At 43.9% G+C, this 133266-nt stretch overlaps 2 protein-coding genes, 2 long non-coding RNA genes and 1 other non-coding gene across 19 annotated transcripts; 1 reads left to right on the top strand and 4 right to left on the bottom strand.

The window, feature by feature from the left end:
• Positions 1–19111: 19111 nt before the first annotated feature.
• Positions 19112–84229, bottom strand: MARK3 (microtubule affinity regulating kinase 3). Of its 14 annotated transcripts, XM_076345507.1 has the most exons (20): positions 83541–84229; positions 75203–75241; positions 70479–70670; positions 64500–64553; positions 56954–57002; positions 56169–56234; positions 53532–53602; positions 47966–48022; positions 46808–47044; positions 46594–46713; positions 45782–45881; positions 45406–45518; positions 44475–44628; positions 42463–42680; positions 37011–37114; positions 32078–32242; positions 31091–31348; positions 28677–28703; positions 23834–23878; positions 19112–21610 (listed from the first exon to the last, which is right to left on the bottom strand). In XM_076345507.1, the coding sequence occupies exons 1-20, from the start codon at positions 83589–83591 to the stop codon at positions 21265–21267; spliced, it is 2466 nt and encodes an 821-aa protein (XP_076201622.1). In that variant the 5' UTR covers positions 83592–84229; the 3' UTR covers positions 19112–21264. The 14 variants fall into 14 exon arrangements, with proteins under 14 accessions (XP_076201622.1, XP_076201625.1, XP_076201623.1 ...); XM_076345510.1 differs by lacking the exon at positions 23834–23878; XM_076345508.1 differs by lacking the exon at positions 28677–28703.
• Positions 84230–85766: 1537 nt separating this feature from the next.
• LOC143162873 (uncharacterized) lies at positions 85767–94934 on the top strand. The gene is made up of 4 exons (XR_012995813.1): positions 85767–85904; positions 90505–90596; positions 93332–93493; positions 94755–94934. It is a non-coding gene; the product is annotated as an uncharacterized LOC143162873 (long non-coding RNA).
• Positions 94935–110488: 15554 nt separating this feature from the next.
• On the bottom strand, positions 110489–112293 carry LOC143162872 (uncharacterized). Its single transcript, XR_012995812.1, has 3 exons — positions 112240–112293; positions 111915–112096; positions 110489–111134 (listed from the first exon to the last, which is right to left on the bottom strand). It is a non-coding gene; the product is annotated as an uncharacterized LOC143162872 (long non-coding RNA).
• Positions 112294–115176: 2883 nt separating this feature from the next.
• On the bottom strand, positions 115177–123004 carry EIF5 (eukaryotic translation initiation factor 5). Of its 2 annotated transcripts, none has more exons than XM_076345505.1 (12): positions 122947–123004; positions 122577–122769; positions 120213–120492; positions 119877–119958; positions 119470–119642; positions 119025–119136; positions 118274–118413; positions 117594–117752; positions 117235–117396; positions 116781–116945; positions 116373–116507; positions 115177–115573 (listed from the first exon to the last, which is right to left on the bottom strand). In XM_076345505.1, exons 3-12 carry the CDS (start codon positions 120282–120284, stop codon positions 115481–115483), a joined length of 1293 nt encoding a protein of 430 aa, XP_076201620.1. In that variant the 5' UTR covers positions 120285–120492; positions 122577–122769; positions 122947–123004; the 3' UTR covers positions 115177–115480. The 2 variants fall into 2 exon arrangements, with proteins under 2 accessions (XP_076201620.1, XP_076201621.1); XM_076345506.1 differs by having other exon boundaries at positions 117594–117749.
• LOC143163889 (small nucleolar RNA SNORA28) lies at positions 118511–118634 on the bottom strand. Its single transcript, XR_012995979.1, has one exon. It is a non-coding gene; the product is annotated as a small nucleolar RNA SNORA28 (small nucleolar RNA).
• Positions 123005–133266: the final 10262 nt, after the last annotated feature.

The raw sequence follows: 133266 nt of genomic DNA, 5'->3' as shown, positions 1-133266 counted from the left end.
CCAGTGTAATTAATCCATCACTAGGCAAAGAAGAAAAAGGAAGATGCTATTGCCTAATGTCTCCGGCGCCCATCTGGGAGCGAGGAGGTTTAGGCTCCAGCCTGTCCTCAGATGAGTGTTACCATATTCTTATGCAAGGTGGAATAGCTTGAGCAGGAGAGTTTGAGTGATTTTTTTTTTTTAACTCCACCCACCCACCCCCACACACAACATGTGGTAGCATGGTGGGCAGGGCACTCTTCTGGGAATGGAGGCGGCATCACAGCCTTTTCATCTCCTGTTTGCTTTTCTTTTTCCCCTGGGGAAGCAGCAGGCCAGCAGGCTCCTTTGGCTGCTCCACGTTCCTCTGGCCAGTCTGCCTTACCAACTCTCCTACAAAATCGTAGTTACAAAGCTGGAAATAGCCTGGGTGACCATTTGCTCCAGCCCTCCAGCAGCGGGACAGGACACTTCTCCACCATCCTGGGCTTCGTCGGGTTTATTTGTCCCCAATGAAGGGGGAGCCAAACCCAGTGCTGGAGGAGGACAACCCACAGCCTAAGAAAGAAGTTGAGATGAGAGGCTGATCAGAACCAGGTCTTTTGCATCGCTTGACCCTCTTCCCCCGTCTTTGACATGTTGGGGTTTATTTTCTTATACAGAAATTATGCTTTTGGCAAGCTCCCGCCCAGCTCCGTTTCAAGGCCCAGCCCGCTTGTCCTGGGTGCCCGGCCCCACAGCACCTCTGCCTCACCGGCTGCGAGCAGCCGGCCGCCGCACGGGAAAATGCAATGGCGAGGGCTGCCCTTGGGCTGCAGAGGTGTTGGTACGTGGAGATACTGGGTTTCCCTCGCCTTTTGAAAGACCATCTTTTTTTTTATTCAAACGCTGCATCAGGTGGGAAGCCGTATCTACTACACCCACAGTCTGGGTCTAGTAATGAAATTGGCAGCGTGGGCTCAGACTGGGATTGACAATTAACGGGGAAAATCTGCATTACCAGACAAGGTAAAAATAAACAGAGATGCATCCAAACCTACCAAAGATTTTTGTTTTCCTCCTCCAGCCAGTGAGTAAGACTATGAGAAACCATATATATATATATATGTATATTTTTATATATACATATATATGTATGTATGTATATTTTAATATATATGTGTGTGTATATATATGAATATAAACTTTCAAAGGGCAAAATGTCTCATACTTAACACCCAGGAAAATGGATAGAAAGGGTAACACTCAGAAAAATATGAACGTTGAGGTTTTTTATTGAATGTCAAAAGCTTCAGCTAAAAATATAGAATGGGCAACCCCGAGCTTTCTATGATGCAATTTCAGACTAAAACCAGAACTGAAGAGTAGTTTGACAGGAACACATGCAAGCCCCAGATCTTTGTAAAGACTTTGGCTTCTCACTGTGTTTAGGGCAGGTGGGTGCAAGGTTCGGCCAACGGCTGCAGTCTGATTGCTCTTTCCACACCCATTATTGATGACCGGAGAGTAAAACTGAGATGATAACCTGTGCTAAAGGAGATCTTGAAGTGTCAGCTTATATTTTTGCAGTGACTTATTGTGATGGTGTTTGATGGTAGTACTCGAGCACAGCAAAGCTCTCCTGGATTACTCGGGAATGAGCAAGACTGGAAAATAAGTGAATTAATTAACTCAGCTGAAACCCATGTTCTTTAGCCCAGTCCAGCAGAGCAGTTAGCACATACATACACTGAGGACAGTTTTGTTGGGATGTAAATAGTGGCTGTTTGCAGTTCAAACGCTGCTGCATGTTCAAAGCGCAGTGAAACCAGAGGGAAAACCAATGGCGGGTTCAGCGCTGGTGCCAGCCCTGCCCACGGGAACTGATGGAGGTTGTGCACCGGCTTCGGCACAGAGAGCATTTCTCCCACTTCACTGGCCCAGCTGGCCCAGGACAAAGTTGGAGGCGACCACAGCAGTGAGAGGCAAACAAGATGGTTTTAGGGCACTGGGTGGTGAAGTCATCTCGGGCAGGAAAACTGGTGTTTCAGTAAGCGTGGGCCAGGCTGCATCCGCCTGCAGAAACTGGCCGGTCTCCCTCCATGGCTGTGGTGAAATCCCCTGAATCATCGCTAATCACCGTTTGGGCTGACAATGTTCCCGGGCTGCTGGGCAGAGCGTGCCTGCGATTACCAGGAAGCCGGCAGAGCTGTTCCGCACTGGCAGTGCCGATCCGGAGGGATGTGCCGGGAGCGAGTGACTGAATGTGTGTCCGGATGGGCATGAGAGGAGAGGTCTTCAGTGGGGATGGACACCAGGAGAGCCGTGGGACCACAATGCTCCATGAGTGGGCTGTCTTCAGCGAAGGGCATTGGGATACCATCGTATCAGATTGCTGCTGTAACAGCCTCTGAGTTGAGACTTGTCCGGGGAGAGATGGCTCCAGAGATACTTGTAGGAACATGCATGAGAAGAGGATTGCAATGGACGGGAGCGCTCACAGCCCCAGAGTGTCAGCTTCTCGCTATGGGAGAGTGATGGCTGGCTTTTTTTGTTATAAGCCATTGTTTTAAGGCAAAACATCATTGAGCATCTTGAGGATGCTCTTTTCCCCCAGAGCTGGAATAAGTGCCTTACTTCCTTCCCTCTGCCTCTGGGATGTGTCCCCTGCCCTCCTGCCAGGCCAAGGGGACATGCTGCTGCCAGCACCTCTTCCTCTCCTCCGTCTGGTGGGTGGCACGGGGTGCTCTCTGCTCCCACGGAGTGGTGGCTGGTGGGGCCCCAGCAACGTCCCAAACCTTGCACCTACCTAGAGGGTGGAAAGGGCCACGAGGAATCAACAGCTCAGCTATTTCCCACTGCTGAAAGCCTCGGGAGAGGCTTGAGGATTTCTTACAGCTGCCCTGGAGGCTGGAGGAGAGCAGAGGTGGGAATGCAAGGCCAGGCATGCATGGACACATGTGCAACTGCCGCAGTACACCCAGCTGCCCCCGGCACTCAGCCTCAGTGCCCCCCGGGTGCTCTGGGCACCTCCCCATTCTGCTCGTGGCTCTCCAGAGGCTGATACCCAGCCCGCACCAGCTCTCACAGCATCCCAGAAGGTCCATCCTTTCCCTCCACAAAACTCTTGTGAAGCCCCATCGCAGCAGCAGGAGGTAAGTGCTGGGGAAGGCTGCACCTCTCCACCACAGTGATGTCCCAAAGGGCTGTGTCCTGGCCAGTGTCCCTTGCCACCAGTGACCATACAGACCATTTCTCACCGCAAGGCACCTCCTGATTGCATTAACATGGAAGAGAGCCAGGTTGAGAGGCAGTAGGGGTTGCACCAGCCAGCTCTCTGCTGGGCTGTGTGAGATGCACACTAATGCAGCAGCTGCTGTGTATCACATCTTGCATCTGAGCATCAGCCGTCCTTGTGCAATAGCTAAACTGCCCACCGGTTATCTCACCAAAGCGCTCACTTTGACTTATTCATTCTGTGGGGTGCTACGAAGTGGGGCGGGCTGAGGGCTCATCTAGGCAAAAGGCTGAGCTAACCTCACAGCCAGCAAGCGGGGGACGTGACCAACCCAGAGCCGTAAGTTACGTGTTTTCTGTTACTTGGTGGTTTGGCCTTTTTGGGGGCTTTTTTTTTTGGTGGTTTTTATTTGCAATGATCCCTGTGGTTTGCAAAAAGAGACTCGTCAGCAGGACAGAGACCTTGCAGCTTAGCTTGGGGGAGCTGCCTGCCTCGGATTGCAGCCTGTGTCACCACTCAGCTGGAACAAGGTGATGAGGACAACCTCAGCAGGGGACGAAGAGGGTCCATCTCCACCAGAGCTGCCACTTGCTTCTGTGGGGCAGCACCCCTGGCACGGGGGGGCCGGTTTCTGAGTATGTCAGAGGGGAAGGGTCCCTGTGGCAGCACGGGGCTCTGCCTTGGTTCACATGCCTCACTCCCTGGCAGTAACCTAAATTTTGGACAAAACCAGGCCCCAGCCCCAGCGGGGAATCCTCAGTCTGGCCCCAGCTGCCACCCCCAGAGCATCCGGCCTCTTCTCCCACTGGTGGCTGCAGACACTTGGCAGCGTTTTGTGCTGGTGGCCACCCGTGTCCTCACACAGGCGAGGGGACTGCCTGCTTTGGGGTGCAGCCCTGGGCTCACCTGAGTCCGGGCGTCACTGCCTGATGCCACGACCCATTGTCAGTAAGACGCCGTGTCCCTCTCCTCTCCTGGGGGGACCAGGATGTCTCCAGGGGCTGAGCACCCCTCCACACAGCCCCTTCCTGCTCCCCTCGAAATGCCTTCGAATTGATTTGGGTGGTCCTGGTTCTTGGGCATGATACCCCTGAATGCCTGGCTGGGAAGACCCTTGCATGTAGTATAAAACACAGCTTTAAAAGCAGACAAAAGTCATATTTTGTTTTTCCTTACAAGGAATAAAGGATCAGCCCTCGAGCAGTATTTATGAGAAATGACACAAAGCAGTACGTCAGCTGGAGCCCATGAAGAGGCATAAGACAGCAGATGGCCAGTGTATCTTTTCCAAATAGTTTTATATAATCAGTGTCAAAGCCAGCACTGACATGTCTTTGTATTTAGCCTACGTGCCCTTTCAGCCATTACTTTCCTGGGGTACCTGTACACTGTCCTCTCTTGTGATCATTTCCATTTTGCTTGTCATTGACGTTCATACAACTTAGTTCAAGACTGAAGCCTCCACCAAGAACAACTTCTCCGGCGAGCCACCATCTTGTATAGGGTTTGTTTAAATACCCAGCTGATGTGCCTTTCAGCTCAGTTTATTCACTTTCAGTTAAAGCCAGCCCTGAGCAGGGACCACCAAAACACCTATTAGATTACCTAAAACGGATTTGGAGTAAACACATCAAGAAGATATAGAGAAACAGTGACATACATTTATAAACCCAAGAGCTATTCGAGGCTGAATGGACATGGGAACAGTTATTAAAAAGACTCATAAAACTAGGAAGTAATGTTAAACAATTTTTAAGATACTAAGAAACATCTTCCAGTGGGTACCAGCGAGGGGGAAACACTTTGTTGTTTGCCGGCACTAATCCCATGACACTTTCAAACACAAACATCCACCATTAAGCCTTTATTAATCCTCCCTTCTGGTTTTTGTGCAGGTCATTTAGCATTACTTAATACTGAGCTTAGGGGAAAACCTAATAAGTCAACCACTAATCTTTGAACTTGGCACATAATTCTCCGTTTTCTGTTTCTCAACATGTTCTTTTGTGCCCTTCCGCCCCACTGAGAAAAACCCTGGAGTGCCGGCAGAGGTAATTGTGGACAGCAGCAGCAAGCCAGCCATGCTGGCGAGCCTGTGCTCACATTGGCACCCGGGACTCGGTGGCCGTGGCCGAGTGGCTGCAGTTTCCAAACGAGCTGTTGTGGGAGATATTTTGGGACTTGGAAATGAGCCTCTCAGAAAAGGTAACCTGTGGTGAGGGACTATTATCAAGCCACACTGAGACTGTGGGATCTTTGGAAAATAAGACAAGAAAATTAAATACATACATACTTATTTTAAGCAATGGCACTTACACTCTGCATGAAGCATGCAGCTAAAGCATATTTTAGAAGCGGCCAAAAGCTTGGCAGTATTTTCTTTCCTTTCCAGGGTAGAAAAGCCCCCTGCCACCCCCCAAGCAAGGGGATGCGATGCTAACCAGGACGCCTCCAGGGCTGGGCTTTGGGGGCATCAACAACAGGGAACCCCCAAACTCTGGCTTGGAAAAGAAAACAAGATCGCTCCTTCAGCTTACGCCAGGCTTAGTGCTAACAGTACTTTGTGCTTGTATGATGTTGCATTTAGCATTTAGCAAAACATCATGCAGGCTTTTAACTGGCCCTTGGAGAGTATTTCATAGTGTGGAGGAAGCAGCTTTGCTGAGGCTTGGGAGAGGGTGGCCGAGGCGGCTCCTGGACATGGTCCTCTGCCTTCCTGCTCACCCTCTTCAGAGGTGAGGGTTAACCTGGTCACTCTTCTTGTTCTCCAGATGGAATATAGAAAAAAAAAAAATCCTGGTTTGAGATGCAGAATCCTCCCTTAGCTGAGTGTCTCTCTCATGCACAAATTCACTCACAGCCCTGGGCGAGGATTTCAACCAAGTATTTTTGTCCCAACTAGTTGGATTTTATTTATGCCCCTTTTAGTCTGTTCCTTCCTCAAGATTTAAAAAAACCCAACAACAAATGTAAAAATAAAGTACAAAGGTCTCAAGAGAGCTCAACCTTTCCTCTCCCCGCTGCCACTCCTGCAGAACTAGAAAATTCCTGCAGAATTTCTCTTGGGAATGGAAAAGACTAAAAAGCACGTTATCGGAGGTGAAGAGCCTCGTGGTCCACTTGCAGCAGGAGACCCTGGCCCCCCCCCAGGTCACCTCCTGCCAGCGCAGGGAGGGCACCAAAGGGGACACCCCTCTCCAACCCGGCTTAGGACAGACCCTTGCGCCGACCCAAGCGCTGGCATCAGTAAAACCCTGCAATAGATGTGGCCGACTCCTGGTCCGCAGCCCCCCAGCTCCTTGTTTCAGGTGCTGTGCTTTGTCCTCCAAGTTTTGGCCATTTTGGGGTATGGGACCCCTCGTGCCCCGCACCCTGGGGTGCTGGTGGTGGCAGGATGGGGCTTTGCCACCCCAGGAAGGCTTGGGGGGCAGCAGGAGTAGTTGCAGAGAGCGGGGACCACAGTGAGAGTGCACCCACAGGAGACCAAATAAGGAAGGGGTAAAAGCAGGAAAGAGCCAGGGAGAAATCTCCTTGCGGGGCGAAAGCGGGGTCGGAAAGCTGAGGCTGGAGCGGCGCTGCCCTGGCAGGCTGCGTTCCCTCATTCTCGTGGAAACAGGAGCGATGCCCTCCAGCTTGGCTGTTTTCTCAGCTTATTTTTGAACGCAGCTCCTGTTTACGCTGGCGAGTGTTTCAGCAGCCCCCTTCCCGGGGGCTCCCCCCGGCAGGACCCCGGGTGGCCTTCGAGGAGCAAGGCAACGCTGCGAGGCCCAGGAGGGAGAGCTGCCCCTGCTCCGGGCGAGCGCTATCTAATCAGGGCGACGGCTGGAGCCCCATAAATGGCAGTGCCGGTGAGCCCCAGCCCCGCGCACCGAGGAGGCTCTGACAAGCCAGTGGCAACTCCCGTGTCTGCTGTAGGTCAAAGTCACATTCGGCAGAGGCCAGGAGCGTGAGCTGGCTTCTTTCGACTTCCCCTCTACGCTGAGCAGGAGAGGAATCTTCTAAATAAAAAATCTCCCTTGGCCCAAGTGCAGGAAACAGCCGCCTTTCGAGTAGTTGGGTCGAGCAAGAGACTTCCAAATCAGGGCATCCCAGTCCCCCTGCGGCCCTCGCGCTGCCTGTGTGAGGGCTCTGAATGGGGAATGCTCTTTTCTCCCCACCCTAGTAATGGGTGCTCGTCTGTTCCTATTAAAGGATATTGTTTAATCTCGGGCTGGGCTGATGTCCGTGCAGGCTGGAAGCTGCAGCCCAGCAGAAATCCTTGGCAAGTCTCGTTAGGACCTCGGGTCTGTTTGGGGATGCTCATGTTTTCGTGAAGGGTGCAGCTCCAAAACACAGCAGAGTGTTGCCGTTACAGCCAGGGGTACTTGCAGCAGGGCTGATGGGTCCCAGAATCTGAGCCCCCACCCCACCACTTGGGCAGTGTTTCCATGGGGCAGGACCCTCCTGCCCTGCCCCCGGGCAGCCCCCCACCAGTGGGGGCTTGCAAGACCTGCAGGTCTGAGTGATGCTTTCCGAGCCTGAACATGACTCCACGGGTGACAAGAACGCAGCCCAGGAGAGGGGGACGTGGCAGCAGCCCCTTGAGGTCTTGCAGGACAACGTCCAACACAGGGGGCAGACAGGGCAGGTCCGCACTCACCAGACACGAGGAGCTGGCAGCAGGGGACTGCACCGCTTGCAGTGAGGGGGGTCGCAGTGCACGAGTGCACCCGCCACTGGGAACTCAGGCACCTAGCTGGGTTTGGGCTGGGCTCAGGGACACTTAGCTTGGCAGGCAGTGAAGGCTGCCACCACCACCAGCCATGACCAAATGGTGCCAGCAGGCAGAGCACAGCCCTTCACTGTCCAGGATTTGGTTACCTCCAACTGCATCACCCTCCAAACCCAGGCTGACTCCACAGCAGCAGGCTGTGGACAGGTCTCCACTCACCTTTGGAGCTGTATTTCCAGACCATCCATCTGCAGGCCACAAACCCAGGGCCACCACGAGATGCTGCAGTTTGGGGCTGACCTGTTTTAAACCACAGATGGTCCCTTCTGTCACCTCAGAGTCCACCAAGCTGAACAGGGCCAAAACTGACATGATGTTTCCTGCAAAGCATTAGGGTTTCTGCTGACGTGTTCACCCCACTGATGTTCAGCTTGGCCCAGAGGTTCACAAAAGCTGTAGCTGCCATTGCCCCAGAGCAGTGAACAGGGAAAAGAGCTCCCTTGCTTTTTCCTACGCACAAACCAAGGCATTGAGCTTTGTCTGTAGCTCAGGCACAGCCAAGTCTGGCCGCCAGCGTGCTGAGCCACCTCCGTCCCTCCTGTCTTCTCTGCCTCCCAGCTCCCCAAAGGCAAGGAGAGGCGCGGGCTCATCACAGCAGCAGATGACTTTTTCCACGGAAACAGATGCCTCCTTCGGCCGATGCATTGCCTTTGTGTTGAGCTCGATCCCACCTATTCTGATTGTCACTGTTGTTGTTATTTCCATAACCATTTTTCCTCCAGACTTCTGGTGTGTTCCTGCTCTGGGAACACATTACTTCAGCCCTGCCCACTCCCGGGGCTCAGAGGGTTCAAAAGGCATCTGAGAGACCTGTCCTTCCTGGTAACAAGTACTTCTTCCTTAGATCCTCTGGGGACATTGTCTGCAGCGCGTCACACGTAGGGAGGAGCTGCTCAAGAGAGCAGGACCGTGGCCGTGGCCGTGGCAGGAGGCACATCCCACCAGCAGCCAGCCCGGGAACAGCAAGAGCTGGGGCAGGAGGGAAAGCGGCAATGCTCTTGGCTAGCACCAAGCCAGAGGGTGGCTTCGCTCTTTCTCTGCCAAGGAAGAAAACTTTCCTCGAATTCAAGCATATGACAGTCTAAGCAAGAGCCAACGCTCGAGGTTTTTCTGGGTTGCTGCTTCCTTCAGCGGTGGCGGTGAGACGGTCACAGTTACCTATCTAGGGAGACTTCAGCATATATCCCCCCGCTCCCTCCCCGGGATGTGCACAGGACATCTCCAGTCCAGCTGACACAGGCGGCCACGCTTTGGCCATAGCCAGGGCTGTCAATGAGGTGAACAGCCCTTTTCAGTGCCGCTTCAAACAGATACCAGCTCCTCACAGTGAGGATTCGAGAGACTTTCTGGCTCCCCAGAGACATGACTGTCTGACCATCTGCCTGAGTTGACTGTGAATATTTATGGCCTCCAAAAAGGACAGCAGCAGCTTGTGCGCAGGACAAATAACCATGGGGTTGATGAATTATGCCTCCTCCTAGTTCTTTGCTGATCTGCGTGACTATAATACAGGCTTGAAGGTCCTCCTGACAGCGTCCTTGGGTGCTGTGAACCCCTTTCCCTTTTCTTCTCCAGGAGAGAAAATTTCAGCAAAGTTCTCACAACACTGTGAAAAATTACTGCTTTACTTTGCCGAGAAGAAAATTTGGGACCTTCTCAAACTACTCCACTTACATCTACCAACAGAGAGCTTTTGTTGTCCTACATGTCAGCCTACCCACACTCATCGCAGTGGCCAGAAAGAGATCTAACTTGAGACTTGGGAAAGTCTGACTCCTACTCTTCCTGCCTTGTGACAGACACTTGCACAAGCAGCGCCACTCCCTGTGTGCGAGGCCAGGACCTTCCCTTCCTCTTTCACACAGGGGCTAGCCTGGCTCACGTGGAAGGTCCTTCTAAGGAGCGGCCAGCAGAAGAGCATCCAGCCAGCCAAAGGAGAAGTTGGTCTAGCAACTAGACAAGAAACCAAGGCTAGGAAGCCTCCTGGCCCCAACCCAGCGTGGATTAGGGCCAGAAAAGAGAAATGAAACCAGCTGAGATAGGAAGAGCCTTTTTGCTATGATTAGGCAGCAGTTTGTCCTTCACCCTCCAGGTTGCTTCCATCCTGGGGCAGCATGCACCCCTGCCAGCCACGGCTGCTGCGGTATAAGGTAAGACGGCAGCAGACCAGAGCTCTCTTTTGTGGAAAACTGTAACTAGAGAAGGATGTGCCAGTAGGTGATCTTACTTCTTGTTGGTACTCCCCCACACCTGCCAGCCTGGACACTCACTGTGGGCAGGCAGCAGTGGTGACCGCTGGTGATCATGCATTGGTTGTATGGGGATTGCCCCAGAGGCGTGCAGCATGAGGGGACACCTGCTATAAGCACTAGACAGGGGGGAGGAACAACACGGCACTGTCCTAAAAACTGACCCAATCCTCCAGCAATGCCTGGGAGGAGGGTGCCGAGGGAGGGAACTGCTGCTACTCCATTTTCAAATCCATTGATCTATTCTACCTACTTAATAGAATAGAAGCAGAGATCAGATCACTCCAGCCTTTCCTCTGCTGGACTCAGCTCCACTTCTGCTCCGTCTCCTGCTTCAGGAGATGGCCGAGTTAGGGACCCCGTCACCCGCAAAGACAGATTTTAGTACCTTTTCCTGAATCTCAGCCCACTCCAGGATTTTCCACATGGCAGCTGGTGAGTGGGATTGCTGGCAGGCCTTTTTGTCTCCGATGGCATCAAAACTGAGCAGGGATGTGTTCCAGCTCCTACTGGGTTTAACACCTCATTTCCTTTGCTGTCTGCCCCAGAAACGTGGGGAAAGGAGGCTATGCACCCTTTAGGCTCAACAGCAAATTGTACAACACCACGCAAGCGCAGACAGCTTGCTGCGCTACGATCTGAAGAACTGGCCTAGGAGCTCAGATTTGCTGATGACCACGTCCTCTTTGTGAACACACTGAAGCTTTCTAAATCGGCACAAGCCCTTCATCAGAGCGCCAGAGAGCTGGTGAAGATCCTCCTGAGCTGCACAAAGAGGGTCTTTGCTGCAGAAGCTGCCCGTGCCTCAGCCCTTTGCCCTTGCACCAGAAGCCAGGCTGGAGGGTGCTCTGCAGCCAGGGTGCATGTCAGGCACCACTCGGAGAAGAGGCTGAGGCTTAGCTCTCCCGTCAGCCTGGTATAAGCATGAGTACCAGGTACTCCAGCTTAGGTAGTCACCATCAGGACTGAGGGTGCCTCCTTTTCTGCACTGCACTTCGACACACCTATAGAGCCTGGCTCCTTCATGGTGTACTACAGCAGCATGCGAGGCATCCAGAAAATCCTCCTCTAGCACAGCCAGTTCGACATGGCCAATATCGCACAAGAGGTTGCTGCCAGCATGACCCACATGTTGGAGATGTCCCCAATGAGAATGCTTATCCATATGGTAATTAAAGAAAGGGCAAGTTACAGCAATGAGCATTGACATCGCATGCTCAGTTTACTGTCATCTTCAGAGCTGCCTCCTGCACTAGAGTGATTTCATTTGAAAAGACTGACTGACACTATTGTTTCCAAGACATTGCTGTGGACACAGAGAAGTGGAAGCTCCTGGATTTGCCCCCCTGGCAGGCTGCAGGGTGCTCAGGCTGGACTGAGGACATGGCTTCAGGTATCCCAGCCCCAGCAAAGGGTTCAATAAAGATTTGGATGTCACACCAAAAGTACACACAAATTTGAGCAGATGTTGGTAAAAAAGGTGTGAGCTGTTGGAGAAACAACACTGAACTCATAACAGAGATGGACCAGCACCCCCTTCCCCCCACACCCTTACTTCTCTTCCTATATTCTGTGGGAAGCCACATTTGAACAGAATCAGGGTCTCCCACCTCTCAGGCCACGGGGCTTCTGTAGGTTGAAGTTGTGTAGAAGAGGATGTCTCAGGAGCTCTGGTTGGAGCAGGCCAGTGTAGCTTAGACTTGCTAAGTAAGGGCACAAAATTACCATTTTCTGTCTCCAGGCATAGACTCCTTGCTCTAATAAGCTGCAAAGGTTGAGCACTGCTGGCAGGAGAAAGGAGAGCCCTAGCACAGTGTCCCACACAGCCCGGGGGGGGGGGGGGAGGGCAGGGGGCAAGGCAGAAATCAGACCCTTTCGGAGGTCAGAATTTGGCCTCCAACCTCTGCAATGCCCTACCCACAGGGTTACTCTATCACCAGTGAATTTAACAGTGCAAAACCCTATTTCTCTGCAATCAGCCGATACTGCAGAAGAGGTGACTGCCACCTCACTCCACATGTCCCCTGCCAGGACACCTGTACATGCCATAAGTAAAGGTAAAAGGGCAAGTTACAGCAGCGAGCGTAACAGGTGCCATCAGCATAACCACAAATTTCAAGGCAAGACCATGCTGATCCAGAGCTTTACTTCCAGGTTTTTGGTTTTCCATTTAGCAGCCTGTCTATCTTTGGTTCAGTCCAAATTTAGGACTTGTTTTCATCCCCTGCCTTCCCTGAACTCAGCTGCTAAATCAATGAAACTCAGCTTTGCAGCGAAATGCTGAACACTACTGCTTCCAAGCCATACAGAAAACTGGAAAAAGGCATCATCTGAGTGACAAAACAAGGCACGGGTGAAGCATTCTTTATTCTCACATGTTGTTGTAGGACAGAAGGGGAGGGTAAGGTAGAGGTAATAGTAAGTTAATCAGAGATGCTGGATGCTGGTTAAATAAAGAGCGTGTCTCCCCGTAAACCTTGGCTCCCATCCCTCCTTTTTTATTTTTATCTTTGATGAATGCTTTTGTCACTGCCTTTGCTTTTACTGCTTTGCAAAGGTGGTTCCACATCTCCCCGCTTCTTCAGCAGAATTAGCCAGATGTAAAATAGTCAGGAAAAAAATAATAATCTGTCTTACATCATGCAACACTCACCCTGGCAGAATGTCAGTGATAGAAAGAAAATTGGAGAGCAGTCTTCAGTATTTTAAGTTACCCAAGTCATTAGGTGCACAAACTAGAGCTCGGCTCCGTTTTGTGCACAGCAGAATTCATCCCTATTCCATCAGGATTCACCCCGAGTGCAGCTCTGACCTGAAAAGTGACCTTTTAAGGAGAGCTGCCTCTTGATCAGCAGATCTAGTCCCTGCTGTGAACTGTCATGGTTTTTAGGCTGGTTTCCCAGAGAAACAAGCCTTACGTAGCCATGCACTGTGTGTGAGCGCCTGTGCTTGTGTCCGCTCGATCCGTCCTCCCTGTAGCTGCTGAACCTGCAAGCTAGCTTCAACCAGGGTCAGCGGATGGACTGGAGATAAACATCCCTGCAAGCCCCCTGAAAACAGAGCTCAGAGGAAGAACGGGACTTTCCATGCAGCCACTGCAAGCTGTAGCTTTACCCCAAGAGCTGTTTGCACCAACGAATACAGCGTGAGATGGTATGGGAAATGGTACAGCTGCACCCCAGACACAAACCCACATGAACCAGGGGCCACGAGGTGGTGCTCACCGAGCTCCTCTTCTGCCACCGGTAAGCTCCCACCATCTCTCCCTTTACACCTTGCAATACTCCTTTTAATGACTCTCCTAAGCAGAACCAAAGGGCCATTGGGGAGAAAAATGGACGTGACTCCCTACAGTAACACGACCAGGACAAGCTTTTCCTCCTGCTTACGGAGGCCTCACAGTGAGAGCAGGCTGCTCCCTGGAGAGCCACAGCAACAGGACTGTCCTGCCCCTGTTCGTTAGTACACTGAGCCCACACAGCTCCTCGCTGAGGCTTTTTGTTGTTGTGCTTGTTGCCCACCACTGTATAGACCCTGCATGCATTACAGAATACATCTCATTAAGTGTGCATTCTGGTGGGGTGTTTGATGCCTTAACATGAAGTCTGGAAAGCACCTCGGAACTGAAGTCATCCAGAAGAGATGACTCTCCTTCCTCCTTATCCTAGGGACTGCTCTAAATTCAACCGTTCGCTACAGCCTTGCACTTACTTGAGCTAAACTGTCCCCCAGGTCTGAAGAATCACTTCAGTGACTTAACACTGAGGAGATCCCTTTGCATTTGCCATGCTCTATACCACAGACCAGTGTTGAGATGCTTCAGGGGGCCCTGGAGCACTTTTACTCTTTTCCCCAGCTAGAAGAACACTTACAGACCCAGTCTGGAGAGACTCAGAGCTCTGACACCACAGGAGACCTCAAAAAGGGACCCTTGAACGTAGACTTTAGCTCAAAGAAGCGTTCAGCCAGACGGGTTCAGCCAATGCTCATCTCTGGAGATAAGGAGAAAGCAACAAGTTTTAGATGCCAGGGATAAAGAGGTTCATAAAGGGGTCAGTTAGATAAAACCACTAAAATATATGTATTTGACCCAACAAATTTGCTCTGGTGGCTGCTCCCAGGTTGGTGATGAGGAAACAAACTTCCCAACAGCAAAATTCTGCTTTTGTTGCTCCCACCGCACGGCCACGCATGAAGCGACGAGCCCTGCGCACACCACTCCCCACAACTCCCACTGCAACCAATACTTTTAGGGCATCGCCTTGGGGGGCGCAGAAAAGGGCTCGGCAGCAGCCGATGGGGTCCGTAGCTGCAGGAAGCAGGGGGCGAGTCGCAGGGCTCCTTCGTAGAATGAACACGGAGAAGTCTGAGATCGGCCGAAATAAAGAGCTTCGCTATTTCCACTCACTGAATCCAAACATCTCAGCAATAAATATTAGTACCAGTCACTATTAATCCCTAGTGCCACTATTAATGGGAAAACTTTGATTACAATAAAAGTGAAAGCTGCAGCAAAATATGTAATTTGAAAAAAATCCTGAGCAAATAAGGAAGTTTCACTTCTTGCCTACTGAAAGCACAAGCAACGAGATTTGAAGATTAAAACAGACTGCAGGCATGGAAAACGCCAGACATAAAGCTTTAGAGAGTTACTTAATACAGCGAAATACAAATGGCAAGTGATCCCAGATTATTTTAGAAGAGGCTGGCTGCAACTTAGAGCCTTGATTAGCCTGATTGCTAAAGGATGAACAGCAAAATAGCTTCAGTAATTCAATTTCCGAACAGGAAGACAAAGATTCTTCCTCTTTAAAAAGCTGGAAATGAATTTAAATGTTCAATATTCCTTTTACCTTTCTCAGCAGAAAAGCCTGCTGCCCGATGTCGTCATTTTCTAGGAAAGGAGATGGAACAAGGCTTGACAAAGAAGTGGAAAAGGGTTTTGCAGCCCTACAGGTTTTCCATGGCAAAGCTAAAGACCATTTAACTACACCTCAGCTCCAAAAGCAGTAAAATGTAATGGAAAGTTAAATATAGCATTAGGGTATTTTTCAACCTGAAAACCATGTAACTTTGGTCAGTACCTTGTAGTACATTTTTCCCCCTAATGCTTTTAACAGTAAGTCAAAGTTTGCTGAGTGGATGGTAACACCGATAACCAATGTGAAATCGCCGCTCTGCACGGAGCAAGAGATCCTTGGAGCTCTTTCCTAAAAATATTCCAGATGAACACCAACCGGAGCCGTGTTTCTGCATTTGAGAGACACCCTGCGGCCACTGCAGACACTGCAACGTCCCTCTGCAGCTCGCCTTTACTTGCAGGAGGGACCGACCGACCGACCGACCATCCATCCATCCATCCCCTGACCCTGCCGGGCAGCCCCCGGCTTTTCAGCAGGCGCCCCACTCCGCCAGCCCCTGCTCCTTTGGGCACCGCAGACACAGGACAGTTAAACACATGCCTTCAAGCGCCTCGAAGCTCCTATCAGGCTGGTGTTTTTCCCATCTATGTGGAAACATGCGTGAAAGCCCTTCACTTCATGCCTTTTGGCTGGGTAAGCTGTGGGGGGGAATAATTCTATGCTTAGACAGACTTTGCTGTTTGTGTTTGACGACAGTGCTCACACCGAGCTGAGGTCTTGGTAAGAGACACCTCCAAGCAAACAGGACTTTACCTCGAGATAGGCAAATGATTGAAAACCGTGTGCTTGTAACACCAGGAGCATTTCACTTTCCAATTTTGCATCCCCGTACGCTTTAACAGAATTTATTTTCATGGTGAGATATTCAAGTATCTGATTTTTATTCACCTAATACTTTCAGTGCGATCAGCAACTACAAGGAAACGAACTGTACGAATACTTTGTTTTTATGCCCTGAATTTCATAAGGGTATTATTAAACGATAACGTAAGGGTATTAACGGGATGACTGAGAACTGCAACATTTCTATGCCTTGAAATTCAATGCCGTGGTTCCCACAGCAACCATAACCATGGCCACTCTGCATTAATTTTACATCCAAGTCTCAGAACCCACAGTTCCAAGAGCTCAACACACATAAGCAAGAAAACAAGCAAAAGCATTTTTTCTCCTGCAATAAATATCTTACCTGCTAAGTCACAACCACTACAAGGTGTTAATGGCACTGGTAGGTGAGGATGAACTCCCAACAACTGGCAATTAATGCCCTGAACGCAGCTTCTGTGCACAGGTACTTACAGGATTCATAGTCTTAGTATTGTTTTCAGTTATTGCTGGAATGAGATCATGCCCGCTCTTTGTACCAAAGGTTAAAACATTCTTAGAAAGCTAAAAAAGACCAGTTAAGGGTCTTCCAAATTCTTTTCCTTCAAATACCATACTGTTTCAACTTCAGAAGCATGGGGTGAAGAGACTGTTTCTCCACGGTTTTGCTCATTTTATCCAGTCCCTTTGCTCAGAGGCAGTACCTGGTAACGCATGGAGACCAGCAGAAACAGGAACATGAAAACCATCGAGCTATCTGAGCAAGTTTAAGAGTTAGCTTTTTTCTGCTCTTAGTTTGTCAGAAGTAAGGAGCACACACCCCAACGGTTACTACATCTGTGTTGAGTTTCTTGGACTTCTCTCAGCATTTACTGCTGCTCTAACACTGGACACTGATGGGCCTTTGGTATGAAGTGTGACTTTTAAAAAATTCTTATTAATTGCACGAGGTTGAGCTTTTATCCAAAACTTACACCCCTTCCTGCTGGATAACAGTTTCTTCTCTGAAGCGATGGAGTAATGGCCAGTGGTGAAATCAATGAAACAATTCACTGCTACCGGTGGGAAGAATTCCCATCAAAGGTGGAATTTTCACAACCGCACTTCATCAGAATGCCAGATCGTGGGGTTAATTGGCAGCACCAGTGATTTGTAATAACGTGAGCCTATCTTTACAGGAAAGCTCCAGGGCTTTTCTATGAAAACTTACAGAAATGAGATTGTATTGACAGTTGGAAATATGGGAAATTGTAAATCTACATGTTTAAAATTAAACGTTAATCTACAGAGGGACCAGCTTTGCAAAACTGTATTTAATATTTCCTAAACATCTGCAGTGTGAATCAGAAAACAAGATTTTACATTAGTATGACACCCCCCCCCCCCCCCCCCAAAAGACAGAAATACCATCTACTACTGAGATTCTCTAAATATTTAACTCTTCAGGTTACAAAGACAAGGCATGGTCTTAGACAGCCGACCACAGGCTGCACAGCAAGAAACACCCAACCACTCCACCCCTGAAATAGAGAACGACACTAGTTCATAGGCAGCCTCTGCCCATGCCCAGCGAGGTCCCCGAGCCCTTCAGGAACCGAAACCAGCACGACCAAGCGGGTTTTAACCCCAAGTGGCCACGTACGTACTGCTGCTCCAGACCAGGGCTTAACAGAGAAAATGGTTCTCTGGGTTGGCTGCAGCCCTAATTAAATTGCAATCCGCAACACGCTGTATGACACAGCAGCTGTGGGAAAGACTGATTAAAAGTCTCTACACATTATCCCAACAGGCCCACGTGGATCTGAGCTTTTAACTGAATAGGAGAGATCTCTATTTAAAGTCCAGATCTGCTACCATCTTTCCATATGACCAGAAGGACTCCTGAACCTCTGACTTAATTTCTTTAACATAAACACGTGGATACTAATTTTCAGATTATTATCATTTTTAAAATAATCTAATTTAGATCTATTTGATCTAGTAGATTAAATCTAATCTAATAATCTAACAAAAAATGCTGCAATTAAAAAAATTTGGGATACAGCATCTCAGGACATTTGATTTTGAAATTTCACTGCAGTACAAGAGAAAGAGGTGAACCTTGCCCAAATCTGTACTAAAAATCTTTGAACCCACAAAGATTGGACCAGATGTTGCAGCCTGATTAAAAGTAGTATGCAAAACACTTAGACCAGCAGGACTAGCTGTTCCTCTAACCTACCTCTCTCTACTTCTCAACATAGTCGAGGACCTTAGACCTTCTGAAGAGGTAAAATAGACTGAAGTGTTTTAGAAAACCTAAGTACAGGAAAGGTTTGCATGAGAAAAAGTTTATCTGAACTTGTTTGTTCCTGCTCAGTGTTCAGAGTTTCTTTTTTAATGTACGTATCTCTGAAAACGTTCATTTAAAGCAGTCAACCCCCCCGACCCAAACTCAAATGACATTTTTCTCTGCCAGATCCAGCAACCAAGAGACATCTTCAGAACTGAATGACAGGGGTTTTAGTGATGCAAACCTTTAGTCACAAGCCCATTACAAACATCCCCCAACACGCCATTCGGACCACACATTCCAGGACACCAGTCATGCCATTACATAAAACCACTTCTCGGTTGCTAGACACGCATCTCAAAACGCCAGGTCTGCTGCTACATCCTCACCACACAGTGACCTCCAATTATTTTTAAAACTTGTCTCTTAAGGAGAGAAAAACCAGCTGTAGTTCTGCAGAGTCACATCAGCAGCGGTGCTGATAAACCTACACAGATCCCCAAGGAATACGAACAAGTAAAAGGCCTGTGTTCGGGAAGAAGTTCGTCTTTGGTTTGGCGATCTGAAGGAAGCAGTTTTCCCTTCCAGGCACCTCCTAGAGGCTTGAACAGTAAGCATGCGGTGTGCTAAAGAAACAAGGCTATATTCTTGCAACTTGGTAATTGTACAAGGCATTTGGGAAGGAAGCTGTTAAAAATCTGTTTCCGATTATAATAATTCTTTTTTTTTTTTTAATACCTCAAATACAGATTTACTCTGAAAGAACCTTTTGAGAACACTTTAAGAAAGATACGGAAGTACACACTTTAAATATCCAAAGTATGATACTGGTGCACTTTCTAGAAACAATTACATACTTAACAGGTGAAGTAGGAAGAGAGTATTTCAGAAAACATTTAATATGAAACCTTTTGGAACTTCCATCGAATACAGATTTACATCATTTATCAGAACACTTTTTCAGTTCAGACAACAAAGTGCACTGCCGGGTGAAAAAAATACATTTGGAGGAGTGCTTAAAACGTAGGAAGTGAAAGGATAGGTGACCATTCACCTGAGAAAGTACAATGACTGCCCTGAAATGTCTTATTGCTATTACAAAATGGAGATTTCATGGAAAAAAACCATACTGAGCAGCACAGGCATGGGCAGAGCACTGAAAGCCAACTGAACTCCCACTGCACCTGGAGTTCTCAAGCCATGGCGTGACACAGAATATACAGAGAATAAAATGCAAATTCAGGAATATTTACTACATTTAACAACTATGATTACCCTTTAAACTAGCATAATCAATATCAATGCTTAGAGAAAGAGAGGGGAAGTCTGCTGCCTTCACAGACCACAGGTCACAAGAACTAACTTGCAAAGTATTACGGATTTTGCATTTTCACCTCGGGTCAAATCTGAACTGTGTACTATGAATAACTATTAGCTCACTGCAGATATAAAATGTAAATTTAGGCTCCAGTTTAAAGCACATGTTAAGTACATGCTTAAGTGCTTCACTGAAATATAACCATAAAACATTAATACAAAAAGTCAAGTAGATAATGCAGGATATTATCTACAGAAGTCCTCGATGAAATAAACTGAGTATCAGTAGGAAACAACGCATGAAGAAATCTCTTCATTCTAGTTTGCAAAATCAAATCCAGCTCACCACAGTGATGGTTAAAAAGTGGGGACCGTCCCACAGTAGCTTCGTGTCCTACAGAAAGCTAGCTGGCCATCAGAGAGTTCATCAAGGGCGGGTTTCCACGTTAAAAGAGTGACAGTGGACTCCCTCCGCAGCAGAAGCTAGAGACACAACTGGCACAAAGCCATCAAAAGCAATACAACCAGAGCCAAGTGGAAGCACGCTGGAAGAGAGCTGCAAGGAGAAGTTTTAATTGCTACTGCCTATGGCTGTAGTTTAGCAAGGTGGACGTTACAACAGAGGAGATCAGTAGCCAACTTGATTCCCACTTTTGGGTTTCAATACTGTGCGCGCCCAGAACGCAAAGGACAGTATTGCCACACGTGCAGCAATACCTCAGAACGGCACCGACTCAGACGTGGCAACTTGCATCAAAATACGGTCATTATTTGAGAGTCCTTTTGTGCTTTGTATCAGTCTGACCTAGTCTAATGTGGAGAACTTGGTCTGAAAGAAAAAGTCACTAGTAAGCATTCAGCACATTCTTTCAGACTGCCTCATTCTGTAGAGGAACGGTGGAACAACAGAAAAGTGTTCTTAGCTGCAATCAATACTCATAAGCCAACAGGACAAAGATACAATTTTAGTAGTTTAGCAGAAGCAGAAGAATGGAAGCGTTTACCCAAATTTTAATGCACAAATCAACTACATTTTAAAAATTTGATTCAGACTTAAATAATAAATAGGTGGGCAAAATATAATGCAAGACTTACTCAGTAAAAGTGAATTTTTAATAATCTCATGAGATCTACTTAGAAAACAGGACTAATAATGTTCACAACCGTAAATCCAAACCCTTCACACACTTTTTTTTTTTCTTAACACAGCAGTGAACTGTAAACCTGCATTTACTGGTTATCGCTTCAGTTACTTTAAATATTAACTCAAGTGTTTCCTCCTTGGCCATTTCAATTTTTAGCACCAAAATTAGCCCAAAAAGAGGTACTGGTACAGCTCGATGTTGTAAATGAATTGTTTACATATAATACTTTATATATTATACACACATACTGTACATTCACACGTCCACACAAACAGGAGGCATATTTAAATGAATATATTCTGTGTTTCAATTTGTTGTCAAAGACTTAGGAGCAATGGAAATAAAGCAGAAGGGGTAATATTTTACATAGTAGGCAACTTTAATGCTGTAGTGCACTTATAAAAAAAGTCCAACTCTCCCTCCCAGCTCAGCAGCTTTTTTTTTTTTAATATCACTATTCAGAAGGATGCAGAAGTTATTGCCTAAATGTTATTCTATACATTTCCATCGGAATTCTCAAAAACACTTGAAATTGCTAACTAATTTACAACTTAACTATTTTTCTTGTTACAGCTTTAACTCATTGGCAATTTTGGAAGCAATGTTTTTAAAAGCTATGGATGTTCCCGATATCCGCTTAAAGCGAACTCCATTCAGCGACAGTCTTGGCAGTTTACACACCTCCATCTCCCACTGTACAAGATTTTCCGCGTGCCCATCTCCATGGACACAGAAAAGCAAGAAACGCTCTCTTTGTTCATAGTCACAATTATTGGCATCCAGGACCTTTCGTATTTCTCTCATCATGTCATTGGGATCCATGGAGCTGGTGGTTTTCATGCTCCAGGTAAAACGCAGCGACCGAGGCTTGGCTTCCTTGTTCTCGTCCTTCTGATCCACAGCTACATTGCGGCTGAAAGACAGGAATTTATTAGTTAGCAGGGCCAGCTACCCTCTCCACGTTTCATGTTAGTGAAGCACACTAAACGCACACTACTGGTATTAGAGCAGCATCTAGAGGCTCCGGCTGCGAGCAATGCCCCGCGTTCCTAGCTGCTGTACAAAAACACAGTCAAGGTAAAGCATTAGCTGTTGGGGCTGAAACGAAGGTATGGTACGACGGGTGACACAACTGGAAGTCACTGGAGTCAGGAGCATGAGGGAAATGACCTTGTGGAGGTAGAACTACATGCATCACCTACAACTTGATTTATTAAGACAGGTTCTGCTCAAACCCCTATTCTTGGGCCACGTGGACAGCTGAAACACCAGCTCTGCGCTAGAAGTTTCTGGAACATTCAAATAGCAGCAACTTGTGACAAAAGGGTGCTCAGCCCCGGTCGTGGGAGCGCCAGCCCATGGGAGGTGCCCACTCACACGCAACGGAGATGAGCCCATGCAGAAAGATCCTGGGGGTTCCTCTGCACCTCCTCCTGTGCAGCAGGTTGGAGACAAAGCACTGGGAGGACCCATGGAGTCCCACAGTAGTTAGTTGCAAGAAGGAGGAAGGACAGCAGGACTGGGGGACCTTGCCAGGGGTCACCCACCTACTGCCCCAGGGCCAACATGTGCTACCCAGTTCTGGTCTGGTTTGGTTTCACTCTGGCCTTTCTGCACTGGTAAGCGTTTGAGATGATCACTAGAGACCCACCACACTGTAGGCTATTGGGGTTACCTTCAACAGGGAGGAAATACTCTCTAAGCTGGTCAGTGATTTGTTTAATACCAACGACTCATAGAGGTAAAGTGATGAAATCTTTTGCTGCTATAAGCTATGCAGCTAAGCGTCTTTGAGACTGAAATGCAGGAAGGAGAGTTGGAAGTCACTATTAGACACCTCCTCAATGTCGTTAGTAAAGATGGCAAATAAGAGGGTTACTATTACTGTCACAGTTTTAAGAGATAAAGCACAAAATACTGAGGCTGCATTTCCCAAGTGTGCAACTTTTTTTTTTTTTTAATAAAAAAAGTTTTTCTTTTGGTAAGGATAAATAAAGTTATACAGGACAAAAAAGAAGCGTTCCAGAAATTTCTAGTTTGCAATGATTCTTCTACTTCAATTAAAAGCAGTGGTCACGCAGCTAAAGAATAAGGAACTAGATTTGGACCTCCAGGGAAAAAATATGCCAGATTTGCTTTGTGAATATTTGCATGCTGTCAGTCGCCTCTTCAAATTTACTTGTCCTCAGGACAAGAGGCTTAAATATATTGACTGTCATGCTTAAATATTTTCTGAAAATACCTAGCCTAACTGACCCCAAACCATGCAGTTTAGGTCTCATGTTGAGCTTCGAAGTTAAATTTACAATATTAAGTCAAGCTGCTATCTTTAAGATAGTTGGCAATGAATTTCTGGTTACACAATGCTTTTCCTCCAGCACCATTAAGCAGGCAATTACGAAAAAGTTAAATAAAAAGTGATAGCAAGGTCAAAACTAAATAAATGTATTTCTCAAAGATACCTATTTCATAATTTTACCTTCTATTAGAAAGTAACTGAGAGAGTTATAGGATTGTGCTGTCAAATCCAGCTATGTGATTTGCCAGACGTTATAAAATTCAGCAAGCAAATTAAAGAGTACTTTGTTTTAACTTTAAGGCTTTAATTTAATATGGCTGTATGAGAGCAGGGGGAACACCAACTTTTATTCAATGCTCACTTTATTTTTGGAAGCTTTTTCTACTTGAAAACAGTTGGCAGAACCAGCACAACTTTGATCATTTCTAGTATTTTTTGATATGCAGATTTTGGAAGAAGAGTGTAACATGAAAAATATTGTTTAACTATCTGTGATTTTGGAGATGAGAAATATGTTATCACCCTTCAGTGGTTATCCCACACGTTTGCAGCCTCACTAGAGACCACTTACCTACACATCTACAAGACAACAGCAAATTATAACGACTACAATGCAAAAAAACACACAAGGGAAAAGGCAACAGGAAAGATGAAAGTTTAGAACCAAGTCAGTCAGTGCTTTAATAGCTGTTTTGCAGACAGAAACGCTTCTTTGTTTAGTTTCAAAGCCTTACACGAAACAAAAGCTGCTGCCTGAAGCCACTATGCCACATAGTTGGGGGGGAGAAAGGTTCAAACTCACCTAAGTAACATTTTAAACAAAAATTTTACCCTCACCTTGAGCCCTCAAATCTCCCGTTCCTCTCATATTCAGTCGGGAGCCTCATTGAAAAGAATGCAGAAGCAAAAGGAAGTGGGAAAGAGAAGACAAATCTTACACTACAATATACAATATCTGAGTAGTTGCCAAAAGATACTGCAATCATACCAAAGGTGTTAAAATACAAAGCAACAAAGATGTAAAGAACTTCGTAGGTTAGACCAAATTCAGAATGTAACATACTGTCAAACCAAATGGAAGTCTATAAAAAAAAGACCATAACTAATTTTTACAATGTATGTTTATATATATTAATACTGTAGAACTCACTGAATAAAGTTGAACTTCTGAAAGCAGAAAATGTGAAACTAAAGTTACAAAACGTATTGAAGTTTCTGTATTATTTAATAAGTACCTCCTAAAAGAGAAATAACTCCCAATTATTTTTAGGCTAATGATATTTAAAATTTTTATCTGGGAATACAATATGTATTTGAAAAAATATCCTATTCACAGACAAGTCTGGTCACCCTGTGTGTTCATGCACATCAGATCTGAGGTAGTAGGTGTTTAAACAATACCAAGTACCTTAACGCAAAAAGAACAAGATGCATATACATTTTAACAGAAGTTTAGAGGTAAATCCAGAATTTCTCAAGCTGTGGTAACTCATTCTATTAACTCTCACACACTGATGCATCTTCCACATCCAAGAGTAAGCTTAAGCTTTCTGTCTTCTTGCATTGCTTAAAGCTACATTGCTGATCACTACTTTTTTAAAAGCCCAGTATCAAGCAGAATTAAGGGGAAAATCATCTTCCTCTACCTTCTCATTATTGCGGTACCCTGGTTCGACATCTCAACGTTAATTCTGCTCGCAGGAAAGCTGCCTTTATAAGGCTCTTACCAAGACTACTCTAAGCTAGTACATGGCTTCACTAACTAAATTATTAAAGCAGTTTGGTTGACAGGTGTCTAGGGATAGGTAAGGTGTCTAGGTAAGACAGTAAGCTTATTTTTTGATGCACAGCAGTATTTATAGCAGGGTGCATGGGGTGTTACAAGGCTTAATTTCCTCCTTTCCTTCCTTTTGAGGGTTGCGGTGAGGGAACAGGCTTGTAAGATGACTCTGTGCCGTCCCTGTCGCAAGGGAACAGACGCTGTGCTAGCACCACGAGGAGCATGGTGGCAGCACTCGCTGTATAGGCTATGGAGCCTGCTCCTCGTTCAAAATTCACGCTGCTATTGCAATAGAAATCCAATTAAGAAAGTGGCAAGTCACTCAAGCTATGATGAGCTGCTTGTCACAGCAGCATCTGATCAGAACCCTGCTCTCTGAGGTACTGCACAGCACACTGTACCACAGGGTCTCTGCTAGGGAACATTTGCCATTGACTAATGAACAGTTGTCACACGCAGTAAGAATAAGGAAGATAATGAGAAGAAAACAACTGACAAGTCCTCAACTAATTCTAGCACTTCAAAGTGGGTTTTTGATGGTAGTTATTTTCATGATATCTTGTGCTACTTATCTATGGTGGATATAGGAGAAGGTGGAAAAAGATTTTTAACGTCTGCATATACAGTCCATGAACTCATCATCCTTTACGACAGCTCTGTAGGACCGAGAAGGGGGTAGGTGGGAAGGGAGAAACCATCATGTGTACCAACTGAACAAATCCACACCTTTCAGATGATCTGGGAAAGGCTCGTTTTACTGGGCAAAGCAAGCAACAAGTTTGAAGACGTTGCTCAACTGAAAAATTGAGAGTACTTGAACTTTAAAGAGCCTACTGTGTTCCTACGAAGTGGAAGACAACAGCTTCCACTGCAAGCATTTATGGATTTTTGGGTTTTTTGTGTTAGGTTGTTTGTTTTGTGGTTTTTTTTTTTTTTTTTTTTTTTTTAAAGTTGCCAAAGGGTGTAGAAAATGGGAGCATAACCAGTCTCCCTAGCAATGAATAGTCTTACTGTTACTGGAATCTGTCCGGAAAAGTCTGGGAGGAAAAATCCCTAATGACGTTCTTAGACCCTTTTTAGGCTGAAATTAAGCCAAACTGTTCAGTTTCTAAACCACTGTACTCTAAATCTAAGAAAGGTCATTATTTACAAAATACCTGCCACTTTGAAATAATAAACACTCTTTCATGGAAGCCTCTCAGAAGATCCTTACTTTGTTCAGTTTTTTCATGCATCAGTGTTCCATTCATTTAGCACGAGGAACTGCATTTGGTGACACGCACCCTCAAATATGAGCCATCATGCCAAGCTTTGGAGAGCTGTGCCAGTCTCTCTAGATGCTCCTTCCTTCATGAAGGACACGGTTATGGTCCGGTTCTACAGCCCAGCACTGGTGCTTTGGGAGCAGCCACTTACTGTATTGCCAGTATTGTTTTGGTGGGTCTGCAAGTCAGATGCAGCCCTGAGGCCTCCTCACTGCTAATACAATCTTCACTTCTGCGGGAACTGCAAATTGCTAGTTTATGTTCTAAATTTTCTGCTTTTGCTTATATTTTTACATAAATTAATTTTATGGACCAAGATGCTCCTTGGTCTTGAGAACAGAACAAATATATGGGAAAGTTCTCATTTATCATGCAATGCCTATACACTCTCTCCTTTATGGTTTGTGAAAGGCTTTCAAAAATAAGAATGTTTCCATACATCTGTCCTGAGTTATGCTCTGTTTTCTGTTCTTTACATCTTTGTACACTCTGTGTTAAAAATCCAAATAAACACAAAGAAAACTGTCTAAAAAGATACAGAAAAACAGCAGAAAGTGCAAGACGCTAAAATAAGATCAATTTACGGAAATGGAGAAAAGATGTTGCAATAAAATCCAGAACAAAGATTTTTGCCGTCAGAAAAGAAGTTAGACTTCCACAATATGCAGACTGGCAAGGACAGTGCATGGTGCAAGAGAGAGAGATATGTATTTTATACCTCTGTGTACCGAGTACAATATTAGAACTCAGTAGTTTAAAAAGGAGTGGCTGATTATCCACTTTTGTTCAGCTCCCTAGAATGATGTTGCAGTACTATATATATGTGCTATTGGGTTACAGTAGTTCTTTCAGTATCAAAGACAGCGAGTTTAGGTAAGATTCGTAGCCTATAAAGTGAGAAGAAATTGCCAAAACCCCCAACATTTTCAATTTAATTTTGTACCTACATACAGATCAGGTATGGAGGGACACCACGCACCCTTAAAACAGAATTTAAAAAGCACAGTCTGGTCCTGTGTAGGTGGTGTAAGACTTTGCAAATCTCTTATCCAAAAGACATACTCATGGAATCTGCAGCAGCTATTTCCACAATAGTCTGAGATTCCTGGCCTCAAGTCAAAGGAAAATTTTTAGCAATGATTAAAAAATTACCTTTTTTAAGTCTCAAATTTGAACAGTAACCTTCTAGTTTAAAATGGTACTTATATTAGCATTTTTCATCTTTCTTCAGAGCAGCAGAGTAACAAACTTATATGTATCCAGTTGTGGAGGTTGCACAGATCACAATCCTTTGTTTTACAAGGAATGTGACTACAGGGAGATGAAAGCTCCCTCTTACAAAGTAGTACGCACCCCACAGCTCACGACGCACATTGGGTTAAAACTCTTGCCGCTGCTCAGTTTCATCTGTATACTGTGTTGGATGGTTTCGATCCCTAACTAACAGTTGGTGCATGTTCCTTTTCTCAAGTCAGCTGTGACAATGCCAGACAACCCAACCAACACCAGTTCTAAACATAGTCATGTTTGGAAGAGCCCTGATTATTATCATCATGGCATGGAATTTACTCATTTAATTGGGTAGGGTACCTTTAGATTTGGACTGTACATAATAAACTCAAATTTAGTCAGCAATTTACATACCTCAGGTCTCCCTGATCTAAGTATTTCCTCGAAATGGTCTGACAAACTTCAAATTACAGTCACATGCATAGCCTTGCATTTTGAAATTAAAACAGATGTCTGTTTTTTGGCCCTGTCTCCCTATTTTTAATCAGTAGTTGGAAATTGAAAGTACCACCCTTTAAGAAGCTCCAAGATATGATACAACTAAACAGAGTATTACAAAATGCTACTGGAAAATTTACCTGTGGATCAAAATTGTATAACCAACTTTCATGAGTCATAATGGATTAACAAAATATATAGCAGCTTGATTCATTCCCAAATTGTAAAACTAAATTCAATCCTTTGGGCCTGAAATGTGAATCAGACTTCTGAGCTTTTCCCTTTTGTTAATAAATTTGCAGACATTATACTTTGTTTACAACTGAAGTGCTCTATTTGCACTTCAGCTGCAATTTACTTCAGCAAATGCATCCCATTTTAAAAGAAATACACAGCCATTGCATCTTCATTCAATCTTCCATACAAAACTGTTAGATTCACTGTTCAGTTTGCTTTCTATTGTATCAACTGCAGACAACACTTCAAACTGATTTTTTTAATAAACTATCATAAAACAAAGAGATAGAGAATGTAAATTTAGCATCACTTACCTTCATTTGCTTGTAACCTTATGTTTTGTTTATACTTTCATCATTGTTATCAAACACCTCATTCTTCAAACATAAGCATGCTAAGTGTATTAGTACAGAGAACAGAATTACTTTGGTACTACCAACTCTATCAAAGAAAGAAGAATTCACAAGGCATGCTTAGCATCTTGTTATACAGGTGCCACAGATTCTTAAGTATCATCATGAGTTAATAGATTTATTCTATGCTTTCCTCTCAAGAAAGAAAGTATTTAGTTCTCAGCAGAAAGTTTAGTTTTCAGAAAACCAAGGCTAGAAAGCCAAATCTGTTGTTAATTGCAGGAGCCACTTTTTTTTTAAATATAAATAAATCCTACCTTTTGATAAACCTGAATGACATGTTTCTAAAAGAAATTAAGCCAAAATAATAATTAACAAAAAGTTTTGTACAAAATAAATTGAAAAAGCCATTTAGAGTGAAACATGCAAAAAGATCTCATTTAAAACGCACAATGAAATCACACTTCAATACATTCTGAGATTAGGCAGATGATTCAGGGTCTGAAGAGTCAGACTCTTAGCATTGCGACTTCCAAACTTAATTTTTCTGGGAAATATGCCACCAGTAGTTACTACGAATTAAAATACGTACTGATGTCAAAACACTCTAAAACTTATGATCTGCAAGGTCACAGAAAAATGTTTTGATTTTCTTCATGTATTTCAAACAGAAAGCAAAAATCAGTAACTCTACTATAATTAGATTTTTACTATCTTCAGAGTTAGGTTTCTTCCTTCCTTCATAACATTAGGTCAGCCGCGTTGTGCCAAAAACTGCCTTAAATATTTAGATAATTTAGTGGCAGAAGCTGTAACAATTGCCTGCACCAGAACATAAGTAGTTCATAATCAAAAGGATTCTGATCCCCCCTAGAGAATGCTAGAATAAATTAACAGGTTTTAAGGGTTTTTTTAATTTATTTAAAGAGAAGAAACATAACCGTGTCCTTTGATGGCACTATCCACCTCCTTAGTAGTTTGTACAGCACCTAGTATAACAGAGTCCCAACCGTAAGAGGTCCTCCAAGTGCAAACTTAACCATCTGCAACAGCGCTATTGTGTTACAACTGCACGTTATTTAATCAAGTCCAGATGGAATTTAAACTATTGTTAAAAGTAGTGGGGGAAAACTTCAAGAAAACCACACTGCACTGCACAAGTTGAAACTCAGAGGTAATGATAGAAGTTTGAATGCTGCCTAAACTGAGTGACACACAATGCTAAACAGTATGTTCCAGCAGCACAAGTGAAAAGCTTGCACATTCACAGTTTGAGCGTCCATATTTGGAATGTCAGATGGAAAACTAAGTAAGGGTATTACAAACAAAAGTACAGAAAGAAAGATGTGTCAAAAGGATGTCTTTGATTAAGACTTCACTTGTCAAAAAGCAGATGACTTAATTCTTAAAAAAAAAAAAATTCAGATTAATCTTTTATCTCTCTCAACAGAAAAAGAAAAAACCAAACAAACAGAGAAGTGTTAGCTGGCAGAGAGCTGAACAGGGTAAAACCAAAGGCTAGGCTGTCATGTTTTTGTTTTCCACAGAAACAACTTCCACATTTTTAAAGCAATTCACTCTCTAAATTGAAATCAGCCAGTTGTGAAAAACTGGAGTTTGGCTTAGCATTTTTTTGTAGGAATAGGAGACTATATAGAGGATGCTGAGAGGGAGGCACGTATAGTCACAGAACAGACAGGAAGGAAATGGCTTGGTGCTGATATAAACCTTGGTGATATAAACCTAAAACAAAAGCAAGCAGGCCAAGATCAGAATGATATATTGCAAAAAATTTCACATGACAAGGAGGGTACAAAAGCATGGAGATTATCTTAAGACAAAGATAAACAAACCCTCACTTCTGCAAACACAAGCTGTGGATATCAGAGTGGTCTGAGGTATGCGGTATGTGAACCAACAGGTTTTAAATATAGAAGGAAAATAGGTGGTTTTCAATTTTAGGGTTTGTAGGAACTAATTTAAATCATACAGGGATTTGAAACTAGAAGTACAATTAGAATAAAACTGTTAGTGCAAGAACAACACCTGCTTAAGCTAGGCTTTGGCTAGACCAACACACCTTCACACCAAAACCAGAATCTGCACATGAACTAAAGGTCAAAATAGGAGTAAGTTTTTCAAGGTTTGACCAGACTCCTGCCTAGACTGAAACCACAGTACTGCCGTTATTTTAATATGACCTATGCTAGCACTACTGCCAAAAGAAGCTTTTGTCTCCTGCCCCTACCCTTTCACCTGTGATATTTCTATTCATGTGTTGCCAGCAAGGGTTTTCTGGAAATATTAATAGCCTAAGTGATTGAGAAACACAACCTGAGCTTCTAACGCTACATTAAATATCAAGACTGGGATCCTAGTTTATGCAGTCTACTGATAGACCATGCACTCCGAGTGAGCAGCTTTTGAACTGAGCTGAAATGTTTCAGCTCTGCAGCATTTGTACCTCGGACATGAGGATGATGAGCACAGAAAAATCAGCACAGACCAAGCTGTCTTACTTTTTATCCCATTTGATTCAACTGCTAAAAACAAATGGCTTCTGTAACCAAAAAGAACTACAAAAAAATCATAAGCCAGTGCATTTTAAGTTGCAGAAATAGTTAAGCCATTAATCAGAGAATGTGGACAAAACAACCTAAGCAACGAACTACTAGGTATGTCTACTACCAGATAAAAAGCAAATGTTGCATTACCATTTTAAGAAGCTTACCTTCTTGTTAGTTTTGAAGTTAGTTTACTAAATAGATTAGTGGAACCCCTGGTTCGAGTCTGAGAGAGTGGTGTTGCTTCATGGGACAGACTGGGGGAGGCTGGCGGTCCGTTGTAGGTAGCAGTACGTCGCTCTCTGAGCTGGCCGTGGAAAGTGCTCCGACTAGCCGTTCCTCTGGGGAAACGAATACGATCAGGTGTGGTTGCACTGCTAATGCTGTGAGTTGAAGCAACAGGAGTTCTTTGATCGGGAATAGTGCTAGAGCAGAAAACAAAAAACAATGCTAGAACTTCTTTACAGAAGCACTACAGTTCTGCAGGAAACACAAAACACTACGTTCTACAGTAAAGCATAAGCAGACACTTTTATATAGGCCAGGGTTGGAAATATCAACATTATTACAGCACTGTATGGAATCAAAACTCGTAAGAAGTTAGGATTAAAAGGCTGCCGAAACAGAAACCTACATAGGCAGAAAAATGCAACAGGAGTATCCTGGAAAAGACCAGATAAACTAGGCATACAATGTTTCACTGAGAAGACTGATAAAAGAATAGATGAGTAAAGTTTCCTCCCAGGAAAGAGAAGCAATGGGTAACTTTAGTGTCTCTCCCTCCACATTCTATATATATATCTTTGAAAAATCTTGCTAATTTGAAAGTATCCTACACAAAATTCTCTACAAGCGAACCGCTCCAAGTAGTGAAGTCCCTCAGGATATACAGTTAAAGTCTCCCACAAACTTTGACAATAGGGAATGTCCAATACTCCTAACACTAGGAAAAAAATTAAGGTTCAATGTTGCAGGATTATGTCACAGACAGCCTGACACACCACAAGACAAATGTAAACAAGACTAAAAAAAAAATGAGGAAACACACATCTTGTGGGCAATATATACTAGAACAATCTAGGACTAAAATTCCACAGCACAAAGTTAAGAAGCAGTGGGTATAAGTTAGTTTCACAACGATTTCAGGTTCTTACATAGGCCTGAAGTTATCTGCGCCATTGTCTATTGGAGGCAACATCATCTTCGTGTGCACAGAGGCTGACATGGACATCGACTTCTGATGTCGCAGCCGAACACTGGAGAAGGATGTAGTACAAACTGAAGCAGGGCTAGCTGCGTAAGCGAACATTTCTGTCAGGCTGTGAGGGGGTTTGGGTTCAGGCAGAGGCAGAAAGAAGAGCATGATGGACCAACAACAAACTACTGCATAGAAAAAAAGCAAACTTTTCCTTCTATTAACTGATTTATCAAAGAACACGAACTCTAACAGCCCTCTTCTATGTAAACAGCACCAACTACCCTACACTCCCCTTAAAAAGCATCCTTACTATAGCACTTGACATCTATGAAGTGATCATTCTCTTACCATTAGCATTAGTTTGCAGTGATACCCTCCTTGACGTACAGAACCTGAATAACTCAGTGTTCTGTGCCAAAGCACTAGTATAAAGCACTGATTTAATTTGTATTGGTCTTAACATTAGAAAAATGCATTAAAAAACCCACCAACTCCACTTTCCAAAAGACTGATGATAGCGCCATTACTGCAGTGAAATACATTGTTTTCAGAACGTATCCATGTTAAAAGAAATCAATGTAAGTTGGGCAAGCTGTCAAATCTTGATCTACATCTGGTAACTGAGGGACTTCACAGGCACAATCAAAAACAGCAATATCATGATCTTTAACAAGTCCAGAGAGGCCCAAACAAAAAGGCTACTATTAATCAACCTGTACATGTATGAGGCAATGAATAACGCTTGGTATTCTCTGAAGGAAGAGGTATGACTGTTGAAGAGCACCTCATATTGCTTGGCCACAAACCTTAAATTCTCCAAATTAGCATTCAGGCTTTGAAGGAAGGTCTACAGTGCCATCTTAGCAGAATGGCCAGTAAGCTGCCAGCTGTATAATATGTTAAAATAGGAGCATGAAATCTTTTTCTTTCTTTGGGCCAAAATACTCTCTGCAGCCTTCACGTTATCTAGTAATGATAAGGATGGGAGAAAACTGAGAGGCCACAAGACATATCGGGCCTTTCAGGCTACAATGCCATAAATCATTCATCTTAAGTTTGCTTTAGAAGTAAGGCAATTGTAATTCAGAAGTATTGTTCGAGGTTAAGAAATCAGTAATTGCCAGTGACATTTTCATGACACTGTACATTCACTTCCAAGTTAGTTCATGGTTACACATACTGAAATTCAAGTCCTGTTATCTCATTCTGGTATGTCAGACTTTGGAGAGGAGAATGCTAGTCCACTAGAAGTATCAGCTGACCCACTTCTCGGGCTTAGCTCTCAAAGCACTAGTAGAAAACACCTCACAGCTTAGACATCAGAACTGCCAGCTAAAATGGTTAGCAAAATCTACTACTTTTTGTTTTGTTTTTAAACTTCTCAGAATCTAGAAGACTTCATCTGAGTCATGCATGCATCTCTTTACAATGCGGAATCCAGCAGGATGCCAGCTACAACCACTACTACAACGAAGCCTGCAACACAGCCCAGCTTTTACATTACTCCAGGGTATTAAGAAATTGTAAGGAAATGAACATTCGTCTCAAAAGCAATACCCCGAAGTCAAGTAATCCCCAAACAATTGGGCACTAGCCTCTCAAGCACTTCTAGCTCCCTTCTTCTCAATTTGTTGCAAAAGACAAAGGAGAAAGAATCTAGTTTAACAACATGTTAGACCCTGCCTCCAAAGGTGTGATAGCTAAAGGTGTCAATAAGGTACCAGAGCACGTATTAAAGCATTTATATTTCTTCCTCTGAAGCTTTGCTAGAAATCAGCTTGCTTGGATTACTAGCCTGGGAACACAAACAGCGAGCTAACATTCACCAATTAGTGCCAAGGCTTATTAAAAATCCAAGGCTGTTGTAAATCATTTGTGTTACAAATGATTTAAAGCAATTGCCTGTCATTATGAAGAGTGTTTCATGAGTCCCCAAGTGCATTAATTAATGCTCAGGCTTTGGAGGAAAGCCAACAGAATCATCTCCAGCGGAATGCCTGTGTCAGCCACACAATGTGTTGAAGGAGGGATGCGAGACTTAAAAACCCTTTGCTTCTACCAGTCTGGCATGGGGTCTTCAAGACTTTCTCCAACATCAAGTCCAGTAGCTAACTACCGATTCTTCAAAGTTTCCATACCTTCAGAAATAGCGCCTTCTCAGAATTCAATGTGCAAGATAAAAACAGAACAGCCAACATTTTAATACTTTCTCTGCAGAAAGAAGAGAGACTTTAAATGTGCACAGCTTGCCTTTTAAGGCAAGTCTCCCAAGTCTTCACTGGGTCACAGTCAGTATCTGACTGGCTATGGAAAATCTAAAATCCAATCTGTAACAAATCATTTACAGTAATTACTCCTGCCTTTAACATTTGCCACCAATAGACATTTCAAAAGCACAGAAAGCATTTTTAACAAAACCTTGGATTTATACAAAGCCCAGGTTCTACTTCAGATCTTGCTTCACAGAAGAAAAACCATTGCAAGTTTCTGAAGTTGCTTTCTGCAAGTTGAGAGTACAGTAACATTAGAGATACTACAGAAACACCTGAAGGCAGGCAGAATTCATTCTGAAGAGCCAGTCCCATCAATAACCATGTTTATTTAGCCTGCATTAAAGATCCCTGCATTTCATGTGACCAGTCAAGTCTTTGCCCAGTTACAGCAACAAAATATATTCAGATGTAAATTCTGAACTCTGTGCCAAATCACAGTAATTCTGAAACTGTGCCAAAATGAATGTGCAGTTTAGTGTTGACGCATTTCAGACAATGAGAAATCTAAAATTGTAAAACAATTAGCAATGCATTCTCATTATCTTTTCTTGTTTTAACCCCCTATACAGAGTAATGAAAGTAGTAATAAAAAATACGCGATAAAAGCTATGAAGATTTTTTTTTCTTCCCTGACAATGAAAATATAAATGCTCAGACATTTCAAATGACCCAAACAGGGCTGAAGTTAGCAGGATAAGCAAGTGATGTTTGGATACCATATTGACAATAAAAGGTAAATTGCACAAGGATAACCAATTATGGATATAAAATAGAATTAATATAGTTGCCAAGTACTACTCAATGTTAACTTTGAGCTTAATGCCCATATGTGACAAAACAGAAAGACAGCAGTTTGCTAAGAAACTCAAAGCTGGTAAAAAAAATAAACAACTTCAAAAGACAGCGCCTTAGGAGGATGAAGTTGCTCCTAAATTAAGAGGACATCTGAATCTCAAGCATTCCTAGTAAACAGTATCTAGTAACTTTTGAAAATGTAATAAAGAACTTCAATCTCTTTGCAATATCTTGTCTAAAGATGAACAAGAATGTTATTAAACCAAGAAATCAGGTAGTCAAATCTGATCAAAACTGTTTTGGACAGAAAGATTCATTTTTCAAAGAGAGTTTGGAAAGGAAAAAAACTATTAACGTATCAAATCAAAGAAAGGATGGTGATCTTTAATCTAAACAAACTTGGTAACATTAACAAGGACTAACCAATGACGGCTGAGACCGACACACTAAGAGACAGTACCAAATAGCTGTGCTGTACTTCACAAGACAGTTGACTGCAGGCCCAGCTGGCCAGCTAGACTTTTGGCACTCTTCAAACTTATACTTGACTTTTTCCTTAATCACTTTCAGTTTGCAGAAAGCTAGGAGGAAGAGACAGGGTCAAAATCATGTTCTTTATCCCTAGGCTCCAGGGGTCAAACAAGGAACAGACAGACTTTCCATTCAACATCACAGCTTCACCACTCTTCCTTATAAACTGCCGAAAGGAAGGGGAAAAATTCTGTGCAAAAAATGGCACATCTTTCACCAACTTCAACATGAGCTAGAAGAAAAGTATTTTCTTCCCACCCCTTTACAATATATCATAAAATTAGGAAGAGGTGGAGAAAATTGGGAAGAGCAGGAGAGAGGTACACATTCCTCCAAGCCTAAGCATTTTCATTAAGTACTAGCTATCTGGACGCTCTCCTGGCAATGGTCAACTACTTAATCGTTACCAGCTTTCAAGACCAGTAAAATTCTGTGAAGAACAGTTGGTTGGAACTTAAAACACCTTAGCCAGCCAGGAAATTTGGTGGTATTCTTCAAAAGTGTTACCCTCTACCTCATGTCTACGTTCATTATTATATTTATTTTCTACAGCTCTCCTCAGTCTTTGGTACACAGGGAAGGATGGGACTAGATGCGGCTATGGTGCTAACACATGAACCGGTTAACTCCAATTCCATTGCATTCTCCAGTTAGGCCTTCATTCAGTAAAGTAGGAGGAAACCTGTTATTTCTCTGACTGTTTTCACTCAGAATATCGAGATATCAGTGCTTCTCAAGATGAGTTCTGAAAACAGTGGGAAGCAATTAGACTACAAGGATATCACTAAGGAATGTTATTAGTCCAAGACAATGGCCTATCACTGTCTCATCTTTGCTGAGAAATAAATTGACTTTCTCCCTGAGACTTTGTAGAAAAAAAAGGGTATTCCAAATAATCCCAACAAAGTACAGTTTAGAGTGAAATGTAAAAAGAGAATGGCCCAAGAGAGATGGACTTTGTAGTCTGACACTAAACAAGCCTCTTCTGCAAGCATATGCTGTTTGGCCACAGGAGTTAACAACTGATTTAAGATGAAGGCTGTACAAATATGACATGTATTAAACCAGAAATTAGGATCTTCCTTTTTTCATTCTAAGTGTAAAGACTGTATGAATTAAGCATAGAAAAAAAAAACCCCAACATACTTACAGGTGCTCCATAACCAAAGATCTGTACTCACCTTTCATTAAGAATTACACTAGAATATTACTGATTTTTAAATTAGGCATTACAATTTTTTGGAAATGTGAAGACAAGGGACATACACCATAGGAAGACATTTCATATACCTGTTCTCCTTGCCATTTTGTATCACTGAATGCCTATCAGCAGTGGTTCTTTCACTACAAACATATGTGTTGCGCCGTGTCATTGCTCCGGGGGCAGTATTATTCTACAATTAAAAAACACAGGCTTGTTATTCCCCACAAAAGGCTTTTCTGGGGTTAAGTCTACATATAATTGAAGGCTGTTTTACTTCATGCTAGTTCTACACAGTTGTAAAACTTACAATAATTAAATAGGTTAATATACAAACACCTTCCAGTATTTTTAAGGAATAACGCAAGCAGAAAAAATAATTCTAAGAGGTTGTTCTTGTATTTCATGTTGATGGCTCAAAATTAATATTGCTTAAATTTAATTACCAATGTTCTGAATTACAAATTATCAGCATGTATAGCATTCACCTACATCTGGATAGCCTATGTCTTTACAGCCTATTTTGAAATACTTTACCACTTGCAGACTGTAGAATTTTCCTTTAAGTTAAAATCATACCCTTAAACAAGATAGGAAAAGCAAAGACTTAAGAAACAAATGTGGTAAAACTCAGTAGGAAGGTAAACGTGGACTTTTAAATATTAAAATACTATAAAACACTGGACAAGTTTTAAAAACAGGGAAGAATAAGTCAGAGACAATTGCAGAGAATTTTAATAAGACATTTTTAAAAAGATACATTTAAATACAAGCATAATACATTGAGGACAAGAGAACCAGGGGAACTTAAACTACAGACCTTACTTTAGAGGGGAGAAAAGAAATAGAATTACTTTGCCTCTGTCTTTACAGAGAAAGAGGGTGGAGATATGCCCAAGTTGGCGGTCAATTTTCCAGGAACGACTGAGAAGCTAGGTAATTCACAGATAACAGAATTATAAAAAGTTAGATGCAATTACTGTAGGAAAAGCATGGTGGTCCAGATAAACATGCACCCCCAGGTTGTAGAGGAAGTAAGAGCCGGCAAGCCTTGTATTTTTTCTCCCCACCCCAAGAACATAACACAGGAACTGCATATGGTTGGAAAGTGGAAAAAACCTTTAAAAATTTTCTTTAAAGAAAAGGATCACGGGGCAAAGCAGGAAGCAAAATAGACTATTAACTTTAAACATCACTGCTGGGGAAAGTCTTGGAGGAAGCTAGCTTAAGGGAATGACTGGTCAGCACCTGGATAAGCACATGTTGAGTAAGGATGGCCACTAAGAATCAGGCAGGGGACTTCATGCTCAACTAACCTTTTGGAGTTCTTTGAAGAATTACTGCTATGATAGACAAGGGAAATTCAGTGGATTTTTAAAATAGCATTAAGAAAAGGTTTCACATAAATGGTCACAGTAGAGAATCATGGGAAGAAGGATAAAAAAAAGAAAGGAAAAACCAGTTCAAGCACAAAAGGAGAGGAGCCAAACCTTTTTTTGCTTCCAAACCTGAAATAAAACTGTTAAAGTGGAGTATTCTCAATAACCAGCAAAAACTCCTCCAGTGCCTTCAGGCAAAATATCTGCTATACAGGGAGTCTCAAGCAATGCAATCCCTGAGCTGCAGATTTAACAATGAAGCCATGTTGTCTGTTTAAAAGACTGCTGCCCTGTTACACATCTTTACGTGAACGTACAAATAAAAATGAAAAAGTGAACTGCGCAACCTCCTGGTGTTAAAAAGTACAAAGAGTATTAAGAGTATTTTAGATTAGCAGAACTTTTAATTAAATCATAAGATGTATGTAGTAGTCTCGAGGGTTTCCAAGTATTCTTCACTGGATATTCCTTAGGGATAGGCATGTGCCAAGCATCAGCAGAAGTCCCCCTGGCCCTTTCCTTGTACTGTATTCCTTACACATCCCTCTTCTTCAAATCTGTTTATTTAAAAAAAAAATAAAATCGATTCTTCTATATTCCTCTGACATTTGCCATTGTGCAAACTCCCCTCTCCTTACTAAACTTGCTAGCAATGAAAGCTGTGCACCTGGAGTGAAGTTTTGTTTATATGTTCATGAGGCCACGCTGTGCAAGACACTTTGTGGAGCCCTTGCAAACCAACAGTACATTAAACTACTAAATATTAATATTTTTATATAATTTTGTTCTGCGGTCCTGAACATATTAGAAAACGAAGTACCTAGAATATCCGACAGTGTTTTTCTGGTGGGAAATATGCCCAATAATGGGTGGCTTCCTTCTTTCCACCTGCTCCCTTAGAACATTTGTTTCCCTTGAGAAGACACCACAAAGCATTAAAATGTACTGTGATGTTGCACATCTAGAAAGTCAAGACAGCAATCTCTGTGCTGGATCAAACTTTAAAGATTATGCATTTTCAGGTTTGGGAGTAGACAAGTTTTGGTATTCATATCTGAAATCAGAGGACTCTAAACATGCACCTTCCCAGCTCTTTTTCTGGAATACAAAGAGAGAAGGATGAGTATACTTTTTTTTTGTTTGGCTCAGATGTCAGATGTTGTGAGAGGAGATTTAAGCATTTCAAGCTTTCAAATTTCAGTTTTAGCAAGAAAACAGCCTTCGTATTGGGGCCTTTACACTTTTTAGTGTATGACCTCCTTTCATGATTCATCTAGGAAGCTACGACTTTTTTGTTCAGCCAATCTACAGACTATTAATCTCTGGACATGACTAAGTTGCACAGGTGCACAGCACAGGAAGCCTGAAACTGGTGTCAACAGCACCACGCTCCCTGATGGAATGACAGCCCCTAGGGGTTAGGGTTAGCTGCATAAGTTCATCCTCATGGCATCATCTGCCTTCTTTGCAGGAGGTGTTGACGCTGCAAAAGCATATTTTGAGACTTCTGAGCACATGCACAAGGTCCAATCGCAGCACAAAGGATGAACTTGTGGTACAGAGTCGTCCTCTTTTCCTGGAGTCTTGTGCCCACTGCTTAGGCAGGCTATTTTCACATTAAGAGACACCAAGGCGAGGACTGATGAAAAGCTTTCAAAGAATCTGGTTCTGACTTACAATAATGAACCAATCTATTTAAGAGCACTAGTATGTTTTTTGGTCCTAAATGATTTTCCAAACATACCATCTATTCTCCTGTTCCAGTTTTCTTAAAGCTATATTAAGAGCTCTGGGACAGCCTTATTACAAGCATTGAGGAAAAATTCAAAGCTGTGAGTAATAAACAAGGAGTTATTAGTTGCTGCTAACTATGCAACCCCTGTAGCAGGTTTTCGTTATTAATTTGGTATTTGCCCAATGAACCTGAAGATTTTTGATGTGCACTTGCTCAGCTTGCAGAACTGTTTAGTTTGCAGGAGTTTAAACGCTCTGTCAACTTCAGAAGTACAGCTTGGAGCCCCTTACTCCAACGCCCAGACTTAGCTATCTGCCATACAAGCACAACTCTTATCCTTAAGTGCATGCTTGTAAGCTTTGTTATTTAATAAGAGCAGCACACAGCTGGCTAAGGGCCTCCAGCGAGGACCAGTTCTACTACTTTCGCTGTATCTGTCAAAGCAATTGTTTTTAAACAGAGTTTTTCTGTATCTTCAGTGATTTTCTCGTCATATTACTAATTTTAGGACTAAAGTGCTCAGTGAGAACACAAACTCTCTCCACCTCAAACTTTTTTCAACTTCAGGACAATATGGTAACTCCAGCATCCTTGTTTTTCCTTCTAGATACATGCCAATACTGTGAGAAATAAAACTCCTCGATCAGTTCCAGGAATTGTGCAAAAAGTCAGCGCTTGCCTTCATCCCCAACAGCCAGAAAGCAAAAGACTAATCTCTAGCCCAGGCGGGGCAGGGGGAAGGAAAAAAAAAAAGAGCTTGCACAGTCTGACATGAAGAGCTATAAACAGAGACAATTTTAAACACCAATTAATTGAGTGACATCGTAAGTCTGATTCCATGTTCACCACCTTGTAAAAGATCAGTTGCATCAGTTGCACACTGAATCAGAAGAGAGAAGTATCCGATGGTTATGAGCTGAAATTTTATTTCAGCTACAATAGTACAAAATTTGAAATAAGACTACTGGAATAAATCCCCAGGATTTGGGAGTGGTGCAGCACAGCAGATCAAAATACTAAAGATACTAAATGTAAAATATGTTGTAACTGTGATGCAAAGCTCTTGAATAAGGCACTACCATAATACTTAGTAAAGTCCAATGTAGGACAAAACTGATTTGATTATCCTACCATTTTGAGACTCAGTAGCTAAGAAACTGTCATGTAAGAAGAAACAAAATCTGAACGGTTTCTGGACTGATCAAAAACCAATAAGGGAAAGGGCAGTGGACCACAAAAATCAAAAAAAGGGTCCCCCAAAATCATGAGCTCTTGTTCACGTTTATGAGTAACAGCTGCTGCAGTAGAAGATGTGTCTTTCCAAGGAATCTCTTTGACTGAAATCCTCCAGCCAAGTCACTATCAGCCACTGAGCCAACTGACAGTACAGAGCCAATAAAGTAAAACAAATCTTATTTTACTTCTTTTACTTCAGATTGTCAAAAAGCTGTGAGCTCAGGAAATTCCGTTCTCATTTGTTGTAAGTAATGGTGCTGAGTATATGACCAAATACAACAGCTTTGTGGGATAAGTTTAAAAAAAAATCACTCCATTGCAAGTTGACTAAAGGACTGGGAAGTTATTTCTTCTGAAAAGAAGGAAGTTTTTCAATACAAAATCCCAAAGTTTTAGAAATTAAATGTTACAAGACACAAGAGTTATTATATGAAAACAGATTTCCAACTTTGCCTCAGAGGGAGGCACCACAAAATATACAAGTTAAAGCCAAACCGAACAAAGGATTTTCTTTCTTTCAGCTCACTGCCTACTGCTCAACCCTGTAAATTCACTAGTTATACACCTCAGAGTGGGTTTTTTTTTGTTGTTGGAGTTTAGGGGTGGGTGGGGGAAGCCCACAAGGACAAAAGCCAGGCACACTGCTTTTAAACACAGGTTGAAATACACCTTTGAACAGTTTTTAGAGCTACATTTGTTTGATAATCTTAATATACATAACTATGACTTGGAATAGCCTGTTTGAGAACAAAGATTAGGTGGTTCCTTAAACATATGAAACTAAAATAGGATAATACAAATAGAGGTTTCATTCTTCTGTACAAGAGGCCACAGAATAGCAGTTGGTGATATCAGAAATAACTTAACTCATATGAAATTTCAGGAGACAGCCTTTGAGTTCAATTTCTTTTTTTTCCTTTTGATGATTTTTTTTTTATACCCAAATTATGTCTGTTCACCAACAGCTGCTAGTGCTAATTACCAATACCCACTAACTACTTCAGGAATATTAACAAGTAACTTGAACAGCTGACTGATGCAGGGGATAAAAAAAAAAGGCAAGAGTATGAGATACCTACATTTACTCTGATGAGAAAAGTAAAACCAACACCACAGATAAATCACAGGTTTAACACTTTTTCACCCCTCAAAAACATTTCATGGTTTTGATAAATAAGCATTTCTACTTACACTAGGAACAGCCGAACTTTTCTTACGTTCAGGAATATCAGCCTTATTGGGATTGCTGGCATTTCCAAGCATTGGACTAGCTGGTGCAATTCCTCTTCCTGCAACAGCACTACTGCTGGATTTTCTTGACTGAATTCCTTCCTCTTTGAGGTCACTGTCTGTAGTACTAGTCTGGCTTCTTTTGGGATATGCCACTACTGAGGGGATGGAGGGTCCAGCTTAAAAAACAAACAAAAGAAGCAGAAAAAGGATTTTTTCTTTTCAGAAGTCCAGTAGCTATTCTTCCCTACAATGGAAATGTATTCACACAGGAGAATCAAAATAATTAACACTGGATACCAGAGTTGCAAAAATGTAATGATTTAAATTATTGAAATATGCATGTTTCAGAAGACAGCAAAATTTTGTGAAAAACAGAACACTTTCCAAATTTTTTTTTTTTTTTCCTTTTCCCGCCTCTTTAAGGGTCAGGGGGACGGGAGAGAGGTGATGGCAACACACGGACATGACACCCTGAAGCAAGTCCCCCCATTTTGTAATAAAATCTGACAGATCTGATATTCAAGTCAACTCTAGTAAGGCTTCCCCTTATCACAATTCAAAGATACGTAACTCTCTTCTGTTTACCTTGCTAAGGACAGGAGTGCCATAATAACAGACAATTATTTGAATTCATTAGGTGAGTATATTACTTGATTTCCATGAAAGAATTAGAAATTTGATGGAGTCTTCTGGTGTTTGAGTACTGGCACTGGTTTGGCTTGGTAGGAAAAAACCTTTAGAATCTAACTGACTCTCATTCAAATCAGAGGATCCTTCATTAGCACAAAGCTGGCACATGCTGTTCAAGCCAATTTCTGATAAAATTGGGCTCCGGAGACAGGTACGTGGTGACACAACCCTGGACCACCAGTGGCACTAATGGCCGGCAGACCGCGCTCCTGGAACAGCCCAGAAGCAGTGGCCATTTGCCACCAGCCTCCCCAGGTGTGCCAGGAACACCTGAGAATGAGGCAGCTCCTTCAAGAGTCCCAAGCTCCCTCTTGCTTTAATAGGTTCCTGGACACTGGGAAAAGCCTGTGGGGATGTCAGGATTGTGTTCTCTGCTGCCTCAATTACACCTTCTCAGAAGAGGCTACATCAAGATACATCACCTTTGTAGTTAGTGTTTTAATAACAATTAATCAAAAAGTGTACGTATATACACACACATATAAAAATGCATATATATAGAAAAATATATTAAAAAGCATCACAAAACACAATAACCATCACCCCAGGAGACTCCCCGAGGAAAGCAACCTCTGAATGCACTTTAGGTATTTAAAAGTAGACCTAAACAGAGACTCCTTTTACGAGGAGGAAAATAGCTTCCTGGGCAGGAAGATGTTTAAGGTATTTAGAAAGATGTTTAAGGTATTTAGAAAGATGTTTAAGGTATTTAGAAAACCCTAAGCTACTATCCTGCACACTCATTAAGCAGAAGAGTTCTAAGTTTGTCTGAGTCACTGATCTTTAGAAATTTAATTCCCGCAGGACAATTGAGTGACACTACCCTCAGGAAACAGGAAACAAGAAATATTGGCAAACCAACATTTCTTCAAGTTTTAGACACAAGCTGACCTACTAGTGTCAAAAGAAAACAAAAGCTGAACAGACATACAAGAGCATGGGGGAGGAGTGCTGTGCTTTTCATGAAAGAGGGGGCTGCAACATTCTCTTCAATTTGTGTAACAAGACTTTCCCAGCATGGTCAGGAATGCAAGGGACAACACAAGGCAGAATAGAAGAATTAAGTTGGTGTATTCAGCATTCCTCTAGAAGCTGTTTTTGAAGGCTTTATAACAAAACCAATTTAAAAAAAAATTAGTTATTCAGTAGTTTATTTAACCACCATGCTTTGAGTTACACTGTTGTCATCCACCTTACCTTTGGGGGATGGAGACAAATTCAGAAACCGAATGGAACTGGAATCACTATATTCTGCAACACTGAAAATGAAAATTGCTCACCGTGATCACTGTACCGCCGCTGTTTCTGGCTAGAAGATATGCTTCTCTGAACTTTGTGATGAGGAGATTGTCCAGTGCTATTATTAAGATCACTACTTGGCCTAACTTTGGCAAGTGAAAGATTGCTGCTGGAGCTTGAATCACTTGCATCCAACTACAATACAAATGAGAGTATTAAAACAAGGAGTTCAGACAAAACAAAACATCCACCACATTATGGGAGCAGTAACAGGGAGGCAGAAGGAAGATGGCTCTGGTACACAGGAAATTTTGTGACAGCAAGGAAGTTGCTCAGAGGCCCCAACTTCTCTTAGATTCTTGTGCAACTGTCTTAGGTGAAATTCAGCGGAATCTGCAGCTCCTCAAAGGACAATCAGATAAAGAAAATCCATCTCTACTTTCAGTACTCTCTCCTCAGAGTTCTCTAAGATTTTAACAGGAAGCGAGGATACGTTTAGTAGAAGCCACCACACCAACTCCTCCAGTAGAGGAACCAAGAGCAGCTTACTGATGCCGAGCCCTCTCAGCATCATATGGAAAGGTAATCTACAATGCAAGAAGTTTTTTAGGTTGATCAGTCCTGCTCCTTGGTTATCCTAAAATATTTACAGCTGGCACATTCACACTTGAGCTCCTAGGCTAGACAGGACAGTAACTGGCATACAAAGTCCTTCAGAGGAGTAACTGCTGAGCAAGCAGTGTAGTTTTGGGGAGCCTAAAGGCAAGAGTTTACTGACTCAGATCAGGGTGAAAACAAACAGCATAATTTGGACAGTCGACACTGATGATTAGAATAATGTGATTTTAAGTGTAATGGACTTTTGTGCAGGAATGCAATGCCTATAGTTACTGACTTAATTTTTGCTTGTAACTTTGCTAAGGACACTTTCTGATTCCTTTGTTTCTTTGCATTTGTAAGAATGGTACTTACTTCTGACGATTTCCTTCCTAGCAGTAAGTATGTAGCTGTGATTTCATCATACTTCATTTTACTAAGGGATTCTTGAATTTCTTCTTGAGAATATCCCATTCCTACCATAATATCTAAAACCAAACACACACTCTGTAAGTAACAGAAACACTCTGATGTTTAGGCTGGCTGAGTGTTTAAGTTCAAGAGAAAGAATGGAACATTTAAAGAATTAAACAAAACGATTAAGTGTGAGAACATAAGCCTGATGAAATATCAATATTAAAAGACTAGTTACTTTTTCCAAATGGCAAACAAATACAGAGTAGTGGAAGAAAAAATAAAAAACCACCCACATCATGCAAACAGTATCATATTCTAAAAAATACTTGATTACCTATTCTTTTCTGGTCCGAGATGTCTAGTTCTGGTTCAACAAAAGGTTTAAGTTCATCTTCCTCATGCCCTGCATTGATCCATCTGTCCTTCATAATTTGCTATAAAAGAAAGGGTTTTGTTAGTACAGTACACTTACCAGCAAAGAAAACGAGCTGTTGAAAGAACAAGTCCCCTATCTACCAAACACTAAGGCCTTTTCTATTTTTTCTTTTCCAGAACAGGCCCCAGCACCTACTCAGTTTTGTTTTGCTCCAGTGAGGATAATCAACAATGCACATCAAGCCAAGCTGCTTCCCAATCAGTTGTATTTTAGCACACAGCTGAAAGCTAAAAGCCCATAACATAGACCAGGAGCAGCGCGACAACTCTGACAAGTCTAGTAGGTCTAGGCTCAACTATGGAAGCCAGTATTGTTTTGGTCTTTCTCCTCCATGATGGTACAAAATGCAGGCAAAAGGCAACCACACCATAATCTAGCAGTCAGTACTTCCAGTTCACATTTAAAAATGTAGAAAATGTGGAAAATGCCCTGGTGAATCATCCATTAATGCAGCAATCCACAATATAACCATCAGGAAAAGTTCTATGACATATGCAGTGTAGTCTCACATTCATTTTGAAAATAACTCTGGAGTCAGGTGTCTTGTAACCCCAGCAAACAAAATCCTAAAAAAAGCCATATGCTCTACTCAACACCCCACCCCCCCCAATAAACTATTCAGGAACAATATGACAATAATAAGTTACAGCTCAAAAATATAGTTCGCAAAATAAGTCTAGCTTTCTGATGCACCTTATTTGTGCCATTACCTCTAGAGTGCCTCTTTTTGTTGGGTTTAGCACCAGGAAACGTTTGAGGAGGTTTTCACAGTCTGTGGACATGTAGAAAGGAATCCTGTATTTTCCCCTTAGCACTCTTTCTCTAAGTTCCTTGGTAACAGAAGAACAACAGACAGTAAGTTGTAAGCAGCAAATCACTTAAAACATTAGGTAAACATGCCCAACATGTTCTACAAAAACACACCTTTAAGTTCTGTCCATCGAAAGGAAGAGATCCACTCACAAGGGTATAAAGAATAACACCTAAACTCCAAACATCTACTTCAGGTCCATCATATTTCTTCCCTTGAAAGAGCTCTGGAGCAGCATACGGTGGGCTGCCACAAAAGGTGTCCAGTTTATTTCCGACTGTAAACTCATTGCTAAAACCAAAGTCAGCTATTTTAATGTTCATATCTGCATCTAGCAATAGATTTTCAGCCTGGAAGAGAAAGAATGGTTTAAGATGAACTTAAAATACTTGATTTAAAGTGCTATTGTCCGTTTTACTCATTCTTAAAATGCAAAAAGCTGAAATATGTTAACATTCCCTTCCTTGCAAGGTATTTAGGTAGGCTTTAGTCCATCATTCACACATCCCCTATTTTAAAAATCTCTGCACAATGGCTTCAGACTATGGGAGCTGTTATGCTACCTGAAAACTGTGTTATTACCATCTATCTGTTTTCTCCACAGAAACACATCCTGAGCTATTGTAACTTGTATTTTTGATCTATTAAGATGAAAACAAGATACAGTCTCACTATCCATACTTTATGTGGCATTCTTGCAAAAGTTTAGTAATACACATAACCTTTAAACTTTTTTTCAGGTGGGGTTTTTTTGTTGGTGGTGTTTGGGTTTTGTTTGTTTGTATTTTAAGTTACAAAGCTATGATACACTGAACAAGTTATGTGACAACACTATTAATATAAAAGGCATAGTTTAAAGAAGGGATATACCATTTCATGCCAAGCTACAAAGAAGCCATACTTCAGTTTCATCATCACAACTAGTAACTCATTCTGTTCAAGACCAAAACTTGTCATACCTCTATCAAACTACCTTTTTTTTTTTTTGAAGACCTCTCAGCTAACACTGACCCGCACCAGATTTGGATCTGACCACGGGGTGAGAGGCTATCTTTCAGCAGCCATTAAATTTCTGTATTTAAAAGCCTTACAAATCTTCTTCCTTTTATTTAAAATGGTTCTATACCGTAAACATTCCTCAAAACTTGCTATAACACATGCAAAAAAAAAAATCAGAAAGCTGACTATACACTACATTTTATCGGCACAATAAAGATCACACCCACAGGTACAGAAGCTGACACACACTTCACACACTTTTTCCTACTCACCTTGAGATCTCTATGAACAATATGCTTTTGATGGCAATACTGCACTGCAGATACTATCTGGATAGAAAACAAGCCCAATTATATAAGTGACATCTCAAAGAAACAGAAGTTTTAATCAAAAAGTTCAACATTTACTACTAAAGTTGACATGTACTTACCCACTCAGAGGTACATAACCAACTACTACAGTGACCAGCGTATTTGGGGGAAAGCTGTTAAATAACTTAGGTGTTTGTTATTTGATCTATTTGGTTTCTACTATACTTGAAAGAGGATTTTGTTTTTCCTGTGTGGCTAATTATAGATCAGTAGAAGCAATGACTTTCAGAAAGGTTACTGAAGTATTTCCATTCCAATACTGTATACAGCTATAAAAGCCTTCCCTCTAGACTGAAGTTTTCCAGTCCCTCTCCAAAGGTGATTTTTCATGCTGCAGCATGAAGAGAAAAGGGTAAGAAATGGACTTAGCTACTGGAGAAACTACTGGGAAACAGCTTGTTTGTCAAAACTTATGCAGTGAGAAGCAACTGTGCATCTGACAGAGGTCTGCTGTCTAAATGCATATGGTTTATTGTATTTTGTATACTGTACAAGAGTAGCAAGCTCAATGGAAAAAACTCTCTATGTCTCTCAAGTGTAACAGAATAATTTCTTCCATCATCATTTCCAAATATCATTAAGTTTTTCCTGCTTTGTATAGCAAACTACATAAGCTATTTACACAGTACAGTGCCCTAGTACATTGCTTTAGAGTCATAAGCATCGCGGCAGAACTCTGCATGTATGGAAAAGCCGGATAAGGTCTTGTTACATGATCACAAATGCGGTCAAATACATTTTATTGTCATGCACATGTGGTCAGAATTGAGGCAGATGTTATGACTTCTTAGAGTAAGTGGAACTGCACATAAAAATAATTTAATGTAATAACTACGCTTAAATGAATGTATTTTCATTCTTCGTTCAAGATTAAGAAGATGTCCAACACAGAAAGATGAGGTATCATTACTGTTAGAAAAGTAACTCATGATCAGACCACCAGCTTAGTGTAAGGATCCTCCTGTACTGGTAAAGAAGCAATGGTTCTCCTCCTCAGTATTTGGAGTAGGTGAAAATAAGGTTCTTGGTAGGTCAAAGAACTGACCTACCAGTCAATTTTGCATTCAAAACTTAAGCACCAATGTTACGATCTTTGTGCCCCTGTATTATTGAATCACACAGGCGCAAAATGCCACCTTAGAAACCAAGCAGTCTACGAAAAGTTGAAATATTTCCATTCCCTACACTTTCATTCTGTTCTTGCTTGTTCCTTTGTGTATTGGATCCCTCTTTCAGACTCCAAGTTCAGCTTTTTAGTCACTGAAACTGCCAAAGTACTCCCATGCCAGCACTTGTACCATCCTTTTGGTTTTCCTTCCTTTCCTCTCCGCTACCATTACTTTAGAGCCAGTCACAAGCTCACTCTGCAGGTGCTTCCAAGGTTGACAGCATGACAAACATCTTAAGCTTTATTCGGGACTGCAGAGACACAGCACTATACCACTCACTCCTAAACTGCTCTTACTCTTGACTATCTAAGAGCGGAATGTCTAGCAGATGATCAATCAGTAGTTTCCTTTGGAGATGCTTTTGAACTACTCTGCATTGCAACAGGATAGCACAGAGACTGCAGAAGTGAGTCCAATCTAAATGGAAGGGAAATAATGCAATGTGTATGACATTAATAATTGAAAAAGAGCAGTCAAAACTGAATGAAAAATAGCAGAAAGCATGGCTGCACTGGTTGACTCCCTCATCTTCCACCTTCCATCACTGTTTCCATTGACAGCCCCCTCACCCCCACCCTACTTGAGTGTGAGAAATTTGCTGACGCTTGGCAGGTGGGGAGAAGAGGGAAAGAAACAGCAGACCTTTTTGCTAGAGGTAACAATCGGAGCATTGAAATACATTTCCTGGGAGGGATTTCAAAAATCTGTATAATCATAGGTTTTAAAGAACAAGTTAGAACAAGTTATCTCTAGGCAGAAAAACCATTCTTCATAAGGATTAAATGACAAAAGGATAGATAAATGACCTCTCAAGGTCCCTTCCACAGTGCCAAGAGTATTTTGTTTCTTAACTGGAACATACAAGTAAGAGGCATTTTGTGGATTTTTTTATTTTCCAAGATCTGTCCTAACATCTAGCAGCATTAAAAATTCTAAACTGCTTCTGGAGGGAAACAGTGGGAAGACTGAAGGAGGCCAGATCTAATTGGCTGCAGTAGAGGAAGAGAGGGAAGTAACACACATCAATTTTGGGAGACCCCCTGCCCTGAGTCTTGGCTTCCCATTTTTTTGCATTAATTCTTATCCAGATGGGCAGATTTTTCTATGGAAAAAGGATCGTAAGATCGAACCAGAACTGCTTGGAAGCCTGTAATAGGGGAATAAAAATGAGGTGACATTAAGAATGCGAAACACTCTGGATTTGAATTTCTCACACATGGCTGCACAAAAGGAGCTTGAAATGGAGAACTGCAGAGCATGGCTGTATTTTTAGTGTTTGTACTCTCTCCTGTGTTCCCTGTCAAGCGTGACTGGAATAATGTGATCACTGTCTTTTGCATTCTTTTTTTCCTGCTAAAAACCTTAAGTATGCATAACAAAATGGACAAAAAAAAAAATTTTTTTTTTTTAACAAGCGAAGAGGGGAGAATTACCAAATTCTGCTCTTTGCCTGCTAGAGAGGAAGTGCCCCCTCAGATAAAACACAAGTGTTTGATCCAGAAATCACATCTACTGAAAGAAGAAACATGATCTGAAAACAAGATATACTACAACCTATTGTAAGAACTAAGCGCAATACCATGGCACAACTGTTTCTTCAGTTTAAAGAGAGCCACCGTCTGTTAAACAAGTTAGTGAATTAAAAAAAAAATCCCTATTATGTCATAAGTCCCCATCTAACATAAGAACAGCTGCACTGAATCAGATAAAAGGTCTACAGAGAGCATTCTACCTCCAACAACGGCTAAAAGCTATACGAAACTATTCTGGGACTACAGTAAGGTGAAATGAATAGTATTATGACCTGTAAACACAGCAAGATCTAGCTTCCTTTGACACTGTCCCACAGTCAGAGCCCTAGCATCTAATAAATGCCAAGCACTGACCAAAGTTTCCTGACCCATCCTGCATGCATGCTCTTCTCTAGCAAAGTGCAATATGCTTGTGCCATAGTTTCTCTCCTCGGGTTAATACTAGGGTTCTCTCTTTTCTTCTCCAGGCACTCATGCTTTTGAAGCTCTCAAGGACCTCCTATCTTTGAGATCAAGGTCCTTTAAAATTGGTTGAGCTCAGTAGCTGGGAAGTCAGCTGTTGAGGGGGGAGAGCACAGCTGTCTGCACCAGGAGGCAAGGCTTATAGGAAGAAACTGAAAACATACTTCTGTATATTTCAGTGGATTCAAATGAGGCCATCTATATATCTTTACAAACAGCATTTAGTCCACCGAAGTACACAAACGGAAAACTGAAGCTGCGAATCTGAAGCATGTAAAATCAACTCTTGATGGGTCAAATACCCAGCTCAGCAGGTAACCTACCTTTTAAATGCTTTCCCTTCACATTTGTTTTTGAAAAAATGAAGTTACATATATCCTGTACTACTCACATTATCCCATAAAATTAAGCACTAAGTGTGCCTGTAAAACATGTTTGACCTGTTTCTACAAGTTTTCACTTAAAGGGGAGTCGAATTGTTAGAAAAAAATAGGTAACTATTGAACAAACGTGCAAGTTCAATGGAATTACTCCAAGATCTTTTTCCACACAATTCCTGATAAAAGAAACTGAGGACAAAGAACAGAGAACCATACCAGTAGAAGTCTCCAACATTCACATCTGAGAGAGAACAGCAAATCCCCTCAAGTTACTCTGAAGCTCTTCAAGTGACATTACAAAGAGCAAGGCAACAGTGTGAGATTTAGAAGAGACGGCTGAAATGGGAATGACTGCTCCACAACCCATCACATCTACTCCAACACAGCACAGAAACACATACAAGAAACCCTCAATCACAAAGGAAAGTTCTCTACCTGCAGGACTATGAAAGGGAGGGAAACAGCTTTAAAAACACATGTAAGATTTTGTTAAAGAGGAAGAAAAATTTTCCTTACTATCAAGCTGTGTAACTCCAGTAACCACAAATCACTTCTGGGGATATGAAGTCTGCAGCTGCTCTTTTTGGGTTGTTTTGTTTGTTTGTTTTTTAGTGTGTTGGGTTTTTTTGCAGAAGATTAAAGAGGGTAAATACAAGGTTTAGAGAGATGAGAGAAAAAAAAGGAACAAGGATTTCACAGAAATGCTTTTGTTGCCTCCTTATGTTGGGTTAAATACGTTTCTATTTTTCTTTACTTTCATTGCTACTTTTGAGCTTATTGTTTATATTGCTTTCACACAATTCTTACTATTGGAGATAGAGGGAGCTAAACAGTTGTGGCACAGTTTCCTAGTTCCCAAATTGTTCCTTTCAGTCACACTACCCACACTAGGGAAGTGTAAAAGTTTTCTTTACAAGGCATTTTGTGAAAGTCATTAATTAATTTCCTGGAAGTCTCATATATTGTGTCAAATTTCTTCTACTTTTGTATGGCTACACTTAAGGAGTGAAGCAATAGGAGCCTCCCCTTCCAACAGCGAAACTGTCACATCATTGCTACAATTCACCAGTTTAAAACCCCTACATATCGTTCAATAAAACACTCTTGTCCCTATTCATTATTTTAAAGTGTCATTAAGCAGGAGCATAATTTTGATATTTATTACTTTTCACAACATTATCTAGGTTATCCAAGTGACCAAAGGGATGGAAATAACATAGGCATTTACAAATTTCTGCACAAGAGCAGGAAACAAAGTATAGCAGACCAGTCAGATCCGCAAATGAAACTCTAGATGTTACAAGAGCAGAGATTTGGATTTTAGTTAGTTATGCAAAAATATCTGGTTATGTTCAATACTGCTTCACTGTAGAATGGAAATGCTTTTTACAGATCAATGAAATGCCAACATCTTTGCACGGCTAGTTTATCCATCATAAATAAAGCTAAACTAACAAGCTTAGAAATTACTTTTCCATGACTTTTTAGAACAATTATTAAACTGCATCTTTTCATGTAAGTGGATGGATGTGAACGGATGCCTGCTACATGCACTGCCTGCGTTTGTAGCCTGTTACATTTGAATAACTTCCAAAGAGCAGCTGAACTAAGGATATATGAAATCAAACCAGAGGAAATGAATTTTGGAATGGAATATACTTCCAAATCAAGCAGTCACTGTGTTCTGGCACTCCTGGACACCCTGGCACACAGCACTAAGAAAACTAGCACCACTGAATGGACTACTAACCCCTTTGAAATACTACTGTAACCCAAGTTCTTTCTCACTCAGGGCTACAAGTCCACAACATGCTGAACACTGCTAGAAGTCAAACGCAAAGGACAGCCATTTTACTCATTTCAGCATTAAAAAGCGGGGGGGGGGGGGGGGGCAGAAGCTGCTGTATAGGAATGTTATACATACCTGTCTAAATTTAGCTCTAGCCTCCTTTTCCTTCATTCTTCCATGTGCAACCAGATAGTCAAACACTTCCCCTACAAGTCAATAACAAGATACATTAATGCCAACTTCAGAATCTAGAGATTCCTCTCTAGCAGTTGCCCGCAGCAGCTTCACTGAAATGACTGTATTTCAAGTTTATGATTACAGGTTAGCTCAAGAGAACAAGGCACAACTGCTATGCAATTTACTACACCACCATCTTACTCATACAAGAAAATAGTAAGACTTAATGAATGACTGGATATAGACAAAAACCCCATTTCATTCCAATCATTTATAATAGAAACTGAGCAGCATACTACTGTTTTGTAAATAAAGATGACACGTACCACTTCACAGACTTTCTCAAAAGGATTTCTTTTGCCCCACAAAAAAAAGCTTCATATATGAGAACATCTGATGATATTTGTAAATATTGTCATACCACCACTAGAATTTTTCTTTGTGCATGTGTATGAAAGCGTTCTAGCCAAAATCAGAAATCTTAGCTTTAACCTAGGCTTGGAAGAGGTACCAAAAGGTAGGTCACAATAATGAGCATAGCAGGACACACTGACCCATCACACAACCATCAGATCGGTAAGACACACTGGGAAGGATTACTCCTGAACAAGCCCAATGTTGTATGGCTGTGGACGACTAAAGGCGATTACTAAAGCAGTACTAAAGATCTGTTGTGCTTTGGTTTTTTCCCCCTTTAATCAATCCAGTCATTTTATAGCACATCAATACAGACTACAACATTTGAGCAACACTGTAGTTGCAACGGTGCAGCCAACTAGCCCATGAAACATTGACATGTTTGTGAGAGCATGGGAGATTCTTTTTTACTAAAACCCAATAGTCACATACATAAGAACTCCTACAAACACAGACCAGTACGCAGTTTTAAAAATTCTTCGCTAATATGCAAAATTAAGGAGAACTTCAGAAGTGGATCAAATGTCTAAATATTCTCTATTGAGCAACAAAACGGTGCTATAGATAGCCACCTCACAAGGGAAGAGCTGAGTAACTTCACATTTGTTTTTGAAAAGAAGCAACTCCACCAAATTTGAGTAAAAAGCCCAGTCATACAGCAGGAAAAGCAACAACTGAGCAATCTGAAGGAATGTCAGGATTTTCTACAAAATAGCCTTACTTCCCCCTGTACTGTATTATTTAATACTCAACTCAGATAACTCTCAGCTGTATTTCACAGCTGTTTCTTCAAAAACCTTGAAGGAACAAACCTGAACACTTCTTCATAATTCAGGGAAAATGATACCAGAGAAAGAATTATCCCCAATTTATGCAAAGTGTTGCAGTTGTAGGAATAGTTTCTTTCATCCTCCAGCCACAGAGTTCATAGGCACCATGTGTGACCAGTATCTTGATAAAAAGGAAATATGGGAAACTGATGCCTGCCACTGAAATTACCAGCCATTCCTGTCTTGCACAACATGGCACGTGCAAATGGTACTGCTCACGGCCTTTTACACCAGTACAGTATCCATCTCTCCATTACCCTAAGAAAGATCCTCACTGCTTTAGATAACCACTGGTCCTTCTACCTCCTAGAAGCTAATCACTAGATGGCAATAGGACTTCACTTTTAAGTCTAGTACCATCAAACAGCATAGAGATGCCTCCACAAACACCTGTACTAGCCAATATTTTAACGGTATTTTACCAACTTTGTTTCTGTTTAGACAAATCGTGGCTGAGCATTTAGGGAGCTGCTAGAAGAAAACGTAGGCAGGTAGACAATCATTACCTGATTTATAATAATTCATTAAACTTCACGTAATCTAACATCAGAGTCAGAATTCAATGCTGATTTTCTCTGAAAAGAAGTCTCTATCTCCCTCCCAAAAGTAGAGAAAAGCCTTAACTATTTTAGATTCCCAGCTGCCGATGCTAAAAGGTCACATTGACAAACTGAGTGCTATTAGATTTTAGCCAGCAAGGAGTAACTTAAGACCAAATACCTTAATTCTAGCACTGGTGAAAATATCTGACATTGCATGATGTGTGCTTTTTTCCCCCTCCCTCTGCAATCAGGAATAAATGTTTAAGTTCCTCCTAAAATGGTATAAGGCTAAGCCTAACAATTCTTGACAGCAGAAGGTCTGTGATTAAGATACATCAAATGCCATCAACATCTAAAAAACAGAAGTTGCAGTATTCGTGCTTTTGAAAGCAACAGTTAAAGAGACACAGAAATGTTTCATCTGAACATGTTTTTACCAAATATCTTATACAAAATAGGACACCAGAGGTAGGGAGCTGAATACAATAAATTGAGAAGATTGGCATTTGTTACGGACAGGAACAATCGATGGCCGAATAAAGATTCCCATTAAATTTGAGTTGTGAAAACAAAGCAAATGTTACTAAGTTGCAGTAAGTTCAGAAGCTGGTTTTACAAGTTTTAATTAATTATGTTGCCCAAAGAAGTCCCAGAGAATATTAAAGATTTTGCTTAAGATTTTACGCTACCGTGACATTAATATTTGCTGAAAAAGAAAGCAAAACTTGAAAGAAAACAAGAAAACAAGTGTTTTCTCCCACCTGGCAATTTGTTTACATGTGTCATCACAGCAGAGAGGTACTTACCCCCACTTGCATATTCCATTATTAAATAGAGAGTTTTTTCAGTTTCAATGACTTCAAATAGCTTCACTAGAAAAGAAAGCCATTTATTAATCAGTTAACTAGTTGCAGAAGTATTATGTCAACCCCACAGAGAATTCTGTCAGAGGAAAAAAAAACAACCTGTTTGCTTGCTGCTTGACAATATCAGACTCTAAAGTAGCTTTTTCTGTCTAATGTTTCTAAATCGAAAATACTGTAACACATTTGGTCAACTCATACAGAACAACATTTTCTCAAGAAACAATACTTTGCTTCTGTTACATGGGAAAAGCAACTACATTAAGCAGAACTTCCACAGATTTGAGCATTAGCAATAGCCATTTTTATGCAGTGAACTGGCATACATGGTGACAAATGAGTTATCAGTCAGTTTGCTGACAGTCCCGTAACAACACTACATCATTTACATATACAATCCTGAACAATTTCTTGACCACTTCTTGGTTTTGGTATATACTTATTTTTAATGAGAGCCTGAATTCAGTCAAAATCAATATTATACTCAAAAGGAGCAAAATTACCAGTTAGCTATGCAAATAACAGTTTTGTGCAAAGGGACCAAAATGCTTTTTGTTTTGTTTTTTTCTTTAAACACACAGCTCTGAAGAAGTATTTATTACTGCTACTTTACAGTAAATTAACACCCTAGTGCAGAATCATCTTTTAAACTCATACCACAATAATTTGAACAGTGAGAAAGCTAAAATTTCTCCAGAGTTGGAAATTATGTGAAAGAAACAAGGTACCTATATTTGGATGATTTAAGATCTTCATTATTCTTACTTCTCTAAAGAGCTGAAATAAACATAAAACGTGAAATAAGTTAATGAAATAGGTAACACCCATTCTTCCTAAAGCCTGATCATTTTGTCATACTTCTTTAAACACAAAGGGCAAACATTACTATTAGCATTTCAATGAAGTTCATGAAATAAGCACTTATTGGAGGGAAGAGTTAAGTGCCCGCTTCTTTTAACACCCTTCCCCAAACAAATCAACCCTCAAAAACCTGAACACACCCACGTAGGCCTCCAGATAGCTCAGGAAAGAAGTGATCTTAGCTCTGTGATTCGCAGACTTTTGGGGCCAGAAGACCACTATGGGCCATGCAGCTTCTTGCTGGCCAGTACATCTCACACCATCTTTCACCCCCTTCACAGAAAATACTGTTTCCAAAGTTTCGTGAACCCCCACCAGAGCACCTTTTGAAGACCACTGCAGTATGTTACTGGTATGAATTCATCACTCTTCAGTACTTTGTTAAAGCCATGGAATTACTGTGCTACAACAGGAGCTCACAGGTGAAAAATCAGCTGCTTATATCACACAAAAAGCGTGTTATCCAACTACACCAGCAAGGAGGAAGTTTTAAGGAGAGATGGAGAGACAAGGCTCCCCCTTGGCCCTTCAGAAGCGCTCCTGCTAGGCAACTGAGGCACAGTAGCATCTAGTCCTGGGTTTGTCACTGCAGCTCCACTGACTCTCACTGCCAGACATCCATCCCTCCAAGCCTGTTTGGCCAGTACAACACGCTGAATGTACTTGCCAAAATTAATAGGGCAGAACACAAACAGTGTTTTCCTGACCCAACAATTCCCAGCAGACAGAAGAAACACCATTACTTCAAGGGTACAGTCTCAAAGGGATCAGCCTGCTCCCACCCTCTTCACCATTCACCTTCCTATGCAAAAGGATCGTACTGCTTCGATTTATGCAAGCATTGGTGTTAACCCAGACTGACGCACAAGGTCCAGGAATGAATTTAACAGAAAACCTCATGAAAGACACAACTGCCCCCAAATAAAAACACTCCATCTCTAAGTATTCTGTTGCAGCTCCCTTGCCCACCCCAGCACATCTGTTTTGGCAGGATGGGTGGTGAGGGAGTACAACTGCCCATTTCAAACTGCAGCATCACGTTAGATCAACAGTGCTGCACCCAGAGACCATATACTGATTGTAAGGATATTGTTCCCCGCCTCCCCAACACCAATACCCATGCGAGGAGGGTCTTCCTTGAGTAGTTATTTCCAAAGAGTTCAACTTTGCCTGTCACACAGAGTAAACTCTGTCCTCCTGCAACTGGACAACATTTAACAAATCACAAACGAAAGCAAAGTCTATTACTGATCAGCTGTTAATTATTTTCACCTCTGAAAACCCTCTTCTGCAAAAGACAAAAGATGCACATAAACCCGTAAGTGTAATACTAGAAATGCCACAGGTATCGTTACTGCAATATAAAACATTGCTTTTAATGAAGTTGGTTGATAGCAGATGAAGTAAAAGTAGTCCCACTTCTTCTCCCAGAAAAGACCCAAGATAAAAAATTATTAAAAAAAAAACTTTAAGTGCAAATACTAGTGTATTCGGAAAACCCAGAGAATTATCTTTTTAGGCAGTACGCTATATGGCAGTCAAGTGCGTGGCTGCTCTGCCTCTGCAGCTCCCCCCATGCCAGCCCAAGACCCCAGAGGGTTGACGTTCTTAAGCGAGGATTACTTTCTAACAGCATGCTTCAAAAAGCGGGTTTTATTATAAACCTAACACCAACTTCTACAGGAATACCGGTAACGTAACAGATCATATTGAACTTAATGTAAAGAGACTGAAGCAGAACAAAAGTCCACAGCTCCACAGGAATGCAGACATGGGAAAAAAGAAAGAGTTTTGTAAGTACGAGATAACAGCATTGTTATTAACAGCAAGGAAGAAAAAAAGTGCTGCTGCAAGATTTACCTCAGGTCAGATTTCAGATTAAGTGAAGACATTTAATATGTCTACATATATTACTAACGACTCAAAAATCTGTAGGTGTACTTACTCAATAAAAGCAAAAAAAAGTGAAACAGGAAACAAACAGAAAACCACCAAAGAGTCAAAACAAAACAAAATCCTTGTGTCTTTGTGTCTTTTAATAAAAGAAAATGTGGGGGGTGGGATTAAAATAAACGGGGGGGGGGGGGGGGGGAATACCACAGTTTGGATACCAGTTGTTCTAACCATTCGCTGCTTTCTGATGGTTCTGTAAAGGCTAAGATTTGGGGAGCAATCCTCATTGCACTGCCCAACAGACCTTCTCCCCCATGCTACAGCCACGGCTGTGAATGGCACACTACCTGAACACAGAGTAAAACCAAACAGTTTTCCAAATGCTTTTAATTATCTTATTATCATTATCCAGGTCTATGCCTGACACTTCGCTAGATGACAAGCTGCTTAAATGCAATCAGGATTGATTGATCGAGTAAATTTTTGGCCATGAAAAACAGAGTTTCAAAAACTATGCATGCATGTTTTCTTTTTCCCCTAGAGAGGTAAGTAAATTGCCTTTTTTTTTTTTTAAAAACTATGTTATTTCTGAAGCTTTTTCATATATAATTAGACAAGGTAGACTACTTCACCATCTCTCTCTGATCATCAGAAATTTAAAAGCAGTTGCTTCTATAGCTATTTTTTTCTTATTTTTCATTCAGTTCAGCTGAACTGATGTATAATATATTCTGAATACTCCATTAACACTTTTAATCACAACTTATATAACTGAAAGGCTCTGGTCAGCTTTTAAAGTTTTGAAGACAGTTTGCTTAATTCGCTCTCAATTGATTGTTGATATCTTCCACCCCCAATACTCAGATAAAGGGCAACTCCACTGCTGCACAGATGAAGACCTTGGCTGTTATTCAGCCGTTAGCCTATTTATCATCACCTCACCCACCTAAAAAAAAAAAACAACAAAAAAAAACATTCATAGGATTAAGTATGGGAATACAGGCAATGATAATTGGTGCCACCAAACAAGAACAGTCAATCAAGGGCAATATAGAGTAAGACAGTAAAAACGAGGCTAAAATTCACAATATCATCATGTAAATTAATATATTCATTACGCAAATTTTTTTTTAATAAAATATGCTGACTTGGCTGGAGCTAGCTACTTCCTCCATTGTACACTGTACACTTTTATGGTCTAATGTGATAAAGTCAGGCTCATAACCACATTTTGGGCTGCTCTAAATAGAACACTGGTCCACAAGACTACTCTGTATTACTAACCCGAATGAAGCATGTCAAAAAGTAGCTTCTACATATGAGCCATTTGTTGAAGTGGGTGACTAGAAATAAGCTTTTTAAAAAAAGACTATTTTTGTCTCAGAGGAAATTAAAAATAAAAATACTTGAGAATAGGATACAACCAAATTCTTTATTACAATTTTAGTTAGATAAATGCACTTCAGATTGTGCTCCTCTAGTCAGTTTAAATGTTATGTGTGGCATTTTGACACAGATAGCAACTTCCACAGGGATATCTGCAAATGCTTGACATTGTATTATGCATTATAGTCTATTTCTGATAGAGGAACACAATGTAAAACATCATACAACTTTCACACAGTATGCTGAAAAAAGGTTTCCCAGATTTCATTCCCCAAAAATATTATGTGCATCAACTTCTAGCAAATGAAGTGGTAGTTATCATCACACAGTAAAATTCACTGCAAACAGCCAGGTATGGTAAAAGCCCACACATCTGAGGTTCTCTGCCACAGGAGTGCAGAAGAAGGTGTAACATCAGAAGACGTAACGTGAAGGTTCTCAATGCAGAAAATAATTTTCTTGGTTTTAGGAACTTACTTGTCATAATGAGACCATAAAGGCAATCAGCTGAAAACAGTGCTTATCAGTTTAATTTCTAATACTGAGATTAAAAACTACTCCCAACTTGTTGAACAGCTCATTTTCCATCAACAGGAGCTCTACAAATGTTTCTAGGCAAAGACAAACATCCTTAGTCTGCCAAACAAATGGCTTTCAGCTTTGTTGTGGTCTGGTCCTTTGACTGTAAGCCATGTTAAATATGGGGAAACAATTACATTTAATTAATGCTGCTAGCTGACAAACGGAGTAAGAAAACCCCAACAAACCAGCAATGGAAGCACAGACACATACTGAGTAATAATCTTGAATCAATTTTACTTGAACTTTATTATGCTGACACATCTGAAACAAGGGAGTGGGGGGAAAGAAGGACCCGTCTTTTCAGCCAACTCTCTTTGAACAGCATTAGCTATTGCAAGAGTTTCAGTAACAAATTATTTAAAAAATAGTGAAAAAATAGTTTGCTAAAAAGCAAGTCAGTACACTCGTCAGATGCAGAGCACCAACATATCCTGGCCTCCTTCCCCCCAAAGAGGGGGGCTTTTCGCAAGATGTTTTTCCAAGCCAGCTCAAGCTTGACCTGTGTATTAGGCTCCTCCTGATAACTGCTCACTGAAATATGCCCTACATATAATTAGGAGCCTCAAGCAGGAAGCCTTTACACAATACAAGTTTGCCTCAAACAAACCACAACTTGAAAACAGAAAAAAAAAATACTTGTTTTAAGCAGAAAAGCCTGGGCGTTTTAAATTCTCATCCTTTTCTTGTAGTTTTTAAAATACTGATTGACCCATGGTCAGAAAGGACATGGTCCATGTTAAAATTGATGTTTAAGAACTCTAAAAAACTTTAATAAAAAAATGGTCCAAACAAGTGGCAAAACATCTGCACATAATGAACAAAAATACTTGGCTGAGGAGCCAAGGTCTAAAAAAGGAAAATGAGAAGTGATTTAGTGCTATTACATGGGCTTGGTAAAAAAACCTTGCATATAATGGCATTGCTAATTCAAAAGAAAAAAAAAAACAAACAATTTTTTTTTTGGTCTAGGAGGAAGTGAACTACTGTAGCATCAGCACTTGTTTCCAGTGAGGCTGGTATTCAGTGGAACCGGGTACACAAGTATATTTGTGGAGAACAGTGATTATGACTAACACCACCAGCATGGGAAAAAAGCTCTAAGAATTCCCTTTTCTTTCAAAGCAGGGAAGTACTGCTTCCAGTTTCCTCTTTGCCAAGCAAGAGCAGCAGAGTAGTAATTTGGTCCTAAAACAACAGTTAAGAGTAGCTGCATGTGGCTACCACAGACTTCCTCAGCAGCAGACAAGAAACCCGACTCTTCTGAAGAGCTGCGCTGCTGAACATTGAGCTGTCAGGAGTGCAGCCGCCTGGAGCTTGCTGCGAGGGCATACCAAGAATTACTGCTCCAGAAAGCAAAGCAAGTCCGTAACAAGGTTAACTTCTTTCTGGCAGCTGAATATTGGTGTGGAAGACATAATACAAAGAAATCAGAACCGGCAGCCCTAATCACCATTTGTTTCCCCACCTAAGGATGTCTAGGGTATGCAGCTACACCGCAGCTGAGACACTACACACCACACCCTCTTCTCGGCACAGCCCTTCCCTCCCCACCATACCTCAAATATTTTATCGCTCTCTCCAGAAGTGCAAGATCAGAAGCACTTCCATCTTAGCTTCCCCTGCATCTACAGGTCGCGTGCGCAGTTGGCTTCAAATGGACTGAGGCTATGGCACTGCTGACAGTGCTGGGGGAAAAGGGGCAGGGGTTTGCAAAAAAAGCCTTGATGAAGCAAAACTGGAAAGTAATGCATTGTGCATTCACTCTGCTTACTATGACAAGCAGGCATTTAATTTTAAGAAAGTTACTTTCAATTTTTGAATTGAGAACACCGATACATCTTGCTAAGTTTTTTCTGTGCTCATATAACAAATGAGCTCAGAGAGGTGAGCACATTAGCAATCTCCCTCTCCAAATTTGATCCGATTTCTACCCCACTATTTTGTACTATTGTTCCAGACTCCCATTTAAGGAACCTAGTGGTAGACAAGACCAATTTACAAATCACACTTTATAATCTAATTTTATAAATTGTAAATTAAAATGAAATTACAATGGAGATGGAGACACGAGTGGACACTGAGCAGGCTGAAACACAGGAACCAAAGGGCAAACAAGCACACTTCCAGCTTGTGGCCTTGCCACCTGAACACCTGTGACTTGTAGAAGGTTTGCTTTGTACCTGAATATGAGCTTAAGCTAGCATTACGGCCCAATCTCAAGATAACACGATTTGAAGCATTAACATTTTACATTTTTTTCTGAAAACACGGCTTCTCTACTTTTCTCTGACCATTCTTCCCATGCCCTGACCCCTCCCCTTCATATCACACAGCTTTTGTTTCTCTTCCAAGTGCTTCAAGCATTTAACAATTTTTTCAGGTACTCCAAATTGCACAGATCTGCCACACAAATCAACTTTATCTAATCCATCATATTACCTAATCTGCATTTCATTTCCTCCCTGCTTACCCAGAAATTACCAATAACCTCAGGGATTAAGCTGAAAAAAATTCTGAGGAAACTGGAACCACATTATCTACTTTTACCCAGTCTACAGAGTCAGTGGGAAATTGCTACCTGCTCAGATGACGGAGTCTTTCTTCTATAGGTTATTCTTTGCCTCTCAACCAAACCATACAATGTAAGAACTTGTGTGTTTTTCCAATTTACTTTTGCACCATTGATTTTGATAAAATCATCTTGTCACACAGTCTTTTTAGTATTTGCATAAAATCCAAATGTGTATATTCCCCAGTTTACTCCGGTTACGCTATTTCATTTTGTTTGCAGGTAAGTTGTGGGTATTCCCTCGTTCAAACAGAAATATTGCAAGGAGCTTTTTTATCAAAGTACTCAAAAGTAAATAAAAAGCCTTTGACTGCAGCACTTAAAAGGACAGAGTTAGAAAAGTCCTAGGTAAAAGTGACATTTAAATGTACTTCCTGCAGGCACTCCAAAGCAGACTGGCTTGCTTGATGAAAGAGTAGGATTTATCACTACTTACTAGAATAGATAAGGCGATACAACTGTAACAGCACATTAAACATTTGAGGCTAGAGGGAAGAAACCAGAATAGCCATGCTCCAATTTGTTCCATAAACCTGCGTCACCTTTCCTGCTGCAAACTATGTGAAAGGCATGGATACTGCTTGGCCTTCAGTCCAGAGGCAGTATTTTCAAGGCCAGTTTAAGAGGACATAACATAAGCTTTGTATTTGTAAGTTTAACAAAGTGACCAGCATGAAGGAGACATGGGGGCATGACAGCAAACCACGAACGTCCCCTCTACAGAGTTTGCTATGCTTGGGAGACAAAGGAAGTGGCTAACACCACTGTTTTCTCAGTTTACAGCTCTGTACAAGTTCATCTTGAGCAACTGCAGGGTTGTCAAAAATATCTGTTACAAAACTAGTTATTAAATACAGTAGTCAGATGTGTGCAAGGTATGCAATGCTTCAGATTCTCCAGCACAGGCATTCAGGGTTAATGGAAGGAGGTGGTGAAACGAAAAAAGTTACAAAACAGTTGAAAGATTAAATGTAAAAACCTACCTTTTGTAGACTAGTTGGGTTCAGCTGTGTTTTGTCAATTATTTTTATGGCAACCTAAAGGAAGAGTTCATAATCAGTATTTTCCGTATGAACAATGCAGTGTTACTACAAGACGGACAAATCCAGTAACAGAAATGGAAAACATGGAAATTACACAAAAACCATTCAAGTTTCTTCAGCAAATTATGTACTTGTATTTAAACTAAAAGTATTTGGAATTAACAGCTAAAGCGTAATTCATTTCTACTGCAACAAACTAAACAGGGGAGTGGAAAAAACTCTAGTATTTTAAGCATATTAAGATGAGAGAAGCTCACTTAGTCTTTTGCTTGACATTAAGACCATCACACTTATTACAGTGGAAGCTCCAACACCAGACAGTAGCCCGATAGAGAGCAGTGTACCTACTGATAATATTTACACAATATAATTACACAACAGATTACACAGTACTGACTGCACACTGGCAGTTTGTGAAGATGCTTCTAAAAGCAGAGATTTCAGAACAAATTGAAAGTAATTCCACACAAATTTTCCAAGAACTAAGTTCTCCTTTGGAAAGTCACTGAATATTTGTATCAATTTGCTCCCTGACAGATATGAAAAGAAGCATCACTTGTGCATTAACAAAAACCCACTGGCTGTAGTACAACAATTTGGGCAAGTTCATTCCTTTACTGGCTCTCATCTTATCAGCAAATACTACACAGAAATGCTAAAGAACAAACTAAAAATTTCACAAAATAATCAAAAGAGAAATTCAGTACCATGGTAACTAGTTAGAACCTCAAGATTTGAGGCAATGAATAGGCAACAGAGGTGAGCTCCAGTGCAATGCAATTTGGATACACGATGAGTTAGAACAGGAAATGGGAATCTTTCTAGAATTACGTGCCAATTGGTATTTTTCCTTTCTAAATTAGAGACTAAACATACCAGAAAAAACTCTGCAGAAGCCAAGGAGATGGTGACTCTCAAAGAGGCAAGACGCTGCAACTCAGCTGATTATAATACCTCACTGGTGTGAAGCAAGGGCTTTCAATTCCCCTTGAATTTTTGGCTCAAATAGTAGATGCTGCTCCTTCCCATGCCACAGCTCCCATTTCCCTGCATCACTTAGCGCTATCTTTGTCATCTCATTAACTTGGGGTTGGCAACATACGGAATAAAGAATATCTTGTATCAAAGCAATTTTATTTCCATACATTCAAGTGCAAAAATGCATAGATGGATCATCATGATGGAGAGGGTAAGAGTGGAACACAGTGTTCAACGCTTGGGTGCATCACAGCACTCTGTGATGGATACGGTGTTTTCTGAAACCGAGATTCTTTTGAGCCCTTCTAGATGCAAGATACAGTGAGATATCACCAAGAAGCCATCTAAGAATACTTTTGCTTTGAGGAGTATTTTCTTCTAAGGTGTGCTACTGAAATTAAAGATCACTATTTCCTGAGTGCATTCCATTGCAAAACCTTGAGAAATCACTTCAAAAATACAAACAAGAGATAAACACATTAAGCAATAGGTATTTTTATATTAGCAGCTGTGTACAAAACCAAGAAAGATTTTTATCTCTACCTGTACGCCTGTTGAACTATTGTCACCAAGGTAACAAAGTTACTCAGTTCCTGCAATCTCTTATAAATCCATGCTGGATGTAGAGTGACCACTGCCTTTGTCAACAGCAGATAATGTTATCTGAAAGTCAACTGGTGTCCCAAGACTACCCGTGCCACAGAATATGGCTGTGCATTCCACTCAGAAAAAGTTGCATTTGTGTTCTGAGCTGTACCACTCTGGTCAATCTTTGAAAGACAAACTTGTTTCAACCCATGAAGTCTTAAGGTATTGGGTTTCTGCAACACAGCTCACCTCTCACACTGTGCATTGGTGCCAGATGATCAGAAAGGTCTCTGACACTGGCAAACAAATTCAGCCCTGGAGATACAGGGAAGGTACACACCTCAGTTTTCTGAAAGGCAGGCTCACAGGCCTGTTCAGTGCACTAATTATAGCCTTAAAGGCAGGATGAATTTAGAGAATTCCTATCCACGTGAACACTGAGTGTACAATGTGTTAACACTGACTTTGAGAGCTTGAACCCATCATCAGAACAGGGAGCAATTTCAGGTGCCTTGATAAGGTCTCCAAATCACAGGCAAAGGGAGCCTGCCCTCAAGAATAGTTCTGACAAGCCTGAGAAAGAAAATCCTCCATTTTACTAGGCATAATTAATAAAGCATCAAATTGCCTTCCAAAGCAGAAACTTTGCTCTCTTTACACAAAGTGAATCTGGAACGGTTTCAAGTATCGTGTGCTATGGCCAATGTTGGAGGAATGCAAGTCCACCTACACCATTACACCACTGCATCAGCCATGATATTCTTGTGAGATCGTTAGTGGAATTAAAGTTAACTTTGCTTTCACCATTCACAATAATATGACTTAAAACACTCCTCCTACGTGACTTGAATGAGGGAGTTAAAGCAATCAGAAGTTGAGACACTGAGCAAATTGGCCAAAGTGCTACCACTCAGAATATTTTCTCCCTCTTAAATTTCACTTTTTCCAAGGGAAGAACAGAAAGATGACAATAGATTCCTTGGAGTCAGACTTGGATCCTGAAAGAATCCTGTCTCACTAGGAAACTTCAACTTCCTGACTATTAACTGAACACATGCCTTTAACAAACAGAAGGATCCATGTATTTTTGGCTGCAATTCCAACCACCTCAGTAACAGTAAAAGGTAGTTTTATCTTTTAGATTAATTTTGGCAAGTATGGAAAACTTGTCAGAGGAAATAACCTTTGAAAAATTACAACAGAAAATACATGGCTTGAAGTCAAAGAATTAACCAAAGCAGATTCACAGTGAAGATTCTTGGTTTCAAAAGGGCAGACAGACTACAAATAATACTCTCCTAGACAGAGGATCTTGAAGTCGAGTGTGTTTCCAAACCCAGCTCTAGTGCAGTGAAGCTAACCCTCCCTCCATACCTCTGCAGTGAGCAGAAGACCACGCACTCCTTGGCAGGTCAATTCAACCCCCTCAAGTTAGGCTGATGTTCTGATCACCCCCTGAAGGGCTAAACATTTCTCCCTCTCCGTAATTTGAGGCTGGGCTCTCATCATACATCCTGCAGACACACTAAAGATGGAAATGAAAATGTCCTGGAACTTACTCCAGTTGGAAACATGAAAGCTGTATCTCAAGCAACAGGAAAATTCACAGGGAAGGACTCCAGATGTAAGGAGATGAGCAACTACCCTAGAAGAATGCTTGAACAAACATACCCTCCTCAAGAAGTGACAGAAAAATGCTGATCTGCTGCATGATTTAGAAGTTAATCAGCGCAGAGATATAAAGAAGGAATTGCCATAAAGTGAAACCGAAGTGGACACTTAAAAGGACATTAAGAATAGCCACATAGACAACAAGGAGAAAATAAGTAGGGTTCAAATACAGTGAGGATTCAGTAGAGATGAAAACTCATTTAAGTGTGGCTCCCAAAACTAAGCATTTTATTTTAGGTTTTGGTACATAAGATGGAAAAAAGAATAGGAACAAAGACAGGACAGCCAGCAGGAATGAGTGTGTAAAGCAGGAAATCACAAATTCAGGAAGATGAGTGCCGTCTGGCTGAGGCCAGACTAAGAACATTATCCTGGAATTCTTAAGAGTGGCAGGTTTAAAGGAAAAAGAAAAAAAACAAACAAACATTCTTCTAGCACAGATTTCTAACATCTATCAAGAACAAAATGGCAGCACAGGTTTAGAAATTATCAGACTTGACTTTTTTCCTTTTTCCTAGTAGAGCCATTTACCACAAAAGTCGAGCTCGAAACTTGCAGGGAAAAAATAGGGAAACAGACAGAAGGGTTAAATGCAACATATTTTCCTACAGTTAATTGTGCCCTATGGAAACACACAAGATATGACTATCTGGACTACTATAAAGCCTCATCTAGGAGGATGCATGGAAATTATTGAACTAGATAAAAAAGCTCTGTGCACATTTCAGCTTAATTAAAAAAAATGGCTAAAGAGATATCAGGTTGGAAATTAATGAGTAAGAGTTTTTCAGGGACAAGACTTGGGACCAATCTTGTTTAATATCTGTATCAGTGGCCTTGGCACAGAAGTCAAACCATAATGATTAAGTCTGTTGAAGGAGTTAAGAGGCACCATCAAATACAATGGAAAACTGATATAAACAACCTTGGAGATGAGTTAACAAAGAAAGCAAGATTCAACAAAGTACAAGGTGCTGTTGCCAATCACAACCAAAAAACATCAATGTGACAGCCATGAAAAAGGTTAGTACAATCTAAAGATGGATCAGATAAATACTTCTGTAAGGGCAAGGGTAAATTAATGACACTGGGGAAATTGTTATCCAGAATATTGTGATCAATTCTAGTCATACACATCTAAAATATGTAATTATTATCAATGCTGTACAGTTCACCTAGCAAAGAGAAACTTTTAGTCATCTCTCATACAAAGAAAAAAAAAGTTTAAAATACCTTCAAGATATTCCTATAAAACTAGCTTAATCGTTCCCTTCAAAGGAAGGCCACTCATTCTAGGTAAGCAGGATCAATGGGCATGTCCTGTAAAATATTTATGCTCTGAATTGATTGAATGACATCTATTTCATGAGAGTTGAAGAAACGTGCTACTTAAATCTTTCCAAATTTGGCCAAAGATTTTACACTGTCACTTTATTTGTTGAAATTTCAAACAAAAATAATGAACCAGAGGTCAACACACAGTTACGTGCAAGTAAAAGAAAAGGTACTTCGATTTTTGCAAAGCAATGTGTGACACGATACCTATTTCCAAATCCTATACCTGTAATAATAGCAAAGAAATACTAACCAAGTATTTGCATTTCCTGTGTTAAGTATCAGGAAGAAGAGGAGGGAACTCAAGTGGAAAGCAATTAACCAAAAACTTTGTCTACAAACGAGCACTAACTGTACCACCAGAAGACAACTGCTGATCACCAGAACTGTCAGCTTAAAAAAAAAAAATCCCTCCCAACAACTCTTGCAAAATGATGTCCCCTCTGTTCCTCCTAGTGCTACTGAACTCCGTATTAGCTCAGAAAAAAAGAAATTCCCTTAAAGTGCTGCAGTCAGCCACATAGCTTTCTTTAAAAGTCCTTGCCAGTATCAGCAAACATTTACTTCATTAGACAGGTTTGGCAAGAAAAGGTCAACAAGGTGTTCCTCCCCCTTTCAGTACGTAGAGTTGCTATTAATAAAACAGCTTGTAACAAGCAAACAGGACTACAGCTCACCAAATCAGAACCATCATTAAGTGCAAGTTATTAATTACATTGCAATGGCATGCAGAAACTAATTATGGAGCTGAGTTAGACACTATGAAGAGATACAAGAGAAAGTTTGCCTACACCACACAACACTGAGCAAGACACACAAACCGTCTCGGAACAAACTGGAATGTCTTCCCAAGGCTGCCCAGCACTGCAGACACTAGCAGAACTCCTGGGAGATACATTGCTTTGGCAAGAAAATACCACGTTTGGGCTACTCAGACCATAATCAAGAAGATGTATTAGTTCTCATTCCTGACTTCCCCTCCAATACAGCCCTGTGCTGTGCAGTATAGAGACACCAAGAGGCAGTCTTTCCAGCAAGCTTAATTGCTATATATTGAGCCCCTTTTTGGGAGTGGAGGATTTAGCAGAGAATTCTAGTAGCAAACTTGAATACAATTGTTGGACAAGGACTTGTCAAAAATACAAATTTAAGAGACCATTTTCAAGAGAAATTGTTCTGTAATCATTACTAAAAAAAATAAAGTTTTCCACTTCTATTTTTTTCTACATCAGTGGGGCAGTATCTGTAGTAAAATGTGCTAAATATTCACAGACTTAGACAATGCTATTCTAAGAGAACCTTCACACCTACTGCAATTCACTACTGTTTACACCCATACCACTTTACCTCTCTGCCAGTTAGGATGTGCCTTGCCAGTTTTACTTTTGCAAAATTCCCCTTTCCAATCGTTTTAAGGAGTCTGTAATTTCCAATATGCGGCTGCTCATCTGCGCAGGAAGCTATAGAGTTCCTGCAGCGAGCTCCAGAGCGCCCAGTTCGAGAGGAAACTTCCTGCCGTCCGTCTCCATGGGACGTGTGCTGCAATAAAAACATACACAGATAAGGCTGAGAAATAAAGACAAAACACATCAATGATAAGAAGCATACAACAACATTCAAAAAGATTAGCAACTCCTTTGAAGAAACCTTCAAAGAATCCAACTCAAACTTCAGATTCACACTGAACTCTGCTCTGATGAGGACAATAAAGAGGTTGCCAGTTCATAACACAATATCCATTTCATCCTCTGGTAAAGACCAAGTGGAACATCACTTGAACTGCAGCAATAGTTGAGCATTTTTAAGTAACCTATGTGGACTGCCAAATCAGTTATGGAACATGGAGGTGCTTGATATTATTTCCCCTTTGCATTACTGTGCCTAACTAGAGCAGGAAAGCCTTTGGAAAGGAGACACGAACAAAGCTTTTCCAAAAGTACACAGTAAAACGTTCACCCTCATTGGGCAGTTTAATACTACATGTTATAATAAAAGGGTTTTTTTTTCTCTTGTACTAGACTCCTGTTCCTACAAAACCTCATAACTGAAAACAGCCAGGATGGCCTGGAGAACAAGGGAAGAAATCTTACCTAATGTATAGAAACCTTGGATATTAATAGGCTGAGCACCAGTTACAGAGATCTGAGATACTGTCTGCAATCTGTTAAGTCCCTTTCACTGTTTGCCTGAACAGCTATTAATTGTAAAAATCAATGGGTATATATCATACCTATAATAGTCTTTACTCATTAGTTCACATGGTTAAGGTAACAGTAAAGTATTTTTTCATTTCCTGACAGCCTGTTTGAAAGAGCAGGTCCCCTCATGTCCCTTAGTTCTCAACTCATGGTTGAGGTCTATACAGAACTTCACTAAAAGTACCAGTTAGAAATGCTCAGTAGTCTGCAAATGTGGGGCAAATGTCTGGCTACACAGAAGATGACACGCTAAATTCACAGTCATACCAGAAATCCCAGATCTTGCTCTTCTACTACTACTCTTGCTGAAACCCAGAGGGGACAACCAAAAGCCTGACATACAGCAACACTCAGTCTGAAAATCACTGTAGCATAAGGATGTGAGATCATAACTCAAGAGCTAACAACGACGGTACCGGCACAAATGAACAAATCCATGCTTGCATGACACTTGGCAAGTTTCACACTCTATTTAATAACCTGATGTAACCTTGTGACCATATACTCTGGCATCTTAAGTTCCTTGGTTTCTTAATTTGAGTGCAACAGCTGTGATCAAATTATTTTTAAAAACACATTCATTTCATTTAATAAATACTACTGATAGAAGTCTACGGCAACTCTTGGAAAATTGTTTCAATAGTTACTATTAAAAAAAACAACAAACGCACACTGTGGTGCATATAATGTTTTAGTATCAATCTGGCTTTAGCTTCTCCTTACTGCCTGGCTACTGCATTGTCACCAGATTTGTACTTCCCATATAGGTACTTAATTACTATGATCACATTACCCCCTCACTTTAATAAGTTATATATATATATTGAGCTCCCTAAACAGGCTGCTGTAAGAATTATTAAAGACAAGGAAACATTTCTTGTAGTTCTTTTCAGAACCCTCTCCTATTTTTCCAACATCTTTTTGTGGGGCTCATGCTAGAACTGGACATGCCATACCAATAGTAGGTGCATTAAGACTAAACACAGAGACTGCATCTTCTGTTCAACGCTCCACTGACTTTACATGGACAGAACTAGCCTTCTTGGCAGACCACCATCTGTATCTGACCACCTGACACTGACCCTAACTCTTTTTAAGAATTACTGCTTCCCATTCCCTTACCACACATAATGACTCTCATTCCTGGTTCCTTACATGTGTGATCTCACATTTGGCTGAAGTGAAATGCCGAGTTTCCTTACATGCAGGCCATTAAGTGTTCCTGATAGGCCCATCCTGCCCTATTTAATATTCTAGCAATCTTTATCCTAGTTTTCAGGAGCAGTAGTATACATTTCTTCCAAACCACTAATAACTGGCACAGGAACAAGTACACCCATAACAAGATCCAGTAAAAATTCAATGCTTGATAACAATTCATTGTTCTCAGTAATATCTCAAGACCTATAACAACGGGTACGTGTTTATCAATCAATAATTCTCAAGGAGAGGAAGGACAAGAGCAGTCGCCCAGCTGAAGGAACTACTAAAGCCAGTGAAATCCTGTATCAACAATTTCACTATTTTGCATGCCCTTAATGCCAGGCTAGTGCTGGTTGCTCAGGCCATCTTATCTACCCCTGTTTATGCTGGCACAGCAATGCCAATCCTCTATACTTCCCTAAACTTTGACTTCTAACAAACCTTGCCGCACACAATGCAGAGAACTTCTCTGTCAGCTCCTTTGGTACCTTCTAGTGTCAAGTTATTCAGACCAGCTAGAAAAAAGCAGCAACTGCTGATGCTAGATGCTAACATCCTCCTACATTGCTACCCCCAGTGACCAGGGATTGAGATGTTCTGTACAGGGCTGTGAGGATATTTCTTGGATATATCAGAGGAAGGCTCACTTTTAGTTCAAGTACAGCATCCCAGGAATACAGCTGTACTACTTACGTTGCACTACACTGAGTTGATCACTTACCTCGGAAAAAGAAGTGTATCAGAACTATGTAGACTATAGCCCTTTCACACCTGGGCACATGGCACAGGCGCACAAGCTGGCTTCAGCAAGAGCCAGCCTGCCTCCAAGCAGGACTTACTACCTTAGGCTCTCCAGCAGACAGATTCAACAGGTAGGTTGCTTTTGAACCACACAGCTGACTCTGAAAACAGAGTATCTGCATCTGTGCGGTCTTGTGCTTGAACTAATAAACTGTGTTAGACCTGAGCTAGCTTATGAGGCAGCTGAGATGTGGGCATCAGGTACCACGTATTCCCAAACCAGAGAACCTGTGTAAAGGTTATTCAGAACTGATCTTACTCATATCCTACTTTATATAAATAATATTAGGTAGAAGAAAGATTCTGTTGTACTAACAAATTTTATTCCACATAGTAAACCACCCCAGTTAACGTATCTTGAGAGCTTCACTGTCCTCTGCTGAGGAATGACTTTTTGTGTCCTATCATTTTTTTCATGCTTTCTAGCTTTGCACTTAAAGGGAGGAATTAACAGCTGTGAACTTATTTGGACTAGCATTGATAAATTTAACACAATCTCCTTGTATGGAGATTTGCATTTCCACCCTACCCCAGATAATTTCTTTTCAAGAATATGACCTTTTTCAGCTGTGGTTTTTGAATATCAAGCTGTGTGTTCCTGAGCAGTTCAATTCTCTCCAACTGACTTGCTCATAGCTGTGTTTCGCTCTGGAGAAATCTGTCCATTTGCAACCATATCTAATTTGGACTTTATTTCACTTCACATAAGTCAATCTATCAGCAACTCCTTCCTCTGTCAAATACAAGATTATTATATGGAACAGAACACAAGCTTTCTAAAAACCGCAGAAAACAGCTTCCCAGTTTCAACATGGATTTTCTTTTGCTTATGGAAATGAAGAGGAGGGCTGGTAGCATACAGTACTAAAAGGCATAAATCAAAACTGAGTAAAAGTGTTTCTCCCACCCAAATCATTTTCAAGAAGCCATGATAGGTAGATGGGAAGCTAAATGGTGTAGGCAAAAAGCAGAAATATAGATGGTCCAGGAAAAGTTCAAGTCACACATTGGCTTGTATAGCATTTGGCTGTACTCAGCTACTTCCTGGGGTAGTTTCCTCAAACAGATTAACAGCTCCAATCTCAGCCCGGGGAAATAGTAATAGCATCCTCTGCTCTCTAAGTTGAGATGCAGGTCATTCGTCTTCTCCCAAGCAGACCCTCAACTCCACAAATTTTGCCTCCCTCACCCCCTGACCCCCAAAGATTCCATTCAATTTCAGGCTTCTTTCCCAGGTCCACATTTATATGACTTCAATAAGAAAGGGGGTTTGTCTTAAAAACATAAGACTTAAAACAAGCATATGTTTATTTGTAGTAAGTTTCCATACATTGTGGTAGGTGAGCTGTGTCTCCTGGACATGCATTCTGTGTAAGGGTAACACTTGTTCATGACACTCATCATGGCTGAGGGCTTCCCAAAATACCTGTCTTCACATAAAGAAAGATCATTATACTGCAGATGGGGAACTGAAGCAAGGAGACCAGGTACTTTGTGCGGCTTCAGGCTAGCCAGAGTCATCATCTCTTTTAAAAGAAAAGTCTCCTGAAATCCACTCATGACAAGACAGCACTTTCTTCCGTATCTTGGCATGCATCAGGTTCCATTTCAAAATCTTTTAAATACTTTAAAGGGGGTTTTTTTGTACATAGTAGGAGGGTTCCCTAAAAAACTATCAATTTTCAAGCCAACAAGACAACCTCTCTCATAAAAAAAAAAAAAGCATTCTCCCCCTCCCCCCAGCCCCACCCTGGTATTACTCAACCCAGAAGGAAATGCAGTAAAACATCTCCATTTGTGAGAGACCTTACTGTGAGGGAGGGACTGAGCCTAAGACCAACTATATTTGGAACACAATGCAAAACCCACCTTTTCGCAAAAGCCTTCCCCCAATGATGAGCCGACATCCTTTCATAGCCAGATAATGATTAGCATGAAGAGAAAGAAAAAGAAAAGAAAAGAAAGTAAAAAGCAAATGAAGTATGAAGGTGCAGATAACTGAAACCTTTTTGGTAGATGTTAGCTTTATCCAGTATCTGTATGATTAGAGATATCTTAACATTCAGAGCATTAGAAACACACAGGGCAGAGGATGACTAGTATCAAAGTTCTTATTCTGCTTAAGAAGGTGCCAACAGCTGAGAGAGAATCTGATATCCATTCGAAGAGCTGAAAAACATTAAGAAATTAGAATGCCCATGACCTGCAAAAATCCATGTTTATTTACAGTAAGCAGGAAGCTTTCTTTCTAAAACAGGGAGGACAAACGGTATCAACGGGTTTTTTTAAAGCATTTATTTTATACAATAGCGAAAAATACCTTTCTCATCAGCCAAATGAACTAATAAAATGTAATCTTACAAAAGTCTCTAGGAATGTTTACTACCTTAACTGTTACCTCATCTTTGTATGAAATACTACGAAGTGGTATTATAGAATTTCTTGGAAAGCTGTCAGACCAGTAACGATCATGATAGCCTCATTTGATTCAGCATTTTAATTATAATAAGAAAAAACTGTACTTAAAGCCCATCCCTTACAATGTTAATAATCTGAACATTCCAGGACATGATGAACATTTGAGACACTAAATTGCTTCATTACCCTAACTCAGGCACACAACATATAAATACATGGTAAATTCTGGCTGCGCACTCCCCACCAGCACTCTTATTTATAGAAAAACTTATCAGGAAACATATCATAGTTTTAAAAAACACAAAAATATTTCAAATGAAACATGTGAAGACAAATTTCACTTCCTAACAATGTGTTGCATTTTACTTCTCATTTATCATTAACATCTTTAAGAACAGACAGACTGCTGAATACTACTCAGTGTAAGAGAAAAAAGGTTAGCCCTAAGGATATTCACAGAGGTAGTGTCTTACTGCGCAGATATATCCATGAAACAGCACAGCAGGGCATCCTGCGACTGCTGACGAAGGAATTCTACTGGAAAGTCAAAACACAGACTTACATTTCTGGCAACTACCAAGAGGTGTCACAGCAAACACTCAACCATAATTGTCTATATACCAGTTACTGCTCTGGGAATCCCTAAGTCATCATATATTATAAAATATTGCATTATTTTCCTATATTATAAAATAGGAAGACATCAGGTGAAGATTTCCTGTACTTGTCCTGATTTTACTTCCCTCCTACCACTGACCAGGGCACAAATCGGGACATGGAGCAAGGCAGATTTTGTCAGACCCAGTATGCCCGTGCTGATGTTTGCATAACCAATTCTTTGGTTCCAGTACATATAATTAAAAGGCAGTTTTTAGACTAGCTTGCTACATAATCAATCTTAAGGGTGAACAGCCATGGCTTCCATCTCACAAAATTTTGAATGCTGTTCTACAAAGGAAAATGCTATCCAATGTGGCACTAAAGTTATCAATCCATGAAGGCAGATTTATCCACTGGAGTGTGCAACTGCCCTCCCATTATGAATGCTGTGATCAACTGGAACAACTGAGAGGGTCAGAACTCGGCAAGGGAGACAAACAGACCTTCTAGAAATACATTATAGCTGGTAAAGGAGAGAAAACACTAATTTGGATGCTTCCATTGTCCAGAGGTGAAGAATTCACTACACAATTCTCAGCCTACCATAGTACTCATTCATTTAACTGGTATGACACTTTATGAAAACAAGTGGCTAGTTTAATCAGGTCGTATTTGTCAAACAACCAGTTTAAAGGGAGAACCTGAAGAGTAAATACAGTCTTTAGCACACACAGGCTATACCTCTTGACACACATTCCTAATTCTCCCTAACCTCAGTGGGAAGGGCGAAATAAAGGAAAAAAACGAGGAGTGACAGTCAGGACAAGGCAGCTACAGCTCAAACAGAGCACAGCAATGCAACTCCCTACACTGGGCAGCCTGATGGAGGCGGTCAATATGGACTGACATACAGGAGACTTTCACTTGGCAGAGGGAGCACTGCTACCCAAAGCAACACTTGCACACTCACAATTCTGGCCACAGACCAGCTCTTCCACTCCCAGGTGGGAAGAGCTAGTGACAATTGCACCACTGCCCTGAAGATCAGAGTGGGAGAGTGCCCATAGCAAAGCACTAACAGCCTTCAGCGAAGGAAGGATGCTCCCCTCCGTGGGCATACAGGGTCTAGCTAAGGAGTCCTTTCCATGTATAACCACTACAGCCTCTGCCGATGTATTTGACATCATTTGGTTCATACTCTATACAGCATACGAAAGAGAGTGAATCTGTAATTCCATGATTAGCACTGAACAACACAACAGTGAAGAAATCCTGCTTATATAATCAGAAAGATAAGTCTGGTGCCGGTTAGAAAAGCTTTTTAAAAGCTCTTTTGTTGCTTCACATTATCAAGATCTGACATTCATCATATCTTTCCAGCCAAAGTTTCTTTACTGCTGATTAAAATGGATATTTATTGACATTAGCCTGGGGAATAATAGCTGAAGAGCCAACCATATTCTGTTCTTCATCAACAATACTGCCAACTAAGTTGTTTCCAGAATCATCACTGTCAGTAATTACATGCTAAACAAAAAAAACCCTCACAGTTGGTTTTCAACGACCACGTTGAGCTTGCAGATAGAAAACTTTGTTCAGGCTTTAACCCTGCAGGAACAAGTTTTATTTGAAAGTTAATTTTTGTTTATATGTATATATACACACACAGAGCTCAACAAGTTGCTGCTTTACGGGCCAAGAATTATTCTTAACCCAAGGGTTTCATCCAGGAGACTGACTGGAGTGTTTATCACAGGTGTACTCAGTACCTTTCAGGTTTATGTTTTAAGAGCAGTAAGCATCTATTCATCACACGTTCCAAAGATTTTTAGTGGCAGATGATCTCCACACTAAGCAGAGCCAACCTTGATATGCCATGAGCCTAAAAAAAAACAAACGACCTCCATTTTTGATCTGGCTGACATCCATGAGGCAGCATTACTTGACTGAGAAGAGGAAGTTGCAGACACATGCTACTTATATATCATATGAAATGGAGATCGGGAGAGACAAATGCCTCCACTCTTAGAATTCCTTTGACTTGAGTCACCTGAGATGTGTAGTCAACAGGAATTGTCCGCTTACATCAACACGAAGATGTCTTTGGACTAGAATTAAAATGGAGAATCAAGCAGGTAAGGATATTAGGTGAGTGGGTAAGAAAGCCTAGGAAGAAGTCTACGAAGTTTAGTGTACTAATATTTCCATATTTACTAATATGGAAATATTTACTAATTTATGGAATTTACTAATATTTCCCCATATTTCCTCTTGTTTATTTTCTTTCAGTAATTTCTGTAGTTGTGTTCTGTTTTTCAGACTGCTATTTCTAAGGCCACAATTTAAGTTGCATGCAGTGGTGCTAATAAAATACATGAAAAAGTCCGACTTTTTAACAACTTCTGGAGTAAGGTCCTGTAGCTTAGTTTTTCTGAGTTACTGAAATAACATAAAAAAGGAAAAAAGAAGTTTGTTTCCAGGAGCAGAACACCACAATTTGTGAAAGGTGTACCACTGCAGTTATGTATCTCTGTTTGTAGTTGTGGCACAACTCAAGTTATCTTAGCCCTAGGGTGCTGTGCTATGACTGGCTTAAATCAAACCAAAACAAAAATAGTAAGAAGCATTTCTAGCCTTCCCCGCCTGAACTGGACATTCCAATCCTCTGCTCTGTGTCAGTATTTGCAGCCACACAGAATGGGGATAAACCCACTTTTCTTAAGGGTTCATTTCAGTCAGATCAGAGAGCTGACCAGGCTTGTCGTACAGCCCCGCAGTAATTCGTGCCGGCGCAAACCACAGGTGGGAAGAGGCAGCCAAGGCTGACGCCCCCAGCAGCCTCCTATCAGTTCGAGCTGACAGTGAAACCAAGTGATTAAACACCATGGCACAGGCTGTTGAGCAGAGCTGAAGAAGGAAACCTCTCACTTCAAAATGTGAAAATACTAACAGTCGGTGACTTGCAACGTCATACAACCTGATCAGGTATTTTTTTAAGTACAAACACAGTACCGGACCTATCAGGTATCCCAGGCAGTAAGAAATGCACAAAAAGCATTTTCCTGCTCTGTGAAAATTTGGAATTAAAAAATACACCCCAGATGAATTCCTAAAACATGTTTTATTTCAAGTTATTTTGCCACCTTCACCTAATTTAATTCAAACCAAAACATTTATGACAACTGGTGAAAAACATGGAAGAACATAGATGGTCCCTGTAGAAGAAAATCTACCAGAACTCTTGGCCACAGGCACGCTTCCCTCCTCACCCCCTTCTTTAAAAAAAACCCCAGGATTTCACACCATGGAAGAAAGCATTCCAATTACAGATCTATTTGTAATAGGAGAAGACTGATAAATAATATATAGAATAATGTGAGCTTGCATATTGTCTGCAAATGCTCTAATGCATTTCATAGCTAATTGGTAATAAATCAAGAGGTACTGCACTAACCTTCACAGTATCTTAAAAGTACATTTTTGAACCTAACCCTGCCTTTACTAAGCCTTTTTAAATTAAAAAAAATTAAACAAGATACTTTTGCTGCACAGAATCCTTTTGTACAGGCTTGTACAAGCACAGTTGCCATCACTGGCATTTTTCAATAGCAAATTTTTCACATTAGGCACAGTCATGGAAATAAGAGTACCTTTTAGTCTCGCTTTTCCTCAAATTACTTAAATTTTTAATTCAGATTGGCCTGCAGTACCAACACATTCAAAACAGTTATCTTTTTTCCCCCCCAGAAACACAGCTGTGCAACGACACAGAGGTTCAAATTAAACTGTTTAGTCTAAGATTTTTCTTTTCTATTTCATGCTCTTAAAAAAAAAAAGTATCTACCAACCTCCATACCACCTGTATTTGCTCGTTTCTATCTACAGTTCTCCATCATCTTGCCACTCTCTGGGAATTTTTTTTAATGAATATTTGTCCTACTCTCCACAATCTTGTTTCTTCTGCTCCTATTTCTCTGTCACTGGTGGTCCTCCATCCTGCCATATGCACATTCCTCTGTGCCTCCTCTTATCTTTCGTTTTCCACTGCCTACCTTCCTTTCCCATTGTGTTTCCACACTCTTTCCTCCTCCATCTTCTCTCCCTTCTTCCTCATCACTAGTAAAACAAGTTTACTCATTCTTCTGTCACCTACAGGTCCTTCGTCTGTGTCTAACTTGTCTCCCAGTTTTGGATGAAGGAGGTCTCTGCTGCCTCTGTTGCTTTTTCTGCCACATGCAGGACGTAATTCGGTAGAAGACAGAAAAGATCTGATCTTCTCATTCACTTTTGTCCTCTGAGCAGCTGGCAGCCATCACTGCACAAGACATGGCCAGGGAGGAGCTGCTCTACCTTTGCGGTGAGAAGCCAGCTCATCGCAGGCCAACAGCCAGCTTCCAACTGTCCAAGTGTGAAGTTCCTATGATCACAGATCATCTGGGATGCCTTTCCTCTCAAAACCAGGTGACTCGGAGCCAAATTCTTTAATCTCAAAGGCACTAAAGGCTTGATAGCTGTGAGTGGCTTTTGGGGAAAGTCACTGTGACAGTATTTCCACTTCAGCAGTGGTATACACTGCCTTAAAAAAAAAAAATCAAGTACTGACAATTAGACCTTGCCTATTCAACAGGAGTTGCCAACCGCTGAACATGGTTAACTGCAAGCATAGACAATGATAATTTACGCTCACCGTCATTCTGGAGGCTAACTTCATTTTCAAAACTGCAAGTATAGGCATGGATAAGCTATAATCAGCACGCTTCAACCAGATTCAACACCAGCCAAGCCTTTGTCAGCAGTGGTAACCTTCCAAGCAGAGCGAAGGCGTTACGGGGGTCTACAACCACGGCCCAAAGGCTGTCTGAATACCTTGGCACCTCTTAAGCCTCTTCCCACCTGAGCTTCAAAGAGTCCTATGAATATTAACTAATTAGACTTCTCTTATGTGAAAGAGAATCAAGGGCTCAATTTACCTGCCAACACAACACACCCAGCTTTGGGGTGGAAGAACAGTTAGTTGGAAGTATCAAAATCATCACATTTGGTATTTAAAAAAAAAAAAAAAGACTTGGCATTCACAGCTGTAGGGGTAATTCAGACAGACTAAATGTCAGATTTCAATTTAGTTTTAAGCAAGGCTGAAAAGAATGCATTTTGGTGAATTTCTAGATAGCTGATAGCCAGAACACCAGAGACAGCTTCTTGAGGGATACGGTATTGTAATGAGGGGGTTGGTTCAATGGATTTGGTGATTACTTGGATTAATCACTCCCTGTCAATATCACTACCTACAGGTATTTCTGTGGTCACCAGCCCAGATTACAGCAGTTGAAAGATATGCCTTAATCTAAACCTAAGGCAATTCATCTGCAAGCAAGACAATCCCTGTATGTTAAATTATGAAGATTACTGAAGAGAAGTGTTAGACCAATATTTTGAAGTGAGAACAAGGTGCCTTAAGTGGAAGACATGTAAAAATCTAACTTCAAGTGCTGGAACACACAGCTTGTGAATAATGTATTTCCTCGAGCACATACTAAGTCTTTCCACCGTTAAGTTATCCACAGTAGAGTTTAAATTAATTACGTTAGAGAACTTGATCTGAACACTTTCTGAAATGATTTACTGTGTGGCCTCCACACATATACGTGGAGCTTGAAAACCTCAGTCAGGTTTGCTTATAGACTAAAACAATTATCTGAATAAACTTTGTATAGTATTTTCTAGAGTATGCTACAACTTCAACTCTCCCCACGGCATAGGAAGGGCTGCATAATATTTTAATTATTTTCTTCCACAAGGCAGGAAGCTCATTGAGATTTTACAACCAAATATGCTTAGCTGGCTTTTTGCTCAATACAGCCCTTAGCCTGCAGGTTGCATCTAGTGCTAAAGCAAATAAAGATCACAGAAGTTAGAAGTGCCTATTATGTCAATAAAATCTAAATCCCTAGTAATGCAGTAATTGTTCCATGCAGCATGTTTTCTAACGCTTTGTCTGGTCTTGTTTTAAACAGTGGGGCTACCATCACTTTTCTTGGACTATTTATGGTTTGGAACAATCCAACGGTTTTTCCTGATCTTTAACCGAAGTTTCCACTTTTTATGCCAGTCCAAAACATAAGAAGCCCTTGCAAAAAAAGCCTCCTCTGTCAAGCTTAGCATCTGTCTTCTAAAGAACATCAGATAGCCTTTACAGAAAGCTGAATACAAAGTTCACTGATCGACTCATTTTAGACTACAGTGAGTGACAACTCCCTTCTGTTTATCATTTGGGGACGTGTCAGAGCCTATGCAGAAAGATGGTTAGACAGGATACACCGGGATCAAGTAAGTTTTAACTTAAAAGAAATACAGTTCCTATCTGCAGAAAGGGAGTCTCCTACTGAGCTTCGTTTGTGGCTATCTGCTCATGTGGTAGGACTACTTTTTTTTCTTCCTCCCTTTAGCATACGACCTGTGCGATTATTAATACAGCATTGGACACAATCTTGTAAATAAAATGTCAATTCCTAAACCCTGGCTTTGTTAAGGGAAAAAAGAAAAAAGACGGGGGAGGTGGGGGGAGGAAGGAACAGGCTCCCTTGTCTGGAAGATAATTCCAATAAAGAAACCCTTTTAATGTCATCTGAACAGGTGACTAGTCTAACAGCGTCATTATCATCGAGAACCCTGCAAATTAAGCAGAGAAGATGCCTATTATCTAGGTCACCTAGCCCACCCCTTCCAAAGCTGAATGATCCCCATCTGTTTACCAGAGGTTTATTCGGCTGCTTTTAGCAGTAAGTTTGCACATTAGGAGAAGACAGCAACCCACCGGGACCCCCTCCCCACCGCGGATCCTTTCTCTTTCCCGTTACCAACATAACAAACCCGATCCTTGCCACCGAGAGATACCCGAATAAAGCGTTAAAGAGGAGACACCGGGTTTGGGGGAGGGATGCCTGCAAATCTTACTAAATGGGCGAACCATGCTGTGGGAGAGTTAAAAAATAATTAATTTAAAATGAATCGGTAATTTGGGAACAGTACAAGCGGTAAGGGGTTAATGACAGCCTTCCGCAGGGCGAGCCCCCCCCGCGGCTGGCCGGGGCCCGGTGTCCCCGGGCCGCGCCCCGGGCCGGCGCCCCCAGAGCCAGCGGCGCCGGGGGAGGGTGCGCGGGCCGGTCCCCCCGCGGCCGGCAGTACTCACGTTCTCGGTGTCGCGCTCGTTCACCGTGGGCAATGGAGTCCGAGTGGACATTTTACTTCAGTCGGGCGGCCGCGCTGCCCGCGACGGCGGCGCGCACACACACACACACGGGCCCCCGGGCCGGGCTGTGCGTCTGCTCGGAGATGGTGGTCGCAGGGAGCCACCATGAAGGACGAGGTGGCTGGCGGGGGGCGGCGTCGCGTCGGTGCCCCCCACCCTCCGGCGGCGCCCCACGCCCGAGCTAGATCCCCCTCAGGGAGCGGAGCGGCCTCGCCCCCTCCGAGTCCTCCGGGCTCATCCTACAGCCAGGCCGGGGTCCGCGGGGGTCAGCAGCGGGGAGGAGGGCGCCTCATCAAGCGGGGCGGGATGGAGCCGGGGGAAGGGAGGCGGCGAGGGAGCGGCTCCGAGGGAGGGAAACGCAGGGCGGGCGGGCGGCGAGGAGGCGGCAGCGGGGCGCCGCGCAGCCCGGCTACTCTCGCCGGCCACTCTCCGCCGCAGCAGGGGCACGGCGGCTAGCGCAGGCCCGCTGCCGAGGGGGCTCCTCTCTCCTTCCCCCGCCGCGGCCCCGCTTCACCGGGCCGCCGCTCGCATTCCGACCCGCCTCTACCCGCCCGCCCCAGGCTTCAAGAAGGCCGGCACCCCGCGGGCCGCGGCCGGGCTGGGGAAGCTGGGTTGCCCACCCGACGCTTGCCTGCCTGCCCCCCGCCCCTCCGCCGCTCCCGGACGAGCCAAGATGGCCGCCCGGCTTCCTCCGCGCCGAGCCCAGCTCCGACATGAACCGGAAGGGCCCGCCCCCCGCCCGGCCGCGCCGGGGAGGCCGGCGCCGGCGGCTTGTTGCTAGGGGCCGCGGCGGGGCGGGGCGGGGCGGGGGCGCCGCGGGGGGCCGGCAGCAGCGAGCGGGGCTGGCGGAGGGGCCGGGCTGGGTCCTTCCTCGTGTGGCGACACCCCCTCCCCCCCCAGTCCTCCGGGCATCGGTCAGCGGGAGCCCTGCCCGTCCCCGGGGCCCGGCCTGGCGCCGCGCGGGCAGGGCTCGGCAGCCCTTCGCCCCCCGGAGCAGCCCCGGGGCGGCGCGGCCTGGAGGGGGCGGTCTCCTAAAGAGGCCCTCGGGGAGCTGCGGGACCCCCGGTGCGGCACCGGGAGAAACGGTGTGAGCCGAGGCGGGGAGCTCAGGTGTTGGGGAGCACCGTGGGCAGAGGATATGAAGCCACGGAGGGTGGCTGGAGAAATGGCAGCATCTCCTCCTTGGGGAGCCAGTCCTAAGCCGGAGAAGGGACGCGGGGACAGACCCTGCTGCCCGCTCACAGCCAGGAGCAGGAACACTAGCATATGTAGTCCAGAACCGTGTCTGCTGTGCAACGGTGTTCAGGGTTGGGTCCTCAGGTTGTCTTCTGCCAGAGCGTGCCCTCCCTTTTCTTGGACTTCGCCAGCCTAGAAGGTGGTGTGTGGTAAAGAAGGGAGCTCACGCGTCGGGGGGGTGTCTGAGGCTGGTGTTAGCACACCTCAACCTGTGCAGTCGGGCACCCATACAGTGTCACAGCACTGCGTTTTCATACCAACTTGATGCTTGGTTCGTTTGGTGGAGGAGGGTGGAAGCCTGGGCTGTCAAAACATGCTTCGTATATCCAGTAGTTACTCTGCACAGTCATTTTTAAGTGTACAAGGAAGATCTCGGTATAGTCATGAGTAGATCTAATTATGAATTAAAAATGAGAAAGAGAAGTAACTTGTGTGTGTTCAGTATATAGGTGGTTTAGAAACAAATCTTTCTGTTTTTTACAGAGAAAATGTGAACCTCTAGAAAAAAAATGCTAGATCTGGTGGGATTTGTAGAAACTTGGCATCTCTGGGGATGTGGCAGCCTAGCGGTACCATTTTGTCTTTTTAAAGCATAATTTATCTAACAAACTTTATGTCTCTTATAAATATTTACCAGCTTTGCCTTGAAATCCATCCTACTATGTAGGTAATACTTTCCTCGCTTTTAGAGACATGAGTGAGGAAAGGCAGCCTTTGAACACTACCCAATAAATAAGTTACTTGTCTGTTACTTCATCATCAGGACTGCAAAATGCTCCACGACACCTGACCTGCAGAAGGAGAAACCCAGTAGACTTGCATGACGTCTTATCTTCCTTCCTCACTCTCAAGTTAAGCTAACGCCTTGCTCTGTGTCAACGACAGGAATTTTGGATTTGAATACTCGCCTCTTGTGCAAACGATCCGTATTTCTGTGTGTACATACACGTCCGTGCGCGTATATGCTCAGATGGTACGTGCTCGTAGCACAGCCGCTCTCTCTGGGTAGCAGGCAGGACCCTTTGCACGGAGAAGGGAGAGGGAGTTGCCTCTGTCTGGTTTGCCAAGGTCAGTCATGAAGTCTGAAGCAAAGCCAGGAAAAGTATCCAGATCTCCTGACTCCTTTTGCCACAGGGCTGCTGCTTCATCTTTTTCTTTTCGGTTGCCAGTAGAATATGTTCTTTGCAATGTGTTTGTAAAAAATTGTAATTGACTTACGACAGAGTCAGAAAAAGGGTAAAAATAGGCAGAGGTTTACTTGGGTTGTTAACCAGACTAATGCTCTCACCCTGCACTCGTGGGCACTCCAGCTAGTACGAGAAGGCTGAACCGCAGGCGTTGGAGGCAGGGAGTGATTTGCAGAGTGTGAGCAGCACGCTGAGCTCAGTAGTGCTGTTGGCACCCACGGGTTTACCTGGCCCGAGCCTTGGCAAAACTGAGATCTGTGGAAGTTCTGTGCACAGGAACGAAGAGGTATTAAAGTAAGCTAAGCATTGTGTTATACGTACTTGCGTTGCCGTTCCATGGAAGCAGCAGTCACTCAGATAAAATCTGAACTATACAATGGTGGATAGTTAGGTGAAAATCCTAGGCCTGTTGATGCAATAGGAGTTCTGCTATCGCCCTCAGTAAAGCCCACATTGAATACTTGCAGTCCAAATAAAAAGGGGCTGGGGCGGGGATGCGGGGGGAAGGGGAGTTGTGGGGGAAGGAATGTGTGTCTTTCAGAGTCATGTTTCTGATTGGCAAAGTGATTTTGAAATAAGAACTTCTGAAGAAAATGCTTGAGACCACAAAAATAGCAGCAGCTGATTTTGCTGTTTTATTGCCAATAAATGGCAACATTGATTAGTGCTGTTTTTACCGTGTAGCAGAACTTGCACTGGGAATGACAGACTGCATAGTAGCTACTTTCTTTTCTATTTCATTGTTGCTATATTCTGTTTCTTCTGTTTAAACAGATGAGTTCATTTCAAAGTGGATTCATTTTCTTCTTAGAAATTGGGCCCTAGTCAAAAAACCGATTGCATGGGTTTCCTATTTCTTTGTTGTCTATAAATATTCTGCATATTATCAGGTACTACTTAAGCCGCATTCACAAATCAGAAGGTGATTTTTTTCCTATCAGAAGACTCTGAAAACTCAGAAAGCAGTCTGATAATCAAATTGTGCTTTCTGGTTCTTGTGCTATCGCTAGTGATAGTGACAGTGATTTCGTAAGTAGGACTTAGATGACAATGTTTGTATGCTATCCAGAATAGGCTGCAACTTGCGCTTTGAGCTGTACTGGCCACAGTGCTAGCTGTTGTAAAAACTTGTTTTTGCCAGTAGAGTTGGAGAATATGACTCAAAGACACACAGGAAGCAGATCTGCTAGTTAAGGTGCCTTTTTTATGTCATTCTTTTGGCTATCACCACACACAAAACAAAAGAAAACAATATGATATGAAACGACATCATTGTGGTGAAGAATTTAGATTTTTTTTCTTCTGGACATTAAAAGTCACACTAAGAATCTCTTAACACTGCACTGCACGGGCAGAGTAGACCCTAACTTTAACAGCATTTGCGATCAGAGCAAAAAATGTTGGAATTGATTACAATTGCTGGACAAAACATAAGGATTGATTTTAATGTATTTGAATGCATGGGTTTTGAGTCTTAATTCTGGAATAAGGAGTGCAAATGCAGAACTGGCTGAGGCATTTCTATTCCCCTCACCTCACTTTAAAGGCTGGGGACTGAAAGACATCAGTTGGTAGAGGCAAGTAGAGAATCAGCTAATGTAATTGTTATAGCTGCCTCGTTGTGCGCTGCAGCTATGACAATATACACCAGCTGAGAATATGCCCAAATATTAAATCATTTTAGTTTATACAAAAATATCAGTTTAGACTGATAATTGTTAGCCCTGATGCGACTTTTTGGTGTTTCTTTAAGCCATTATATTTTAAAATGTGTTACATCCACAGGGATGTAAGCAGTATTACTCATTCTTTTTCCGATGACTTACTGTTTTTTTTTTCTTGTAGAAATTCTAAGATAATCCCATGCAGTGGAAGATTTCCAGGGCTGTTTCATCATCAGTGTTGCCTTTAAAACTAAAATCATTACTTGTGTTTGAAATCATTATTTGTATTTGTGTTTAAAATTTTAACTTCTAAAGAATACAGAATCTTAACAGTGTTTTATAGTAGGAATAAGTGTGTGATTTTGAAAATGGCGATGACAAAGCTATTGATGGGAAGGGACTGATTACTGTCTGCAACCTGAATCAATAGTCTATGCTCAATTATAATGAGGCCCAAGTGCAACCCACTGCAAGGCCAGGGTGAAATGCTTTTTTGACAGTGGAGAAAACAATGGAGAGAGAAAAGATCTTCCTCCTCGACTTCATGTCCAGCAGAGAATGAGATCTGAAAGGTGGGAGAAGGTTTTGTGTGTGTTGACGTCTTCCTTTGATCTGTGCTTCTGAACTTGCCTTTCCATACAGGAGAAGAGCAAGTCCCTGGGGACAGCAGAGTGGCCGTGGCAGTGCAATTGCTCTGCATTCCTCAGGTATCGGAGAGGTTCAGGCACTGGGCTGCGACTATGAGAAAACAGGAGCAAACAGTGGTGGTTCCTGGACTGCACGCAGCGGGGTTGGAGTAGATGACCTTTAGAGGTCCCTTCCAACCCAAACTATTCTATGATTCTATGATTTAATTCCTTACCTGTAAGGCCAAGCATGCTGTGCTTGCCTGCAGAGCCATATGGCATGGTGCATGAGACGTGAACTTGGGGGGGGGATCGCTATCAAGTGCCTGAACTGCACTAATTCCACCACCATTTGACGCAAATGCCTGTATGGATCATAGGCTCTGGGACAGAATCATACATTGCTCTCATGAGTTGGCACAAGGTCAGTGTTTAGAAAAGTGAGAGAATTGAAAATATCTCCTTAGCTTTCCATAAACCCGACGCCTTGTGGGTTACAAAGGAAATGCAAAGGACAAGTAGCCAGTTGGTGGTGATGCTAGCTCTGAATTTGACTCCGTATGTTTGAAGCTAAAATAGGTGTTTTATGACAAGCCTCTTCCATTCCTACTGGTGCATGACCCCAACAGAGCTGCGTCTTAAACAAAAATTCTTTCGGATGCTTTGCCATCTGAGTCAGGCGTGTTACTGTTCCTCCTGCGCCATTTCCTGTGTGGTTGGTACTGAATCAAAGACTCCATTCACAATGATGGGAAAAGAATAGATGACTCTAGCACATGTAATGTTTTCAAGTGCAATTAATAATTGGTGTGCCCGAGCATTAGTGGGAGGTAATTGTTTTGTAGCAGTGAAATAAATTCAAGAGTTTTTGGGCACAGGTTATCTAAAAATGGTATAGCCCACGCTTGTTCGAAAAGGAACATCTAAAATTGTCAACAGGCTAATGGAAAGTACACAGCTTGGCTGAAATTCCCAGGGCCCACGATAAGCCCCAAGAGCTGGGTTTTGCTTGGAGAGACTTGCCAAGTTGTTAGACAGAGCTTCCTTCTCCATCTCCAACCCTGGAGCATCTAGCATCCAACCTGCAGCTCCCACCTGTAATAACCATTTGCACCTTCAGTGGTCAGGGGAGCCTCTCAGCCGCCATCCCTGTTGGTTATACCCTTCCCTGCTCTTCTCTGAGAAGCATCCTTTATTCTCCAGAGACCTCCAAGTGTGTCTACACAGACAGCTCAGTGTACACCCAGACCCACGTATAAGTCCACCTTTTTTATATGGGAGTGTGTGTTTAGGTCCAAGCTTGGGCTGAGCCCCGGTAGTCTCTGAAGGTACCTCAGGTGAAGGCCCAGGTTCTTGCTTGTATGGTCTCGGAAGCTTTGGCAGAACCAAGCCCTGAAGTCTCTCTGTATGGATTTCCCTGAAGTAACTTGTGTTTGATTTGGATTGTCTTTCATTTAAATGTTGCCAGAGGCAAGGAATCCATGAGCAATCCAGGAAAACTGTCCATGTGATTGTTCCCCTCACCATTAGAAACCTTTGCTTCTGCTCTGGATATGCCTACTAATGACAGCTTCCAGCTATGGGATCTCTCCTGCTTTTGTCTTGTCGATGATCAAACTTTTACTTCCAACTAGGACTCAGCTCAGCCCACAGCCATCTCTTTAAGAGACTGAAGAGATTGAAAGCTTGGGGTCTGTCACCAAAAGTCATCCTATTCCAATTTGTAAGCACTAGCGTGCATGTTTTCTCTGATTTGTCTCCACCTTGTCTATCGGTTTGTGCTGCGGCTGCCAGACATGAACATGGTATTCCAGCTGTAGTAACATAAAACGCAAATACAGACGTAACATAGCTTATTTTGCTGATGCCACAGCCAAAGAACCCATTTAGCCCTCTCAGATACTGTAACTTTGAACTCTGGAAACTCATGTTCAGCTGTGACTCACGTGCCCTTTTCAGTATCTCTGACCCTTCCTCTCCACACGCATATCTCCTATCTTGAAACTATGCTTTATTATTCCTACAAGTATGATTTTTAACTTTGGTCGTACTCAAATGTGTATCATTCACCTGAATGCAATTTTGCAAACTGGTTTGCTCTGCACTAGTGACACATCCTTTGATTTCCACTTCTTCTGTCCATCTTGGTGTCATCTGCAAAGCTATCAGTAATCTTTTTGTTTCTTTACAGTCCTTGATAAAATATCAGTTGGTGCAGATGAAGAATCGATTGTGCAGGGTTACAGGACCATATTGCATTTTTCTGCTGTTAAAAAATCATTGGTAAGTAGTTGCCATCTTGAAAATTCACACAATGCACTGGCCATCCCAGGGTGGGAAAGGGCTAGAAGGAAAATAAACAACTCAGAGAAAAACCAGCTGATTACCAGGGTCTGCCAGCGAGCAAAGGGAAGGGGTGCAGGGACTGAGGGCTCAATAAATGGTTGGAGGGGGACACTGAGCCAGACGTTCCAGGGTGGCACCCAGGGAGCAGTGCCTGCTGCCTGTGGTGCCCGGAGCACCCTTCCAGGAACACCACGGTGGTGTTTAAGGGATGATTAGCTAGACAACCATTTTATATGTGTCATGTTGGGTTTGTATTGTTCCGGTTTCTTAATCAACATGTCCTGCTGCAACAAGTTGAAGGCCTTAAAGAAGTCCAGGTGTTTTACATCAGCTTCGTTACATTTATCACTCAATCTTGCAATCTCCTCAGGGAAAGATAACAACTCAGTTTGAAAGGGTCTCTTCCCATAAACTCCTGTTGATTGCCATTAATTATATTTCCCTCCCTTAATTGTTTGTTAATCTAGATCCATATGAGTCATTCCATTATACTGCTGGGACTCATGTCAGGATACAGGCCTATAAATACTTATATCTTTCTCTCTACCTCTTCCAAAAACTTTCCTGATACCTGCTTTCCTTTGGAGCTTCCCCACTGCCCAGAAAGTTGCTGGAGATCACACACAGCTGTAGTGCTGTGCTTATGCGTTGAAGACATCCTTGATAATCGCCCTGACAAAGCCAGCCGTGTTACGTATTCTACTGAAACAGGGGGGTTTTGGACGATGAATTGACTCTACAATCATAAACAACCTTTGCAAAAGCATGGGAAGAAATATTTCATTTGCATGTTTATCTTGAGTTTCTATATCACAACCTAGTACTATGGCTATAAAGGGTCTTTTTTAAGTGCATGGATGATTTAAAAAGAGGATTTATAGAAGACCAGCCAGAGGGATGCACGCCACAGATGGGTTTTGTGTATGGTCCCCAGCATGGTGCTTCACAGCACCTTTGCTCTTCTAGTGCTAAACCACCTTTTGCCTTCCATTCTCCTCAAACAATGAAAGCAACCCAGGAGATGAAGAAACAGCCCCATACTTACTACTGTTACTGTAGATGTGTAGTAACATCATCACTTTTTTTTTAGATTTGTTTCAGAACATCAAGGAGATGACAAATACTTAATGTATTTGGGCTTGTTTCGTAGAAAAAGATGAGCTGCTGGTTTGAAAAGATCTGCTAGAAGGTCAACAGCTTCAAACTGAATTGGAAAAATATCACATTAATGCTGTTGCCCCAATCCTGATTAGAATCCACATCACACAAGGACATAAAAACACTTTTAGAGAGAGAGAGGATATTTTATCATCTAAGCACAGGACAGTTTTCAAGATGCATAGAAGAACAAAATGAATTAGAAGGAATGTGTTAATATCAAAATAAAAAGCAGGAATTAGGACTATCATTTCAAAGACACACAAATAATAAACTCAAGTCCTGTATTCATCTGCATCTATATTTATCTGAACAGGTATCTGAAGTTGCCGGTCAGGGCCACGTTCCCCCTGGCTGCCCCTGCAGTGAGCCTGGCCAGTGCTCCCCGGCGGGGAAGATGTGCTCCCAGCTCAGGCTTTGGAGGAATGGGACATCTTCCTCCCCAAATAGTCAGGACACTGGCTCTGCTTCTTCCTGGCCAAGAATGCCAGTCACAGCTTAGCCTTTTTTTCACTGATGACAGTAACGTTTCGGGATTAGGTCTGCGGTCTGTATGAATCACGTAGCTCTGTATGACTTGCTTGAAGTGCCCAGCGCGATGTAAACCTAATAAATGAATAGTCCCTTTTGGCAGTGAAGTCCATGCATGCTGCAGGTATTCTCTGTGGAGAAAATTCAGCCTGAGGCATACAGCTGAAGAGTTTTCTCCGTGTATCATGGAGTTTCCCTTTGAATAGCTTGCATCGATTTTCTTTTCACATGTTATACAGCGTCACATGATTTACAGGCAAACATCTAACTACAACTATATTACATTAATTACCATTCATTGCTTTTCTTCCCTTTTGCCCTTCCCTTTTTCAGCCTGGTACTTCTCCTGGGACTTGTTGGATCAAAGTCTCCCTTCACCATTCACAAAAATACTGTTGGAGCAGCTGCAGCTGCGAGCTGCTGGGAGCAGGGCAGGCGGGGAGCCCCAGGGACCCTCTTGCCTGGGGAGTGCTGTTTTCAGGGGGCTCTGCACCCCTCCCCTGCCCTCATTGAATGCCCACTTTTGCCACCTACCTTCTCCCTGGCCTCTTTGCTTGTCTGGGAACGGAACAAGAAGTCTTGCTGGCAGGATTTACCCTTGCAAACATAGGATCCCGTTGAGCTAATAAATACTTCCCGTCATTGCCTAAGGTTGCCAACAGTAACATTCCCTTCCCCATTTATAGGAGATGCTGAATATGGCATTGGTACAATTAACACCTTTAACGTTTCTCCCATTAACATTTTCTGCCCATAAAAGGGTTTTCATATTTTCTGTTGGTTCTGGTTTTACTTTCTTTTGTGGCTACTGAAGCTTGAGCCACCTGAACTTTGGGAGTCAGCCTTTTAAATTTGTTTTAAAACTTTCGCAATAATTATAGATTTTTCAAGCTGATTTTGAAAAGCGAGATAATATTGGAGAGAAATGCGGGGGTATGACTTCGAATGCTTTAGAAACCTTTTATACTTACCCTTTTTTTCAGTAGCAAGATGGAAAAAAGGAAGAGAGAACCAAAACATCCATGAAAAAGAGCCACCAAAAAATTTTAATATAAACCTTTTCTAAGACTTATTGAGCAAAGGGAAGATTCCTCCCTCTGGAAGCCGGCAGAATGGAGAGGACTTTGCAGATTTTTAAAGATTCAGTAAGTGCTTGCTCCTATTTTTCAAACAGCTCTTGCTGAAAGCGCTTTTGTGTGTCTGCATTAGCAGATGAAATGGTTTCAACGCCAGTAAGAAGGGAGATGGGAGCCGTGCTGTTTCCTGCTGCCTTGCCCCGGGAGGGGAAGGGAAGGACAGTGTCGGAGGGGCCGGGGCTGGGTGGGCCACGGCAGGCTTCTGGGGGGAGAAGAGGAAGGGAACACACATGCGGGACATGAAGGAAGATCTGACAGACTAGAAAAGCACACGGATCTGAGGGATGGGGAAAGAGCTAGCAGCTGGAAAAACATGCAGGCACTAACCCTGGGAGAATTTTCCTTTTGAGTAGATCCGCTCCTCATAAGGAAGAGCGAACTGAGAGGCCACGTTAGGTTCCATGCTGGGTATGATCCTTGGTGGCTTGAGTTCTTGCTTCTTAATACTACCCAGCTTCAGTGAATATTGCAGTTGGTTATTGCAGGGATGAGCCTCCAGGACACCCTTTAAGAGGAGGAAAATCATTCTGCCTCCTTATATGAGGCAGATGACCTGCTAGGGCACTTGTCTCCAGGGGACATTGCTGAAGGTCTGAGGCATCACCTGCAGCTACCTGAGACCAAGCCCAGGCTCACCTGGGACCAAAGTCCGACTGCAATGAGTTGAGCGGGGATGTCTGGAGGACATTAAAAGGCTCCTTTAATGTGGCTGCCCGTTAGAGGAAAACATGTTGTTTCCACAGGGCTACATTTGCTCCGTATTTGCCATCCGCTGCCATGTCCCATAGCCCCCTTCATGGCATTGTGCCCTTGGACTTCATGATCTCTCTCAGGGCTTCTCCGGGAAGACCCAGCATGGACTGGGACAGGGTTTGGGAAATGCACTCTGACCTCGGCAGATAGCGGTGTGGGGCAGACACAGCCAATGCAACTCAGCAGCACTGACAAATGCTATGTAAGCTTCTATACAAACACATACATACATTTATATCCCTGTGTGTGCATACATATAACAGGAAACCACCTTCTGCTCCCTTCATAACAGACCCTCCCGGTATCTGTAAGTGTGACACACGCTCCCCTTGGGAATCCGTGGAGGCTGTAATGTGTAACAGAGTAGGATTTACCATGTTCTCTAACACCTAGGGAAAAGACTATTACTATTTTCTAAAGTACTGCATTGTTTTTGGGTTCAGCTATATTGCTTTTAATATTTTATGTATGTGAATATGATGTACTGCAATGAAAACACCCTTATATCTTTTTCTAGTAAGTGCGTCTTTCAAAACAAGGAACGATGTCAAATGATGGAGAGGAGCTCTGGGCGTGGAAAGCACAAGGAAATGCATAAAAGATGACATCCTATTTATGTTTCTTGCATGCATGCAAAAAAAAAAAAACCCAACCAAAAAAACAACCCACCTACATTAAAGAAACACTATTCAAGCTACAAAGTAAATCAGCTGGCATGTGGCCTCTCTGTACTTGAACATTAGGATCCAGGCTTTAATTACAGGACCACATGCTGCTTTTCCAGAGCCCCCCACATACAGGACCTGCTCTGGGGGCGCAGAGCCGCACGTGGGAAAGGAATCCCCTTCGCTTCGCTGCTGGAGGTAGCGAGGCTGCGGAGCTGGGGGGGGGAAGGTGTCTCCCCAGGGGACTGCAGCCTGCAAAGCTGAGTTCAACAGCGACTGCAAAACTCCCTGACACTGAAGTCCAAGGGAAGTTTGTGCAGTCAGCTGTAAAGGCAGCGTGGAACCGACACGCTGACCAGCACAGAGAAAGGAAAATCTCAGAGCTGTTCACCAGCATACACTAACGGTGCACGGCCGTGCCGTGTGGTTAGCTGGATTAGAGCGGGTACCTCTACCAGACGCAATATAAATGCATTAGCACAACGGAGTGGGCTAATTTCCCCTAAGCTCAGCAGTTAAACTGTTTTAGGGCTTGCACAGGGCTGCTTCAGGTATCTCTCCGAGCAGGATTTTTGCTTAGCCGTTGTTCTGCAGGTGGGAACTGTCCATTTTGTGTGTAGAGATGAGCCTGGGTGGGAAGCCTTGAGGAAACAGTGAAATGAGAAACATGCAGAGGCAGCCTTCGTTCGGTGTCTCCTAACTCTGGAGCGGCCGGCTGTGTAACCTCAGCTTTCTAAAGGTCACTTGCACGCATGCTCGCCTCTGCGTGGGCACTCCTGGGTCACAGCGAAGCAAACTGGAGATCCCCAGAGGGCCCACCATGCCTTGGTGACAGGGCCAGCAGCAGAGCTGGAGTGCTGAGGCCACCAGGCAGAAGTGCGACAGGAGCTAACAAAGCATTTGTCACAGTGGAAGGCTGCCATCTGCAATGTGTCAACCGGCATGAGACGTAGGACCAGAGTGTTTCAGCTGATGACAGAGGAGAAATGCAGATGGGAATATTTTGTTCATCCCAGGCATTGCAGGGGACACATCCTAATAGGGAGAAGGGACTCCTCTTTCCTCCTTCTGTCCCATGTCTTCTGAGGTCCAGCTCCTCCTCTCCCCCAGCTCCTTACCCTAACTTCCCCCTCTGCATCCATCCCACCCCCATCTCAGACTTCCCCCCTCTGTCCCCAGGACACTCACATCTCTTCTTTCTACCTCTTCATCTCAGAGCTTTTTGTTGAGGGCAAAACATGTTATCCCCCAGCCTCACCCTTGCCAAACTACCTTGACCAAGATCTCCTGGCACGGCAGCCAGCTGGTATGTCCAAGGCCAGCCCAGGTGGTTAGAGCTTCCCAAAACGTAAGTGACTGAAACAGGTTTTACAGTAAGAAACGCCGGGCCATGCTGACAGCAGGCAGCACTGCCAGTTGGTGGAGACATCCTGTCCCCAAGCAGCCCACGAGGATGGCTGGCAAAGGCAGGGCATGTTCCTGCAGATTTAGTTCACCGTGGCCATGGTGGTGTAGCCATTAGAACACAACTTGTGGATCCTTCTGCCTTATTAATCTAGGAAAATAATTGGCTTGCTTCTCATGAGCATCCTTCAACATCACCAGTGCTGGGCTTCACGGTGAGCCATTTCTGGGAACTGGATCTGCAGTTGGGAACAGACACTTCTGCTGAAGCCAGTGTCTTCTGCTTTCCACCAGGCAAGGTTCTGGCTCTGAAATTTGGTTCAGTCGCCCTCTTTCCTGAGGAAGCTGAATGCTTGCATGATTCTGTGGGCTTGTAAGCGTTTCATAACTTAATAATAGGTCACATTAATTCATTTTTTTGCTCTGCCTTTACTCTTTAGAAAGATGGAAGTTATTTTTTAAAAATAAAGCATTGCATATGCCGCATGTGGGAAGTGGTGATTTCTAGCTATGGACTGAGGGGGCAAAATTGTATAATTTATAACTGTATCACAAATAATGAGTCTGATGCCTGCGTTACTGTGATTTTACACTAGTCTAAAAGTGGAGTCATGAAGCTGAGAGTCAGCCCCAATATGTTATCACTCCATTGCAGAGCTACTAAACATTGAGAACCAGATCCTTGGCTGAACAAGAAGAGTTTCATTAACTTTATTTTTCAGTTCAGCTAATGAGCCAGGCTGTGAATCCTTTGCATGATTCAAATCTAGCACTTCTGCACCAGAAGGTAGGCTGGGGTAGGTGTGGAGTCCTGGACAGAAATCAAGAACTGGCAAGACGTCAGGAAAATATCTGCTCATCTGGACTGCCTTCAGTGCAGCTACCCTGACTTGTCCCAACTGATGAGCTGGCCCTGAAGTCACAAGGCAGCACCCGAACCTGCAGCGTGCTGTTCAGTGCCTCTGATTTCTTTGAGAGACACGAGTGCAAGGCAGGATGAGGTCCAAACCTCCTCGGCAGCGTGAGTTCAGAGGAGCAGACGTTTGCTGCTGATTTGCCAACGCTCAGTCTTCTTCCAACATACCCACATCTACAGCAACTCCACTGCCTTGGGGGGATGCGATGTCTGAGCTCAATTTGTGGCACACACATTGAAACACAGAATATGGGCAGGGTGAAGAAACAAACCAAACCACAGCAACATGAAATGCCGAGGTACAGCTGCCCAGGTGCGGCTTGTGTCCTTCCAGCAGCTGCAAACCGTGAATAAGGAGGGAAGGTGAGGCTGGTGTGAGGTCCCCTCTGCTCTGCCGGCCCCTGCCATGCTCTGTGTCACGGGGGATGCTATCCCAGAAGATGGCAAAATGTGGGAGACTGGACCCGGCTGCGAGGAGCCCGAGGCAGACTCCCTTCCCAGTACACAGGTACACACGCTCCCCTTCGCAGCCTCTCGCACTGAGACGGAGCCACATGCCATTTGCCCCTGTGGGCTTATCCGTCCTGACATCCTCGGGCTGCTCTGTCCCCACCCCATTGCTTGGAATATCACCCCCACTCCCAATGCTGCTGCCTGTGGGTGCCTGCACCCCTCACTGCTGCAAAGCAGGCTGCCTCTCGCCCTGCCCGCGCATCCACTGCAAGCTCCAGGAGCTCCTCAAAGGCCTGATCCTCCTTTTGTGCCAGAGAGACAGCCGGTATCTCCGGCAAAGTCTGTCCTGACATTTCCCTGCTTAAATGAGAGAAAACTCAGGCTCCTTCACTGTGGGAAGAAGGCTTCCTGGCTGAGGGAAGAAGATATCCCCTTTCCTGCCCTCCTACCAACGAGCCCTTTCATTACAAGTACTAGCCCTTTCACTACAAGCACACAACAGGGAAAACCACAGGTTTGGATGCCAACCACAAATTTTCTAGTCTGATGAATCTCTAATTTTTCATTTCCCCAGCAGTCCCTCTGGTTGCAGGACCAACCCCGTAGCAGGACTCCTTCCTCTGCGTGTGCAAGAGGAATGGAATGGTCCTTCAGTGGGTTTGCCTTTCCCCGGCAGGGGAGTCCCCCGGGGCCGTGGGTCCCCATCCCTGCTGCAGCTCCCCATCCCCGGGGCCAGCCGCCGCGTGCTTTCCCAGTGAGGTTACACAACGGCTGCAGAGAACGGCGTGTTAGGACAAGGCGTGTGAGTCACCAAAGGTACCGGAGTCTTATATAACCCCGGCATACATTTTTGGAGTGTACTTCAGCTGAAAGGGCTGTCAGGAGCCCTGACAAAAGAGACAGCCTGGGAGGAGCAGGGCAGAAGAAAGCAAATACTGCTGTTCCTTTTCCCCCCCTCCTTACATCCGATCCTTCTGCCAAGAGCTTCTCCAGATCCAGGAGGCCCTGGGTAGTCGGAGGACCAGGGACCTCACACATCCCATGGAGTCTCACAACAGCTCCTCTAGGATGGGCTTTACTGCAGTGTTTTGGGTCTGAGTCTGAAATCTCCACAAAAAGACCAAATTTACCTCCAAACCCACTGTCCTCTGCTTCTGACCCAGGGCTTTGCCTTCTCCTCCATCAACTGAGCCTGCATAATCCCACTTTTCCCTTTGTGCTCTTCTCCGTGCTGGTATCACAAGCCATTCCTAGGATTTCTGCCATCTCATCTGCACAAGCTGCCGGGGCTACTGGGGTACGGCAACAGCAGGGCTGCACACCCGACCCATGGCTGACAACACGCGTCTGAAACCCCTTGTACAGGACCCATGTCAGGATCTCAGCAGGATCTACCTGGGGAGAAGGGCTTCACTTGATTCGCGGTCAATCCTGCACACTGGCAAAAAGGGATGTGACACGAACCCAGCTGCCAGCCTGGGAGTGTGGCCGCCTCAGAGATGTAGTTTAAGAGAGCATAGGCGAGGATCAGAAGAGTGTCCAAGTGATGGGGTAAATTTCTGATTGCTTTAACTTTGAACTGAATGCATCTTCCAGTTCCTGCGTCAGGCCCCAAGTCTCACGATGCAGTCGACGGATGAGCTTTCACCAGCATATGCTCATTTGTGAAAACCAAGATGTTTCGTGGTTCAGGTTCAGCTAAACTTTCATCAGGCGGCTCTCCTGGCTCCAGGATGGACTCTCTGGGCAAACTCAGGGCCAGAGGAGTGCGAAGGGTTACGGCACTCACCTGCACCACAGGGACCCCAAGTCAAGCTCCATCCCACGCTTGCCAGCTCCCACCAGCAGCCTGATCCAGAGCCGGTGGGCTAAGAAGATGCAAGATGTCTGAACAGCTCTTTGCTGACTTTGCTGAGCAGTGTCCACCACGGACACCAGCACAGGGCTGGTGTCTTTGCAGGGAAGCAGGGACCGGCCCCCAACACAGCTCCCTCTCACCTTGCTGAGGCTTTCTCTACATGGAAAGAGGATTTTGGGATTGAGCTCGGAGGCTGCATGAATCATGTAACTGATGGGACAGGTTCCTGGCAGTTGCTTCCTCCAAATGTGCGCTAGCTCAGGCTGGGGCACCCAGTGCAGCATCTTCCCCCCGCGATGCTCAGAGCCAGTGAGGAGACCGAGAGCCATTTCTCATGGGCAAGAAGTCCCTCTTCTAGCCAAAAGAACCCAAACATCTCTCCCACGCTTGGATACCATGAACCCGAGCTGCATAGACCGCGCACCGTATTTTACAAACACAGGCCAACCCTGCAGGCATTACTCATTCCAGCGAGCCCGGAGGGATCCTGCGAAAAAGCCAGCTGCTTCCACATCTGGAGGGAAATGATGCACTTGGCAGCGCACCCCACAGCCGCAAAAGAAAACCCGCATGGACACACTAGCCTGGGGCACCCCTGCTTCCCGAGCCGGTCTCTTACTGAGCTTGGGAAGGAAGCAGGGCTGAGAACTGACAACCTCCTCACAGCGGTGGTGCTGCCTGGCCAGGAGGCTGGGGCTGCCCTTGCCCTGGGGCTCAGATGGCAAGGTGACACCACATCACGTGGGGCTGATTCCTGGGTCTCTTCCCCCAGGGAGCTGCTTGCTGGGCCAAGCAAACCCGGCAGCAGAGCCAGCCCTTCGGGATTGTGCAAATTTTGACAGCCCAAGCAGCCTCCCGAAACAGGCTGGCCAGGTGCTGCTGTGACAGGGCAGGGAGGGATGGCTCCAGACTCAGCGCTTCCCTTCCCCGCAGAGCAGCTGATCTTAACTGGGTGCATGAGTGTCAACAGGTGCCATGGAGGGAAGAGGGACGAGGGGATATTGGTGCAGCTGGAGGAAGTATTTATAGCTGCTTTTTAAAAAACCCTGTATAGATCACATCTCTGTTAATGTATGTAACACAATCGGGAACCTGAGCTTTTCATCATCCCATGGCTGCAGGATTTCCTGTGGAATCCTCTACCGGCCACAAAAACAAGCTAAAAATAAATGCATTAAAAATGAGACACATACTGAAACATGTGCATGCCCGTGCCTCCTCTCTGGCCAGTGAATTGGGTAGTGGCGGTGGGGGTAGGGAAGGGGACAGCCCCTGGAAAACTCTCCGTAATAACTGCTCTGGTGGGTCCCAGTCCCCAGAGAGCTCCAGGCATGCAAAGGTGAGAGCATTCACTGTTGACAGGGGGTTCAGGAATCCCAAACATAAAAAGCAGTAGAAGTTATGAAATGGGAGCAACTTGCTTCCCATCAGAAGCTCAGGAGATCCGAGTGCCTTGTTGGTTCATCCTCCTCTGAAAATCTTGCTGGGAGTTAATTTCCCCAAATGCAAGAGAGTAGGTCTGGTTCAGATCTCCCTGGCTTTACACCCACTAGTGATTCAGCTAACTCTTGAGTTTTATTCTCCAATTTATCCAGGAGGAAAAGAGCAGAAGCAGATCGGGATTCCCCCAGCTGGAAAGCAAACCTGGCAAGCCTGCCTCTCCTCTGTGCAGGCTGGTCCCCAGCTCCTTCCAGCAGCACTTTCCAGCCTGCACACCAGAGCAAACACCACCACGAGGCTCAGAGCTCCAGAGGGGCAGGCCTGCATATTTAGCACTCCCACTGTATTTCAGAAAAAGGTGCAGAAGTAATGTTTTTCCATGCACTGAGAGATGGACATGGCCACCAGTTCCTCTTTCACAGCTACTGGGCTGCCTGTCAAGCTGGCCAGCAAAAGGCAGGGAGAGGGTTTGGGCCCTGGTATGGATGCTCATGGACCAAGCCTCATGGGTAGCCCCATGACAGAGCATCCATCACTGCTCTGCAAGGCCTCCCAAGCACCCATGGGCACAATCTCCTGCCACTGCCGTATCCCCGCAGCCAGGCCCTGGACACCAGCTCCACTGAAAATCACGGCTGTGATAGGATGCACTCTAGCTCCCAGAGGGAGTGGTGATGGGCAGACAGGACCCAGAGAGGACGACAGCATCACCTGGCAGCTCAGCTTCTCACCCTCCCTTGGGCTCCTCCCCTCCTCTGGAAGCAGGCCAGGATGCCAGGACACCTTCTCCCCTCCGATGGGTAAATCCATCACCTTGGTGTTGCTGTCTGACACCTGCATTCAGTGTGTAGGATCACCCGTTAACAGGATACATCGTTAATTAGGACAGCACCAGAATTCCTCGGAGCTACCAACAGTGTCCCTTGGAAGGAGGGGAGCGAGATTCCCTGCAGCTGAACAGAGTATGACCTTCATACCCTCTAATTACCACAGGCTGTTGTGATTCAGTTGTTACTTGCAGCAAACACCCTGCAGGCAGCAGAGTGAAGGAAGGTGGCTCTTTCTACAGATTAATTCAGCCACTGCCTTTGTTCGAGCACTGTTGCACCACATAGCAGCTGCTTACCCCGCATACTCCTGTAACTGGACTTTTGGCAGAAGCACGTGCTCCTGGCTGCCACCAGCCTGTGCTTTTTGTGGTATCACTCCAAACAGAGGCGGCTCTGTCCCCTGTCCCATTGCAGAGCTGCCTCCTGCCACCAGCACAGAGGCAAAAGCATCACCTACAGCATGGAGAGAGGGGAGATATTCTGGTCACCGCTGTAATTGCGTATCAAAACCTTTCTCTTGCTAGGAGGGCACGTAATGTTATTAGTAAGAAAGTGCCTTAGACTAGCTGCTTTGGCATATGCTCCCTTCCCCCAGCACTCTGCTATTAGCTGCCAGAGATGAAAAGCCACGACATGCAGAGAGCAAGCTGGAGGTGTCAAACATGCCATCTGCAAGCTGCTCTTTGCAGGTATGGGGATGGGATGGGATGGGATGGGATGGGATGGGATGGGATGGGATGGGATGGGATGGGATGGGTGAGAGCAGCCAGCCAGAGGGAGCAGAGCAGCCTCATACCTCAAAGGATGGCAGTCAGGGTTGGGGCTGCTCGGCCTTCTCCCACCCCGTGCCCATTCCGCATCCCCAGCTCCTGCCCCACTTCTGCCTGCATCCTGCACGCTGCAGGGAGGATGAGCCTCCAGCGTTTCAGGGATGGCTCCATGTGCAGGAGAGAGGGGGCCTGCCACAGCACAAACGCTGGGAAGCACAAAAACGGGTTTCCTGCAGTTCACCAGAAAAAATCCCTTCCCAACAGGGCATCTTGTACAGAACAAACTATAGATGTAAGGGCTGATCCCTGGTTTTAATTTTTGGAGTGATTTTTAAGCAGCACCAAGGGATGGGAGGCAACCCATTGAGAGAGAAATAGTTTTACCCTTTCTGTGCTGGTGGGGAAAATGATCTACAGGTCTATTGTTGTCAACCTCTGTTCAGTGTTTGGAGGTCAGACCTTGTCTGCTTGGATATTTCTGAATATTCGAGCTAGAGAAGAGTAGGATAAAGTCCTTCACATCTAGGGCAGCATTGTCTCTCACCTTATATGCTTTAACCTCTCTGGCTCTGATACATCCCCTGTCACAGCACGTGCACCCATTCAAAGCATTTCTGCAAAGCTGCTTTTCCTGGCTTGTTGCTTTGACAGGTTTTCTTTGCATCGCTTCCCTAGCTCTTCTTTCCTCACTGCATTCAGGAAAAAATGATCTGTCTTTTCCTGGAAGGCTCTTTACAGCCTTTTCACATCAAACCTGTGGTGCCAACCAGAGACTGGTTGCTCCTTTGCTGGATACTTGCCATGTTTCCCAGCGAATGATCTTCCTCCTTCCTCCTACGGAGGTATTTCTACCTTGCAGAAAGGTTCTGTGAACATCTCCTCATCTTCCTTTCAAGCCTTCTTTAAAAACCTTCCATTAAACTTTAAACTGGAGACAAAGCAAATCATGATACCCCACAAAGTCCCACTCACCGCTGCAGCTGTGACCCTCCACCAGGTCTGAACCATCACCCAACCCCATGTTTGCTGGATACCCCATGGATACATGGCTGCTCTGCACAGGCACAGCCTGTTTTGGTTTTTCCCCTCCCGCAGCAGTTCTGCCAGTCTCAAGGAGCTCCTTGAACCTCCTCTGAAACCAAACCAGCTCGGCCCCTGCCATCGCCCTTGGTGGCCAGTGCTGGAGGCTGACGGATCCTGCCCCATCCCCAGCCTCTCTGCTAAGCTGCTGAGCCTGCCTTGTCCACATCCACCACCCAAACATTCCTGGGTTTGCTTCCTTGCACGGGTGGGTGCCTGCAAAGCAGCCCGGGGCTCTGCTGGGTGTGATGGCTCTGAGCTGGCCAGGCTGCGAGGAGCTCTGCTGGGGTCTCGCTGAGGGGTCGGGCTCCCTGGGGTCTGATTCCTGAGGGAGCAACGCACCCACGGGTGAAGCGAGAGGAGCCTGAGCCACCCCGCAGCTGTCTTCAGGTTGATGCCGAGACATCAAGACTCCAAGGAAATGGCAGTTTCCAGAAATGGGAACCTATGTCCATATTTTTTTCTCCCTGCTGTGGACCGGAGCGTTGCCCCGATGAGGGCTGGCAGGTCCCAGCCGCTGCGGTAGTGACTAGCCAGGCAGGGTGGATCCGGCGTCCCACTTGTCCTAGGCTTGGAGTACAAGGCTGCCCAAGCTTATCCCCTGCTGAGGGCAATCCTGGCTTTCCCAGTAGCAAAAATGAGAAGAATCAGCCCCAAAACACGCTCCCACCCTGGATTGATATACTCGGAATAGTGTCGGGAGCACTCAAAAAAGCACAATGCTATTAATACAGTTGGGAGGGGGAAAAGGATTGCTTTTCAGAGCTGGATTTTGGGGTGTTTGAATAAGAAAGACTTACTTGGCATCACCGTACAGCATCACGGCTGCTGTAGAGGCAGCCACATCAGCTAGTCCTCTCCCCATCCCAGCTGGATAGACTAGACGCAATCCAGTCCTCATAGGACTGCAAGGCTGGGGTTATTTTTCTGTAGAATTAACCACGACGGTCCCCAGCCCTCTCTCCGTCCTCCATTAAATCCATTTTCCTATGAAACTGGAAACCTTGATTAACAGGTTAATGCCCTGCTAGGGGAGACAAATCCCTGAGGTCTTTCTGTGTGTCCAGGAGACCGTCCCTGCTCCAGGGTAAGTGTACACTTCATTTTTGCTCTGCAAAAGAGAAAGGACTGAGTTGTCTTTAAGGAAGATGACAAATTCACAGGAAAAACTAAAAAAAAGCAGGTTCTTTGGAAGTCATTTTCTCTTAAGAAGTTCTGTCTGCATTTTTTATTAATAATACAACACCCTGGATGTGTCAAAAAAATATGAGAATACATTTCCCGGTGGGGAGCTCCAGCCTCACAGAGCCAGGCGGTGCAGCCGGGTTGTCATTTGCTTCTTGGAATTTCATTTCCTAATCAACACATCTGTGAAATCACTGTATTTTCAAAGCTTAGTTTCCAGAGCTGCTGGGATCAAAGCCTGGGGAGGTGGGGGGAGAGTGGGGAGGGGGAAACCTGCATCTCCATCAGCAGCACAGCACAGAGAAAATACCCACCTGGGAAAGCCTAAACAAGGGGTGGTTTAATGCCCCGAGCTGGGTTTAATGTTTCCTGCTGCCCAGGAGCAGCTTCAGGAGGGATTGTGTAGGGAGCTCTGTCCTCCTGCATGGCTGATGCTCTTGCCATTGTGCTTTTCGTTTTAAGTTTTGCTGAGTGCGACATGATTGCAGAAAAACAACATCACAGGAGAGTGGAAAAAAAAAGATGCTTAGATTCATCCCCTTGGACTGCTGGGCAGGAGCTGGATGGCGTTGCCAGGCCATTAGTTGTATTTTCTCTGCAGCTTCCTGCGGCTGCGGGTACCCCTCATACTAACACAGCTCTTCAGAGGTGATTAATTACAGCATCCTGGGTGCCATGAATGCAGCTGGAGGGGGGACCATGGGACAGCAGGATACTTCACGGTGAGTCACTGGTGCACGAGAAGGGACTGTCTCCCTCCTGCCACCACCACCCCACCACCACATCCCATACTGGAGGAGGAAGGTGTTTTTGTTTACCCCCAAGATCATCAGCAGGACAGGGCAGGCACCCATGCGGGCGAAGCAGCACCCAGCTGTGTGCGCAGGATCCCCTCGCACGGGGCATTTGGGCAAGCGCAGCTGGTGAAATGGCTCGTTCACAAGACGCGTTACCTGGAAACAGAGTCAGGAGCTGCACAGAGGATGCAGCTCCTGACTCTGTGCGGTGTTTGCTCTGCTGGGTGTGGAGATGTGGTAGTTGTTCCTGCAGGCAAAAGCGCTGCCAAAGGTAAGCAGGCTATGTATGGCCTGAATATATCCTCCAACGTAAAGGGCATCATTTTGCCCTCAGAGCATGTGAACTGAGCTTACACGGTCCAGGGCTTTAAGACCATCCTGCATAACACAGGCTGAGGGTATCAGCAAGTCAGTCCTCCCTTGGCTGTAGAACTGACGTATTATATACCTTCTGGAAGAAAATACCTCCTGATTTATAAACTGTGTGTAATGGAGAGGCAGCTGTAGCTCTCTCTTTCTCTCTCTCTCTCACACACTTTCTTGACAGTAGTTTCAGGAGAGAATTATTTCCACCACTCTCACCTCCATGCACCGCCTGCCCCATCGCACGGCTCCCCACTGTTTCCTTCCAGAGACATCTCCTCTGCTGCAATCCCCGGGCCATCCTAGGGTGGAGGGTGACAAGGCGGCCACTGTGCCACCTCCCCGTCCCAAGGGACCCTGTGGCAGGCGTGACCCCGCTTTCCACAGGGGCTGCCGAGAGGGGTGGTGTGTGGCCAGGGCCGGGAACCCCCTTTCTATCCAACACAGAGAATTCTGCGCTTGTTCCCCAAAAGCGTGTGGAAGGAGACGTGAGCTCAGTGGGTGCTGGGAGAGAGGAGACCAATCCTGGCAGATCTGTAGCCATAACATATTCAGGAGTGTGAAAACTGGAGGGGGGGGAGGATTTTTTTGTGTTTTTTCCTTTTTTTTCCCCTTGTTTTTCTTTTCTTTCTTTTTTCCTTTTTTTTTCCTTCTTTTTTCTTGTCTTTTTTCTTTTTTCTTTTTTTTTTCTTTTTTCTTATTTTCTTTTTTCTTATTACTATTATTTTCTTTTTTTCCTTCCTTTCCTTTTTCGTTTGTCACCGCTGCAGGGGCGCTTTGGGCCGGGGCGGGGGCGGGCGGCGCCGCCGGCGCACGGGCCCCCCCTGGCGGCCGCTCGGGGCCAGCGCGGCGCGGCGGGCGGGGCCGGGCCGGGCCGGGCCGGGCCGCCGCGTGTCGTGGGCCCGGCGGCGGTGGCCGCGCCGCGGCTGCCGGGCTGCGCGGGGCCCTTGCCGGGAAACCCGCATTCCCCCAGCGGTTCCCGCAGGCGCTGGGTAAGGGGGTCCCTGCCTTTGCCTGTGCCCGGCCCCAGCTGCCCCCGCCTGCGCCTGCGCGCCCCGCAGGGCGAAACACCGCGCCGTGGCTCCGTGAGCCGTTCCCGCACCCCACGCCAACCGTCACGGCCTGCGCCCTCCTGCCCGGGCTGTAACAAGCAAAACCCACGGCAGGGGTGGTGGCGGGGTGCTCAGGGCCACAGGTGGCACCCAGGCTGGGTGCGGGTCAAAAATCTGTCCCTGTTCCCTTCCCATCGCCCGCCTGTCTGCCTGGGCTGCGTCCCGCAGCGTGTTGGAGGGGCTGCGCACACGTGTTCACGCATTGGAGGGAACAGGGTCAGCCCCAGCTGAGATCCCCGGCCAGGTTCTCCTATGCTTCAGCCTGGGGACATTCGTGGGAAATGGGTCTCTGCTACTGTCAAGAAACAGAAATTAGGGAAGGAAAGTGGGCCGTGGAAAATTCCCAGCACTGGTGGCTTCTCTCATACCCAGGTACCTCCACAGGGCACAGACCTCTCCATGATGTCAACCCTCTGACAGCTACAGGTGTCTCCATTACAGACACCAAAATCCCCGAGCACTGACCAGCTCTGGACCAAGGCAGAGACTGTTTGCCGCCAAAGCAGAGCAAGTCCCACGGAGCAGGAAAGGCAGAGTACCCCAGGAGGAGACATTCCCTCCAGCTGCTCCTCGCAGGTTACCAAGTCAGGCCCTGAACAGCAGCCGGCCTCTTTGATCCGGGGCTGAGAATGGGTTCATGGGAAAGGGGGAGGACAGAGGAAGGTGCTTGTCATCCCCGATCACCCTCCCGGCCTGCGATGTGCAGGGCAGGTTGGGTCATGAGTGCAGCCACTCCTTCCCCATCCCGAACCATCTGCAGGTTTTCCTGCAGAACAGGTTTTCTGGTATTAGCGATACCGCTGCTGCTTTCTGCCTTCCAGTCCCACCCCCCAGCGCTGAGAAAAAAAAGGAACAAAGGCAGCGACTATACCATAAAAGACTATGTAAAAAAAAGAAACTGCAGCAGTTAATGCCTTGCGCTCGTGAAGCACTGCAGCTCCCCGGTGCACATCACCAAACGCCCCCAGAAGAGGCTCTCACGGCAGACAGGTACCTGCTCTCTCACTTCTCCTCCCACCAGGAACACTCAGTTCCCCCTCGATGATTCAGATAAAACCACTCTCTTGCCCAGGACAAGCCTGTTGGCGTTACAAAACAGGAAGGCCTCACCCGTCGCCTCTCACTCCTCCACCACGCACATACCACGGCCACCTTCACCTCCCGGGGCTTCCCACTCGCTGGCCTGGACCAGGTTGCAGCCAGCCATGCCCGTGGTGCTGAGCCTGGCTTCCCTCGTGCCTCCCTCCCAGCCCACATGCTCCTGCCCTCCCCAAGGGACCGGTCCCGGGCAGATGTTTCACCAGGGCACCCAAACCTGGCCATGCAAAACTGAAAGCATCTCCAGGTCCACGCAGGTGAGGAGGTTCACCAGGACCGGTTAGTGGGGAGAGGCTGGCTGTGCAGCTCTGGGGGCTTCATGAGCACCTCTTTCTTCCTATGGCATTTATTTTGCCAAAGTCAAATGTGTTGCTCCTGTCTTCTGGCATCAGGATTGACTAGCAGCTGGCCAGGAGGACTCATCACCCCCCATCCCCTTTATTTTTAATCAGCACGAGGAGCACACAGTTAATTAGTTCTGCCTACATGTAAGCACTTTTTATTGTGCTTTTTCATCCCTGGACTCTTGACTTCAGCAAATTGTGCTACTAGCTAAAAACTTTGGCTGCTCCATTCGGCTGCAAGGTGAAGGTGGTGTTCTTTGGTGACCTCCGCTGGGTAGGATCCAGCCCGCTTTCCTTACAGAAAGGTTTCCCTTCCCTTTTTTTGTACCGCTCCACCTAAGCGGGGACTTTGCTCTTCTGGAGGTGGTGTGTTCCTGACAGCAGCTTGAGTGGATGCGGTTACCGCCTTGATCTGACCTCACGGGACCTGGCTGACATTGTCTTGTTTAAACTGGTTCTTCGGATTTTGTTAAAAGACCACCAATAGTCAATGACTTTTTCCTTAAAATTGCCCCTTCTGCATTCTGGATCTTACATAGGGGTCTTTCAGCAGAATAAATGGAAACTAAAATCTAACTGTCCTGTTCATGGAGAAGGCATGGAGAATGCAAACTCCTGGATTAAACATCAGGTGATAAATAAGAATCTAAAAGAGATTATTTAAAATCCCATGACTTTCCCACACAGAGCAGTATTTTCCTGTCATTGCAGCTGTGTTCCTGCTTCCCGTTTCCCCTCTGAGTGTGCTTGCCCACTGACTGTAACCACCCCGAGCCCCACAGCACCTCCAGCTGGGACCACCGGCTCCTCTGGCTCCTGATACCAAACATGAGCACAGGCTGAAGAAACAATGGAGTCAGGAGGTGGAAGCCTTTAAATCCAGGTTTCCCAGCCTCAGAGACCACGTGAAAAACCCTTAGTCTCTTTATTTAGTCTTTTCCTATGTGAACTACTGTGTTCACAATTTGTATACCTGTAACCTTGTCCATAAGAGTGATTATTAATTAATTAATCATTTATTAACAATTCCTTGACAACACAGGGATGGGATTCTCCTGGGGAAATAAATTTTCCTCATGTTTCTTTTAAAGACGCCAGATGTCTACCTTAATTGCACAGATACAAAGCTAAACTCCGTTGACGTCAGTGCTGTTAGCCGGGTTTTATTAATAAATCAGGTAGATATAAAAATCAGTATCAAGCAAAAATTCAGAGAGACTAATACAACACCCACACAAACCTCCCGTTGAGGAGTTCCTGATGCTGATACTTCCCTTATCTGCAACGTGTGGCTGAAGTCCCCATGACCCTACAGCTCAGACCAGAGCTCTCCTTTTTGCATCATCTCTTCCCCTCATGAGAAAGAAACTACTGTGCAGAAAATGCATCTAACACCACGGTAATGAGATAAGATTAGCTGTGGGGGAAAAAAGCACTCTCCAGCTCCAGCCTCAGAAAATGTCAGGGTCCTGGGAGCAGGAACAGGCTCTGCAACCTCTTCCCCCACCTTGCAGGTGCGTGGCTGCCTGTGCACAAGGTCAGCTCCGATACGGAGCAGCCGAGTAACCTCGGAGCTGAGTGACGCGGAAGGAGCGGTGTGAGAAAGAGCTGGGAGCAGCTATGTCTGGGGCCTCCCCACCTCAGCTTGGGAGCTGCTCTCATGCTGGGGCTCCTGTGAAGCTTGCGTATCCGCAGGGGCACGCCTGCGTCCAGCCACGGGCCTTGCTGATCCCAGCCTCGCCTTACTGACCCGGCTTCCTGGCTTCAGCCTGGACCTGCCCCGTCACGATGGATTTGCGTGGCCATCACTGGAAGCTCATGGCATCCCATTTACAGAAACCCAGGATGCAGGTGTTTGCTGAGGCTAAATTACTAAAGAGCCTTAGCTATTTAATAAACACCAACTTGGAAGCACGTGCAAGTAGACAAACTGATGCCCATAAAAAATGGTTTAACATTTACTGGATTTCCCTGGCACTCATCACAACAGAAGTAACAGTTCCCTCTGGTTTACTGACAATGATCGGGTGAACCCCTGTTTCTTGGGTTCCCTAACCCAAGATATCAAAGACTTTTTTTCTTTTTTCCTCCAAAAAACGTTAAGGAGTTGCAGAAATTTACTGAATTGAAAGCAGCATCACCTGAGTGCTGGGACCGTGTCCTTGATGGATGTCAATCGAACGGCTCTGTGGAGATACCCTGGTGCTAGTCCACACTCGGTGAGGAAGTGACGTCCTGGGAAAGCTGGTCAGCGGCCCCAGAACAACTCCTCACCAATTCCAGGTCTGGAGACAGACTCTGACACCTCCGTGGCAGCAAGACGATTGTCTTCAAAATGAAAATCATAGACAACGCCAGCAGCCTGTCAAGCATGTAAATAATCCCAATGGCTCCAAAAACTTTAAATGACTTAAGCTGAAAGTTAAGCGTGCAAACAGTATTTCACAGATAAGGCTTTGAAGAGCACTGTTTTCAAGCTGCTTTTTATTATCTTTACTTCTGGTTTTTCTGTTCCGCATTTTCACGGTTCAGTGGTGTTACTGAATGTCAAGGAGTCAATCCTCAGCAACAGCCCTCCGAGGCTGTAATTAGTTTGAGAAGAAAATAGCTGTCGCAGTTTGGAAGACTAATTGGTGGGTCAGCTACTTTTGTTCCATCTCTCCTTGCCATTTCTGTTCACCAGTTTCACTGGGAGCCCAGAATTGCTGTCATTTTTATTACTACCCTGTAGCAGCCCTCAAACGAAGGGACAGCTTCGTTACAGATGGCTACATTAACTACTCCTCAGTGATACCTCTTATTTTCAGTCAAGGTTCAGAACTCGCACAACTGGAATACACCCACATACTAAACATTATTTATTAGAGTTATAAGTCAACCCTTTTAACTCTATGGTATATCTGGCCAGCAACAAATCAACTGAGCTGTTTGACATGGGTGGAGATGGGGATCTTTCAGCGAGCATCTCAACCCAAAGAACAAGGAAGGTTTTAGCGGGGAGGAACAATAGCCTCGTGGTAACGCCTCACGCAAGTGACCCCACGGAGTGGGCTGCACCCTGTTTAAAAGGCTGACCTCTCTGGGAGCATCGCATTGCGGTTGCGCTGGCTGGGGCAGCCACTACCTCAGCAAAGGGAAATAAAAAGCATTCAGCACATTACTATGCCTACTGCAATCCTTTCAAATCACTTTTCCCTTACCTTTAGCCATTGCCTCGCTACAAGCCTGAGCTGTACACTCTCAGGAGCAAAGAGCATCCTTTCACATAATACATGTCTACCATACCCAGCTGAGCGAGGCCCTAGCCTCTAATGACAATTTTTATGCTCTCATTGATAAAGAGTAAAACCAGGCAATCTTACTTCTCAAACGCACAACAACAATCAGGATTTCAAACCCCAGTTGAAGCCGCTGAGCTCCTTTCATCTGCTCGCGATGCTGCCCCAAGCAAAGCCATCAGCTGAGAAGCTCCCCGTTGTGCTGGACGAAGAGAAGCCACTGATAAAGGCTGCTGAGCTGCGGTAAAGCTCCCGCTCGCAGGCTCCTGGAGGGAAATGAAGGTTTGTAAAGCCAAGGCTAATGGAGCGGCCACTAGACCTTCCACCTGCCAAATCGCAGCATTCACGCTGAGGTTTTTAAACAGAGAGACCGTACGGTATGAAGTGAGGGAAATCGCCCAGCTCTTACCGTTCCCTTTCCAGGTGCCAGGAGTCTCTTTGAAGCTTCCAGCAGATTGTATCTAAACACCAAGTTGCATTTTGAAGATGTACTTGTTACTTTTAATCAGATAGCAGCCGCAATAAATTCAAAGTCTCAGGAAACTTCTAAGTCAGACTGCTTCCTTCCCCTAAAGAAACGCTCACAAAACACACACTCATTTTTACTAGCTGGTGGAATCCTCAGTTAACAATCTGAGCTGGAAACAGCAATATGTATGTGAAAATAGGGTGAGAAGTGTAACTCATCGCCAGGAGTTTCATAGTTAGTGGTGGCCTCAGCACTTCTAGAAGCCTTCCCCGTGCCTGAATATTAGGGTACCACTTTATAATACACTTCATCTGACCCACCTGTGGGCTAATACAGACAAGAACACTTTCACTCCCTGCATGCTCCCACCATGTTTACCCCAAATCTACCATCATATAGCTTTGCTATGACATCATCAGTTCACTGATCCTGCAGAAAACTTTTTTTGGTGGATTTATTTCCTAGTTTCCCTACTGGAGGGAACAGGTCTGTCTTGCTAGTCACTAGGTCTTGGCGTGGAAGAAAAGAGATTATCCTCTTTGGTGGCAGCCTGCAACCATGATCAAGCCTGCTCTGAAATGAAACTAACTACACCCTAAATGAAACTTCACCATGTCACAGCTGGCAGCAGCCAACACCGTGCAACACGTACTTCAGACAGAAGCCTTCTATCCTAGGGATGGTATCAACCCGGATCTGCAAAGCCACATCTGCAGACCATCAGCATGGATCAACTGATCAGTTTGGGGAACACACTGACCTATACTAGCTAAGAATCGGGCTCAGGGAATTGGGAGAGGGTACTGCCCACGCTGCAGAGAGCTCTCTTGTGCAGCTAGTTAAGGGGCCACAGCATTTCTCAACACTGCGGCTGAGACACGCTCCTGGGAAAGCGCAAGGCTTCTCATTATTCCCTCCGCAAGCAGGTAAATCCAACTCAGACCTCTACCCAAAGAACTAGCCCGATGTACAAGCACCCACCTCCCACTGCAACAGGTAAGTGCCTACCAGGGAGGCACAACTTGAGGAAGAGAAGTCTCATACCCACGTTGCCACTGTGACTGGGAGATACCCAGAAAGTGAAATCATTCACCGGTATTGCTAATGCCCAACCTGTTGATACAAGCGAGCAGGAAGCCTAGGGCTGAAACCTTGCCTCCAACTAGACAGTGTTTTTAACCCTTCCCTCTCCGTCACCACCCCTGAAGTTCTAGCCTTTTGCTTTAAAAAAGTTCCACACCTTCTGGTCTCTTAATTGCTACCCACATGAACTAAAACCCGCCCATACAGTTTTCTACAGCAGTGCCAGGCAAAAGTCATCAGCTCTGTAACAGCTACACTGTATTTTTTCCAGAAGATCTCAACCTTCCGGACTCTGCTTCCAGCCTGGCACACAACTGCTTATAATGGTGTGCACACAACTGTTACACAAGGGAGGAGTGTGCCTGCAGCAGGAGGAGGTACCTTCTGGAGAGGTCACACGGGGATTCATAATTCATCTTCCAAGTTCCCAACAAGCATAACAATTGACATATTTTCTCCTTGTTTAAACAGCAAGGAGAACAAGTGTTCTTTTAAGAGAAAAAAAAAGCGCCAGGACTAAACCTGTATTTAAATTAAAAATCACGTTTTTGTACTGCTGCAATAGAACACCCGACTAAAACAGAACAAGAACGCTTCCAAACGCTTCATGGCTTCACCCCATCTTTCTAACACCATTTGCCACGTCTGCTGGTGCTAAGGGACAATTTGATGCCAAGGCCACCTGCAACGCACCGCCAAGTTCACAGACCTACACCCCACTGTTTTAGAGAGAAAAACCTGCAGCTCAAGTCACCGCTATTGTGACCAGCAAACAAAACCTTCCCCTTCCTCTAGCTCTAAGTTCTGATAAAACAGTTTGATTAGGAAAAGCAGCTCACTCTGCACTGGAGCCTCGATCCCTCAAAACTTGCAAAACTGAATCTCACATCGGTGCGTTATCAACATTGTTCTCACCCTAAATCCAAACCACAGCACTGTACCAGCTACTAGGAAGGAAATTAACTCTATCCCAGCTGAAACCAGGACACAATGAAAAAAAAAAAAAAACCAAACCCCAAACCCAACCAGTCACTTTCTTGCCGGTCTTGGTTTTCCAGAGGAAAAGGCTGTGAAGGACAACAAAAAACCCTCCCCAAAACCCCTCCCTGACCCATACTCCTAGGCCAAAAGCTGCCACTCACCACATCACGAGTTTCCCGATTTAGGTGGGGCTAGGCTTCTCTTTGTACCCTTTCTGAAGGAACCGGGTGCCTCAGCACTAGCATTTAGGATCTGCAAAACTCACTTCCAGAGCTACGCCAAGTCAGCTTCGGCGGGCTCCCACGCTCAAGGCAACAGATCCTGCCCTCTTCCCCTCCCTCCCCGCCCCAAATCAGACTGAAGCAGGGCACCCATCTCTTCTGCTACCGTGACGCCACACAGCACCGCCTATGGCCACCGCCAGCTGTTTGGCGACAGCGCATGCTAACTACAGGGCTACTGGTTTCCTCAGCTCTGGTCAGAGCACCGAAACCTGTATTTAATGGAGCTGTTGAAAACTTCAGGAAAAAAACCCCAACCAAACTTACAGTGACCACCTGTGGAAGATTTTGTGAAAAAAGCCTGCAAGGACCAGAATCCAGACAGCTGCCTTTGTTTTAAGGAGCTGGCATCTGCACACTGTAGATTACCCAACACCCGCTTCTTGCCCAGGTTTCAAATCTCCACTGTTGCAACAGCCTCTAAGCTACAGCTAGGGAGACATTTTTGTAATTTTGTCTGAAACTTTGCACATTTCATTATGTTGTGTAAATACTTACTTGGAAAAGAAATAAGGGAGTTCAGAGTCACAAATGAAGATTGACCAAAACCAGATCCTTTATTTCCACAACTGTATAAATGTGCTCCAAGTATGTGTCCAACACAAGTTAGAAAAACAAAATAGAACATGCCAGTTGCAAACTAGATCAGTTCACCAACGTGCTGACCCCTTGGTATTAGGCTTAGTTACACAAGACCAGTCACAGTAAAAAGATACATTTTAGAGTACAAAGAGTAGCAGGATGTTAAGCCATTTCAGCTTGTGCACATACAAGACACACTTCTGGCAGAAAATGCAGAGAAGTTTGCATTATGCTGGAAGCTATGTTGCATCACTTTAAATGGCATCAATATCAATATCATCATCTTTATTGTTTGCAGGCTTCACAGTTTCAACTTTAGGTACACTGGCAGTTGTAGAGTACACCACCTGTGGAGACAAGACACTTTTACTACAGCACCTACTGCCACCGTTAAGCACTAGAATAATTTTAACATCAGGAGTCGCAACACCCGCCCGCACAGCAGCCCTCCTTGCCATTGCCACGAACTGCTTAACACACTGCTCCACGTTCTGGAATACACCGCACGGCACCTTCCAGTACCAGAATTAGTAGTGTAGAGGAAACCTGAGTTCAGGCACGCTGAAACTACAACTACACCTTAACACCTGTCCTTCAGAAGGCAGAGGCGTGCATGTGTGTCTGTAGGAAGCAGGATCTCGCACCCAGGAGCAAGAGTATGTACTACTGGGAGGAGAACAAACAAACAAGCAACATGCAAAAAAAATCCCAGCCACAGTCAGCTGGAGCGTAGCTAACAGACGTCACCTAGGCCTAAACTATGAGGAAAACAGCCATTTGTTCTTTAATCAGCTTTTCTAACACACCCACTAACTCTTCTAAAACACGAGGCTTTACGCACAGTACTTCGTCAGTCTTCCACTGTATGAACTACTGCTGTGCAAGACTGTTTGTACCGTTCCACAATGACAGTCTTTGTGGCTATTATGATGCACCTGTACTGTTACAAAAGTGATCCTAGGTGGACAAGTGACTGTAGCAAAACCACTGACAAAGCATCAGAAGTGAGGTGTTCCTCCAGTTCCCAACATGCACAGTAACACATGAAGTAAGCTGTTTTATAGTGCACCAGGATGAAGTACAAGACTTAAGCGTGCAGGAACAGTGCAACCTTGGACTTGTTTGCAGTGAGCGAGCCTTTCCTACCTCTATGTTTTCATCTTCATCCTCTTCTTCATTACCGGAAGATTCTTCTTCAGCTTCCTTTAGCCATTTAATAAATGGTTCTGCTTTGACACGGATTTCTTTGGCAAGCTCCTTTGAAACATATTTCTTTGAGGCCTGAAAGACAGAAGTACACAGACTTTGAACACTGAAGGAGTTTACATCAGATCATGCCCAAATACAGCAAGAGCCTAACTTAGAACCCTAACCCCACCCCTCTGCCTTGAACAACCTACTTTTGAAAGGGAGGTTTCTCCCAGACGGTAACTTATCTCAGATTAGTCGTTTACAGACATCTACACAAGCAGCTACACCAGACTGGAGAAGCCAGATGCAGTATGCTACATTCAGGTGCTTAGCTGGTATAGTATGTGAAATACCACCCCTCACCTTTTCTGCCCAGCCAAGGATGACTTCTTCTTCCAGAAGATCTGCATCATACATTTCCTTCAAAATATGTGGTATTTTAGAAATAAGCTGAGACTGATGCATGGCTACCACACACTCAAAGCCATGGAGAAGGTACCTCTGAGCTTTCTTGTTGCTGTGGCAGAACTAGAGTTGTGATAAAAACAAAAGCCATTGAATTAGTTTTTTTCCCCTCTCCAGAAAGAGCTGCTGCTTCTGCTCTCAACTCGGTGAGACAGCAAAATTTACAACAGCTTCTACTATCCCTCCCAGCAGTTTTCCCTAGCTAAGAAGTAGTGGTTTAAAAACAAACAAAAACACGCACGAAAAGCCTTCTTCCCCACAGTACCAAGCAATCCAGAACGGAGTCAAGTAGTTGTTACAAAAACCCAACACAACAGTTGTTACACTGGGTGCAGAAGAAGAGACTGCTTACACGAAGGAAGTGACGCCTGTATTTCCGTATCTGTTCACGAATCTTTTCATCGAAAAGGACTTCAGTGAGAACTAGAGGGCCCATAGCCTTCACATCCAGTCTCTCTGCTTCTGCTACAATGTCTTTGTCAGAAGTATCAATGACACCTTCTTCCTTCTTTTTCTACAAGACAGAAACAGGTAGAAACGTCTTAAAGCTACTGAGGTCTGCATCAATGCTCTATTGCACTGCTTCCTTCCCACCACTGGTGTAACCAGTATTTTGGTAGAAGCTTAAACAGCTTGCTCTTAGTCTCCTTACCAACATTTTATACAACTGCAGCAGAGTGGCTACCAAGCAAACCACCAGAGAATATTCACCTTCACAAAATCAAATAGTATGTTGACTCTCTCCTCCACTGTTCTTTCCAGGTCTTCACTAAGTGTGAGGTTCTTTGCATGGTCACTGATTTCATCCATTCTACGCCTCTGGGCTTCTTCTGTTGTGTCTTCACCCCAGTCATCATCATCCTCCTCCTCCTCAAAACCAAACCAAGAGATTCATACGATGTTACTACAAGCTTAGTAACTGGTGAGTGTTGTTTCTAGATACAGACTTGAGAACATTTTTATAAAGTATTTTTGATTTTTCCCCTAAAGAAAGGGTTACACTATGATCAGCAAGTCAAAGACGATGGAGAAAGGGCAGATGTAGGAAAGAAGAAATGGAAGCTAGACATGTGTTTGTAGCCACCTATAGGGTTACTTAGGTGTGGTGTTTCACCACTATCTAGTACACTCACGAGATATGCCTTTCCAGGGACCTGGATTATAAAGGGTATGCAGCTTTCACTTAGCAAGGAACACACATACTGTTACTGAAGAATCGATGAAGCTGCTGTAAAGGGGAAACGGGGATACTTCTACTCCAGTAGTGAAGTTCTGGATACAGTAAGAACTTTTGGTGCAGCATTGACTTGCAAGGAATACCAGCGATTTAAAGTTTTAAATCGGAGCAAGACACCACACCCCCTCATCTCCCCACTTTCCCTTCTACTTACCACAACCTGTGGAGGAGTGATCTCCTCTGGTGGTGGGGGGGGAAGTGTCTCATTGCTGGACACAGAACCATTCTCTTTGTCCTTGCCTTTTCTGTTCTTCTTCTCCTTTTCTTTCTTTCCTGTACCAGTGTCACCACTTTCTGCAAGTGAATTTTAATGGTTTGGCTTTCTCTAGTTCATAGAATGAATTCCCTGCGCTATTGCACCTCTGACAAATCCCCATTTCAAAGGTGTAACGTTGTCCAAGTCTATATAACAGGTGACCTCACAAAGCAGAGACCCCTGGAATAGGTTAGACTTTTCTATTCTAGCAAGCTTAAATTGCAGCAGGCAACTAGATGCTTACTACAGAGTGTTGCTTGCACAGAATTACCTTAGTTAGCATTTACTATACTGCTTTTACTTCCTACCCTTTTACTTCATGCCAACTTAAAAGACAAAACGGCCATCATCACCTGCTGACTAGCTCTCCTCCTCCTCCTCAGTTTTGTCCTGCATAGGCAAATGCAACTCTTCAGATACTTCTACTTGGGAAGGATACAGGATCACAGGGGAAGAGACTGCTCACATTGAAACGATGAGCACAACTAGTATTAGTAGCTTTCATCCTGATCTACAAACATACTCTAGGAGTATGCTGGAGCCTTTTTACACTTTAATTAGATGGGAGCTATTTGTTTTTCTACTTCATTAACAGCACTCGCACTGAAGAAGTTCCCTTTACCCCCACCAAGTAAGGAAACACACATACCAGGTGGGTTTTTGAGAATGAATGTGCAGAGTTTGTGGTTTGTGTCAAGCATGCCTCGATAGCCACAGGCTTTGCAAGAGTTACCTATAGTTTGTTTCTTAGGATTGACATGCTGTAAAAGAAGAACAACCTCCAGTTAACATACCACTTACAAAACAAGTTATGCATTAAAGCCTAAACTTGATGTTTACATTATCATCTCCACAGTATTTAAACCTCTGGCTTAATCCTTCACAATACCCCCAACAGAGCAAGTTTAGAAGTAGCAATTTAGCTCAGAAGTTTTGAGCTGTTAGAAGTCTAAAACCTTCCCAAGGGGGGTGCGGGTATACTGGATTTTCTCTTCATAGATATTCAAGTCAGCTATTAACTTCGCATCACTTCCACAACCGTCTAATGAAGTGTTTCCATAGTGTTACTGTTAATACAGACAGAGAGCACTCACCAGATCAGTTTCAGGATTCTCACACTCAGGACAGAGAACAAATTTTTTAATGAATCCATCCAACATGTCTTGCAGCTTATTCGCCTCATGAGATCCATTGACAATGTAACGGTCATTCTTAACATCAAACTGGGTCTGTGCTCCCAGCTCACAACCAAAAAATTTGGTAGGATCTGTAAAGAAAGTATAATAACCACCACTGCCCTCATATCTTCACTGTGATTTTTAACAGCAAGTAAAATATGCCACTGCTTCTGTCTGTTCATTATCTCATCCTGAGATAATCACATTTCTTTCTTACAGATCTTGAAAGAACAGTATTAATTAATGCTTTATTAGCTACTTAACACTACCACTTCAAACATAAAAGCATAAAAAAAAATGCTGTGTCACTCCAGACTACTTACACGTTGGAGGCCGATTAAGCGCCTTTGCAACGTCAACCATGTTGACTATAACCGTCTTTATTCCATTTCCTTTGCCCTCCACCTAAAGAAAAAAAGTGTTTTAAGATTAAGTGATTGCAACAGCCAAACCCATTATGTATTCCCCATTTCACTGCATCAAAGTTCTGCTCTGAAGTGTGTCAGACGTGCAGTGAGTCTGGACATTAAGGAGCAGACATCCTCCTTGCCCTGTGACTGGCTAAACGTTGGTATCATTACCTCACAGCTCTATTTCTCTTCTATCAAGACAGCAAGCGATATGAACTACCTATTTACCACTAATGGTTAGTAAGTTACCTTGGCAATCAGACGGGGCATTTTGTAGCGATAGAACTGATCTGAAACACTGCGGTTGACGTTGACAGACATTTTGCCTTATTAGTAGCTTTATCAATACGATGAAGAGATCTTTGATTGCAGTTTTTTGGTATCTTCTGTCTGGAGAAGACGGGATGACATAAACGACTGCAAGAGTTCTCGGTCTCTGACATGAAAAAATTTTCGCCACTGAGGCTGTAAGGTTCTTGCTTGTATGCTATGTTTCCCCAATACAGGTACCAGTGGCTGCGCAACAGCTCTGCAAGTGTTAATAAACAGAAAAGAAATTAAGTTTATCTTAATGTGCACCAATCAGATTTTGCTACAGAGCTATAAAAGGGACTATATTTAGGATGAAAAGAAGAAAAAAAAAAGTACATTCTTTATGCTATGGCTTTCTTCAACTTGTGGAACTGAAAACAATAGCCTTGAATTGTACTGCTAAGTAGTTTTTTCTCAACTATACCACAGAGCTTTCCACCCTCTTCTTTCTCACTACCCAAAAAGCACTGAACAGCTTAAGACTATTTGCTGTACAATTAACTCCTGAAGGAGTGCTGCGATCAATAAGGAAGGGAAAGGAACACTGCTTGATTTTATTATGGAGACCAATGGCTCTTGCACCGAGAGGGTCATGTGATACGTTCCAGGCTGCAGGAAGCAGGAGAAAGATCTGGAAAACAGTTTCAAATTCCACATCATAGCATGAACCCATCACATAAACTGAAGTCTGTCAGAATGTTGAGAAGTATCAGTAAGATGAAGCAGCAGCAATCTGTAGCCCAACATAATTTTTACATGGCTTACCAGTTTTTTGGATCGGAGTGGAAAAGAGTTGATAATTAGGTAATTCTCCCTCTCACTTATGGATTCTCATAGCAGCTTCTGTTGAGTTTTGACTTAACAATAAGCCTGATAAAGTCTGACATAAGTTGCTTCACTGTAGAAAGCCTAGCAATGCAGAGGTACAGAGCAGTGCAGCAGCTTTTCCAGTTGATTTTTTTCTTAGGGGAAGGGGGGAGGAAGGGGAAGGAGGATGAGTCCTATTATTAAAGTTGCCTTAAGCAATATTTACATATTTAAATTAACATGTGTCTCTATAATCAGATTTAAGAGTACTTAAGCCACAACTGGTTGACTACACAGGCAACCCTGGTTACAGCATGGCTATTCTGACACGTCATCATGTTGTTATCATTAATGACAGAAGCGTTGACACATTAAAATAGACTTCTTAGTATTTACATGTAAGTATATATGCATGCCTATTGGTTCCACACGGTCTGAGGCCCACCGGTCAGATTTACAAATTCTTTACACAAGCAGCAAATAGATTTGTATGTGCCTCGTGTTCTACGTTATCCCAGGTGCAGTTTTGCCCTTCCTCAGCAAAAAGCGCACTGTGGACTTTGTTTCAAGCACGAGGCTTCCTTCCCCGAGATGTCTAAAAAGAGCCACCGTGTGATCTGACCATGTGCGTGCAGAAGCACTGAGGAAGCAGGTATCTCCGTGACTGAGCATGAGCTCTCAGACAGAACGTGCGGTTTCCCCTCCTTCCAGATTACAGCTTTTGTCTGCTGAAGACTAAAGCTCCCTCTCCTGGTCCCTAGGACACCTCATCCCAAGCACCACCCCCCCCATATGCTGTGCACAGAGGAAAAAGCGGGAAGGCAGATAGACTCCCTGCTTCAAAGCACCGTTTCCCCGCCCCGCTCAGCCCTGTGATGAGTCATAAATGCAGCAATTAAGCACTGAGTCAGCCCTGGAAGAGGTGGGGGAAGCCACCTCCAGCCACGCATGCGCTCTCCAGCCGCGAGAGGGGGACGCTCCGCGGCTGCCCCCCCCCCTTGTCCGGTCCCCCCCCAGGGCTAACCCTTGAAGAGCAGCCCCCCTCCCCACCCCCGGCGGCGGGTTTGTAACTGCGCCACAGCTCCCCCCGCCGCGCGCCCCCTCCCCGCCCACCCACAAGCACGGGGAGGCGCGGCCCCAGCCGCCGCCATCTTGTCTCGTCGCATGGCGGTGGTGGGGAATTAAAGAAAAAAAGGAAAAAAAAACCCTACACATCCCGAACCAACCAACCAACCAAAAAAACCAAACAACAACCCAGCAAACGGGTGGAATGGAAGCGCTGGGGCTTCCCGACCCCCCCGTTTCTCTTCCCCCTCCTATCAAGGTCCCAGACACTGCGTTATACAAAACCTTTCCCACTATCCATCGTTTACCAACAACCCGACGCCCCAGTCCAGCCTAAAGCACCAACCCGCCCCCCCACCTTCTCAGGACCCAAACCCTCCTCTCAATCCTGACTGCCCTCATCCACCCTAGCCCAGTGCTAATACTCACCGTTTTCGTCCAATAAAGACATAAACCCAACGCTGCTCGCCCCGGGCTGCGACGAAGCCGAGTATGCGAAGAGAACAGGGCCGTGGGGGCGCTTATATCCAGACGGAGAGGGAGGCGGAGGCGGACGCCGCAGCCTCCGGGTCCCGGCGTCCTGGGGCGGGCGGTATCAGCAGGGACAGCAGTGCCGGACAATCTGCGGGCAAGACACAATCAGGGGCATCGTTAGTGGCAGCACCTGTGAGGAGAGGGAGGAGGAGGAGGAGGAGGGGGGAGAAAAGGGAAGGGGGGAAGGGAGAGGCGGCGGCCGGCGCGCAGCTCAGGCAGAAGGGGGCGGTTGACGGGACCCCGGCAATGGCTGCCCCGTACTCACCTCTAGAATGTTCTCGCTCTGACTGAACAACGCCAAAGCTGGGATCAATCAGCCAACGGCGTGCCCCGCCCCCCCAGCCCCTCCATTGGCTCGCCGCTCGCCTTGGGACGAAGCTATTGGCTGAGGCCTCGCCGTCCCCCCCACCCACTGGCGGCGACCGCTATCAATCAAGACACCCCTGGCTTCGCCTCCCTCCCCCTCTGCCCTCCCCCCGCCAGTGCCCCAAAGGACATCGCGTCTACATCGACCGAGTCTCGCGAGAGAGCGCGGGACGGTGGCGGGGGGAGGTGCGGGGGCTGAGGAGGGCTGAGTCAGTGCGGCAGGGCCCGGGGCAGGGCCCGGGGCGAAGGGGTTTGAGTCTCCCCCGGCCTCCCCGTCCTTCCTGCTGGGTGTGCGGAGAAACCTCTCCCCCGCCCGCCGCGGTCAGCGCCGCTTCGCGCCCCGCGGCAGGGAGGGGGGGCCCCTCGGCTTCCCTTCAGGGCTGCCATCCCGCTCGGGGAGGCTGGCGGGACGCCGCAGCCCCCGCGGCCCCGAAGGGCCCCTCGCGTTTGGGCCGGGCCCGCGCAGGCCGGTTGTGCTGGGCGCTTCGGGAAGGGCCCGAGTCCCGCTCCCCGCCCTCCACACGCTGGCGGCGCGGGGCAGGCCCGGGGGGAGGCCGGCCGTGCTCCTCGCTCCGCCGCGCTCCCGCTTTCCGTGGCAGGCAGCCCACGCCCGGCCGGGGGCTGGGGAGAGGCGTGCGGGGCCGCGCTTCTGATAGAAGCAAAGCTTGCAGTGCTGTAGGAATGAAAATTTGGGTGGGTTTTGACTCGCAGTAGACCGGCAATGACCGAATGCTTGACGTCACGGCAACTGCACTACAAATAGTTTAAAGCAATTAAGTTGCTGAATAAGTTGTGTTTTTCCTGTACAGCCTGCTTTCAGGGTGCAGGAAAGAGCCTATTATTTAACTTCAGTGTCAAAAGACTCGGCTTTGGGTAGCTCTGGGTGCTTGGGCTACATTACAAAGGATGATTTGCCATGTGCATATGCTCTCTATTCTTAATGTAAAATGTTGCCAGCCCTCCTTCGCTGAATTGGGACCCTGGATGAAATATGTTTGGATTTACATTGACTTAAAAAGCAGAAAACTTTGGTCCTCTCTTCCCTGTGCGCTATTCGTTCCATCTTCTTCCATCTTCACACTTCCAGTATCACAGGAATTATGTATTTTGGACATTCTAAAATGCAAATAATGTTCAACTTTTTTTGTCTTTATCAATTGAGTGATGAACCAACTCTCTTACCCTTATAAATAAACCCCAGCAGAACAATACTACTCAGTTCCTGTCACTGTGTCTTAATACTGCTGTAAAGGTTCTTGATGGCAATGTAGGTGTATGGAGGAAAAGAGGGAACGAAGATAAAACTAGTAGTGACATTAAATAATGTTATATACTCTAAATCTGTTCCTGCCTGAAGTTAGTTTTGAAACGTAGGTTTCCCGCTGACTTTGGTAACACTGATGTGGTCAAAGGAAACACCCCTCCTATTGAACCATCAAGTACATCTTGAACATTTTTGGTGTGATATGCAAAAGAACTGCATTAAAATATGAAGGTGACTGATAAAAGAGGTTTTCTTAGAAATCAGAAAAGCTGGGCTATCATTATGAACACTTCCAGTGACACACAATAATAAAAATCTTGTTCCCTCAGCTGCAGCAACCAGAGATAATGTGCACATCTCTGTGCTTTCTAACAAGACCCTCCTACATGATGGCTGCTGCCCTGGTTATACGTCTCTCTTCAGCCTATGGAATAGCAAGTCTTTGTAGCCAGGACACCGTCCTGTAAAATGTCATGTGAGTCTGTCTTGGACTTCCCTATCTGCATTTGAAAAAGTTAAAAATTCTTCAGGATATGTTAAATGTCTCCTTAATAAATACACAGCAACACTTCTTAAAACATGAGAAAGAGGGTTAGGGCAAAATAAGGAAGCATCTCCAAAATACGTGAGGCTTGGCAGTTACCGTGAGGGGAGAAAAATCATAAAAATGTGGGAGGCAAGAAAAGCACAGCAGGACCTCCTTTGCTGTGAAAATATGCAGCATGTATAACTTGCTAAATGTCTCCTGTCTGTGGCTTTGGTTCCATGCTACAACACCTATGAGGTTAATAAATTACAAGTGTTAAAGCATACTGCTGCCAACACCACTTTATTGAGCAGCAAAAGGGAAACAAGACCCTGGATTTGGTGCTATTTGACATAATAACTTTGAACAGTTATGATTAGCAGCATAAAGAAGGATTTTTTTTTATTATTTTATAGTATATAAATTGACGTTATTAAGTTAAAGAGTTACCTTTTAAGATAGTGTTCCTTCTGCAAAAAGCAGGTCCCATAAAGATGAAGTTATATGATACTCTTCTGGATTTTACAAAACGGACTAAAATTATGGATTATTGTCATCTTGGTGCCTCATTGTTGATTTTTTTCTCACCAGAACAATTCATTAATATTAAATGTGGATCCCAAATATTTTTACGGAATCTTAATATTTGTAGCTTGTTCATTTTAGTATCTCGTGACTTGGACAAGACAGAAAAATATTTTCTCTCCTCCCACTTTAAAATGTTACGGTTTCATGAATCCTGAAGTTCATAGTTCACATTGCTTGTCTGACCTCCAAAATACAAAGCACTTGTGTGCTTTGCATTTCACTGGTAGAAACTAAGCAGGTTTTATATATACTTTTGTAGTTAAGATATTTTAAATGGCATTAGTAAGTCAGGTTTTGGAAGTGGTTTCATGCCTGAGAATAGGAAGTTTTCCGCAGTGGACCTTAAGGTGCGTTTCCTTATCACAGGAATGCTGTATTATCATTCACTTCAGCCTTGCACAATTCAAGTTTGTTCTATGTTGCCTTAGTCAATTTTTATTAAAAGTAACAAAGAGTCAGTGTCTGTGATAATGCAGCAAAATCAAAATTCTATTGAAAATCTTAACATAGGTCTATATTTAAAATGTAAATCTTCAAAAATGGGCGTTGTAATCGTGTGTTTATATTCTCTGATAGACAACCTTGTGTCCTGTCTGCGGTTTATTCTTCGGCAAGTTTGTTGTCTCTCGGTGATGTGGTTGGCTATAAACATAACCCTATTTCAATACCCACTTGGTAACCTTGGCCTTGAAGAATATGTTTTCTCTGCTGTAAGCCATACGTGTTATCTCCCAGTGGCTGGTTCAGAGCTGTTGTTTTGTCCAGTGTAGGCAGGAACCCTTAGCAGCCGAGTAAGTGATTTCCCTGTCGTGCCGTCTTCACGGCTTTGCCTGTAATTTCAGTAATTTCAGAAGATGGAAAGAGGGTCAAGATTATGTATAGTTATTCTGAACCCTGAAAAGCAGTAGCCTTCCTTCTTCTTGCCTTGGAAATGTGTAGAGAAGGTTTAATTATTTACATGTCAGGTTTGAATATGCAGTCTTTGGGGAAGCATGAGTCCAAAATCCATCGGGATTGACACTAGACACTGATCAGTAGCAAGGGCAGAGGTTAATTCTGGTTATACTGTTCAGGAGCTCCACATTCATTGCTGTCTGGCAGCTCACTGTTCATCTTGGGGAGACTCACTTTGTGAAATGCCTTCCTTTCCATGCTCTGTAACGTTACCATTGTTGTTAGCTATTGGTAGTTCAGGAATTAGTAAACAGAGAAAAAAAACAGAGCAAGTTTATGATGTTAGATACACATATAGCCATTATTTATGGTAGTTATTTTTGTTGCTTCTATTACTGTGCAGAAATGCTAAAATCTCCCAGCTAGTGTTTGGGTCTGAGTGCCCTGAAAGGGCTCAGTGTTCAGCTGACAGCATGAGGCAGGCTCTGCCCCAAATGTGTTGTTATCGTCTCAATAGACACTGTGAGGCTCCCTCCTGCCCTCCCTGTTTCTCTTCCAGTGTGTGTCTGCCTATGTAAGGGAGGCGCCTCAGCAAGGAAAAGCAACCAGCTTTCTCTGCAGAATATAAACTAGTGTTTGATAGCTGTAAATGTTAAGGGAAAAGGATGCTTTTTATATATCCCAGGGTTTCCTATCAGGATGCAATACGGTGGATGAACACACACTGGCTGGGTAGGGGAGCAGTGCTAAGGGCATGCTGGGCCTGACCCTCCAGTTAGCGCTGTTCAATATGAGACCCACACACTGGGTCATCTACTGAGATGGGTCACTGCCTGCCTGTACCAACACTGTATCGAACACCAAGTACATTCACCATGTTGCATTAGGCAGAGTAGGGGGTGGCTTCCCAGAGCACCATCAAATCTAATGTGCCCTTTGTCACTTTGGCTTCCATGAATAAGGCTAAGGTGGGCAGAGAGTATCCTGGCTCCGTCTGGATGTATGTTTGCTGGAATAGCTTTTCCAAAATAATAGTAGTAACGTATCTTTTCTTAGACCAGCTGGTACATCTGGAAGAACTAGCAAGCTTCCTGAACAGCTGAGTAGTACCTGTCCATGTGGGCTGAGAGAAGGGCTAAAGCCTATCATGTGCACCTCTGAATTTTAAGCAGTGCGTATCTTCAGCAATGCATTAGAAAAGTGGATGTTTGGGCTATCAGGCTGCACGTACTCAGTGGCCATTTGAGTGATCCCACTGTGTTTTGTAGGATACCATGGATTTTCATCGTGGTATTTATTTTTTAACACAAACATGTTGATTTACTTCGCATGTTTTTTTCTGTGTTGGTGATTTTTCAATAGTGTACCTTTACCTTTAGCATTGCACTTGGCTGGTTCTTTGTCTGTGGGAGGAGTCTGTTGGGAATTTTACAGACAGTAGTTGTTTGGGTGAAAGGACAAAATAAAACATCCTTTTGAGCAAATAAAATCAGGCTGTCTGTGTTTAAACAGGCAAATAAACAAAGGCAAACTCACAGAAATTAATGAAGAGTGCAAATGGGGTGGAAGTTCAATCAGGAGGTGAATTCAACACAGCACAGTTCGGAGGTCTGTGAAAGAGGGATGCCCCCGGCTTGGAGAGCTGTCTTTTCTCCGTGTGTCTCAGCAGTAGGTGGAAGTATTGATGATAGGAATCGGAGAAGCCGGGTTTCCTCAGCTTGTCCAGGTAGCAGCTTTGGCTATGGGCCTAACTGGCAACCACTAGCATTATCCAGCAGTTGCACGCTTGTGGTTGGCAAATCTGCCTGCTACATTTATATGGTTGCTGACAGAAGTGGATGTGGAAGATAAGGAGTCCCTGGGGAATATAGCTTCCAGCTGAGAACATGCTGTCAAAGCTGCCTGCCTGTTCATTATGCCCATTTAGCAACCGCTGCATTTACATTTCCCTGCTACTTGTCATAGCCAGGCTTCAGATAGCAAAATCTGTCTGCTTGTGCGTTAAGTTAAATCTCTCTTCCATTATTGTTTTAGCGATTTGCGCTTTCATTTCCATTTCATTAAAGAAATTGCTCAGGTCCTCTGCAGTTGTCATGTGCTTTGCCAACACCTGCACATACACATCCTCTCTGATCCTTTTTCTTTGGCCTCTGATGGTCTGGCAATCAGTGCTGTGATTATCAGTATTGATTTCCCAGCAGATGTTAACTCTAAGTAGTAAAAAAAGTAATGAGTGCTTAGAGTTACCTATTGGCTTTCTACTTTTCCTAAGAGGAAGGTGCGGTAGCCACTGCTTTTGAGAGCCTGTCTCCAGAACCTCGTCCGGTCTGGGGAGACCTTGGAGATCTTAAGTGCTCTCAAAGCCCTTCTCCCATGGGCAGAAATATGTGGCTGCGGAGCTAGTTTCTAGGGGTCTGCACTGCTGGTTACAGCATGTTTTGCTCTTCTGTTCTGCTCATTTGAGGAGTCTCTTTGCTTTAGAGTAATACGAGGGCACTGCTGGGAGAGCTGGGGTTTGGAGGCAGTACTGAGGCCCAGCTAGGGATTACATTTGTGCTTCTGCTGGCAGATCTAGTAGAGGAGAAGGTATCCCTGATGCTTGTGCTGAAAGCAAAGGAAAAGTCTGTTTTGAAGGCAAAGGAAAATCTTCATATTCTCCAGAACTAAACCTTCGAAGGTGCTGCTTGGCTGGGAGGGCAGAGCCATGCATTTGGAAACAGACAGCTAGACATATAGCAGAAAAAGTTTTGTCTCCAAAGCCTGATTTTATATCCCTTACAGAGTTGCCTCTCTTGCAACATGGAAGGTATTTTGCAGGGCACTGCAGATTTTGTAGTGGATAACGTTGAATTTGTGGGTTGTAATTCAGAATTTGCTGCTTGTTTGGTACGTTTTGCCTTGAGCTTGAGTACAGCTGGTGTGGGCTTCTTAATAAAAATACAGGGATTACCTTTTGTAATGAAGCAAATAATACATGAATGCGATGCAGTGCCAAAGTCTTTGAATGCTCTGGTGGTTTGCAGCTCAAATATTTATATTACTAAGGTAAATTATTTGCCAAACTGAAAAAAAAAAAGAAAAAAAAAGAAGTACGTAAAATAAGAAAATAGAGGCAGAAACTTTGTTCTATGGTTTGCACATGCCAAGTGTTATGTCTGCTTAGGATATTACATAGAGTAGTAGCAATATTAAAATAGCTGATGACACACATGTTTTCCAAGAGTGGTGTAATGAATTACGTCTGGTTTTGGCCTATGGGGATTCTGTGATGGCTAATAAAAGCTGACTTGAAGCACTAATAATGTCTCACTCTACCCATCTACCCATGCCTCATGTACCTGAATGTCAGTGTATTTGGAATTATCTGGGGGGTCAGGAACACATGGGGCTGAAGAGACAGGCGCATGTATACACACACACAGATATACACACCATGATCGCATAAATCTTGCTTGTTTGAGAAACGAGGCTAAAAATACCCTTGAATGTGAATCCAGGTCAAACATGGCGTTGACTGTAAAGTCTAGCATGATTTTATTGACCTAATGTAGATTTTTCTTTTTGAGAACCACCCAGGAGACACACTGAAGGCAGAACTTTCTTACAAGGATATTACCACCTTGAACTGTTTTCAAAATCAGTTTTTGAAAGGTCTTAAGACACACAGTTGGGTCAATGAATGCTCAAATGCATAATGGAGGCTGAATTTTGCCTTGAAGCTCAAGGATGTTATTTTAAGACTCTTTAAGAAACAAATCTTGTCCACATTGATTGTTTCTGAGCTTTTTACTTGAGATAGATAGTTTTAGGAAACAAGCTTTCCTGAAACAGGCATTTTCATAGAGTTGAAGCGATCTAAAATAAATGCTAATGACATGATTTGTGGCTACCACACTCATCTGGGAAACTATGGTACCAAAAACTGAATTATGTTAGGTGGTAGCTGTGAACATTTTGGCACTGTAACTCTTTCAGAACTTGATTTTTAGGATTCCAAAATGATCATGTGCATGTAAGTGCGATCACTGGTGTAAAGCATTATTCAGCCCTTGGGAGTCTAATTTATCCTTGTTTCACTAGTGTCCTTAACATGCCTTTTTGTTAAGTTAAGCCTTATTTGCACAAGTAATTTTAAGCACAGTAGCATTCTTGATTCAGTGCCTGAGGTAGTCATGGGGCATCTGAATAAGCTGTAACTTGCGGTTGTACAGTTCTCCATGGATTTTGTGTCTCGTATGTCTTCTCTGCACTAAAGAACACAGAATAGGACTTCTTAAAGTTGCTCACAACCATTCCACCCTCTAAAAGATAAGATACTCAAGAAGAATGCACTGGCTGTTTTCAGTGTTGTTTTGCTGCACCTCACCCACAGTTTTTTAATCATTCTCATGAATGATTTACTGTTCCCTTTGTATCATATTACTTTTTCATTGTTGTCTCCAGCAGGCAAAAAGCTTTCAAAGGGTTCTTTAGGGTTTAATGTATTGTTTGTCCTAGATATTGGGCATGACTTATTCAGAAATGTGTAATAAATACACAGCTCCTCTCGTTTCTGATTGTTTGCACAGTCAACAGATTAATGGATGACTAGGTGATGGATGAATTCTCTGTTCTAGATGAAGTTAGGGAGGGTGTGTGGGTGCAGGTGGGATCTCGAAGGTCATATGTAGATGCTTGTGAGCTCATTCAAGTCCATGGAGATGCACCATTTTATATCAGTGGATAATGTGCCAGTTTAACTCAGAGACTTTACTTCTGGGACGTCTTTCCTGGCAGTGGCTTTGTGCACTTATCCCTGATTATGCCATATAGATATAATACTCCTGTCTTCAAAGATGTATGCTTATTTTTAGTTTGTAGATATCTGGTTCTTTTGATTAGTAGCACCTACTGTGGCTAAAGAAGGCCCTTATTTTCCCCGCTTGCTTTTTTTCCTGGTGCGCTGAGACAAGGAGTGCTGCGACAAGAGGTTTTGATAGCTTAGTCTATCTATCTGCTGCGAGGGTAAGTCTCTGTGCGAGTCTATGTACTCTGCATGATGTTTACTAGTACACGTTTGATAAAACTTCTTTTCATTTTATAGATAACTAATTGTGAATCTCAGTGCCACTGCTGCTCCCACAGAGACTTGCAGTGAACAGCTGAGTCATGCAGATGAAGCCTGAAATGTCTCCCCTTGCAGATGTGAGCGAGTCCCACCGCTTCCGCTGCAGAGAAGTCCTGAGCTACTGCATTCTGTACCCTGCAAAGCATTCGGGTGGGCAGGAGGGTGAATGACTTGGCCCCTGCACCTTGTCCGGCAGCGTGCTAATTCTGGTGCACGGGGAGGCATATGCTGTGACGTGTGCAGGCAGATCGCTCACAGCTTACTCAATTCCTGGAGCAGCAGGGAAGTGGGCAAAGTAGCGGTGGGCTGCCAAGTCACAGCCTGCTAGCTAGGTTGCTTGAGAGTCAGCACAAACCTCCTTATCCCCTGCTATGGAGTAAACCGCTCAGTAACGTCTCTTACCCTAGCAAAGGTCTTAAAGAGGCAGCTCTGTAGCTTACTTTTGGTTGTGGCGGATTTGCCTGATTTTTGCCTGTTTACTTACTGTGCTCCAGATCTGCAAACGGTGTTGTGTCTGCCGTAGTGATTCCTACCTACCTATTTCTGCTGAGAGATCTTTGGAAGACATGATCAGTGTTGGGGAGGTCCGTCTCCCTACATCCGTGGACTCTGCACAGGGCTATTGCACAAGAGGCTGTGCAATATGTTCTTCCAAAAAACCTGCTAATGAGAACAAGTGAAGCAAAGGAGGGTTATTAGTCATGGGTTTCCCATAGCAGTCTCTTTCATGGAGTGCTGACTAATGGCTGCTTCTCAACAAATAAATAAAAATACCAGATAAAATGAAGTCAAATTCTTATCGGAGCCTTTACTCAGGACCAGCTAAGCTTCAGCCATTCGCTCTGACCACTTTTGAAAGCTTGGCATGCATCACTTGCATGGGAGAGCTGTGCCAGAGCTGTGAAAAGCTCTATATGTCTTAACTCTTGTCCTGTGTCTTAATTGTATCTTGCCCATTTCCCCCTTACACTAACTGTGTTTAAAGCTTTTTAGAGGGTCTGTCATTGTGCACAGTCCATGCTAAGGTATTAAGGACAGACAGGATTCTGTTCTTAAATCCTGCTTTGAAAATCTCTTCATAATATGTCCCTACAAGAAACTCCTGGTTTATTTTGATTTGTCCTTTGGCTGTGGCTGGACGCCCGGTCATGGGCCAGAATCAAACTGGCCGAGTACCAACACAGAGCAATTTGCAGCTTTGTGTAAGTGACTTCAGTTCATTTTGGCGATATCTCTGCAGCGTTTCCTAGAGCCAGTCATCTGTGCTTCAGCTGATCAGGGTGCAAACTGAACTCTGGCTTGCCTGGCTGAGCCTGCCAAGAAAAGCATTAGCTAAGCAGAAACAGCTTGTGGCTGAGGGCAAAGGTGAGCATGCATTAAGTATCCACATCTTGATACAGAAAGGATGCAGCTACAATCAAAACAGGGGAAAGGGGACTAGGCAGACAGACAGCCGCCTGAGGTGACCCAGGAGTGCATGCCACACTGCTTGCTGAGAAAGGCCTCTTTGTTTCCCTGCATTATGCCTGCCTGTTTTGACTAAGATGCAGAACAAATGCAAGAAACCCACCTATATGGCCTTGATGACATTTTTCTGTTTCTTGGCATTGCTTTGTTGTGCTCAGAAAGGCCTTGAATGTGTTGGACCATTGTGTATATCTCAGCCCCAGCCAAGCAGAGATATTTGTGCAGCTGGCTTGGCAGTTCCCCTCTCCCTAATGTGCAGGCTAGGGGATAGAGAAGGTGTCTGAATGCTGGGGCACCTTTCTAACAAGAGAATTCACTGCTGAATCACAGCTGGGAGACAGGAGAAAGAGACTGAAGTTCTTCCTCTGTGTCT

This window comes from Aptenodytes patagonicus, chromosome 7, assembly GCF_965638725.1.
Source record: "Aptenodytes patagonicus chromosome 7, bAptPat1.pri.cur, whole genome shotgun sequence".
In the NCBI taxonomy this organism is placed as follows: Eukaryota; Metazoa; Chordata; class Aves; order Sphenisciformes; family Spheniscidae; genus Aptenodytes; species Aptenodytes patagonicus.
Note: the sequence above shows the minus strand (reverse complement) of the source record. Positions and strands in the feature narration are given on the sequence as shown.

Coding starts and splice junctions, on each gene's coding strand:
- MARK3 (XM_076345507.1), bottom strand. CDS start 83,591: ATGTCCACTCGGACTCCATTGCCCACGGTGAACGAGCGCGACACCGAG. Junction 48,023..53,531: donor CTAGAGCTAAATTTAGACAG/GTATGTATAACA, acceptor TTTTCTATCCAG/ATAGTATCTGCAGTGCAGTA. Junction 37,115..42,462: donor AAAGTTCGGCTGTTCCTAGT/GTAAGTAGAAAT, acceptor TTTTAATTGTAG/AATAATACTGCCCCCGGAGC.
- EIF5 (XM_076345505.1), bottom strand. CDS start 120,284: ATGTCTGTCAACGTCAACCGCAGTGTTTCAGATCAGTTCTATCGCTAC. Junction 117,397..117,593: donor TACTATTTGATTTTGTGAAG/GTGAATATTCTC, acceptor TCTGTCTTGTAG/AAAAAGAAGGAAGAAGGTGT. Junction 115,574..116,372: donor ATGAAGATGAAAACATAGAG/GTAGGAAAGGCT, acceptor TTGTCTCCACAG/GTGGTGTACTCTACAACTGC.